Below are 144,179 nucleotides of genomic sequence, written 5' to 3'. Positions count from 1 at the left end.
GGTGTTGGCGTTCCCTTTGTTAAATATGTCAGCAAAATTGTGGTACTTTTGAGGTGTCTGTGGCAGCAGACTGGCCGGTGGTGGAAACTGTGCTGTGTTGTGGATTTGTTGCCTTACAGCAAGGGTTCTCTGGGAGGCAGTGGGAGCTGCATAAGGTACTGGGTTTTGGGAGACACATTGCCAGTAATACTGGAGAATCATACCATCCCCTTACTCCAGTGGACACATGGGCAATGAGGATGGGCACCCCAAGGATAACCTGAGAGTGGGAGGCCTGGATTAACCCAAACTGGAAGGTTTCCTGTTGGCCCTCACGAAGAACAGTCTGATGGGTACTGGGCTGAAGAAGAGGAGGTCTCAATGGTCTTGACCACATCTGGGGAGATCTTGTGCAAGAGTCTTAGCACAGCCCTACTCCATAAAGTTGTAGAAGTCAATAAGCACTTCCAAATGGAAATTGGATCTGCAATGGAAGCTGGAGGTGCATTGGGTGCTGACTTGCTGTTACTACCATTCCAACGGAGGCACACCAAGAACCGCAGAAGGGGACAGGGAGCCACCCAATCCAGACCCCCTTGCTGGGATGTTTCCCAACCCATGAGCCAATGGCTTTCGCTGGGCATGCCGAAGCAAGGTGTCTAGGTCCCCATAATATAAGCATAGTCCTGAGGCTAGGCATTGGTGCTCCTCTGCTTCAGAGAGGGGTGGTGGAATTGGTCAACTCGCAAGGGCTTAGGCACCTGGGGTGAAAAGCACAGCTGAGGACACTTGGTCTGAAATGTCAGCAGGATTGGGGAGTGGGGTTTGACCACATTCATGGCTCTGCACCATCAGGCGGTCATATCCTAACACATAACTCAATCAGATCATCCACACCGAGCAGAGGTTCTATCTGTTCAGCTTATCTTTAATACCTGAGTTCAGCTCCAGTCAAAAATGGTGACACTGCACATCGTCTTTCCACTAGAAGTCCATGGCCCAGCGATGAAATTTGGCAGCAGATTGGTGTCCCTGCTAGATCTCTTGAGCTGTGACCTCAGCAGCCCAGGTGTTGTTGGAGTTGTCAAAGGTGGCTAACGTGGCTTGATCAAACTCTTCCAGTTGGCCTAGGAAGGGACTGGATTGTTCCAAGAGGGGAAAGGGCCAAGGCAAGGCAACAATCATTAGTTTGGGCTTGGTCGACGGGGAACGAGCGGAGACGTAATAGGAATAGGAGCTGGCACTGATTCAGGAATCTTCACAACTGGCCATGATCACCATCAGTTTAATCTGAAAGTGGCATCTTTGGCTCCCAGGGGGTTGGGGCAGCTGGTGGAACAGCATGTGCCTGCAGGGTCATGGTCAGCGCCCATAGGCTCATCCCTCTGTACAGTGTCTACCAGCTCCATCAGGGAGAAATTGGTCTTAATTGGATTCATGTTGGTGGGCTGAATCCCTTGTCTTTGCATTTTTGGGGCTGTGCAAACTATCAGTGGACTGGGCCATAGGCAGTCTAGCCTTGTGGTTGGATCAGGAGGTCAGAACTTGAGTCAGAGTTCAAATGCCAGAGCCAAGTGAGCCAGAGTAAGAGCCAATAATCAGAGCTGGAGTCCGGGAAGGCAGGAGCAGGGCTGGTTCCAAGGCAGGAGCAGGGCTGAGACAGGACTGGAATGAGGCTGGGTGCAGGGCAGGGTCTAGGAATGAGGCCAGCACAGGAAAGCAGAGAATCACGGCAGTGTGTTGACCAGCTGTGCTCTGTTGTTGTTGCTGGGCTTATAAATCAGGCTGTTGAGCCTGTGGGCAATAACAGGTGCTGCAATTAATCTGGCAGTTCCAGGACAGTGTAGCTGAGCCTATTAGTTGCCTAGCAGGGTAGTTAGCAGGGGAGCAGGCCAGTAGCTGGGCTTAGCTGGGCTGACCCTGACAGGGATAAAGAGGCGCTGCTGGCACCCTTCAACCTCCCAGCTCACCGGCCACCAGGCAGTGCTCCGTGAGCTGCAGCTGGGGTCCTCCGGGCTTGAACAATCCTGGGAAGGGCTTGTCTACACTGGAGAGTAAATTGAGATTAAGAAAGTGTGATTTAAAGTGCAATAGCTATTCCAGAGTCACTCCAGGTGTGGATGAGCCCTACTCGCCCCAACCAGCCCTGCCTTGACCTTGCCCATGAATGGAAGAGCAGATACAGATGACCCAGTGGGCTTGTTATTCTGGGATTTTCAAATAGCTTTTGATAAGGGGCCTTATAGGAGGCTATTAATGAAAAGAACAATAGCAAACAGGGCCCGGGCTGGTCTTCAGAGAGAGACAGGATCAAGGAGGTTTCCCCAGGAACTGCCAAGTTCTGACCATGGTTCTGACTTTGACTCTCTCTGTGGCCTGAGTAGGTCATGTAACCTCTCTGCCTTAGTGTGACACTCTGTACTTTGGGGGAACAGCCAGCACCCCCATATTCATCCTTATAATATGATTGTGTGGTATCCAATGCAAAGTTTGTCATGTCAGGTGTCTTTGGAAGGCTAATGATGCACTGAGCATTGTTGTTATTGTAATCGCTGTTACAGTAATGTTATAGGTTGTAATTTCATGTATATGGTTATGAGGCTGAAAATGTGTCCTCATGGCTTAAAACAGGCCCAGGCAAAACTCTCCAAGAGCAGAGGGGCAGTTCACACCTCATCAGGGCATGTATGGGACAAACCCAGCCCAGCCACACAAGAACAAAGGACACTGGCCTAGGCAGCGACAAAGCCCTGGCTGGGATGATTTAGTTGGGTTTGGTCCTGCTTTGAGCAGGGGGTTGGACTAGATACCTCCTGAGGTCCCTTCCAACCCTGAGATTCTATGATTCTATGATCTTTTGGACTCTCAAGTGAGTCACCCCCCTTCCTTTGGTCAGTTTGGGACTATGATGAACTAATGCTCACCTGACTCTGAAGGGGGGGTGGGGGGGGCAAAGCCAAGAGGGAAGAAAGAACATGATAAAAGGGAGAGACGTTTGCCAGGCTCTTCCTCTCTTCCACCTCCATCTGCAGACATCACCACTAAGTGAGTGAAGCGCTGATCAAAGGGGAGAGCCTGGCTGAAGGGCAACCAGCCAGCCTGTGGTGAGAAGTATCTAAGTTTGTAAGGGCACTGAAAGCATTAAGATCAGCTTAGATTGCGTTTTGTTTTTATTTCATGTGACCAAATCTGACTTCTTGTGCTTTGACTTATAATCACTTAAAATCTATCTTTTATGGTTAATAAATGTGTTTGTTTATTAGACCTGAAGCAGTAGCAGTGTGTTTGGTTTGAAGCGTGTCAGAGACTCCCCTTGGGATAACAAGCCTGGTGCATATCAATTTCTTTGTTAAATTGACGAACTCATATAAACTTGCAGCATCCACCGGGCATAATTGGACACTGCAAGACGGAGGTTCCTAGGGTTGTGTCTGGGACCGGAGATATTGGCTAGTGTCATTTGGTTGCACAATCCAAGGAGCAGCTTCCATGCCAGATGCTGTGCATGAACAGCCCAGGAATGGAGGTTCTCACAGCAGAGCAGGGTCAGGCTGGCTCCCAGAGTCGAGGATTGGAGTGACCTAGCAGATCACCGGTCCGGATAACACCAGAGGGGAATGTCACACTCAGTCTCTTCAAAAGGAAAAGAACAATATTCACCTGCCCGGCTGTGGGGGGCGGGGAGGTGTTCCTCTGCTGGGGTCAGGCGTTATCATAATGGACACCTGATGCACAGAGTGTGCTGCCCAGGAGCAGAGATGGTCAAGTCAGTTGTGAACCAATTATGCCACAAACAGGGCCCTTTCCCATCCACCAATTGCTGACAAGCCCATCCTGATTTCCCCAAACTTATCTGTGATTCATAATCACCCAAGGGTTGGATGAATAAATTTGCACCCTCTGGGTTAGTCTGTTCTAAGTTCTGCTTCTGCTGCCATCACTGCAGAACCTCAAGGACACGTAGGGGCAGTGAACTGGAGCATCACAGCACCTAACTGCTAGGTGCCCAGAAAATCCCTGCAAGCCACAAAGCCTGAGTCTGGTGCCCAGGGACGGGGAGAGATGGGAGCCTCAGAATGGGATTCAGGCTAGAACGGTAGGTGGCTTCTCACCCAAGCCAGGCAGTGGGAGATGCCAAGGCTGGGGTAGGTGCTAAGCCCCACCCCTCTCACAGAGACACATGCCTCAGTCTAGGCTGCAGAGAGGCTCATCCCTCTGCTTGAGACTCTCCACAGGAAAGGCTCTTGGCAGAGGATGCCGTGTAGAGGAGGTGGTGAGGGACGTCCCTCATCACGTGCAGCCCGTGGTTACAGCACTCAGCTGGGCTGTGGGCAGCCCCCAGTGCAAGTCCCCCTCCATCTGAGGGGAGAAGGGATTTGACCAGAGCTCTGCCCCTCTCAGGTGCCTGCTCTAACACAGGGCTCTGGGACAGTCTGATGCAAGGCTCTCCTGGGGAAGCTGTTCCACTGTGGAGCAATAACTGTTACTGGGAGTTACTGGAGCAGGGGGACTGGCTCCCGGGTCTCCCATGTTTGTGCTTTAACTCCCAGGCTACAGGGCCAGTCGTGAGTTCGCTCTCTCGGCCCCATGACTCTTTTGTTATTTGGCCACAGTGGAATAGCTTCAATGGGAGAGAGTGAGGAGGCCACGTCAGGCCATGCTGGAGCTCAAAGGCTGGGGCATGCACTGGAGAGATGGCAAAGCCCTTCTCCCCTCAGGTGAAAGGGGACTTGAACCAGGGGTCTCCCCAAGCCCAGGTGAGTAATCTGCCCACTGGGCCAACAGTTACAGGGAAGGTTGTTTTCCTTCCCCCTTGTGTAAGCTGCCATGGGGGACCCAATCTGAGCACACCTACTGGGTCAGGCTCTGCAGATGAGCTAGGCAGACAAATGCCTCTCTCCGCCTGGTTCATGAATTGTGCTGGGGCTTCGGCGGCTGGACAGCTGGCGTGGGGCTGCGGTGCGCATGTGCAGAACCAGAACCAGAAGCACTGAGGGGAAATGTACTGTAATAATGTAGGCACTGAGCGATTTACGTGCCCACAGGGCCTGGGGTCAGCTGAGCAGGGGATTGGTGAATCCCACTGGGGCCTGATTCTGGGATTTAGGCATCTAAAAGTGGGAGTTGTGTGCCTAAATCCCCTTGTGAATTTAGCCATCAGGGCCCTTGAGTTGTGCCTGAAACTTGATGAACAGCTACCCCATGTGGCTTCTTCTCCCTCGTCTCCCAGGGGAGAGGTGGGTGTGCCAGGGAGTGGCTGGGCTTGGTAAGGTGCAGGGGTTATGTCAGTGAGGGCGGCTCACGGGCAGGTGCCTGGCCCTTGGAGGAGGAAGTGGGGACTTTGGGATGGTCCTTAGGCTCCATGGGAGTCACGGCACAGGCTGGGATCAACCCCAAGGAAGCGCAGTCTCCTGCACCTGCTGGTAGAAAGTTCCATGGTGCCAGAGCCATGGAGTTATTGACACTGTCCTCATCTCGACTCCTTTCGTTATTCTGGCCCCAGGTCATTGAAGATAAGGACTGAGACCTTGAACTTGAATCCATAGTCTCTGGGAAGCCGGGGCAGGGAGAGAAGACAAGTCAGACATGCTTGGGGCAGCCCGTTGCTGAGGAGACATGCTGCCATGTTCTGGAGTGTCCTCAGGGCTCACGAGGTCGTGCCCAGGTCCCTCACATCGGTGTAGTCTGGCCAGGAGGTGCAGAAGATGTGCTTAAGGGAGGCCAGCTCAACAGCTAGCAGGATGGGCCGGAGGCCTGGAGATGGTAGGAAGCTTTGCTCCCAGCCGCTGCTCTGTGAGAGCTCAGTGTCAGGCGTTTGCTATGGCCAATGGCACAGGAGAATGATACGTTGGGATTGGCGGTGCCCGTTTGCAGACCCCATGCCCCAAGTGCCCGTTTGTGCAAGTGTTGGCAGGAGGCCTCCTCAGGGACACAAACAGCTCCTTGGAATTCAGACCAATGCCTGGAACCGCGGTTGTGCAGCTCCGGCAGCAGGTTCTGCCTTGTCGCATCAGGGACGGTTTGGAGGGTGGAGTCACTTGGGATTTGCACAGGAGAAAATGGGAACACGATTGGGCCCGAGACAGGGGTAACTTAAGCTCTTACTTAAAAGCAGGAGCTGGTCACATGCAGAGCCCAGAAAGGAGTCCATCCATCTAGGTTATTGCAGAAGTGCCTGGGTAAACGGGGGGTGTTTCCCCTTGCTAAGAAGCATATACTATTGGCCCTGGCTGGGGGCAGGGCAGTGGAGGAGCTGGCCCAGTGGTCTGATCAAGTGCGACAAATCCCATTTCCTCATTGATTTTCTCGAAGGGCTGCTCGCTGGAGGAAGCCGGATGTATGTATTTGTGTGAGGGGGACATATTAGAGCATCAGGGAGTGAGATTATAGCCCACACTGAAGGTCACTCTCTTCTAAACCCCTTTTTCAGCCACTAACAAGTTTGAGAATGATTTCTTTGTGCTGAAATGTCTGTGCTTCGTCCTGGAGCACAAGGCTGGGGGAAAATGGGAAGGAGATCTCTGGACGTGTCTGTTTTATCAGGGTTTAAAACCAGGGGGTGTAAATAAATAAGTCACTCCCTGGGTTGTAATCCTCTCCTCCTATCACCCTGCCCAGCAACAACCATGCTGCTCAGCGGTGCGGCTCCACCTAGCAGATGCAGGGAGGCAGAGGAGCCAATCCGTGAGCATGGATTGGCTCACTTCCTTTCCAGTTAGCGATGTCCAGAGCAAAGCAATAGCTGGGAAGATCAGGGGGAGAAGGGAAGAGACACTCCAACCAAACATCCTCCCACACATCCCCGCTGGAGAAGAGGGGACTCTGACTACCAGAATAGCCAGTGCATCGGATGCCTCTCTCCTCCCAGCTGACCCAGCAGCAGCAGTTGCAGAGTGGGATTGCGTTTCAGGGGTGCTTGGAACCCTCACCAGCCACTCTGTGCCAACAGACCCAATGGGCAATGCCAGGCCCAGGCGTGAGATGACATGATGAGGTGCCTGCCTCTTATCTGAAAGGCAACTGCTGCTTCCCTCCAAGCCCAGGGGGCTGCCCTACCTTTTACCAAGAGCCACTCAATAATGTCAGCCTGGTCCTACATCAGTGGGGTACAGTCTGCAGGCCACAGAGCCCCTGGAGTCTGGGGAGGGGGCTTCCCAGGCTTGTTTCACTCTTTAAAATAAATAAGCTGCTACATTCCCCGCAGATGCTGTAGAAAGGCAGAACAAGGAACCAATGGCTGGAGGTTAAAGCCGGACAAATTCAGATGAGGAATTAGGCATGCATTTTTCCCAGTGAGGGTGATTAACCAGGGGAAATGGTGGATTCTCCATCTCTTGGTGTCGTCATAACCAGACTGGCTGCTTTTCTGACATTGGCTTTAGCCAGACCCAAGTTACTGGGCTCAATGCACTGGTAGCAGGGCCTGTGTTACACATGAGGTCTAATGGTACCTGTTGGCCTCAAACTCTATGAATCTCTGATTACAGGAGAGGCAAACCCGCAGGTAGAACTCATCTGACTCAGAGAGGGGCAGCAAGGAGAGATCAGCAGCGAGGTAAAGCAACTGGCTCATTAACACACAACTCCTCATTCAGAACAAACTCAGTGTGTGTAATGCTTTTGTTCTGCAGGCTAATGCCACTGGCACAGAAAATGCTGTTTTCAGAGAAAGTGGTTTCTACCTACCCGAGGGGACAGTCTCAGGCTACGTCCCCCAAAGGTTTGAATGGGATTCCAGGAGCACCTGGGACACCAGAGATAAGGTTCTCCCAGAGGCCTATTGGCTAATGCTTCGATCTCTGCAAGAAGGAACAAAGAAGCTCTTGCATGTCGGGATGAGAGCCAAGTTATCCACCTTTGTTGGGAGTGCAAGTCACTGAGATGGCTGGGGAGGGCCTGGGGCCAGGTTTCTCTGTCAGCCATCTTGAAACCAGCCAGAAGAAAAAGCAAGGGACATCCTAGAGGCAGCGGGAATGCATGTCCAACCCTTCTGGGACCTCACGGCAAGAAGCATTCCTAACTGGCTGCATCCTGCTGTGAGGAGCAGCCACCTCCCTGCCATCTAGCTACGTATCTGCACCCTCAGTTTCCACCTTGTCATTGCAAGGGTTGGGGCAGTAGGACCTAAGAGTGGCCCCGCAACTCTAGGGGCAAATCCAGGCATCAGGGCTGGCTCCAGGCACCAGCATTCCAAGCTGGTGCTTGGGGTGGCATTCTGCAAAGGGCGGCAGTCCCTGTTGTTTTGCCCCCAAGCAGCGCACCGAATTGCCGCCACGGATGGCGGGGGCAGTCCGTGTGCCCTTAGGGCGGCAGGCGCATTTCCGTGGCGGCGGCAATTTGGCGGCAGCTTCTATGTTTAGCTGTCCGCAGCGGCTTCAGCTAACATAGAAGCTGCCGCCGAATTGCCGCCACTGTGGAAACATGCCTGCCGCCCTAAGGGCACATGGACTGCCCCTGCCATCTGCAGCGGCAATTCGGCATGCTGCTTGGGGCGGTGAAAACTGTAGAGCCGGCCCTGCCAGGCATGTGGCACAGTTAGGCTCATGTTCAGTGTGGGTCCCATAAAGGCAGGGGAAGGTTGTGCTACAAAAGGGCTTAGCCAAAGGCCCCGTCAGGAAAGGGTAAGGAAGGGGGGATCCGGGACACGTGTGCAAATAGGGCTCGGTGGAGGCAGAGAAGGCAGCCACACCATCTGTGTCCATAGCTGTTAATCCACATCCTGAGGCTAATCTGGAAAAACAATTCACTGGGGAATAAAGAGATCTTGTCAGTCTCCCCCAGGGACACAGGGACCTGAAGGCTGACTGGCCATTAAGCTATCCCCTATTTCCCAGATGCTTCCCTGCACAACGTTGGAGACTCATTAATGAGGGAAGCCTCTCCTACTGGCCAGCGTAGGTTCAGAATAAAGTCCTCAGCAGCCCGGATGCAATAGCACTGCTCTCCTAAGAAAGAGGCTAGGAACATGTTCCCTTGATGAGGATGGATAGGCCAAATCTGCAGAGCTGGGATGGACACTCTAGGCTCTTCATGGGAATTCCAGGTAGGCACCAGGGAGCAGAAGGTACCAATCTGCCCTGAGAAGAGTGGTGCGGCCTGCAGAGTTCACACACTTGGGGTAGGTGGAGGCCCCAGGTAGAAGCAGCCTCTGCTATGGAGATGGGTACGGGCCGGGATCTCTGCCTGCACTGCTCAGTGACCCACTGGTGAAGCACCTATGGGGTACAGTTGTGATAGAAAGCTGTTGTTTTCCTGTGTGTGACAAGCCCACCCCAATGCATCCCTGCCAACCCGCTCCCTCTACCCACCCCTCTCATCCCCTCCCTAGAGACAAGCACAAAAACATCCCGCATCAGCCCCAGCCCATGTAACAAGCCTGCCACTCCCTCCCTGCCAGCTGGCAAATCCAGCAGCAGAGCTTTGCATTGGCCCTGTGCGACCGGCCGCTGCTGGAATAGTGGGTGTAGTTCTGGTGCCCGCAATTCAAGGTTGTTGATAAATTGTCAAGTGTTCAGAGAAGAGCCACGAAAATGATTAAAGGATTAGAAAACCTGCCTGACAGTGATAGACTCCAGGAGCTCCATCTATTTAGCGTAACAAAGAGAAGGCGAAGGAGTGACTTGACCACAGTCTATAAGTACCAACATGGAGAATAAATATCTACTAACAGGCTCTCCAGTCTGCCAGAGGAAGGTCTAACATGATCCTGGCTGGAAGTTGAGGCTAGAGAAATTCAGACTGGAAATAACAGGTATGTTTTTGACAGTAAGGGTAATTAACCACTGGAACAATGTACCCAGGTGGATTCTCCATCACTGACAATTTTTAAATCAAGACTGGATGTTTTTGTAAAAGCTCTGCTCTAGGGATTGTGCTGGGGAAGTTCCCTGGCCTGCGTTATACAGGAGGCCGGACTAGGTGATCACAATGGTTCCTTCTGGCTTGGGATTCTCTGAACCCCTGAACCCTCCATCTTCCCCAGGCCAAGTGCAGCCATTCACTTGGGGGATCTGTCGCTACAGCACCCAGGCACAATGCTTGTTCCCCTGAGAACACACCAGCACACTGAGGTGGCCTCTGTGACTCGATGGTGGGATCTGGTCTCTGGGCAGGGGGCTTTGCTGCTGGTAGAACCTTTGTGATCTCCAGAGTGCAAACGAGCCAGGCTGCTTTTACTGACAGTGGTTAGCCCCTCATTACGTATCTGTGTACACCTTCCCTGAAGGGAAATGATTGCTCCTTGGAATTCGATTGTCCCAGTGCATCTAATCAAACTCTCAGCTGGCACCTGCCAGCCCTGGTTCTGTTCTCTCCAGCTGCTAACAGGCTTGTTACATGGGAAAGGAAATTGGGTTCGATCGGTGCAGAGAGGTGAGCTCCCAGCACCGTGCGGGTCACGGAGGAAGTGCTGCAGTTCTGCCCAGAGCCGTCTGGCTAAACCCTTCACACGCACAGCAAAGGCGTAACAGGGGAAGAGACAAGCAGCTGACACGCCAGGTAAAGAAAGCAATTTGTCGTGCCAGGTTGTTTGACAGATGAGTCTGAAGTTGCCAATGGAAGCGGCAGGGCTCCAGTCTGCATGAGTTGTGGCACATGGCAGTCTGGACGAAAGGTGCCTGACAGCCCTGACACTGTCAGGGGACCCCTCTCTGCTGCTCCTTCGCGGAGTTGCTCCGAGAAGTTCAGAATGATCCCTCAGCAACACCTGATTCCCTGTCAAATGCTAGGCCGTCTTTCTGCAATGCCTAGAATTAGGTATGAGAGAACTGTTGAGCCTTTTGCAGCCAGAGGAACCGGAGTAGAGGAAAACAGGTAATAATATGAGGGAAACAAGACAGATACTAGCAATGCGGCTCCAGTTGCATTCTCTATTATGCCATCGTTTCTGCTAATTCCAGTGTGTACGAGGGGCTGTGCGCTTGCTGACAGCCTGGGCTAAGTTCCCAAGTCAAATCCCATGAGCAACACAAAGCTGGGCCCAGCCACTGCTCGGATGAGAGGTCTCTATTCCAGGGTTTCTCAACCCATGGGTTGGGACCCAAAATTGGGTCGCCAGAATGTTTCAAAGGGTTGTGTGGTGGCTCCTGGCCCCTGGGGCTGGCTGGGCTCACCTCCCTGCTCCAGGCACTGCAAATTCTGGGGTCCCAGCACCACTCAGGTTTGGGCCAGCCGTCATGATGACGGGAGTCCGGGTGGGCCAAATTTGAGTGCAACCCCACGAGCCAGGTCACAACTCCACTCATACAAATTTGGTCCAGCCAGAGGGCAGGGCCAAATCTGAGCAGCACCTTGGAGGCTGCAACACCGGGAGCAGAGAGCCCCACACAGCCAGCCCCACAGCACAGGAGCTGCAGGAGCCATCACTGTGGGGTGACTTCTGGGCAGGACTCAACCCCCTGGGGAGCAGGATGCAACCAAAACTACCCCAGAGCCTCCACCCCCAGGTTATTTACTGGGTCGCGACAGGCCATAAACATTTACAAATGGGTCCTGAGCCCAAAAAGATTGACAACCACTGCTCTAGAGAAAGCCTAGGTGCCAATGAAAGTGGTTTTGACAGTTCCATAGGTGGTACAATCTCCTGAGTCAGCACTGAGCCAATGCTCCACTAGGGTGCGAGGGCACTGTGCTGCTGGAGATGTCTTGTTTGACGTGATATATATCCACAGTCCTGATGATGGATGCTATGGCACATTCTGCAAGAGTAGGAAACATTAGCCCCATTGTCCTGTAACATCCCACTCTGTGAGACAAGATAGGTGAGGGAATATCTTTTACTGGACCAAGTTCTGATGGTGACAGAGACAAGCTTTTGAGCTTACACATCCCGCTTTGGGTGATTACATTCTCCCTAAATTGCTCCTGTATTTTCAGCTGTCCTCAGCATTCTTCTGCTACGCTGTGGTACAGCATAGCTCTGTGCAGTTAAACTTCATAGATCAGAGAAATATGGGTTAAGAGATTTTGGATATACAGCAGGTAAGACAGTCTGGGTTTCTTCAGAATTAAAGACATTATAGAAATGTAAATCACTATGCACACACCATCCCAGTACTGCATGCTCCATGCCTCTTCAGTAACAAAAATTGCAATTCCAAATAAGCAAAGAGGATTCTAGGACTCAGCAGACTCAGCTGAACCAGGGTTCAAACAATAATTTAAAAAGAGAATTGTAAAAAACAAAGGAACAATGCAGTATAGTTTCTATAAAGGAAAATCATGCATCTGCTATCTACTAGAATTATTTGTGTCAATAAAGCAATGGGTAAAGGAGAACTGGTTTATTTAATTGATTTGAACTTTCCAGAAGCCTCAGAACAGATTGTTAAGGAAACCAAGAAATCACATGGTGGGAAGTGAAGTTTGTCATGGATCACAAACTGGCTCATCATGGCAAAAGATGAACAGTGAGGGTTCCTCAAGGAACTGCACTAGACTTGTGTGTATTTAACAGAATGACTAATGACCTGGCAAGAGAAGGGAATGGTGAGATGGCTAAATTTGCAGATGATACAAACAGGGAGTTTCGCAAGGGAGTTCTCCAGGTGAAGGAGGAGCTAATACAGCATCTGTGGGGTAAGTGACTGTCTGCAGTGTGTGTTTGTTTGTGTTTGGGGGTTACTTGCTGTGTGCTGAGCTTGTGTTTGTCAGTCTGTTTGTTTGTTTGGTTGTTTGAGGGACCGTGTGCTCTGGCTGGCAGTTGGAGGCAGGTTTGAAAGCTCGAAGCCTCTGGTAATTGGCTGAGCCTTAATCAGTGGGCGGGGCATTCACTCAGGCCAGGGCTTTATAAAGCCATGCACAAGCGACCAGGGGCTGCTAACAGGGAGTTTCGCAAGGGAGTTTAGAAGGGGAGTGGGAGTCCCTCGCCGGCCGTAACCCCTTCCCTGTGGCCCCCCCCCCTAAAACACTAAAACCTGTAAACCAAACCACATTCCAAAACTCCTTTCTGTAAACCACCCTTCCACTAACTAGGAGACAATGCAGGCAGAAGCCCAGCAGCAGAGTGGGGGCTATCCAGTTTATTGCGCTGAGTGTTGCATGTATGATTACCTGCCCTGTGGGTGGGTGGTGTATGTGTGCAGTCGGTGCAAGGAGCTCCTGGCCCTCAGAGACCATGTACGGACTTTGGAGGCCAGGGTGGCAGAACTGGAGGAGCTAAGAGAGGCAGAGAGGTATGTTGATGAGGCTTTCCGGGACACTGTAGAATTGTCCCACCTCTGCTCAGACAGCTCCCGTGCTGTTGAGGAGGAAGAACGGCCCAGGGAAGTAGAGCAGTCGATGGGAGCAGAGGGAAACCTTCCCATAGTTGGGACCCTCCTTCCAGATGGTGCTGGGGTTGCCTCTCGCACTGAGGTTGCATCTGCGGGGGAGGGAACTCCAATTTCTAGGAAAAGGCAGGTGTTAGTAATGGGAGATTCGATTATTAGAAATGTAGATAGCTGGGTCTGTGATGACCGGGAGAACCGTATGGTGACTTGCCTGCCTGGTGTGAAGGTTGCGGATCTCTCGAGGCATCTAGACAGACTTATGTGTAGTGCTGGGGAGGAGCCGGTGGTCGTGGTACATGTAGGTACCAATGTCATAGGGAAGGGTAGGAGAGATGCCCTGGAAGCCAAATTTAGGCTGCTAGGGAAGAGACTGAAATCCAGGACCTCTATGGTGGCATTTTCAGAAATGCTCCCAGTTCCACACGCAGGGCCAGGTAGGCAGGCAGAGCTTCAGAGTCTCAATGCGTGGATGAGACGATGGTGTAGAGAGGAGGGGTTCACGTTCATTAGGAACTGGGGAAACTTCTGGGATGGGAGGAGCCTATACAGGAGAGATGGGCTCCACCTAAACCAAAGTGGAACCAGACTGCTGGCACTAAACATTAAAAAGGTTGTAGAGCAGTTTTTAAACTAGGAGATGGGGGAAAGCGGACTGCTGCAGAGGAGCGTGTGGATCGGACACAGACTTCTCTTAGGGGAGAGTCTGATGATAGAGAATCTCCAGGTTATAGTCAGGAGCAGAGGACTGAAAAGTATAATGTAAGGGCCAGATCAGATGATAAACAGTCACATAAAAAAGAATCTGGCACATCAGAAAAAGGCAGGCTAATAAACAGGGACAAGTTTTTAAAGTGCTTGTACACAAATGCCAGAAGTCTAAATAATAAGATGGGTGAACTAGAGTGCCTTGTGATAAAGGAGGATATAGATATAATAGGCATCACAGAAACCTGGTGGACTGAGAGCAATCAATGGGACACAATCATTCCGGGGTACAAAATATATCGGAAGGACAGAACAGGTCGTGCAGGGGGAGGAGTGGCACTATATGTGAAAGAAAGTGTAGATTCAAATGAAGTAAAAATATTAAGCGAATCCACATGTTCCATAGAGTCTCTATGGATAGAAATTTCATGCACTAGTAAAAATATAACATTAGGGATCTATTATCGACCACCTGACCAGGACAGTAATAGTGATGATGAAATGCTAAGGGAAATTAGAGAGGCTATCAAAATTAAGAACACAATAATAGTGGGGGATTTCAATTATCCCCATATTGACTGGGAATATTTCACTTCAGGACGAAATGCAGAGATAAAATTTCTCGATACTTTAAATGACTGCTTCATGGAGCAGCTGGTACGGGAACCCACAAGGGCAGAGGCAACTCTAGATTTAATCCTGAGTGGAGCGCAGGAGCTGGTCCAAGAGGTAACTATAGCAGGACCGCTTGGAAATAGTGACCATAATACAATAGCATTCAACATCCCTGTGGTGGGAAGAACACCTCAACTGCCCAACACTGTGGCATTTAATTTCAAAAGGGGGAACTATACAAAAATGAGGGGGTTAGTTAGACAAAAGTTAAAAGGTACAGTGACTAAAGTGAAATCCCTGCAAGTTGCATGGGCCCTTTTTAAAGACACCATAATAGAGGCCCAACTTCAATGTATACCCCAAATTAAGAAAAACAGTAAAAGAACTAAAAAAGAGCCACCGTGGCTTAACAGCCATGTAAAAGAAGCAGTGAGGGGTAAAAAGACTTCCTTTAAAAAGTGGAAGTCAAATCCTAGTGAGGCAAATGGAAAGGAGCACAAACACTGCCAACTTAAGTGCAAGAGTGTAATAAGAAAAGCCAAAGAGGAGTTTGAATAACGGCTAGCCAAAAACTCCAAAGGTAATAACAAAATATTTTTTAAGTACATCAGAAGCAGGAAGCCTGCTAAACAACCAGTGGGGCCCCTTGACGATCAAAATACAAAAGGAGCGCTTAAAGACGATAAAATCATTGCGGAGAAACTAAATAGATTCTTTGCTTCAGTCTTCACAGCTGAGGATGTTAGGGAGATTCCCAAACCTGAGCTGGCTTTTGTAGGTGACAAATCTGAGGAACTGTCACAGATTGAAGTGTCACTAGAGGAGGTTTTGGAATTAATTGATAAACTCAACATTAACAAGTCACCGGGACCAGATGGCATTCACCCAAGAGTTCTGAAAGAACTCAAATGTGAAGGTGCGGAACTATTAACTAAGGTTTGTAACCTGTCCTTTAAATCGGCTGCGGTACCCAATGACTGGAAGTTAGCTAATGTAACGCCAATATTTAAAAAGGGCTCTAGGTGTGATCCCGGCAATTACAGACCGGTAAGTCTAACGTCGGTACCGGGCAAATTAGTTGAAACAATAGTAAAGAATAAAATTGTCAGACACATAGAAAAACATAAACTCTTGAGCAATAGTCAACATGGTTTCTGTAAAGGGAAATCATGTCTTACTAATCTATTAGAGTTCTTTGAAGGGGTCAACAAACATGTGGACAAGGGGGATCCGGTGGACATAGTGTACTTAGATTTCCAGAATGCCTTTGACAAGGTCCCTCACCAAAGGCTCTTACGTAAATTAAGCTGTAATGGGATAAAAGGGAAGGTCCTTTCATGGACTGAGAACTGGTTAAAGGACAGGGAACAAAGGGTAGGAATTAATGGTAAATTCTCAGAATGGAGAGGGGTAACTAGTGGTGTTCCCCAAGGGTCAGTCCTGGGACCAATCCTATTCAATTTATTCATAAATGATCTGGAGAAAGGGGTAAACAGTGAGGTGGCAAAGTTTGCAGATGATACTAAACTACTCAAGATAGTTAAGACCAAAGCAGATTGTGAAGAACTTCAAAAAGATCTCACAAAACTAAGTGATTGGGCAACAAAATGGCAAATGAAATTTAATGTGGATAAATGTAAAGTAATGCACATTGGAAAAAATAACCCCAACTATACATACAACATGATGGGGGCTAATTTAGCTACAACGAGTCAGGAAAAAGATCTTGGAGTCATCGTGGATAGTTCTCTGAAGATGTCCACACAGTGAGCAGAGGCGGTCAAAAAAGCAAACAGGATGTTAGGAATCATTAAAAAGGGGATAGAGAATAAGACTGAGAATATATTATTGCCCTTATATAAATCCATGGTACGCCCACATCTCGAATACTGTGTACAGCTGTGGTCTCCTCACCTCAAAAAAGATATTCTAGCACTAGAAAAGGTTCAGAAAAGGGCAACTAAAATGATTAGGGGTTTAGAGAGGGTCCCATATGAGGAAAGATTAAAGAGGCTAGGACTCTTCAGCTTGGAAAAGAGAAGACTAAGGGGGGACATGATAGAGGTCTATAAAATCATGAGTGATGTTGAGAAAGTGGATAAGGAAAAGTTATTTACTTATTCCCATAATACAAGAACTAGGGGTCACCAAATGAAATTAATAGGCAGCAAGTTTAAAACAAATAAAAGGAAGTTCTTCTTCACGCAGCGCACAGTCAACTTGTGGAACTCCTTACCTGAGGAGGTTGTGAAGGCTAGGACTATAACAATGTTTCAAAGGGGACTGGATAAATTCATGGTGGCTAAGTCCATAAATGGCTATTAGCCAGGATGGGTAAGAATGGTGTCCCTAGCCTCTGTTCGTCAGAGGATGGAGATGGATGGCAGGAGAGAGATCACTTGATCATTGCCTGTTAGGTTCACTCCCTCTGGGGCACCTGGCATTGGCCACTGTCGGTAGACAGATACTGGGCTAGATGGACCTTTGGTCTGACTCGGTACGACCTTTCTTATGTTCTTATGTTCTTATGTTAAAATTATGTAGGTTAATTGAGACTAGAAAGATCTGTGAGGAACATCAGAGGGAGCTAGGAAAAGGGGCAATGCAACAGCAGATAAAATGTAATGTTGACAAATGCTAGGTAATGCACATTGGAAGGAACAATTTTAATTGCTTTTGCATAATGCTAAATTTGAAATGTACTGTCATCGTTCAGGAAAAAGCCCTAGATGTCATTGTGGGCCGTTCAATGAAAACACTCTGTGCACAGAGACAATAAAAAAGCAACATGTAGAATGGGACAGTAGAAAGTAATAATGAGAATATGGTCATGCTGTTAAATATAAATTGATGCCATGATCTGACTTTGAATATTGTTTTCAGTTGGGGCCACTTATAACCAGGGGCGGCTCTAGCAATTTCGCCGCCCCAAGCACGGCGGCACTCCGTGGGGGGCGCTCTGGCGGTCGCCGGTCCCACAGCTCCAGTGGACCTCCTGCAGATGTGCCTGCGGAGGGTCCGCTGGTCCCGTGGCTCCGGTGGAGCATCCGCAGGCACGCCTGCGGGAGGTCCACCGGAGCCGCCTGCCGCCCTCCTGGTGACCGGTGGAACGCCCCCCGCGGCGTGCCGCCCCAAGCACGCGCTTGGCGTGCTGGGGCCTGGAGCCGGCCCTGCTTATAACGGGTCACTCACCTCCGGAGTTCCTGCAAGTAGCTGAGTGCAGCACCACAGTCCTTTTCTCACCCCTGGTGCTCCCTGCAGACTGCCGGCCAACCTTGATGGGTCTTCAGTGACTTGGCCTTCCTACCATGTCACGCAGTCTGAATGAACCCCTTCTGGGGTAGTAAGGAGTCCAATAAGTAGATAGTCTATTTGTCCTCACTAGGAACTTCAGCCCTGGCTCTGGGCCCTTCAAACTCAGCCCTTTGTCCTGGCTCCCAACTAAGCCTGATCCTCTTCTTGGAGTCTATGCCGCTTTAAATGTGGCCAGTGCGGGGACTCAGGCCCACCCATGATTCCAGGTTCCACCCCAGAGATTCTATAAACAGCAGCCACGTACAGCTTGATCCAATTCATTACTACTTCTTCTTCCCTGAGCCTCTTCCTACCTGGCCCCTTTAGCTTCACCCTTATATCAGGGGTAAGGTTCTTAGATCCTCTCTCTCCTTGCAAATCCAGTTCTGCAAAATGCAGCCAGACAACAGACTCTGGCTAGCCCTCAAGTTTCCATAGCCAGAGAGGAGCACCATTCATTCCCTCTCAGATCCCAGCCATGACCTGACCTGCTAAGGCCCAGCAGCGCCTTTGAGCTAAACCTGCTGGGCTCTGATAGGCTGCTTCTGTGAGGCCTCTCTAGGCAGGCTTAGAGGATCCACCTTCTCTGCTCCTTCCCTGTCACTTTGCGGCTTCCTGGGACAGGGCGTAGGACTGCCTCACGACCTGTAGGAAGCTGCAAAGGCCAGATGTTACCTGCTCACACCACTCTATGTCAGAAAAAAGCAGAACTAGATAAGGACCCGTGAAGGGGAACAATTCATCGGTTGTAGATTTTAAGGCTAGATGGGACCATTCTAATAACCCAGTCTGACCCCTTGTACAGCATAGCCCTTAGATTTCATCCAGTGAGTCCTAAATCCAGCTCCTAGCTTCTAGATGAGCTACAGCAGATCTCTGAGAGACAGCCCATCTCAATTAAAAGACTTCAAGTGAAAGAGAATCCACCACCTCTCTAAGTAGCTCCTTTGGTTAATTACCCTCTGTTAAAACATTGCACCTTATTTTCAGTTTGAATTTTTCTAGTTTCAATTTTCAGCCATTGGATCTTGTTCTGCCTTTAGCTGTTAGATGAAAATACTTTCTAGTATCCGATATATTCTCCCTCTGCAGGCAATTGCAGATTGTGATCAAATCACCTCTTAATCTTCTTTTTGATGAGCTAAATAGATTGAGTTCCCCAAGTCTCTCACAGTAAGGCAGGTTTCCAGAACTTGAACCATACTGGTAGCTGTTCTCTGTACCCTCTCCAACATCCCTTTAAAATGCAGACACCAGCATACTGCATAACATTCCAGTTCCAGTAATAATCAAACCTAAGGTGTGTGCAGACGTAATACAATTTTCCTACTCCCACTTGATATTTCCCTGTTAAAATATCCAAGTATGGTCTTAGCCATAGCATTACTTGGAGTTCACATTCATTTGGCTACTACCATGATCCCTAAGTCCTTCCCAGGATATCCCTTTAAATGTAAGTGGTTGATATATATATAACCTTACATCTGGCCATACTAACATACACATTGTTTAATGGCACCAGGCTTACCAAGAAATCCAGATCACTCTGTTATAACTCAGCTGATCTCTGCATCATGAGCAAACATTATCTGCAGTGGCTTTATATTTTCTTTCAGATCACTGATAAAACACTCGTCTGAGAACCAGCTCCTGGCAGGGCTCCACTAAAACACGCCCGTTTGATGATGAATCCCCATTAACAATTATATTTTGAAACCTATCAGTGAACACTACACAAAATCAACATGGCACATAATAAATGGATTAAAAACTGGCACATTTTAAATCAGATTTCTCTGTGTGGGGAGATGGATAACATTAGGACAATTTAGAGAGGACACAAAAAAGAGAGGACAGGACAAAGTTATATAAACCAAAAAAATCATCTGGAGAAGGTAAAGTGAGCGCTCTCATTCGCATTTTTTGACATAACACATAATTAACTTGTGGAACTCATTGCGACACGGTATCACTGCAGTCAGGATCTAGCCTGGATATGGATAGAGAGCTCTTTAATGTTTTTAAGGAGGTAAATACTAATAGGAACTGTATGATCATGGGAGACTTTAACTTCCCGGATATAGATTGGGAAACAAATGCTAGTAATAATAATAGGGCTCAGCTTTTCCTAGACGTGATAGCTGATTAATTCCTTCATCAAGTAGTTGCTGAACCGACGAGGGGGGATGCTATTTTAGATCTGATTTTGGTGAGTAACGAGGACCTTGTTGAGGAAATAGTTGTAGGGGACAACCTTGGCTCGAGTGATCATGAGCTAATTCGTTTCAAAATAAATGGAAGGATAAACAAAATTGCATCTGAGACTAAGGTTTACGATTTCAAAAGGGCTAACTTTACTAAATTAAGGCGACTAGTTAGGGAAGTGGATTGGACTAACATATTTAGGGATCTAAAGGCGGAAGATGCCTGGGGTTACTTCAGGTTGAAGTTGCAGGAGCTGTCAGAGGCCTGGATCCCGAGAAAGGGAAAACAGTTCGTAGGTAGCAGTTTTAGACCGAGCTGGATGAGCAAGCGTCTCAGAGGGGTGATTAAGAAAAAACAGAAAGCGTACAAGGACTGGAAAATGGGAGGGATCAACAAAGAAACCTACCTTATTGAGGTCAGAGGGTGTAGGGAAGCAGTGAGAAAGGCAAAGAGCCGGGTGGAGATGGACCTAGCGAAGGGGATTAAAACCAATAGCAAAAGGTTTTTTAGCCATATAAATAGGAAGAAAACCAAGAAGGAAGAAGTGGGACTGCTTAAAACTTTAAACGGAGTGGAGATTAGGGATATTCTTGGCATGGCACAATATCTAAACGAATATTTTGCCTCGGTCTTTAATGAGGCTAATGAAGGGCTAAGGAATAGTGGTAGAGGGACTGACGGGAATGAAGATATGGGGGTAGACATTACGGTATCTGAGGTAGAAGCCGAACTTGAACAGCTTAACGGAAGTAAATCAGGGGGCCCGGATAATCTTCATCCTAGAATATTAAGGGAATTGGCGAGTGAAATTGCAAGCCCGTTAGCGATGATTTTTAATAAATCTCTAAACTCGGGGGTTGTACCGTTTGACTGGAGATTAGCTAATATAGTTCCTATATTCAAGAAGGGGGAAAAAAGTGACCCAGGTAACTACAGGCCTGTTAGTTTAACATCTGTAGTATGCAAAGTCATGGAAAAAATTTTAAAGGAGAGAGTGGTTACGGACCTTAAGGCCGATGGCAACTGGGACAAATTACAGCATGGTTTTACGAACGGTAGATTGTGCCAAACCAACCTGATCTCCTTCTTTGAGAAAGTAACAGATTTTTTAGACTAGGGAAATGCGGTGGATCTAATATATCTTGATTTCAGTAAGGCGTTTGATACGGGACCACATGAGGAATTACTGGTTAAATTGGAAAAGATGGGGATCGAAATGAAAATCCAGAGGTGGATAAGGAGCTGGTTAAAGGGGAGACTGCAGAGGGTCGTATTGAAGGGTGATCTGTCGGGTTGGAGGGGGGTTACCAGTGGAGTTCCTCAAGGTTCGGTTTTGGGTCCGATTTTATTTAATCTATTTATCGCTGACCTCGGAACCAAAAGTAGGAGTGGGCTGATAAAGTTTGCAGATGACACCAAGTTGGGAGGTATTGCCAATTCGGAAAAGGATCGGGATATCCTCCAGGGAGATTTGGATGACCTTGTAAACTGGAGTATTAGTAACAGGATGAAATTCAATAATGAGAAGTGTAAGGTTATGCATTTAGGGATGACTAACAAGAATTTTAGTTATAAGCTGGGGACGCACCAGTTGGAAGTAACGGAGGAGGAGAAGGACCTAGGAGTCCTGGTTGATCGTAGGATGACTATGAGTAGGCAATGTGATGTGGCCGTTAAAAAAGCTAATGCGGTCTTGGGATGCATTAGGCGAGGTATTTCTAGTAGAGATAAGGAGGTGCTAGTCCCGTTATATAAGGCGTTGGTGAGACCTCATTTGGAGTATTGTGTGCAGTTTTGGTCTCCCATGTTTAAGAAGGATGAATTCAAACTGGAACGGGTACAAAGAAGGGCCACTAGAATGATCCGAGGAATGGAAAGCCTGTCGTATGAAAGGAGACTTGAGGAGCTCAGTTTGTTTTCCTTAACCAAAAGAAGGATAAGAGGAGATATGATTGCACTCTTTAAATATATCAGAGGGATAAATACCAGGGAAGGAGAGGAATTATTTCAGCTCAGTGCTAATGTGGACATGAGGACAAACGGATATAAATTGTCAGTCAGGAAATTTAGGCTTGAAATTAGACGAAGGTTTCTAACCATCAGAGGAGTGCAATTCTGGAACAGCCTACCAAGGGAAACAGTGGGGGCGAAGGACCTCCATGACTTTAAGATTAAGCTGGATAAGTTTAAGGAGGGGATGGTATGATAGGATAATGGGTTTAGTCAATAGGTCAATAATGTGCCACACTGGTAATTAGTACAAAGGGTCAATGTTGGGATATTGTTAGCCTTTTCCAGAGGGTATGGCTGGAGAATCTTGCCCGCATGCTCGGGGTTCAGCTGATCGCCATATTTGGGGTCGGGAAGGAATTTTCCTCCAGGGTAGATTGGCAGTGGCCCTGGAGGTTTTTCGCCTTCCTTCGAAGCATGGGGCAGGGGTCGCTTGCTGGTGGATTATCTGCTACTTGAAGTCTTTAAATCATGATTTGGAGCATTCAACAGCAGAGTCAAGGGAGAGAATTAGTTCAGGAGTGGGTGGATCGGCTTATGTGGCCTGCATCTTGCAGGAGGTCAGACTAGATGATCATAATGGTCCCTTCTGATCTTGAATTCTATGATTCTATGATTCTATATTAGGATTAGCCATTTATTTGGATAATGGAAACATTAGGGTAAAAAAAATATTGTAGGGATAGCAGGTAGTGACCCCTATATTTATTCTAACACTCAACTGTTTCTTTGAGAAGCTCTCACACCTTCATCATTTGTAGCAGACATTTGATATTCAGGAAGGCGAATGCCCTTGGACTACAGAAGTGCATTTTCTTTGTCCCATGAAATTCTGTTCAGACAAACTGTTAAAAATCTCCATTTCCCTGGCTTGCAGTCTTCATACTTTTGGCAGCCTGGCAGAATAAGAAGTAAAGACGCCAAAGCAGCAGCAGCCACCATACAAGGAACACCGGGGAGCTCCTGGAGCAGCTTTAGGTAGTTGGTATGGAGGAAGAGAACCAGGAAGGGGTCCCCTGAGCTGGCACAGAATCCTAGTGGTCCTTTCTTCCACCCCTCTCGCCTGAGGCCACCACATGTGACTAGAGCTCCCCCTGCTCCCAAGTAGGGTGGAGAGAGAGCCCTCATAGCAAGCCAGGTTCCTTCCAATCACCACCGGTACCACTATATGGACCTAGCATCACATCCCCCCCTCTTGAGGCAACAAAAGGGGCAGGAACTCCTCCAACTTCAGGGAGGAGGCAAAAAGAGAAAGTAAGGCTGGACTGAGCTGTCCCCCAAGCCCATCCTGAGGACCAAGGAGTCCACCTCCAACCCTCCAGGCTAACAGAGTTCTCTTGCTGCCCACTAATGTAGTCAGTCCTGTAGTTCATGTGGTCTAAGTTGGTGTTGTAATGTTGAAGGTTCAGGTTCTAACTCTTCTGAGAGGCTTGATGGGTATTCTGTACGTACTAGAATTAGTTTAACTTCCTAAAAACAAAACCAAAAAACCAACCCAAAACAGGCAATTCCCTAGAAAAAACTAAAGAATGTTATTTAGAATGCAGAGTCAAGCACTCCAAAGTTAAGAAATGCCACTTTACCATTACTGTGCACCCTTACTATGGGCCCCTTGGGCGTCTGCTTTACGAGATAGTCTGTAATCATGTCATTAAAGACTGTCTTTTCAACAGGACCCTGCCTCACTCGGTGCACACGATGGACACATGAAAGGGTGGGGGATGGGCAACAGTCGTTTCCTAACTTTCAGATGCTCAACTTTAAAACCTAAATAATATCATTTTAACAGATTGAAACACCCCCCCCCCAACACACACAATAAGGGCTATAAACTTTCCTGCTTCAGGGCATGAGCCAACGACCATTAACTGATCACAGTCAGGAAGAAATTTCTCCAATAGCTACGTTACTCCCCGACTGTCCAGTAGAAGGTTCTTTCTTGGAAGCATCTGATACTGGGCCCTGCTGGAGACAGTGTAAAGGGCTAGATGGGCCCAGGTCTGGCAGTTCCTATGCAATGCAGCCTATGCAAGTCTGCACGTGACTTAGGCCCAGCGCCTGGTTGCATGCAGGATGGCACAATGATTTAGAGATGGAACAGAACTCAAGAAGTCCAGCTGCCCACTTCCTACCCCACAGCTGGGAGGGCATTTGAAAATCACATACACAGACAGTTTCTGAAAATCACATTTTCCTCCCAATCAATTCATTTACATTTTGCAGTGTAGTTACCTATTTCGTCTTCCACATTTTATTTTTACAGAGGAAAAAACAAATACAGCATAAAGTAAGAAATTAGCAATCAATAGCTTACATTGTACATACTCCATGTGCTCTGAAAAATACATGGCCTTTCTAGATAGAATGCAGGTGCTGTTAATGTTGCCATTTGCTCTGACATGTATATTTCATCACCACAGAAAGAGCTGGAAGTGAGGGTGTGAGGTATTATTCTCTCAGTGATGCAGATGCTTGATGGACTTTGTGCAATGGCAATACTTTAGCTAACGGTTCATGATGCTGGTGCCACCGTCTAGCTCCTTTCTGGGGTAGGCATCACAGATCTTGCAGGATGGACACTCCTGGGTTTGGATCCCCAGAAGGATTTTGTTTCCAACAGCCCACATACAAATGCAAGAACCCGACACCCTAAATGGGTGGGCTAGTCTGTTGGTGAAATCAGACGTTTTGTTAGATTGGGTGAGAACACCAGGAGTGGAAGCAGTGCTGCCTGGGGATGTCCTGCTGGTGAGTAACTGGCCGCACGGAGCACAGAGGTGCTGGAAAGGCCATGCCTCCCGTAAGGATCCACCTCTCAGGAGTAGTCACTGCAGTAACAAATTTCTCAGTCATGATTCCAGCCCCAACCTCTAATTCCACGTACTGTACAGGGAAGCATGAGGCATTAAACAAGAGTGCTCAACTAGCAGCTGAGATGCACATGACAGGACAACAGTACCAGGGGCCACTGGAGTAAGAAAAAGTTACTCACTAACTGTGGTTCTTCGAGAAGTGACTTGGATGTGTGCCCATGCCCCGAGCGCCAGAGCCAGAGAAATGTCCTCACAGAGGGGCAGCACTTGCACCTCGTGGCCGTAGCCCCACTCCTGGCTCCACGAGGTGGCTCTGCCCCAACCCTCCCCCAGTTCCTTCGCACTGAACGCCTGGAACTGAGACTCGGATGCAGATGGGACAGAGAGTGATTCGAGGAATAATGTCTGCATCACACCTTGAAGAACCAGTTACAGTAAGGGCCTGTTTCTTCTTCTTCGTGGTGTAGATGCAGCTGTGTATGCCATGTAGGCGACTCGCACGCAGTACCCCCGCCCCAGGAGGCAGGGCTGGGAGTCCGACTAAACAAGGACCGCAGGCAGGGCCATCCCTAGCTAGTCTGGGGACCTATGCAGCCCCCTGTGAGGGTGTGTGTGGGGGGACCCAGGCCTCCATGGGGGGGCCGGGGATGGCTTGGGGATTAGGGGGAACTGCCCCCCGGCACTCACCGGCAGCGTGGCTGAGGCTGGGTTGTTGCACTTCCCGCCGCCGGTGAGTGCAGGCCCGGCCCTGCTTCAGTCCTCAGAGGTGTGGGGGCGGGGCGTGGGCGGAGCAGGGGTGGGAAGAGGTGGGGCTGAGGTGGAGCACGGGTGGGGCAGAGGCTTTGGGGAAGGGGTAGAGAGTGGGGGCGGGGCTGGGGCAGAGCAGGGGTGGGGGCCTGGGGAAGAGGTGGGGCAGGGGCTGGAGCAGCACGCAGCTGCGCAGGGCACCAGGAAATGTGGTGCCCCAAATTTCCTGGTGCCCTACGCAGCTGCGTACTTTGCGTATGGGTAGGGACCACAGGGCTGTTCTACCAAAGCTTGCATCTGCCTTGGAAGACACGGTTATGGCATAACGGTCCATGAACATATGTATCAACAACCACGTAGCAGTCCTGCAAATGTCCAATATGGAAACGTCCCTGAGGGATGCTGCGGGCATTGCTTCTGCCCGTATAGAATGAGCTCGCACCTGTTGAGGCTATTTGATATGCAGTCTTGATGATCCATCTAGAGATCATCTGCGAAGAGACCACTTGACCCTTCATGCAATCTGCATATGACACAAACAAACGAGGTGAAGCATGAAATCGTTTAGTCCTGTCCAGATAAAAGGCTGGACATCGCCTGACATCTAAGGTATGGACATTACCCCTCCTGAGATGAATGCAGCTTAGGAAAACACACAGACAAATCTACCACCTGGTTCAACTGAAACTGAGAAATCACTTTAGACAAACATTTTGGATGCTGTCGTAAAGTCACTTTGTCTTTGGAGAGTTGTGCATAAAGAGGCTCTGCCATCAGAACCTGCAATGCATACACTCTCCTGGTGGATGTTACCGCTACCAGGAATGCAGTTTTCTGACACAAAAACAGAAAGGGACAAGATAGCAGGGGCTCAAATGGAGGTCCCATTAAAGCCACTAGGACTGAGTTAAGATTCCACAGAGGAACCGGCTTTTGGATTCATGGATGTAGACAGAGACCTGAGAAGACTGATCTTCCTTGAATGGGGGATGAAATGCTGATATCGCTGCCAGATACACTTTCAATGAACTAAACACAAGCCCCAACGACTGACGGTGCAGTAGATACTCCAAAATGTCCTGGATAGAGGCCAGTGCTAGTTGGATTCCGTGAGCTAATGACCACACTGAAAATCGCTTCCAATTAGCTGAATAGGCCATCCGTATGGAATAGGCCTTTCTACTGTTGAGGAGGATCTGCTGGACAGCCGCAGAACATTTAGCCAAGCAGCAGCCATGCTGTGAGATGCAGGGAGCTGAGTGCAGGATGCAAGGTGTGGCCTTGGTTCAGAGTGAGTAAGTCAGGATGGGGAGAAGGCAGGATGGGAGGCTGAATAGACAGTGTGAGAAGGTCAGAGAACCAGAACTTACTGGGCCATGCTGGGGCAACGAGAATGAGCTAGGCCCAATCTGCCTTAAGCTTGCGGATGACCTGAGGGATGATCGGGAGAAAGGTATACAGGAGAGCTGACTGCCAGCTGAGGTGGAAAATGTCAGACAGGGAGCCTGGACTGAGGCCCCCTCAAGAGCAGAAAAGACATTTCCTGTTGTCCCTTGTAGCAAACAGGTTGATTGTTGGGATGCCCCAAGCTGTGACGATGACCCGGAGAACACTTGTCTTTAGGGACCATCCGTGACTCAGGGAAAAATACCTGCTGAGATGGTCCACAAGATGATTCCAAACCCCAGGCAAGTGGACGCTTATTGGAGTAATGTTCTCCTCAGTGCAAAACTTCCACAGCTGGAGGAAGAACTGCCACAGCCTGTTGCTTCCACAGGCAGAGCAACTTGGAGCGTGCTCCCCCTAGTTTGTTCACTTCATACATCACGGTGGTATTGTCAATAAGCATATGAACTACTGAGTCTCTGCTACAATCCCGAGGCTTGGGGAGGTGTTGGTAACAACCAACCTGGTTGGCGAGGGCCGGACAAAGGGAACGCCTTGGCAAATGTTCTCTGGACACATCCACCACTACAAGGAGTCCAGGAACGCTGGTGCAAGATGAACTGGTTTGTCTAGAGCAGGGGTTCTGACAACAAATTTTGTGGTGCTCAGAGTGCGGCTTCTAACTCCTGCTGGTGGCTGCTCTGACACTTTTTCCTAAAATACTTAATTAACTTTAGGAAAAACAAATAACTAAGGACATATACACACCCAAATCATTGCAATGGATTCATGTAGGTATATTTTTGCAGATTCAGTAATAAAAATAATGTATAGTTGTGTCTATACTTTAGTGGACCTAAACACCAGGGTTTGACTTCTATATTGGGGGGGGGGCATGGTGGATTTAACCAGGACTGGTCTTTCAGGAGGGAGATGTGGGCGACCACCCAGGGTGACATTGCTGGGTGGGGGGCTGTGGTCAAGAGGCTAACAGCAGGGGTGGGTGGGGACTGGGGTGTGAGGCTGCAGAAGGGAGTTCGTGGCAATAGGGGAGGGAGGGAGGCAGCGGAGGTTAGGGGTGATGGGAGGATGGAGGAGGCCAGAGAGGCAGCAGGGAACATGAGTGATAGGATGGGGGAGAAGCCCAAGGAGGCAGTTGGGGGTCAGGGACAATGGGGGGGAGGTAAATGGTGAGTCTTGCCACCCTGGGGCTGGAGCCCAAACCCAAAGGTTGATTAAGATTTATTGGGGCCCTGGGCGCAAAGAACATTTAGGACCCCCACATGCCCACCCCACCATGGACCATGCCCCCTGCTCCTCCCCTTCCCCCCAGTGTTCCTGCCCCTGGCTGAAAGCCAGGCTGTGGTAAGAGCTGCCCAGGGAGCCCCGGACCCTCCACCTGCTTTTGGCGGGGCGGGGGGGGGAGCCCCCAAGGCATGCTGCCCAGGGCAGGTGGAGGGACCAGGGCTCCCCGAAGCAGCCTGGGTTCCCTGGGCAGCTCTTACCACAGCCTAAGGCAGTGGGTCCCTAAAACTGTGGGGCATGTCCCCTAGGGGGGCACAGAGGGAAGTTCAGGGGGCGCGGTGGGGCCCAGCCATGGCCCCAGCTGCAGCTCTGCTCCTGGTTGCAGACCCAGCTGCAGCTCCGGTCCCGCTCCCAGCTGCGGCCCCACTCCTGGCCCCAGCTCCTGGCCCAGCACGCACCAGGTAAAGAGGGGGTGCGACCAAAAAAGTTTGGGAACCCCTGGCCTAGGGTGACCATATGTCCCATTTTGGCCCTAGATGTCCTGACTTCTTTGGCAAAACTGCGCCTTTGTCTTGTTTGCGTCACACCAAGAGACCCCGGTCGTCGGCAGGCGGGATTGAATCGGGGACCTCTGGAGCTTAGTGCATGAGCCTCTACAGCAGGGGTGGGCAAACCTTTTGACCCGAGGGCCACATTGGGGTTGCAAAACTGTATGGAGGGCCGGGTAGGGAAGTCTGTGCCTCCCCAAACAGCCTGGCCCCCGCCCCCCTCAGAACTCCTGACCCATCCAACCCCCCTGCTCCTTGTCCCCTGACCGCCCCCGCCTGGGACCCCCCTGCCTCTAACCAGTGGCGTAGCCAAGTGGAACAAACAGGGGGAGCAATCACAAACAAAGGCGCCACCCACTGCAGCACTTTCACTCACCCGGTGGCACTTTTACTGACGGGACGGCGCTCCAGGTCCTCGGCTGCACTTCGGCAGCAGGTCCTTCACTTGCTCCGTGGGTCTTCGGCTGCACTTCAGCGGCGGGTCCTTCAGTGCCGCCGAACACACCTGGAGTGAGTGAAGGACCCGCTGCCGAAGTCCCAGAGCGCTGCCCCGTCAGTAAACGCGCCACTGGGTGAGTAAAAATTAAAAAGGCGCCAAGAAATTGAAAAGGCGCCACTTGTGCTCAGTGGGAGAGCGGCCGGTGCCCCGCTCCCCCCCGCACCTACGCTACTGTCCCTAACTGCCCCCCTGGAACCCCACCTCCATCCAACCCTCCTGCTCCCAGTCCCCTGACTGTGCCGACCCCATCCACACCCGACAGGCCCCCTGGCACCCTATGCCTATCCAACCCTCCCTGTTCCCTGTCCCAACCGCCCCCTTGAACCTCCGCCCCATTCAACCGCCCCCTGCTCCCTGTCCCCTGACTGCCCCCCAGGGCCCTCCGCCGCTTATACAACCCCCCAGCCCCGGCCCACTTACCATGTCGAGCAGAGCAGCACGTCTGGCTGCCGTGCCGGCCGGAGCCAGACACGCTGCCACTCTGCTCAGCAGGAATGCACAGCTCCGCCGCCCAAAGCGCTGCCCGCATGGCAGGGGAAGGGCCGGGGGCTAGCCTCCCCGGCCGGGAGCTCAGGGGCCAGGCAGGACGGTCCAGCCCACGGGCCGTAGTTTGCCCACCTCTGCTCTACCGCATGGGCTGAAAGCCAACTGGCTAAGGCTGTAGAGCAGATCATTAATTGCCCTCTAAGTGGTCTCGGTGCCCCTAGATGGGACAGACACCACACCCGGAAGGCATGCGGTTACATTTGTTCTTGGCAACCGATCACCAGAGGCAGCAGGGCTTGGGCTGTGGCCCCAGGGTGGCAGGTCTTCAGGCTCCTACATGGGGGAGGAGGGGGACTTGGGCAAGTGGTTCAGGCCTGCTCCGGGAGGGGAGGGGAAAGGGGCTAGGGCCAGCTCAGCTCAGCATGGGGAGGAGCTTCATGCTGCGTGTGGGACAGAGGGAGAGGGGTCTGGCGAGCAGCTCCACCAGCTCTGCGTGGGGGCAGGGGGAATAGGCTCACCCTACCACAGGCTCCATCTTCCAGCCAGGCCTCAGGGGGAAGAGGAGGAGCAGTGAGGAGGAGTCCAGGGGCAGGGAGAGAAGGAGCAAATTGTCCGGGTCCCCTAGGCACGGGCCCTGTCGACCCATGCAGTAATCTGCCACTGCCCAAAGCCCTGCCACCAGAGCCCTGGGGCCGGAGCCCGAGTCCTGCTGCCCGTAGGAAGGTGGGTTGGGAACTCACCAGCTGCCTGCAGAGTCCAAAGCTCCCCCGGCATTGTGCCCCGTGTATCTCCAGGGGTCCTGCAGGGCACCGCTCCATGCTGGCAGCGCCAGCAAACACAAAGTTGGCACATCCAGGAGTAACAGGGAGGGGAGGGGCCGCCGCTTTGTCCCCCAGCCTCCCAATCACAGCCCAGGAGACTGTCGTGGCCACAAAAAAAGCCGCTGGTGGCTGTATGTGGCCATGGTGGTTGCATTTGAAAAACGCTGGTCTAGAGGATGAAGAGTAGGATGGGTAGATCATCCTGAGGCACATTTGAAGGGGGTGAAGGCACATCCTTGCAAAATGGACTACCAGTGCCCAAGAGCCTCAGACACGTCAGAACTGTCATGGAAGGCTGAAACTGCAGTTGGAGGCAAAGATGGCAAATTGTCTGAAAATAATTGGTTGGCAGAAACATTCTCAATGTCAGGAATAAAACAGGGTCCCAGTGACCTCAATTGGGAGCCAAGATTGACTTTCCAGTGTTTAGAATGAGACCCAGACTGTTAAACAAGCGCAGTGTTGTGCTGACACGAGAAAGAACTTCTCTGGATCGGCTCCTCAGTAACCGCTATGCCAGATAAGGGAAGATGTGAATTCTCATCTTCCTGAGATACAACCACCACACATTTGGGAAAAAACGGGGGGCGAGGGGGGAGGCAGAGGAGAGGCCGAATGGAAGCACTGTGTACTGCAAGTGGTGTTCTGCCACAACACATCGAAGGAACTTTCTGTGGCTCGGCAAAATTGCCATATGAAAGTGAACATCTTGAAGGTCCAGAGCATCAAACCAGTCATTCTGAGACAACATGGGGAAACCAGTTGATAGAGTGACCATTTGGAACCTCATGTATCTGATATATTTGTTGAGGCTGCAAAGGTCAAGGATGTGTCTTACCCCTTCTTTGGATTTGGGTAGCAGGAAGTACTGAGAGTAGAAGCCATGTTGCAGCAGAATCTCCTCCACCGCTCCAAAAGCTTGCAGAAGACAGACATGTTGGAAGAGCAGGATCTCATGAGAGGGATCCCTGAAGAGGGATGGGGAGTGAGAGTGGGCAGATGGTGTGGAGTGCAGTCAATGGGGAATGGCTCCTCTGTTTTTTCAGAGAGGCACCTGCTCCAGAACATGAGGCAGCAGCGCTCTCGGAGCCCAAGGGTGATCTAAACAATCTGCAGATTGTACCAACACTGCACCCCATATTCATCACAGTGGTATAATGATGTGTTACAATCATGACATAATTATGATGCACCTTGTACAAAAAGTATCATGTGAGGTGTCTATGGAAAAGTTATGATTTGCTGACTATGATTATCCTATTGGTGCATGTATCATTTTTGTATCTGAAGTTATGAATATTGACTGTGTATCCGTATTTCAAATGTGCTTGCTCTGGGTAACACCACAACTAGCCTTTCAGGTACAGCAACAAGAAACTAGAGACGGTGCTAATGGCCTATCAACAAAGACAATGGACTATGGAAAAGGCTTGTCCTCACCCGGGAATGCTTCAGCCACCCTATGATTAATGGCTGCTGTGACTCAGCAAGGCATGCAACCAGACCACATCATACCGAACTCCATTTTGGTACCTGTATTTTTCCACAAACTGGGCTGGGAACTTGGCTTAGAACGAAGGGGTTCCCGCCTTAAGGACAGACTATAAAAGATAGGGAGTGACATCTTTTGGGGCATAGGCGCAGACTTCACCTCTGCCTGGTGGGTGCTCGATCCCCCGCCCCGTACCTGGCCCTGCCCTTCTTCCCACCTCTGCATTGCCCTCACCCCACTCCCATTCCACCCCTTCCCCAAAGTCCCCGCCCACCCTGCCTTTTCCCACCCCAGCCACACACCCTTCCCCCAAGTCCCCGCCCCTGCCCTGCCTCTTCTCCTCCTCCTCCCCTGAGTGTGCCACATCCCCACTCCTCCTGGAAAGTCCTAAGCGCCGCCAAACAGCTGTTAGGTGGCAGGGGCGGGAAGCACTGGGAGGGAGCAAGCAGGGATGTAGCACGCTCGGGGGGAGAGGACACAAGGAGGGGGGAGCTTGGCTGCCGGTGGGTGCAGAGCACCTGCTAGTTTTTCCCCGTGGGTGCTCCAGCCCCAGAGCACCCCCAGAGTCGGTGCTTATGTTTCGGGGCCTCACTCCCCACACAAGAGAACACCTGGAAACACACTGAACTGGGGGAAGTGCTGGTCTCAGGTTACAGGGATTTCTAGCCTGTATATGGAAACTTGGTGGACTGCTTGTATCATCAGTCAGGGTAACCTGCTTTGATCTGTTTGTTATCACTTATAATCACTTAAAATCTGTCTTTATGTAGTTAATAAACTTGTTTTATCTTAACCAGTGTGTTTTTGAGTGAAGTATCTGGGAAAATCTCAGCTCAGTTAACAAGGGCTGGTGTGCATTGACCTCTCCACATCAAGGGAGGAGCGAACTGGGTAATACATTCATACTGATCGGGTTATTGACCAGGGCAGGACAGTACAGTTCTGGGATCGTAGGCTGGGAAGTGGGGGTTATTTTGGCTGTAGCCTCCCTATTGTTGGTTCATGCAATGGCTGGCCAGAGCCTGCATGTAACTGCCGCTGGGTGTCGCCCTGCCTGTGTGGATGCTGATGGGAGTGTAGGACCGGGAGCAGTCTACAGCTTGTCACAGCGGCACAGCATGAGAGGGAACCAGGCTGGTGAATCGGAGGTCTCAGTGGTATCACAGCTCCAGGTTGCACCCTGGGGTGGGGCCGGACTTGTCACACATACAATGCTCTTTGATGTGGGCCTTGCTGAGACTGAGCAAGCATCGCATGTGGGGCTCGCTCTCCCACACGACAGACGTGTGTTTAAACCCCAGTGAGGGCACCACCGAGCGAAACAAACACTACTCGAACATGAAGGGTGCTACTAACTAGATCGGGGGTAGGTAAACTATGGCCCGCGGGCCACATCCAGCCCGTCAAACCATTTAATCCAGCCTCAGCTCCAGCTGAGGAGCAGGGTCATGGGTTTCCCCAGCTCTGGCGCTCCAGCTAGGGAGCGGGGTTGGGGGCTTGCCCTGCTCCACATGGCTCCCAGTAATCGGCTGACATGACCTGCCCTCCAGCTCCTACGTAGTACACAGAGACGTGGCCAGGCGGCTCTGCGCACTGCCCCGCCTGCAGGTGTCGCCCCTGCAGCGCCCATTGGCTGGGAATTGCGGCCAATGGGCGCTGCAAGGGTGGCGCCTGCGGACAGAGCACCGTGCAGAGCTACCTGGCCACGCCTCGGAGCCGGAGTGGGGACATGCTTCCAGGAGTTGCTTGCGGCAAGTGCCGCCCAGAGCCTGCACCCGAGCCCCCACTGCACTCCAACCCCCTGCCACAGCCCTGATCCCCCTCCTGCCCTCTGAACCCCTTGATCCCAGCCCAGAGCCCCTCTTGTACCCCAAGTCCCTCATCCTCAGCCCCGTCCCAGAGCCCACACCCCCAGTCAGAGCCCTCACCCCTCTCCCATGCCCCAGCCCCCTGCCCCATCCCTGATCCCCCTCCCACCCTCTGAACCCCTTGGTCCCAGCCTGCACCCCAAATCCCTCATCCCCAGCCCCACCCCAGGACCCTCATTCCCCCACCCCGGAGCCCCCTCCCGCACCCTAAACTCCTCATTTCTGACCCCACCGCAGAGCCCACACCCCCCAGCTGAAGCCCTCACCCCCTCCTGTACCCCACCCCCAATTTTGTGAGCATTCACGGCCTGCCATACAATTTCCATATCCCAATGTGGCCCTCAGGCCAGAAAGTTTGCCCACCCCTGACCTAGATACAACAAAGGAAAAAACTAAACTAGTTGAGAAGTTGTGAGGTCAAGAACACCCAAAGCTCTAAGTCCAGCCACGGGTGGGAAGAAGGAAGTGAGGGAGGGCTGGGGTGGGGCTGCCTCAGGTAGCCAGGGTAGGGGCTATGGCCACAAGGCAAGAGCACTGTCCCTCCACTGGTACTGCTAGGCAAATTTCTCTAGCTCTGATGTGCTGGGCATGCACACGCCTATGTGGAATACACAGCTGCATTTACTTGAAGAAGGAGACAACTCCTTGACCGGGCTCCTCTCAGAACTTTGCTGGCTGTAATGGAAACTGCCTGAAGTACAATTTGATAGTGAGAACTTGCTCTCCAGCATGAGGCCTACATCCATTCTGGAGTCTTACTATCATTGCTCCACCTCTGCCTCTTTCAGCCTTCCTTCAAACTGCTTTGATGAAGTGTCTCCGTGCCAGGCAGGAAGAACAAGTCCTACCCCCGCAGCAAGAATTAATTCAGCCTCTATGCTGCTTCAGCCTTGAGCTCCTTCTGAGCTTTTTGTGGCAAACTCCATGTGGACTTGCCTCTACACACATGCACACCTTGAGAGGCTATACACATTCCCCTAGCGCAGTACCAGGTGTTGGACACTGAGCCTGACTCCCATCTACCTCCCTTCTGTTAAATGTAACCTGCAAAGGAGAGACGATTCTAGTTCGATATGACAAGTATCAATGCTATTTTCTTCACTCTTCTTTTTCTAAGGAGGAATTGTTCCTGCACCATTTCATTGCTGCTCGCAGTAAGCAGCAGCATTTTTACCTTCTCTAGGGAGAGGGGGTTGGCCCTAAGCCTCATCAAACCAGTTTCATATTGTGTTCTTTTAACAGAGGGATGCTTTAACTCTTGGGGTGCTGGGTCAAATTCTCAAGAGGCCCAAGAGCCCAGCAGCGAGAGGAGGTTTGGAAATGTCCAAGAAGAGCTTCAGCAAAAGTTAGCAGAAGCCTTTCCACTGCAATGACTTCCCAAGATCTTGAGCACCATCTCCTGGCCATTCTTGGATTCAGGGTTAATTTCACTTCAAGTGTCTTCTGTTTGCTTCTGACTTAAAATCCCCAGGGACAGACAGCCTGAGTGTGTGCGCAGCTGAGGGAGAGATTCAGAGGTGGAAGCACATCACTACACTCTGTGCAGCATTTCAACAGGATCATCCACTTGCTGTCACCCACAAACTCATGCTGCAGAATGTCTGCTTCACTGGGCCTTTGCTCCCAGCAAGGAAAATGGCACCTTGGCCATTTGCTCACATCCTTCACGTTGTAATAGGGGCATCAAGCCAGATGACTGACAAGGAAAGTTTGGACTATTTAACAACAGTCTCAGGCTAGTGACTGAGAGGAACCAGCACAGGATACTGTTGGAAAGCCAGGATCTGTTCATCTTCTGCTTTTGTGTGGCTCTGGGCAGTATGATTAAATGGGTATAGCTCATTGAGGGGGCTCGGTCCATGAGGCACAGTGAGGATCATTGCTCAGTATGTAAATAGTGCAGTGGCAGAGTTCAACCTTTTGGCATGAGGGAAAGGAAGATAAATGCTACTAGTTTCCTCTGAGCTGCAGGAACCCTGCATCCATCTAATTGCACTTCATAATGGATTCAGCAAACCATTAATTATCAGATTATATTTTAGGAAACTACAGATAAGAAAGCTTTGTGAAATTTATTCTTAAAGGGGCCATTACACAGCAATGAAGGTTTCGCATTGTGCTGGCACAGACAGCGAGCTTTATGCAAGGTATCTGAAAGCGTTTTACAAAGCCATGTATTGTGTGCCGCTGGGGAATGACTGTGTGCAATTGTGGCAGCCATTATGTGCTCAGATAGAAATATTTGCATTAGCGCCAATTCATCGGTAATAGTATTAAACGCCTGAGAAATGATGGGCCAGAGCACTCAGATTAGCTGCTTCTCTCTTCAAACACTGCAGCTTCAGTGGAACTAGAGGAGGCAGGGAGATCTTGTGGCTTTTGTCATCTTACAAAGAGGCTACAAGTTGTAGCTGTCCAGCTGTGGGTCTGACACTACTACTTAGTGTAGGGCACAAACTGTTGTAGCTGTGCTGTGCTGACGGCCTTGGCAGTGATTTGGCCAGGATTAGGCTCTACCTACACAAGGCACTGCTAACCCTTGCTGGAGACAGGTTAACAGAGCCAGCTGCAGCCATTGGGGGCTAGCAGAGGCTAGTGTTTTTTTATTTTGAGTTAGAGCTTCCTGTATGCCATTTTTAAAGGTTAAGAAGCCCCAGGTTGTGCAGTGCAGGGCGGGAGGGAGGGTGCAAGATGTGGTATGGATGGGCAGCCATCTTTCCCAGGAGGGCTCCGCATGAGAAAGGCAAAGGGCCACTTGCTGAAATCTGACAGGGCTCCAAGTCGCCCCCAACTTAGCAAGTTTGGTGTCCTGGCTAAGGGAGAGATGAGGTTGGGCCATTCGCACCTGCATAGCAGCTGCTTTTTGAACAGCAGACAGCTGATCAGATACTTTACATCTGCTGAGAGAGATGACCCAACATCCTGTAACTGTGCACAACAGTTTGTCCCACCTGCTTGATCCCGGGACCCCACAGCTGCCAGCCCCAGACACCTTACTTTCAATCCCAGGACTAAGCTTTGGGATTTCCCTTCGTCAGGTTAAGACAGACACTTAGGACAATGCTCCTGAAACCTCATCTTGAGCAGAGATCCAAAGGGATGGCCCCGCTGCGGCAAAATTTTCTATGGGAATGTCTGGGCATCAGAGCTCAAGCCCAGTCATGTACACGGCTGTTCTTAGTGCAGTAGAGTGAACCCTGTGATCTTGAGTCTGTAGACCCAGGCTCTGAGACTTGCTGCCATGGGTTTAAAATGCAGTGTAGACACATCAGAGGGCCTCAAGAGCAGTGTAGCCATGGGAGGGGGGCAAGAGAAGAAGCAGTGTGCCAGAAGCTGCCTTATCCACACAGATCTATGCTCTCGCAAATATCCTGTGTGCCCGTGTTCAGCCTTTATACTCTCTGATTCCTCCATGAGCATCTGTCACCAGCACCCCAACATAGCTGAGAGCAGCGCTTAGTCTGGCTCTTGACTATTGAACTGGCAGCCCCCAACTGTTTCTATGACTGACTGAAATTCCCTCCATCTCTCTCTCCTGCTTTCCCCCCACCGCCCCCCTTGCTTAGCTGTGCTCCATCTCTCTCTTTTCCTATGACTCAAAGCATTTTCCTTGGGCTGGAAGGGACATGAGGCCCACTCCCTCAGAACCAAAAGCTGCTGCCCACCGCCCCGGCCAGGGAAGGACGCCATCTTGGATCCATGACTTCCAAGCAGAGTTACTACCGCCAATCTCTCATGTTCTCAGACGTGCTGTGCCTGCAGTGCATCACTTCTTTTGCCAGTCTCACACATTCCAGTTTTTTGCTGGAAAAAAAAAACAATCTCACTGCCACAGCAGCACACCTGGGCACGTACAGCCGATGAGCCAGCCTGGTGGCTTCCCTTCCAAGTGCTCTCAGCCACGCCTCACTTAGCCTCTTCACAAATCAGAGTTACTTTGTCATCAAACAAGTCCTCCATAGTCACCGCCACCAGCTCCGAGCCAGCTTGGTTAGCTTGGGGATCTGGCAATGTCACAAAGACTTGGGAGCCAGCAAGCTGGGCTTCGTCCAAGGTGATCATCTGCTCAGCTGCTTCTCCTTGCTCCGATGTCTGAATCACCTGAATGGGAGAGTCAAGGAGACACTTAGTGCAGGCTTTCCTCTAAACTGCTCCAATGTCTGCATCATTCTCGGCCCAAGCTCTAATGATAACATTTACTTTCGCGCCAGAGGAGTGCAATTACAATAGGCATGAGCCTAATGGGAAACTCCAAGCCGCATGCACAAGCGATGCAAAAGAGAAGTCAGGCAAGCAATTTAAATATTTCTCTTCACAAAATTGCTATAATTTAACACCATATGCAGTCTTGGATCATAAAGATTCTATGATTACACACTAGTGGAACACCATCCCAGGGAATCTCACACACTGGGCTCCCACATCCAAAGAGCTATTCTCTACTGATAGCTTCAACGTTAAACGGGCAGTATGGACTTCCAGGCCTAAAATTTGGCCTTCTCCAAAATAGTTATTATCTAGTGGGGAATGTTATCTGGATTCCAATAGACTCTTTGTTTGAGTAACTAGTCTGCTCCGCACATCCCGCCAACACTCCCGCCTGAGTTCCCCGAGAGCATGGGTGAGGACAGGGCCTGTGGAACAGAAAGCGTGGAGGTAAAGGGCTGGTCGTGATGGGGAACCAATTCAGTTTGAATAGAGCCTCAGCATTTCCTGCTACCCAAACCCTGACTGGTGTTCAAGTATTAACATACTGACAGGGCTCCCTCCTTCCTCCCCCCGCAAACCAGTCACACCCCTGTGCTTTGCATACCAGAGCCCAGAGAGCTCCAAGCAGCTGCAGGACCTATCAGACACAGCCTGACTGGATTCTTCAGAACAGGCAGCTTTTTTGAGGGGGGAGGTGTGGAGCAGAAATGGAAGTAGGGGACCTGGGGATGCCCACCAATGCAGAGAATAATGGGGCTGGGAGGATGCAGGGGAGGAAGGAGAGGGATGGACCCCCCAACAGAGACATTCCAACTTTGGGAGCTTATTCCAGGCTCCCCTACATGAGGTTTGCCTGGTGCTCGTGGTGACTGCCAGCGACTGGAGGAATCAGTTACCTGCACAAGCTGGGCAGTGGTGGCCTGGCATTCCGTGAACATCACCTTCGGGTGCTCAGCGCTGTAGTGAGTCTGCAGCTGCTCCTGTGTAGTGAAAAGCTCCCCACACAGCCCACAGGTGAAGGTGCTCCCTATCTGCTTAAAGTGCTCTGTGGTGACATGGTGCTGCAGGGCCCCCGGGAAGCGGAAGGAGGCTGCGCAGTACAAGCAGCGAAATGGCTGGGTCCCTGTGTAAGAGACATGGAGAAAGCATCACTCTGAGTGGAACATATTGGAGGAGTAGAGAGCCAGGGCTGGGACAGGCAAGGGAGGAAGGAGTGCGCTGCTGGAGACAATGGGGAGCAGTGTGTGAGAGGCTCTGCAATGAGCCACACAGTGGTATGTGTAGGGGTGGGACACCGAGAGTGATGGTGTCTGGTGAGGGATCCTGCCTACGCTCTGTGACTGCACTATGGTGTGGATTGTTTTGGGGTTCTGGTTTTTATCTTGACCATCTGCCTCTCACACACAGCTCTCCCCACTCCCTCTTTTGCATCACAGCCTCCATCCCCTTCTCTTGCCTGCATTGACTCAATGGCCTCTTCCTGTTACCCTCACCCCTCTATAGTTCCCACCAGCTCCACCTGCTTCTCTTCCCATCTCCTCCCACCAGTTCAAATCCAGATCCCACATCCACACTTCCCTTCTCATCTCGGGAGATAATTGCCCCAAACTTGGCCCTCCCTCCATTCCCCAACCTCGCTACCTGCCAAACCTATCCCTGCCACCACCTCCACACGCCTCATACCCATCTCGCTCCTTCCCCCTTCTCTTGCTGTCTCTGGAACACCCACTCCGGCTCCACCGAGATCTCAGCCATCCACAACCTCTTCTTGCCTGGCTCTCTCCAACTCCTGGCTCTCACAGAGACCTGGATCCCTTCACCTGACACTGCCTCTGCAGCAGCCCTTTCCTTCTCTCATACTCCCTGCCCTACATCAGACTCGGTGGGGCTGCTGGGCTTCTCCTCTCCCATTACTACTGCCACCGACCTCTCCCTCCTCCCCCTTCAACACCTTCTCCTCTTTTCAGTAGTACTGCAACCCAGCCTTCTCTCCTCTCCTCTGCTATGCTGCTGTCATCTACCATCCACCCGCCTTCCTCTCTGATCTCAATTCATACATTCATAGACTATAGGGCCAGAGAGGACCACTGCGATCAGCTAGTCTGACCTCCTGCACAACACGGGCCATAGGACTGCCCTGAATTAATTCCTGTTTGAACTAGAGCAGATGGCTTAGAAAAAACATCCAATCTTGATTTAAAAAGACAATTGCAAGATCCGTCTTCCCAACCCTCAGCCCCGACTCACCCCCAACATCTGCTTCCTCCACTCCTGCTCCAGTGTTTCTTTGGCCAAATTCCTGAAACCAAGGTGACTTCCTCCACTACACATTCACTCTCCTCCATCACTTCTGCCATCTTCTTAGCTAAACACATTCCTTCTCCAACTGAACTGAACACCACGTCCTCTATTCCAGCCGCCTTTTTTGCCACCTTTGACTCATTCCTCCACCCTCCTCCTGCCTCCACTTCTCTTCCTGCACAGGAACTTGCTGATTTCTTCCATGAAAAAAATGGACAAAATATGAGTGACCTTCCCCCTCCCCTTAGCTTGCCTTCCCTTCCTGCCTCCCTTCCCACAACATTCTCCTCCTCTCTGCTCACAGACACAGAAGTTTCTCATCTGCTCTCCTCCTCCAATCCCTCCACTTGCCCCAGTGACTCCACCCCATTTCCCGATCTCCCTCACACCCTCCCTTATTCTTCTCCTTAATCTCTCACCCTCCTCTCATTCCCCTCATAAGACAAACATGCTTTAGTTTCTCCCATCTTAAAAACACAACCTTGACCTCACCTACCTCACAAACTAGTGCCCCATCTCCCTCCTCCCCTTCTCTCTAAACCAGGGGTGGGCAAGCTTTTTGGGCCAAGGGCCACATCTGGGTGGGGAAATTGTATGCAGGGCCGGGGCAGGAGTGTGGTGTGCAGGAAGGGGCTCAGGGTAAGGGATTGGGGCAGAGGAAGGATTCGGGGTGCATGAGGGGCTCAGAGAAGGAGGTTGGGGTGCAGGAGGGGTACAGAGTGCAGGAGGGGGCTCAGGGCAAGGGGTTGAGGTGCAGGAGGGGAGTGGGGTGCGGCAGGGGGCTCAGGGCATGAGGTTGGAGGATGGGCTTAAGGAGGGGTTTGGGCTCTGGCCCGGCGCCGCTTACCTCAAGCAGCTCTGGGGTGGCAGCGGCACACACTGGGGCCAGGGCAGGCTCCCTGAATGCCTGCCCTGCCCCTGGCCCCGCGCCGCTCCCGGAAGCGCTGTGGCCCCTGGGAGGAAGGGAGGCGGAGGGCTCTGTGTGCACTGCCCTTGTCGTGCCTCTAGGTACATCCCCGGAAGCTCCCATTGGCCGTGGTTCCCCGTTCCCAGCCAATGGGAGCTGCGGAGAGCGGTGCCTGGCGGCAAGGACAACGCATGGAGCCCTCTGCCCCCCATGATTTCAAGAAGAGTAGCATGGTCAGCGGTGTCAAAGGTGACTGGCGGGTCAGGGAGGTTGAGGATAAAGGATTGGTTCTGAGATCTGGCAAATAGGGGGACACTGGAGACTTTGATGAGAGCAGGGGCTTCAGGGAACTGATGCCGGCGGTGCCGCAGGCCAGATCCAAAGCCAGATCCGGCCCACGGGCCGTAGTTTGCCCACCCCCGCTCTAAACTCATAGAATCATAGAATATCAGGGTTGGAAGGGACCTCAGGCGGTCATCTAGTCCAACCCCCTGCTCAAAGCAGGACCAATTCCCAGCTAAATCATCCTAGCCAGGGCTTTGTCAAGCCTGACTTTAAAAACCTCTAAGGAAGGAGATTCCACCACCTCCCTAGGTAACCCATTCCAGTGCTTCACCACTCTCTGAGTAAAAAAGCCTTTCCTAATATCCAACCTACACCTCCCCCATTGCAACCTAAACCTGGAACATGCTGTCTACGATCACTGTATGGAACTGGAAAAGTGGGACTCCATTCCAGAAGCTCTCCACACTAGCTTCCTCCCCTTCAGCTCTACTGAAACTGCTCTCATCAAAGTCTCCAGTGTCCCCCTATTTGCCAAATCTCAGAACCAGTCCTTTATCCTCAGCCTCCCTGACCCGCCAGTCACCTTTGACACCACTGACCATGCTACTCTTCTTGAAATAATGTTCTCCCTTGGCTTCCCTGACTGTTCTCTCCTGGTTCTCCTCCTACTTCTCTAATCGCTCCTTCAGCATGTCCTTGGAGGATCCTCCACATACCCCACCCCAGCTGTCTGTGGTGGTATCACAAGGCTCTGTCTTTATCCCCTTCTCCTCTTCCTCTACGCCTCATCTGTGGATAATCTCATCTACAAACACAAATTCAATTACCATCTCTACCCTGACGGCTCACAGATCTACCTCACTACTCCAGACCTGTCTCCTTCTGTCCTAAGTAAAATCTCGGCCTGCCCCTCTGACATCTCCTTATGGATGTCTAGCCATCAACTGAAGCTCAACATGGCAAAAACAGAGCTCTTAATCTCTCCAGCCCTCCAAACCTTTCCCCCACCTCCTTTCTTGATCACTGTGGACAACACCTCCATCAGGCTTGTCACTCAGGCCCATAACCTGGGCATCATCTGTGACTTAGAATGCTCTCTAGGGCCTCACATCCAACCTATGTCTAAATCTAGCAGATTCTTCTTCCATCATATCCCTAAAATACGGCCTTTCCTATCCATCCACAGAGCAATAACTCTCCTCCAGGCTCTCATCTCGTGTCTTGATTACTGCAACATTCTTCTCTCTTGGGGCTCAACAAAGGCAACCTTGCCCCACTCATATCCATTCAGAATGCTGCTGCAAGGATCATTCTCTTAGCTCGTTGCATTGACCATGACATGCGCTCCCCTCCTTTTGCATCCCTCCACTGGCTCCCTCTTCTTTACCATATCAAACATAAGCTATTTGTATTCACCTTTGAGACCCTTCACAGCCTATCCCCACTCTACCTATCATCTCTCATTCACTACTGAGATGTTGACTCCCACCTCTGATTGGCTCATGATGCCAGCCTCCATCACCCACTTGTTAAATTTTCAAACAAGACCCTTTGTGCTTTCTCCTGCACTGTCCCTCATGTCTGGGAGGAGCTCCCCGTAAACACCAACAAAGCCACATCATTAGCCTTCTTCACATCCCTCCTTAAAACTCTTCTTTCCCATGATGCCTACAAAGCACTTGACAACAGTTAGGCTGCTGGTGAGCTGAGTCCACTGGTGCTGACCAGTCGTGTCTGATTGTTTCCTTGTTCTCCCCGTTCTGTTCTGTATCCATCAGTTGTCTGTTGTCTTATATTTAGATTGCAAGCGCTTTGAGGCAAGGGCTATTTGTTCTGGGTTTGTACAGCACCTAGCACAACGGGGGCCTGGTCCATGACACAGGTTCCCTAGGTGCTATGGGAATACAAATCATAATAACAAAGACCTGAGTGCCTGCACTTGGCATGGACCTGCAGCAGAGCCAGCGTGGGGAAGAGCTCCTTACACTTCTCACACTCGTGGAACTTCACATCTGAAAACAAGAGCATGGGAGAGGTGTGGGCTCAAAGTGCCTTCCAGATCAGACAGTCACTCTGGGCCAGGGCTCCCGACCTAGACACACGCCAGTTCTCAAGGGGGCCATGCCAGCAAGAGCCCGTCTCACTACAGTAACGAGAAGCATCTTGGGAGAGAGGACTTAGCAAAGGGAGGCTGTCACCGAACTAGTTACTCACACAGAGGGTATGTCTACACTGCAGTTAAACACCCACGGCTGGCCTGTGTCAGCTGACTTGGGCTCGGGCTGTGGAGCTGTTTAAATGCCGTGTAGATGGTCAGACTTGATCTGGAGCCCAGGCTCTGGGACCCTCCCCCAACACGAGGTCCCAGAGCCTAGCTCCAGCCCAAGCCCAAATGTCTACACTGCAATTAAACAGCCCTGTAACCTGAGACCTCCAAGCCTGAATCAGCTGACACAGGCCAGCTGTGGGTGGTTAATTGTCACGTAGACATACCTAGAGAGGGGACTCACTGGAGGAGACTGGTTTGACGGGATATAGTGAATTTAGTGCTGTCTCAGGAGACTGCTGTGCACAGTCCTGCCAGGTTAGGGTTATTCATGCAGCTCACTTTGATCTCCACAGCACTGGCTCCCCAGAGCACACAGTGGTGGATTCTTACCCGCATGTTCTGCCTTGACGTGCTTCTTGTGAGCAGTAGTGCTGGAGAAGGTTTTGTCACAGGAGCTGCACTGCAGTGAGGAGAACTTGGAAGAGCGGTGATTCTGAGCTGCAAAGACATCAGGGTGATGGGTCCGGTTGTGATACCATAACCCTGACAATTGCTGTAAAGATATAAATCAAACCATGTTACAATGGCAAAGCTGTTCCGCAGGGTAATGTGACAGCAACAGGCGGTGGTCATAAGGCCACATGGATACAGTGGTTGTGCTCAGTGGGAAGAGACACAGCAAACTGTACTGCTCATCTGCTCAACCCACCCCGTGCCACTCAGAACCGTTCACACTTCGCTTGTGTTACTGTAACTCATTTACAACAGCAGCATAGCATCCTGAGTCGGGCTCAGAGATCATGAGAGCTCTACTAAAAAAACCTCATCCCACCGTGTCTGAAAAGCCCAGCACTATTAGTTCTTTCCCATCTTCCTCACTATGGGCCCCATTTGGGGATACATTTTCATACCCTGCTGCTTCAGAGCCATATGCAATATGGGGAATTCCATTCTAACAGCTCTTAGTAGCCAAGAAGGCTAGAAACTTTATACTGAAGTCAAAGCTCAGATTCTGGGGAGTCCAGGACACGCGTTTATCTAAATCTTTGCAACTGGCACATTTTCAGAGCCTACAGATTTCTATTGTCCTTGTTTGTATGCCTGTCTTCTTTCTACTGGTCACAGGACAACTCCTGCTCTGAGCAACAAGGAGTCTTGTTCCTTTTGCAATGGAGGCATTGCCTTGTGTGAGTGTTTAATTGCACACTGTCAGTGAGTGGTTTCTCTGAAAAGCAACATGCAATAGGGTATGCTGGAGGGATGGGATAACATGCTGGGGTGTTGGGGTAACATGTGCACTGAGCCCAGCCCACCTGATAGGCTTTGTCACAAATCTCACAGCTGAACGGCTTCCCTCCAACATGGGTCACCATGTGGCGCTCCAGGAGGGATGGAGCACTGAAGACTTTCCCACAGGTAGTGCAGGGATGGTACTCCCTGGAGTGGACCTCATGAATGTGCTTGCGATGCTCCTGCAGGGTGGGGAAGCTCATCCGACATTTCTTGCAATCATATGGATCCTCAATATCTGCTCCCACAAAGAGGTGGTGAAAAGCAGGGGTGGGGAGGAGAGAGGAAGACAGGCAGATCAAGAAGAAAAGACAGGAGAAGAGGCAGCAGAAAGACGGGAGCAAGAGAGGAAAAGAGATGCTAGTTATTTCCAGGCAATAGTGTTAGGATCTTTGCGGGTAGGTACCATTCCCCTCTTTCTTCCCCTGTCACTTACAGTGATGAAGATTCCCAGCTGGTTCTTTGGAGCCCCTTTCCCTTGGCCTGTGTTGTTAGACTTTGCTGTTTCCTTGAGAAGATCCCACCCTTAGGTCCGGAATGTAAAGCTTCTTAACAACAGCCTTTCCCTTCCCAGGAGGGAAAGTCCCACCATGGAAGCACCAGTGAAAGGCCAGACTGCTGTCACTCACAGTGCCCATGAAGCTCCAGGACATCGGGACAGCCCCTTGCATCCCCTGGCAGAGCAAGGACTGCTGTGGTCTGGAACATCAAGCACTTGAACATGGCATTGCCCCTTCATCTCTGCCTCTCAGTCACATTCTGATGGGCATTTAAAGAGCTCCAGCGGCTCTGTTCTGCCCCATGGGAAGGACTCTGTTTGAGGCATGGCAGGGCTCAGATACTCACTGTGGAAGGTGCGCAGATGGATGGAGAGCCCATTGGCCTGCCTGAATCCTTTCCCACACTCCCTGCAGACATATGGCTTATCTCCGGTGTGAGTCCTCACATGACGAGACAGCTCAATGGACTGGGCGAATACCGCATCACAGTACTGGCAGGCATACATCTTCCCTGCAGTGAGAGCCAAGAGCAGAGGCTGGAACTTCTCCAGCTGGCCCTGACAAGGGGGACAGGATTTCTGGACAACGTAAGCTCACTTCTCAGGAAAGGAGGCAGGAGGTTACAGAACACAAAAGCTCTCATGGAACCGACACCTTGCTCACAACACAAACTTCCAGAGAAAAGTAGTCCTTCCCAAAGATGCTGGCATCTGAATCACAAAACCTTGCGTGCAAAAGACGATCTCTCTCTGACTATAAACACAGACAATACCATACGTGCAGCTACAATGCAGACTGTTTAACCACTGGCTGTTCTACAGACACAGAATTATTATTGTAAAACATCTATGCTGTTTGCACACAAGTTTGCAATGTGCTTTACAAACAAAGCAACACATTCTCTGCTCAGAGGCGCTTACAAGCTTCCATGAGACAAGGAAACATACCTAAGACAGCAGTCTGTCTAACAGAACCACCTGTCAGGGATGGTCTAGAAAATACTTAGTCCTGCCATGAGTGCAGGGGACTGGACTAGATGACCGCTCGAGGTCTCTTCCAGTCCTAGGATTCTATGATTCTGTGAGGGAGGATGTAGGAAGCACTGATGAGTAGAGTGAGGTAGAATGTTACTACTGAAACTTTTCAGTCTAAAGTGCAATTTCCTTGAAATTTATTTGTTTTGCAAAAACAGTTTGATTTTTATATTTTTCAGTGAAAAAAAATTAAAATGAAGCAAAATTTTTCATTTCATTTCATTTTTCAAAACCTTCCAAAAATGGGGTTTGATTTGGGGGGTTCCCCTCACTTTCTCCCCATTTCCTATTTTTTGTACCTTTTTTCCAGAAGGGAAAAAGAGGAAGGAAGTTTTAAAACAGAGAGAGAAAAGGAATTATATATATATATATATATATATTTAAAAGCAGGACCTTTTTCAGTTTTTTAAAATCGAAATGAAAATGTGTTGTGTTTTGAATTTGCAATCAAAATGTATTATGGGAAAATCTATTGCAGAGAAGAGGGGAAGGCAGGTTGCTTTCATAGATGAGGTCAGAAGAGACAACTGTGCTAGTCTGACCTCCTGCACAGCACAGGCCATAGAACCTCCCTGAATTCAATCCTGTTTGAAACAGTGAGACTGGAGGTAGAGAGGGCATCAGGCAGGCAAGGTATTCCAGGAACAGAGGGCAGTGCTTAGAAGGTATAAAGCAGAGAACAGGAAGACGAGACAAAGGGGGAAGAGTGGGGCAGAGGCCTGGGATGAGAATTGGTGGGGAGGAGAAGAGACAGGGACTAGATGGGGACAACAGTATGTGCTGCCTTCCAGGCAAGGTCTTGGAGCTTGTATGGGAGACAGTAGAAGTCAGGATGCCAACCCAGGGATTCCAGGAGTGGGCACTGAGGTCAGAGGAGTTTCACAGCTGTGCTTGGAACAGACTAGAGAAGCAGGAAAGCCAGTAGTAATCAAGGCAAAAGATGACCCAGGTGGGGACTGGGGTTTCAGCAGTGGGGATGGAGAGGAAAGGGCAGGTTTACCAGACGGGGAGAAGCAGTGATTCAGCAAAGGACTCAATGAAGGGCTGAGGGGAGGAGCAGGGTCACCCAGACGGGGGGGCAAGTGGGGCAATTTGCCCCAGGCCCCGGGCTCCGCAGGGGCCCCCATGAGAATGGCTGAGGCTCCCTCCCCGGCCCCACCCGACCCTGTCTCCGCCCCTCTCCCGGAGCTTCAGCGCATCCAGCAGAGTCCATGAACAGTGGTGCAGCGTGGCTCCGGCGGGGCCCCTGAGCTCCGCCCCGCTCAGAGCTGCGTGGTAAGGGGGCAGAGCTGCGAGCTCCGGGCCAAGCGGCTCCTCCCCTTACCACGCAGCTCTGAGCAGGGAGGAGCTCAGGCCCCACCGGAACCACGCTGCCGCTGTCGAGCGAAGCTCCTGGATGCGCTGAGGTTCCGGGTGAGGGGGGAGCCAGGGGTAAGGGGCCGGGGCCAGGGCTGGGGGGGTTGGCTAAGGGGCAGGGAGTCCCGGGGACAGTCAGGGCACAGGGAGGGGGTAGAGGTTGGGGGGCAGTCAGGGGACAGGGAATGGGGGGGTTGGATTGTAGGTATTCTGGGGGTCTGTCAGGACTCAGCGGGGGGGTGGATAGGGGTCGGGGAAGTCAGGGATCAGGGGTGCGGTCCCGGGGTGGTGGTGGGGGTCTCTGGGGGACGGTGAGGGGGCAAGGAGCAGAATGGGTTGGGAATTCTGAGGGGGGCGGGCAGTTGGGGGGCAGGAAGTGGGTGGGGGTCGGATAGGGGGCAGGGCCAGGCTGTTTGGGAGGCATAGCCTTCCCTACCCTAAAGCTCATTCAGCAGTTTGAGGCTTGCAGAAGAGCCAAGCTGTTAGCTTTTCCCTTAGGGCTACCATCCCTTTCACTTCTCAAATGCCAAGTTATAGTCTATATTTAATTTCAGTGCCATAGGGAGAGTCATGTCAGGGGAGGGTAGCTTCATTTAAAATTAGCCATTGGGGGAGGGATCACATGAGAAGAGCAATATCCTTCCCAACTCTACCAAGGGAGACCCCCCTCTCCTACATTCCCTGAGGCTCTGGGGGGGGGGTTAATTCAGTGGTTCTCAAACTTTTATATCGGTGACCCCTTCCTATTCTGCAGCCAGGGCACCTGTAGTGTAGCCCTGTGCTTTAACTGCCAGGCCATGCTCCTCCTCCAAGCACACACAAAGGCACACAGGCCCTGGGGCACTATGGGGATGCAGAAGGCTACAGCAGGCTCACCCTCAGAGTGCTTCTTCTTCGTGTGATAGGCCAGGGCGGAGGCCTGTGTGAAGGTCATGAGGCAGTGCTTGCACGTGAAGGGGCGGTCTCCGGTGTGCAGCCGCAGATGGTTCTTCAGGGTGGAGTTGGCCGCAAACTTGGCACCACACTCTTCGCAGGAGAAGGGCTTCTCGTCAAAGTGCTCCGTCAGCTTATGGTACTGCATTCCTGGGGGCAGGAGACCAAGGGCAGCAATTAACACCCGGCACAAAGGTATCTGGAGAAAGGGGTAAACAGTGAGGTGGCAAACTGTGCAGATGATACTAAACTGCTCAAGATAGTTAAGACCAAAGCAGACTGTGAAAAACTTCAAAAAGATCTCACAAAATTAAGTGGTTGGGCAACAAAATGGCAAATGAAACTTAATGTGGATAAATGTAAAGTAATGCACGTTGGAAAAAAATAACCCCAACTATACATACAATATGATGGGGGCTAATTTAGCTACAACTAATCAGGAAAGAGCTCTTGGAGTCATCATGGATAGTTCTCTGAAGATGTCCACGCAGTGTGCAGAGGCGGTCAAAAAAGCAAACAGGATATTAGGAATCATTAAAAAAAAAGGGATAGAGAATAAAATGGAGAATATCTTATTGCTCTTATATAAATCCATGCTACACCCACATCTTGAATACTGCGTACAGATGTGGTCTCCTCATCTCAAAAGAGATATACTGGCATTAGAAAGGTTCAGAGAAGGGCAACTAAAATGCTTAGGTGTTTGGAACGGGTCCCATGTGAGAAGAGATTAAAGAGGCTAGGACTTTTCAGCTTGGAAAAGAGGAGACTAAGGGGGGATATGATAGAGGTATATAAAATCATGAGTGGTGTGGAGAAAGTGAATAAGAAAAAGTTATTTACTTGTTCCCATAATACAAGAACTAGGGGCCACCAAATGAAATTAATGGGCAGCAGGTTTAAAACAAATAAAAGGAAGTTCTTCTTCACACAGTGCAGTCAACGTGTGGAACTCCTTGCCTGAGGAGGTTGTGAAGGCTAGGACTAGAACAGGGTTTAAAAGAGAACTAGATACATTCATGGAGGTTAAGTCCATTAATTGCTATTAGCTAGGATGGGTAAGGAATGGTGTCACTAGCCTCTGTTTGTAGAGGGTGGAGATGGATGGCAGGAGAGAGATCACTTGATCATTGCCTGTTAGGTTCACTCCCTCTGGGGCACCTGGCATTGGCCACTGTCAGTAGACAGGATACTGGGCTGGATGGACCTTTGGTCTGACCCAGTATGGCCATTCTTATGTTCTTATGTTATTTTGTGCAAAAGCAATACCCCATCCCAGCCCTGACACTAGATCACCGGGTAACTGCCTAACTTCACTTCAAAGGAGTTCAAAGGAGCTGATTTTCTTAGCAGCCAGCAGTCCCAAACCGCTTCCCTAGCTGCCACTTGCTGAGAGAGGAAAGAATGACATGGTAGTGAACTCCTTCTGCCCATAGAGCGGTGCTACCCCATCCGCCACGCTGAGAGCAGGGAGGCTTGGGGGTGGGAGGAAAAGGAACCCAGCACACTGAGCAGCTTTGGCCTTTTCTTTACCACCAGCTGAAGAACTGAACAGGCCATCTTACAGTGCAATTATTTCTGGAGGCCTTTTAAATTGCCAGCAGCCCCACTTTTCCTACATGAGCCTCATGCAATGGTGGGAAAAAACGATCATGCAAGAAGCTGGGGCAATCAGCAGGGGAGGTGAAATGAACTGAACTGCATTCCCCTCTCCACAGTGCAGTTCAGGGCTTCTCAATCTCCCCTAGAGTCCCCAGTGCATAAGTGAGGGAGGGGGGCTCTGACTTCAGGCGATCTAATGTGTTGTTAACAAGGCAATTACCCTGGTATCTAAGCACCAATTCCCATGCTACTTGTGGAATCTCTCCCAGGTCTAACCCTACCTGAGGCATGAGCAAATTCTCTTCCACAGATGTCACATGTCACTGGGAGCCGTTTCTTCTTCTTTTTGGCTGTTCCTGCAGCTTCAGGCCCTCCGTGGGCCTCCAACTGATGCTTTTCCAGCTCCTTCTTGGAGGTCTTGATCTCACTGCACTCTTTACACTGCACTTGCTTCCCCTTGGCCACGCGACACCGCTTCATGTGCACCTTCAGACGGCAGTAGAAATGGAAGCTCTTATCACAGGCCTTGCAGACAAAGTTCTTCTTGGAGGGAGTTTTCTCTTGGGGCTCCTTCTGCTCCTTGGCGCTTGCACCCCCAGCCTTCTCCTCCTCCTTGTCCATAGCTTCAATCTGGGATTCACTGTTCACCTTCCACTTCCTGATTCCAGCCTTCTCCCCACTTCCCTCAGTCAGGAGCCCTGTGTGGATAACAACTCCCATTTCAATGCTTACAGACAACTCTAGTTGCTGGCCTTCCTCACCCCATGCCTATTAAGAGCTCCTTATCCTGCACTATTCTGCACAGGTGTGAATGAATACCTGCATGCATGCAGAACATGGTCACACCCACTTTGTGAAGGTCGCAATGACAATATCACGTGCAAGGAAGTGGAGCATCTGGCCTGAATTTCTCTGTCAAAAATGCCAATATCTACAGAGTGTTGGATAAAGCGACAGAGCGCCTGGGCAGAATTTCAAAAGAACTCAGCTCTCATTGCAGCACCAATGAGAATAATCAGAGCTGCAGGGAACTCAGCACTTTGAAATGGCCTCCTACTCACATGAGGGAAATTATTGTGTGGGTAAAGATTTGCAGATTTGAGGCCTTTGTTATGATGGCACCCCGATGGAACCAGAGATAAGGCAGCATTGAATTCTCCATTTAAAGTGAATGCAGATCCCTTAATTGAACAGGGTAAGTCCCTCTCCATCATAGCCTGGGGTGCTCCATACTCCTCTAGGTAGACCTCTACTGGATTTAAAATCACTCATTGATGCCCCCTTTCCAGAGATTCTAACAATTTTTCAAGCCCTGGCAACGGCACAATCCCAAAAGGCACAAACTGGAAAATGTTCGCCAGACTCCAGCCTACAGGAAACCCCATGGGGTAATGGGTGTGGTGGAGGTAATACAAATATAAACAGTGTTTTGGCTTCTTCGTTATAGGTAGAATTCTGCAAATCTGTGGCCATGGAAACTAGTGCAGAATTCACCCCTTGCCACAGCACTGTTCTCAGGAACTCCAGGCTGCAGTTTTGGATGTTTGTTTCTAACTTTTGTTGTTATGGAGCGAACCTTGCAAATGTAAATTGAGTGTAACTAATGCAGTGATGTCACCCTGAGTTTGCAGGCAGCCTGAAAAATAGCTGAGAGATGTTAATTACCCGTGTATTTTAATACAGCATTAACTCTGAAACCTAAAGACGTCAATCTGTGGCATACTGAAAATGTAGTGAGCGTAAAATAAACTCTAAGACGACCCTTCGGTTCATCCTCCTTTGCCAAGACAGCACCATCCACATCTCATCTTTTCCATTTCAGAGTTCCACTGAAGTTCCACCCTACTCCCATCCCACAGACCAAATCTACTCCCCTGACACCAGCACAGGAAGCTTTTCCCACTCACAGCACTGAGGCTCCCTGTAGCCTTCAGCACCTTAAATCATCTTATATAGGTTTTTGTGATTAGACCATATACACTCTTTCGGATATGCTACAGTGAACATCCTCTAAGGTATGAGCAGCAAGGAATTTGGGACTTAAGATGTTCCCAGGCCCTGGTTGACTGATACGGCATCCTGGGTGAAAATCCTCTACCTATTGAAGTCAGTGGGAGTTTTGCCATTGATTTCATTGTGACCAGGATTTCACCCTGAACTGAACTTGCCAATGAGCTGCAATACTTATTATAGTACATAAACTACCCGAAGAATGCACAGGAGATGTATATGAGGCAGATACGTAAGGAAGACTCTTAGCACCCACCTCCTGTAATCTAGGTCACTGCTTGTGAGACCCCAGCAGTGGAATGTATATAGACAAGCACTCAACAAAGAAGAAATGGTTACTCAAATTACAGGAACTATAGTTCCTCAAGACTGGTTGTTCAAATACATTCCACAACCTGCCCTTCTTCCTGCTACTATGGGATCTGATTAAGCCTGGATTCTGTATTGGCGAAGGAACTGAGCGGCAGTTGGGGTCACCCTGCCCTTTATGCCCTCGTTTGGGATTACCAGGACACATAGTGCACAGGCACAGCCCCCCAACAGCCACCATTGGCCAACAGGTGCTGAACTCAAGTGCATTGGGTACATATGCACCAAACGCTGGAATAGATGTGGACAACACGTCTCAAAGAATCACCATTATTGTAAGCTAAGCGACTGTTTTCTGAGGTACACCACAACCCCACACCCATATAGCTCGACAATGATTACAGATAGCCTGACCAAAATGAGCATCACATCTTGAGGCTTCCACTATTGAGTAAAGCTGGTTGTTGCTTGACATATTGCTAGCATCAGAACGTTGCTCAAAGCATCATCAGAAGCTGCTTGTGCTCTAGCAGAGCAAGCTGTCACTCTCACTGGTGGGTCTATGTGGGCTAATTCATAGAATAAGTAGAAATCCAGTTAGGAAGTCTCTGTGTTGAAATGGCCTGACCTTTCATCTGCATAAGCCTGCAAATCTTTACCCACACAATAATTTCCCTCATGTGAGTAGGAGTCCATTTCAGAAGTGCTGATGCAGGGGGGATAGCTCAGTGGTTTGAGCATTGGCCTGCTAAACCCAGGGTTGTGAGTTCAATCCTCAAGGGGGCCACTGAGGGATCTAGGGCAAAAATCTGTCTGGGGATTGGTCCTGCTTTGAGCAGGGGGTTGGACTAGATACCTCCTGAGGTCCCTTCCAACCCTGATATTCTACGAACAGACTGGAGGAAATGCCTTAGTTCTATCAGTGTAAAAAGAGCACCCTATGAAAAGCTAGGGTGTGATGCTTAGGCTTGCCTTTGTTCAAATGTAGTTTTGGGGAAAACACAGGTAGATGTATAACCTGGTTTAGGTGGAAGTCAGAAACTACATTCAGTATAAATTTTGGGTGAGGTCTCGAAGACACTCTGTCATTATTAAAAAAAACATATATGGGAGCCTTGTCATTAGTACTTTTATCATCCCTACCTTCTGGTCGATGTTATTGCTACTAAAAAGTCTGTTCTGGTAGAAAGATGAAACAGGAAACATGTAGCGGGTGGCTCAAAAGGTGGGCCCATTAACCTTGCCAGTACAATAATTAGATCCCTAGCTGGGGAAAGTTTTCTGTCTGGAGGCTCTATCCTCATATGGCCTGTTAGGAACACCTAGTCACCATAGGGTGTGAAAATGTGGAATACCCCTGAACTGTAGCGTGGAAAGCTGAGATGGCTGCTAGGTGGACCCTCAGAGAGCTTATCAATGACAGTAGGTACTGCAGAGTGCCTGGTATCAGAAGTAGAGATGGCAATAACTGACATTGTTGTGCCGAGATAATGAATCTTTTACACTTGACAGAGTAAGTCTCATAGAGTCCTTTCTACTGTGGAGGAGAACATTTTGTATCTCATTTGAACAGAGTCTCTGTACTGATGTATACCAGCCAGCATCCATGCTATGACGGATAGGGAATGTGGATCCGGATGGAGGATCTGTCCATCTGTTTGAGATATGATATCTGTATTGGAGTTTGGATGGGTCTGAGAATCAGAACAGCCCCAGCCATGCTGGCACTACCATGATCATTCTGGCTGTATCCTGCCTGAGCACCTTAGATCAATGGAATTAGAGGGTAAGCATACATATAATAGGGCCAAATTCAGAGTACAGTGGGAGAAACAGCCTGAATGTTCAAACCACCATTAAACTGCACAGTCCTTGTGCTATAGGGTTGTCATGTCACCACAGACTTGTGCTGGACAATACTGTTATCTTAGGTCAACCTATGAGATGGCTAATATGTTTACAATACAAACACAGAAACCTACATAGATCAAGTATCATGTGAACAGCCAGAGTGGAGATAGCTCCACATGAAAATAAACCAGTGCACATGCAAAGCAGCTAACAAACAGCCTGAGCAAAAGCCTAGCCCATGAAATCACATACAAAGGTAGTTGGTGAATCACTGAAGTTAGAGATGGTCTAATAGGTGTTGACCAACCAATCTATCTCTCTACTAATGTAGGAATGACCTTGCAGTACATTTCCTAGTACATGGGGACATGCATGAATCCACTAGGATCCTAGTAAAAACACTAGGATCCCAAGCACACCTTTAGTGAATACCCCATTCTAACAGTACAATACAGGGGTTGGGCAGGCAGCAATTTCATGCTGTGATCCTACATTAAACCACACACAGCTCCAATTACCAGAGACTGGTGTAAGCGAACTGGAGTGGCACCTGCAGGTTTCTTACCCACATGCCCCAGCTCCTGCATCACTGGCTGTAGGCCGGGGAAAGACTCATGAACAGTGCATAACAGCTGACAGATCTTGATGGCAGGTACAGACTTCTCCTGTGCAGTGCTCAGAGCTGCTTTCAAGGAGGCCTCTGAACTCTCCTTCTGAGAAGAAATACTCAGTAGCTAAAGAAACACAAGAGAGAAGTAGTAGTTACATGGCAGACAATGATATTTTTTTCATTCCTGTGCTTGCTTTAGCTTGGTTTAGACCCCCTATGAGAAACAGAAGAACACACCTTTCGCCACAGAGCTCAGAACATAAGAACAGCCATACTGGATCAGACCAATGGTCCATCTAGCCCAGTAACCCATTTCTGACAGCGGCAAGTGCCAGATACTTCAGAGGGAATGAACAAACCAGGCCAATTTTGAGTGATCCATCTGGTCATCCAGTCCCAGTTTCAGGTAACTGGAAGTTTAGGGATGCCCAGAGCATGGGGTTGCATCCCTGACCATCTTGGTTAATAGACGTTGATGGACCTGTCCTCCATGAACTTCTCTAATTCTTTTTTGAACCCAGTTATACTTTTGGCCTTCACAACATCCCCTGGCAATAAGTTCTACAGGTTGACTGTGAGTTGTGTGAAGAAGTACCTTCTCTTGTTTGCCTATTAATTTCATTCCGTGACCCTAAGTTGTGTTATGTGAAGGGGTAAATAACACTTGAAATAATAACGCTTTCTCCATACCATTCGTGATTTTATAGACCTCTATCATATCCCTTAGTCATCTCTTTTCTAAAATGAGCAGTCTCAGCCTTTTTAATCTTTCCTCATATGGAAGCTGTTCCATACCCCAATCATATTTTTGCCCTTCTCTGCTTTTCCAATTCTAATATATCTTTTTTGAGGTGAGACAACAAGAACTGCACACAATATTCAAGATGTGTGTGTACCATGAATTTATACAGTGGGATTATGATATTTTCTGTCTTATTATCTATCCAGTGTTAGCTTTTTTGACTGCTGCTGCATATTGAGCAGACTTTTTCAGAGAACTATCTACGATGACTCCAAGATTGCTTTCTTGAATGGTAACAGCTAAGTTAGACCCCATCATTTCGTATGTATAGTTTGGATTATTTTTTTCCAATTACTTCGCACTTACCAAAACTGAATTTCAGCTGCCATTTTGTCACCCGGTCAAGTGAGATCCCTTTGTAACTCTTTGCAGTCAGCTTTGGACTTAACTATCTTCAGTAGTTTAGCATTGTCTGCAAATTTTGTTCAGCCCTTTTTCCACATCATTTATGAATATGCTGAATAGCACATGTCAGTACAGATCTTTGGGGTACCCCGCTATTTACCTCTCTTCATTGTGAAAATTGACCATTTATTTCTACTCTTGGTTTCCTATTTTTAGCTAGTTACTGATTCATGGGAATACCTTCCTTCTTATCCCATGACTGCTTACTTTGCTTAAGAGTCTTTGGTGAGGCTCCTTGCCAAAGGCTTTCTGAAAATCAAAATACACTACACCCACTGTATTAGTCTTATCCACATGCTTGTTGACTCCCTCAAAGAATTCTAATAGATTGGTGAGGCATGATTTCCCTTTACAAAAGCCATGTTGCCTCTTCCCCACATATTGTATTCATCTATGTGTCCAATAATTCTGTTCTTTACTATAGTTTCAACTGATTTGTCTGGTACAGAATCTGACAGACTGCAGAGGCAATTATCAAATATTTGCTCCCCATGTAGATACTTATAGACTGAGATCAAGTCACCCCTTAGCTTTCTCTTTGTTGAGCTAAATCCATTAATTCCTGTGCCATCAGACACAACTGCTGCTGCCACTAATAGGCTCCCTGGCCTGTAATTGCCATGATTGCCTCTGAAGCCTTTTTTAAAAATAGGTGTTACGTTAGCCATCCTCCAGTCATCTGGAACAGAGGCTGATTTCAATGATAGGTTACATACCACAGTTAGTAGTTTTTTTATTTCATTTCTGAATTCCTTCAGAACTTTTTGGTGAATACCATCTGGTCCCGGTGACTTATTACTGTTTAATTTATCAATTTGTTCTAAAACCTCCTCTACTGCTGACTTTTGTTTGGCAGATATTGTGTTTTACTAAGTTTATAACTAGTTTATAACTCTGCACCAGCGAAAGGGCTTCTGGGGATTTAAAAAAGAAAATGTTACAGTACTTCAAGTGCTCAACTTGCTGCTTTTGGACTAAGCCAAACTAGCACTGCTGCTCCAAGGAAGTGGGGACCATTTCGATTCCCAATAGCTCATTTTCCTTGAAGGTAATGACATTGTTAGCTAACTGGTAACTCCAGCCTTTCATTGGGAGATAGCCTGGATGTGCTGTAACTTATAGGACATTAAAGTCAAATCATTCCAGTGACCTTTGGACATTACCCTCCCCTTCAACCTTGATCCCATGGTACCATACCCACTGTAGCTCTTCTTGGCCATAGAAAGACAAACTGTGTATGGGATAAGCAACAGCATGGAAAGAGTTGAGGATGTTACTAGGGAGTCTGCATGAGGCCAAGGCTTGAGAGAACTTTCCATTTTGACAAATATTTGTAGTCAGTCTAAATAACACCAAATCCCCAGAGAGGCTGCAACATCAATTAGCAAGAGCAGAGCTGATCAGCTGCAGGCTGCTCTGTGAATGAATTTCGCCTGCCAACCAGCCAGCCACTGAGGAGCCCAGCAGATGCTTCTGCCTCTTTTAGTTCTACAGGCTCGATGTGGCCTAGTCTCCCTTTCCTAGAGGTGAATGCCAAGGTGGGCTCGCCAACATTACAGGACAGCTAAAATCCACCAAATCATAGCAACAGCCATATCATTCTCAGCATGTGGGGAGGGATAGCTCAGTGGTTTGAGCATTGGCCTGCTAAACCCAGGGTTGTGAGTTCAATCCTTGAGGGGGCCACTTAGGGATCTGGGGCAAAAATTGGTCCTGCTAGTGAAGGCAGGGGGCTGGACTCGATGATCTTTCAAGGTCCCTTCCAGTTCTAGGAGATTGGTATATCTCCAATTATTACCTTTATTATTACCTATGACAGGCAGTCTGGAAGCTGCTGACCCACAGGACAGTCCACACCATGCTAGTTGCCAGCTGTGCTTTCCATAAGACATCTATGCCACTTTGCAGAGTGGAGCTGGTACTGTATGTCAGGGCACCCACATTTTGCTCAAATGAGGACCTATTGGTAACTTCCCAGGAGCCAGAGCTGCATGCATACCTTGCATAAAATGTCTGGCATCCCCTCATTCTAAGAGAAGGGGAGCTCTGAGAACACAGATGCCAGCATGCCATGCTCTACTCTGATCTAAGTGGTTTCAACTTGGATCAGGATGGAACATTTCAAGCTAGGAAGATCATGGGATGTACATTGCACTAAAGCAGAGGACAGCTGTGGGCCACCTTACCACCCCATCAGTACCTCTTTCACCGCCTCTGTGAGGCCCACTTCTCCCGGAGCCAAGCCCTCCAGTCCAGCTCTTTGCTTGATGGCCTCTGAGATCAGCTTGCTGTGTCTCAGTATTATCTCGATGGCTGTGCTTTCACTGGTGGCCACTGAAGGAAGAGAAGACATTAAGAATGGAGGGGGTTCCTGCAGGCTCTTATCTCTATTCACCCCATTTCAGACAGGGGCCCCTCCCTCAGTGGGAATGCTTCCCTTTGGGAGCAGGGGGAGGGTGAAAGACTAAGGTGCAGACTTTGGTGGTATTAGTTATGGCTGTGAAAACACCATCCAAGAACAAATCCAACTAGAGACAGAACAGGAGTGACAGTTTTCAGTGCTTGTCCACTTTGGAGGGTGGGATGAGAAGAACAGGTTTCCTGATTCTTTTGAAGGAATTTCTTTAAAGAACACTGTCAATTTCAACAGTCATCACACTTCTCTCTGAGTGCATCCTGCCTGCTTTTGTAACCAGAAGTGCTGCAGTGGAAGAGATTAGAGGATAAATATATTTTCTCTAGTTTTTCCAGTGTGTTTACGTGGTACATTTAACAGCAGTTTGTGTACAGTCAGCTTAACTCTTTTCCAGCATTGTGAATCAGCCAGCTGAGCTCCACTCTTGTTTGTGTGAGATTATTATTCAGTAATTGGGGAAAGAAAATCATTTTAAAGTAGGAAAATGTGATTATAGTTGGCAGGGAAACTCAGGGGCAGAAGTAAGTTCTGGAGAGACAGGCTGTGGACTTGTGCCAGCTGTGGCCTTGGATTTACCATTATCTTACATTTTCAAACTGATAGGGTTTCAGTTTGATGGTACCTCTTGAATTCTTTCAACTCATTTTTTTCCTGAACGTGCTAGCCAGGTGCAGGGAGGTGAGACACTTGCATTGCTGTTACCTGGCAAGACATCAGGGAGGGGGAACTGAGTCAGGGAAAGACAAACACCCTCCCCAGGCCTCAAAAACTTTGCTAATTTCTAGAGACAAATGATGCATTGTTTGAAAGAGTTCAGTAAATATACGTTCTCCAATCCTGCTGTGCCCCCTTATCTCTCATTTCAATGAACAATACGCTGCACAATTCTAGCAATGCATAACACCACATAGAAAGCTGTTGTTCTGGTGTTTCCGGCCCCAACTATAAAGAGGGTGTGCTGGAAGTCACACAAGATGGCTTTTGCCATTTTTCCAGCCAAGTTAGAGGGTGTCCCAGGGGATTCAGACAAGCAGCCAAACCTCTAGATGCTTATCTGACCTCTAATGTATTTAGTCACCACTTCACAGGATTGGGGTGACAGTTGATGTACATCTCTACATCTGAAGCGGGGGGGGGGGGAGCACAGGAAGTGAGAAGATCTGCTGGGATCTGAAAGAACCTCTAAAGCATAGAAAAAAAGTAGACTCAGTGAGATTTGTGAGGATTTGTTGTTGACTGGGGGAGGGAGGATCTGTAGATAATCCACTTCTGATGTCTGTGGGGAGAAGGATCTGGTGGGAACAATGAGAAAGGCACCTCAGGGAGGATCTGGTGGGATCTAGAAGGAAAGCATCTTTGTCCAGAGTACAATATCACTACCTGTTTGGAAGAAAAACTCTGCATCGGGTTCCTTCCGGATTTCCTCAATGAGCAGGTTCAGCGGAAGCTCTGCCTCTCGCGCTGCCAGTAGCAGCTGCCAAACAGCAGTCACCGACACAGTTTGTTCTTCCAGTGCTGCAGATACCAGTGAACTGAAACCACTCGAGCCAGTCTCCCTCTTCACAATCTGTTCCATTACCTTCAAGAGACAGGCACCAAGACACTAAGAGGAACTTCTATGCATCTGCCACAGACTAGCCAACTACCCATCTGCCTGCTGGAGATCTGGACTCTCATTTTTCTATTGTCCTGCTGAGACCTATACCAGGAACATGTGTCACGTGACCAAAATGCTTGAGCCCTGCAGCAGCTAATCTGCAGCCAGACTGGGTGCTTACAGGAGCACCAATGTGTGATGAGACATGCCAATAACAAGAAAAACTGAAGCCATTCCCTCGGCTGTGGAGCGAGTAGTTGCTGTTTGGCAACTTTTAGCTTCATGAATCCATCTTTTGTTGTGTTTTGCTGCACCTGGTGGAAGCTAGAGAGACATTAACCCAACTTCTGCAATGAAAAAAACCCACACCATGTTGCAATGATGAATGGAATAATCGGGTCTTCTCTAGCCTTCCACATACAAATCAGGGTTTAGGACACCATGCTCTAGGCAAATACAAAGACAGACAATCCTCTCACCTCCCTTTCTCCAGGAGCTAAATTTTGTGCAGCTGAGATCCCTCGCAGCAGCATCTGCGTGTCCATGAAGAGCTCTGCAAAGTTTTCCTGGTATCGTTTCAGTAGTTGGGTCCCATAATCCTCTGGGGTCCATCTGGCTGAATGCAAATGAAAAGAACAGTTCAATATGTTGTGCCTTTCTGATGCTCAGAGCTAAGGGGATAAAGCAGTTAGGGGGCCACAGTGGCACACGAAGTTACTGCAGTAGCCTTTCACTTGGGAGACCTGGGTCCAAATCCAAGCACAAGGAAAAAATAGGTTTCAGTTCTAGTCACTAATGATCTGTAATCTGAAAATTGAGGGAAGCACAGATTCTCCTCACAAGAACCTTGGGGGCTGGGGGGTTGCAGGACAGGTCTGAGGTGTCTTGGTAGTACTGTGATATGAACAGAGGGTAGATACTCCAGGTCAGGATTGAGGGTCACTAGCAGAGCCCCAGGGATCAGAAGGAATGGACGGTAGCAGGTGTGAGATGCACTGGCTGAGCTGTGTAACAGAAGTTTGCAGTGTCCACCTGCCCTCTAGTTAGGTCTAGCCAAGTGCTATTAGCCATTCAGTTGTCTGAGCTCTAAACTTATCCATATAAAAGGAGACATTATAAAACTGTACAGTGTGTGTAGACAGATATTCCTAGTCTATTCAAAGCATCAGTCACAGTCCTCCTAGTTCAGAAGATCAAAAGCTCAGCTTCTGGCCAAGGCCAACAGACCTTGTAGTCTAGCATATAAAGACAATGCTGTGAGGTGATCCTTCACAGTGTCTCCTTTTGATTCCCTTGACTTTTAGTTGTCATTACATTGAGGGGGCCTATGGTCTATTAGTCACAGCCTTTGAGTAACTCATCTCTTCAGTTAACCCTTCTTCAGGTGTGTACAAGTACACTACAACATTTCCCAAACACCCAAACAACCACATGGCCAAGATAATCTGGGTCTGGCTTATCTCTGATGAAAAAATTTAGGGGAAAGTAAAGCAAATTGTGGATTGCAAATCAGCAGCCAAACATAAATAAATAAATAAATAAATAAATAAAATGCCTCTTCTGAAGACTTGAGAAATGATGAACCTAGAATGCGACATTCCACTGTAGGCACATCAATACCAGAACATAGGTGAAAACTTGAGTGAATCAGGAAAGAGCACCAATGTGATTCAGATGCTGAAGGAAGGAATGAGTTACAATTACAGAGCTATTGGGCTCTTGGGGAATAGATAGAGAGTCTCAAAGAATTGGAAACGTATGCACTCTAAAGAGAGAGCACAACTCTTTACTGTGGTGAAAGGGGCAATGGGAGTTAATGGATGAAATTAAGAAAAGGAAGATTCAGAGTGAGCATCAGGAAAAACTTCCTGCCAGTGAATTCAATGAGACAGTTGCCTGATCTTCCAAGGAAAGTGGTGAAAGCCTCATTGCCCAGTCTAGCTTTAAATGTAGCACCCTGGAGCTGTATGGAACAATCCTGCACTGAGCAGGGAGCTGGGCTAAGAGCTAGTAGTTTTTTTCTCATATTTAATGTTTAAGATTTCATTAAACAAACATTAATTCTTAGAATTTATTCCAAACCTTGTAACCATGTCAAGCTCTGAAAATGCAAGCACGCTTAATACGAGTCACTTAAACTCCATCCATAGCAATAAGGTACATTTCACATCACAGTAATACTGTACCAAATCCAGAGCGGTTCAATTTGACACACAGTGCAGTGTGGTGTCAGTGGACTCTCCCTCGCTCTTTATTCCCATGGTAAAGAACATTGTGCTTCTATTTATTCCAATTTCAATTTCAGGATAAGCAACTCATGTAATGAGGGAATACTCCTCCCTGGAATGGGTATTACCACGAGATAATTAACCACATTCGGAGTCTGATGTTTCAAGGGAAGCAATGGTGCTCAACAAATGATGAGGCAAACTGTCTGCCTGGAATGTTTGTCACGGGGATTTATCGGTATTATGAGCACAAATTTGCTTTCTATTAAACATTCATTTACATTTCACTGCATTTCAATTTAGTTTTAATTTTTAAGTGGATTCAGCACTGATGAAAGATGCTGGCCTATTCCAAGTCCAGGAGGGAGGACCGAGGTCCACGTAGGACAGAAGGTCCAACCCCACTCAAATGAGGGATGGTTCCCAGAGTTCAAAAAACAACATTCCATGGGACAAGTAACAGAAAACCCAGGGACACGTGTCAGAGTCAAAGGTTCAAAACAAAGGTACTGGATAGAGACAGTGAGCAGAATAGTCCGGATAACGCCCACTGCTCTGCAAGGGAATCTGGATATTGTGAAAGGGAAATCTGCCCAGAGATGTAAACAAATGCGAGAATGGAAGCTGGCCCCATGGTTGCAAAGAACCCCTCATCCAACCTCCGCTTCCTGGATTCATGTGTGGCCACGGTGACCAGCATCAGGGGGCAGCTGAGGAGGTAAATTCCCTCTAAGCCAGTAGTCCCCAACCTTTTCGGCGGCATTTCGGCGGCGACGCCTCTCGATGACGTCGCTTGCCGTCGACAAGCGACGTCAGCAAGAGGCGTCCCCGCCAAAATTCGGGAGCGATGCCTCTCGATGTCACTTGTCGATGGCAAGCGGTGTCAGCGAGAGGTGTCCCCGCCGAAATTCGGGAGCGACACCTCTCGATGACATCACTTGTCGATGGCAAGTGGTGTCATCGAGAGGCGTCGCCCCCGAATTTCGGCGGGGACACCTCTCGCTGACGCCGCTTGTCAACAGCAAGTGGTGTCATCGAGAGGCGTCGCTGCCGAAATTCGGGAGCGACACCTCTCGATGACATCACTTGTCGGTGACCGTCGTCATTGCAAGGCGTCCCCGCCAAAATGCCGCTGCAGCATTTCGGCGGGTGCTGTCCCGGGGGCCAGGACGTGGGCGCATTAAGATGCCCCTGCGGGCACCGCGTTGGGGACCCCTGCTCTAAGCTGTGCGGCCATGCAGCAGGCTATCAAGGGCCATGCAGGCAGGGAGAGGCACCCCTCCCCCGACCCGGCCCAGCCCAGCCCTGCCAGAGCTGCCACGGCTGGGGAGAAGCATCCCTCCACCGGCCGAGCTACTGCAGCGAGAGAGGACTGGGGGAAGTCCTCTCTCCCTGCCGCAGCCTGCACCCCAAACCAATCATCCCCCCCACAAGCCTTCAACCCCAGCCACAGCCCTTACCCCCCTGTACCTCAACCCTCTGCCCCATCCTGAGCTCACACCCACACTTTGAACCCCTCGGCCCCACCCTCACCACACATCACCTCCATATTGGTGCACATAACAGAATTCATTCCGTACATGGATGTAAGAAATGAGAGGGAACACTACCGAGAAGGTGGTGCTGCAACTCTGTGCAGCCATGGACAGGGAGTGTCTAAATAGAAAACGTGCAAGGAGAAGAGCAGCCAGAACCTCAGCAGGAGGTTCTAGAGGAGCCAGAATAGGGGCTGCAATGGGGCACACTGGAGGTAGGCATCTGCCAGGGTTTCCTATGTGGGATCGACCGCCTTGGAGCTAATTCCCTGAGAGACCAGCAGGAGGCGCCGCAGGGATGAGCCCAGACACTTACAATCAAACAGTGGAGTTCAGCAATTTTGCCTATAAAAGGAACAGTGTATGCAACCATAGATACCAGTGCCGGTATGTTCATGTGATTAACTAAAAGCTTATTTGTAATTAGATACTGGACAGAAACACTCTTGTATTTAACAGATTTAACAATATGGTTGCAATAGTATTAGATTTAAATTTCACCAAGAAGCAGTTATGGGCTTGCATATGGTAACACTTGCTCTGTATCGTAACATGGGCCCTGGGAGGGACAAACCATTGTCACTGGCAAAGTCCTCTTATCCCATTGTTCTTTCACTCATCTGGTGTTTTGTGAAAATAGTCTCAATTTTTGCTGTTATAAAAGTAAGTTTTCAGACGTGCACTGAAGTCCAGACAAACATCCAGACTTTCTGGCCATTATTTGAGCTGAGCCTACAACACTTTGAAGATTTCACAGACTCATGGATTCTAAGGGCAGAAGGGACCACTGTAATCATCCAGTCTGATCTCCTGTGTAACACAGGCCACAGAACTGCCCCACAATCGTTCCTAGTGCAGATCTTCTAGAATAACATCCAATCATGATTTAAAAATTGCCAGTGATGAGAATTAGCCTTGGTTAAAAATTGCCTGTTAAAAATGTACATCTTATTTCCAGTCTCATTTTGTCTAGCTTCAACTTCCAGGCACTGGATTGTGTTGTACCTGTCTCTGACAGATTGCAGGAGCCATTATCAAATATTTGCTCCCCATGTAGGTATTTATAGACTGTGATCAAGTCACCCCTAGACAAATTAGAGGATTGGGCCAAAAGAAACCTAATGAGGTTCAACAAGGACAAGTGCAGAGTCCTGCACTTAGGACGGAAGAATCCCATGCACTGCTACAGACTAGGGACCAAATGGCTAGGCAGCAGTTCTGCAGAAAAGGACCTGGGAGTTAAAGTGGACGAGAAGCTGGATATGAGTCGACAGTGTGCCCTTGTTGCCACGAAGGAAAACAGCATTTTGGGCTGTATAAGTAGGGGCTTTGCCAGCAGATTGAGGGACGGGATCATTCCCCTCTATTCAACATTGGTGAGGCCTCATCTGGAGTACTGTGTCCAGTTTTGGGCCCCACTCTACAAGAAAGATATGGAAAAATTGGAAAGAGTCCAGCGGAGGGCAACAAAAATGCTTAGGAGGCTGGAGCACATGACTTATGAGGAGAGGCTGAGGGAACTGGGATTGTTTAATCTGCAGAAGAGAAGAATAAGGGGGGATTTGATAGCTGCTTTCAACTACTTGAAAGGGGATTCCAAAGAGGATGGATCTAGACTGTTCTCAGTGGTACCAGTTGACAGAACAAGGAGTAATGGTCTCAAGTTGCAGCGGGGGAGGTTTAGGTTGGATATTAGGAAAAACTTCTTCACTAGGAGGGTGGTGAAGCACTGGAATGGGTTATCTAGAGAGGTGGTGGAATCTCCTTCCTTAGAGGTTTTTAAGGTCAGGCTTGACAAAGCCCTGGACGGGATGATTTAGTTGGTGTTGGTCCTGCTTTGAGCAGGGGGTTGGACTAGATACCTCCTGAGGTCCCTTCCAACCCTGATATTCTATGATTCTAGGATTCTCTTTGTTGAGCTAAATCCATTAATACCTGTGCCATCAGACACAACTGCTGCTGCCACCAAATTGTCTAGCAGAAGGTGCAGATCAGGGAATGATGATTTTACAGCCCCAAGGAGTTTTACCAAGCTCTCAGCTTTCAGGGTCTTCTCTTCCACCACCTTCCTGAGCAGATTCTCCATTGCCTCCCTGTGGGAGCTGCCTTCACAGCAATCCAGAATCACCTGCAGGAACAAGCAAACAACCAGTTACGAGAAATTCCTAATGACTCTTATATCTGAATGACTCAAGATGGCCTAAAATGGTATAAGATTACACAATGCTCTATTAGTTTTGTATAATCTTTTTTATACTTTTTCTAGTATTGCATTTACTGTATCCAGTGCTTCAGCTGCATTTGACATCACACTCTGAAGTATTTATAAGGTACCTGTAACTTTGGTATCTTAGCACACTATATGTGACTGACATTTGTCAACCAGAAGAACAGGTTGTGAGGAAACACATCTGGAGGACAAAGACTGAACTGGGGAGGGTGATCTCAGGCTGAAGGAGACTTCCAGCCTGTATATGGAAGATCTATAACCTGCTTGTATTATCTATCAGGGTGAGATACTGCTTGATTCAAATTCTGTCTAGTTTATAGAACTCAGATTGCGATTTTACTTTTATTTCTTAGGTAACCAACTTTGATCTGTACGCTTCTTACTTATAATCACTTAATCTGTCTTTCTATAGTTAATAAACCTATTTTATATATTACCTAAAACAGTGCTTTTTGGTTGAAGTGCTTGGGAAATCTGCTCAGGTTGTAAGGGCTTGTGGACATCCACTTTCCTTTGTAGAAGTGGCAGACGGAGTAATAAACTTACAGAGGTCAGGCTTCTGACCGGGGCAAGATGGTACAGCTCTGGGGTGTGAGGCTGGGAAGCGGGGGGAATTGGCTGGAGTCTCTCTATTGCTGGTTCATGAGTGGCGGGTGGAAGCATTCATGTAATGCAGTTGGGTGGATGTCTGTGTAAGTGCAGTAGCTGGAGAGGTTTTCGGCTTGTCACAGCATCACAGTGTGAGAGGGAGCCCTGGTGGCGGCACAGAGGGCTCAGTGGCACCCAGTTCCAGGTGGCACCTTGGGGAACCCATCACATAAGTATATGTAGTTTATTGACCTCCCTCTATGCACAAGGTCAGATTACATTTTTCCACTGAACCTGGCACTTAGAGTTGGTAAAAAAAAAAAAAAAAAAAAAAAAAAAAAAGAAGGAAAATGTTTGACAAAGAATTTCAATGTTATTTTCATTCTGCAGGTTCCAAAAAGATTGTTCATTTATTCAAAAATAAATTTCCTTTTTAAAATTTTTTTAGTTTCAGGTTTTTTTGGTTTGTTTTTTCAGGTATTTTTCTTTTTTTGCTCCTGGAATATGGGTGGAAGGGAGAGAAACCTTATTATTTTAATAAATACTTTACTTGTTAACAGTGATTTATTTATATGACCCAGCCACGGACCATCCCTTATGCATGGTATAACAAATACCTGGAACAAGATTAGAAACACTCTCTGAATACAAGATTGCACTTCCTGAATACAGGCTGTAGCCAAAGAGATGGTCTTTTCACAAGGAATAACAGATACCACATTCCAAACACAGTCAAGCATGGGCACTATGCAAGAAAACCCTTTACAAACAGCAGACTCTACATTCCTCAGCTGTCAGCAAATAGCTGTGAAACCCACCGGCAAAGTGTGCCTCATCTCCTCCTGCTACAAATTACTCTGTTAGCTCAAGTTGTAGATCTGTGCTGTGGCTGTTAAAACGTCCAGACCCTGCTGATGACCAAGCCTGGGGGTCGGTATGGTTTTACATGATGGAATTTTTGTTTTTTCTATCTATTTTTTAAATTAGGAAACTGCATAAAAAAGTTATGTTAAAAGAATATTATGATTGAAAAGTCAAGCTCTCACAAGTTAGGAAATGCCACAGTTAAGGTTGCACATGCAACCCTAATTCAGCCCCCTTGTCTGTATGCATTATGATAGCTTTTAATTAAATGATCACGTACTATTGTTTCCATGGGACCCCTGCCTCATTCAATGTGCAGGATGGAACTGCTCTTGGGGTGAATCAGGGTTGTGGGAAAAAAAAAGAGAAAGTTACTTTCCTTGTGCAGAAACGTAAGTTCTTCAAGATGTGTGTCCCTGTGGGTGCTCCACTTTAGGTGTTTGTGCATCCCTGCTTCATAATCGGAGATTTATGGTAGCAGTGCTCAGTTAGGTCACACATGCTCAGTCTCCATCTCGTGCCACTTCACGAGATTCATTGGTGCTGTGCGACCAACCCCCTCTCTGTTCCTTCTCTACTGCAGAGCACTAGTGCGAAACTCCAAAGTAGAGGGGAGGTGGGAGGGTAGTGGTTGCACAATGCCAGTTAACTGCCTGAAGCAGCACAAGATGGGGACCGCACATGTGCAACCCAACTGGGCACTGCTACCACAAATCTCCAATTATGAGCTCAAAGGTGCCCACAGGGACATCATTCAACGAAGAAGTATACATTACATTTTACAGTTTTATAAATAAAACAAAACACACCACTACAAAGAACAAAACAGACGTTTTGGAAAAGTATTTAAGACTTCAAAAAATGATTGTTTTTCAACAACAACAAAAATTGAAAAATTTCAACTAGCTCCACTTGCTCTTAATGCATACAGATCTACACTCCTGATGCAGCATCAAGGACCAAGAGCTCAGATCCATGTAACCTCTTGGAGCATCTGTGCCTCAGGCCTTGTAATACCTGTGGTGGATGCTCACTGCTTTACTACATTCATATGTGACCCTTCCTTTTCATGTACCCACTCCCACTTAACCATGTCTCCTTCAATGGAGGAAGTTTACCAAACATTGGGCTAAATCTCTAAATTCAAGAGGGGTAAACTTGGGATGCTGATAACAGCACCTTCTCTGGCCTTCTAGAATGGCTGGCAGCAGAGTTCATGCTCAGAGATATTTTGCTGGGAGCAGTTAATGAAAAGAGCCCGTAACGAACAGTAATTTAGGAGACTATCATAGGGAAGAACAGAGATTCTCAGCTCAGGTGCTGTGCCCTCAAGTCAAACCCACTCAGACAGAAAGCAGGCTTCATTCACACCAGTGGCCCCAAGGGTACTCTTTATTCATTGCAATACCGTGTCATAGGGGAACAAACAAGCCCAACTAACTGCAACAGAAATGTGGCTGCAGGCACCTTTACCAAAAATATCACAGGACACACGCAAGAGCATTCCGAGTTTTGGTGTGCATAGACAGATTGTAAACAGCCCTCCCCAGACAATGCAGAAAGTGCTAGACTGTATAAAACAGAAGGTCCTTCAGGCTAGTCCAGTCTGTGTGCACAGTGCAGTCACTTACAGGTGAGCGCTGATAATCCAACAGGAAACACTAAGCGTTGCACTTTGTAAATTTCAACTACGCTGAACATCAAAAATTGATAAGAGGATGTTCTGCATATATGGGGATGTTCTACACATATGAATAACTGTTTGCCCAGTTTAAGTAAGCCAAAACCTTTGGAGAGTTACCTGAAAGGTAACTTGACAACTTAGACAAACACATACAGAATGACATGCCCACTAATCAGGCTGGGGGGTATTCAACACTAGTGTTTTAATGTCCTGACCTGATCTTCCCAACCCTGTGGTAGGGCATTGCTCTCTGGGTTTACTACAATGGACTTTCACAGAACTTATAAAGAACACTAGCTGCCTCCCCTCCCACAGCTCGGCCAGTGGGACATTGGGCGCATAGATCTGGGACTGGGAGTGCTCATCTCAGTGCTGAACCTTTGCAATTCAGCTCTCAGATTCACATGGTTCAATTAGAAAGTTAATGGGAGGACCTGAACTATTAACTATTTCTATTCCATGCTCTGCAGGGTAAATAAGGTAGTTACCAGGTCAGGGAAGCAACTGTGACCTGGCAAATCATGTGATAAAGTTCTGTGCAGCCACACACACACACCTCGCACATACAGAGCTTTCCTTATTTCAGATTTGTTACCCGCTTCTCCAAGCCAGTCAGGAGTCCCTCCTCTCCTGTTTCTAGGAACTCTATGATGGGGCTCAGCTGTGTTATGCTCTGAATCAGCTCTTCCCTGTATTCCAGTAATAGAGCAGACAGGGTCTTTCCCTCTTCTGTGCTCCCTGGGGAAGAAAGATTTGGAAATGCAAGAGAAAAAACAAGTCAGGTTTGAAAAAAGTGACAGCAAGGTATTTTCCACTGAAATGAGAGAGCGAGCCTCTGTGAAAGATCTAAGTGAATAGCAAAGCTTATCCTGAGCATAAGCAGCAGAGAAAAACACTTTACTATTCTCTTTAAACTCTATGAAAGGAAAATGTCTCATTTATCTAACAGAGCACAAAGCCGCAAAGCAAGCTGGAGGTTAACGACAGGTTTGCAAGGCCACTGCTTTATGTCAAACTCAAATAAGAAAGGAGCTTTAAATCCTGAGGCACAGTCAGAGAACTGGCCCATGCCGGCCACCTAGCCATTGATTTAGACCTACAGTGAGTGAAGGTCAAAGAAATGTCTGGGATTGCTCCACTGCAGGCAGTCAGAGTGGAAATGCAAAATCCGGCTCTGAAAAGCTTCGAGATCTCTGTTAGTGTTTGTGAATATATCACACACACAAGAGAGAGCTAGGGCTTGAGTGAAATTAAATCCACATGCTTGAATGGTTTTGGAGGAACTGGTGAAGAGCTGCTCCAGCTCTCTAAAGCTCTCATGCCCATGGGGTACGCCTGCCCTCCTACCTGTTTGCTGCAGGGTCTCTCCACTGTCCTGCTCTCTCTCTAGTAGTGCTGTTTTTATCTTCGGATCTGTGTTTCGAAACAGCTCCAGTACAGACACAACAGTCTCAGCATCCAGACTCTGCTCATCCCTCACTTTGCTGAGCAGTCGCTTGAACGCTGACTGTTCTTCTGCATCTTCCAAGCATGCCACTAGCATCTGTAAGACAACAGGAAAATGCTAGCCGGGGTTAGTAACACAGCTAACTGCCCTGTGCAGACGTACACAAAAGGTCAGCCACCCACAGCCCCTAGCTCAGCAGAGAGCTTCAGCCCACCAACTGGTGAGGTGCCCAGAGGAGGGGCACGTTCATCTCTCCAACCACACCAAATTCCATATTCAGCTACAGGAACACGTCTTTTTAATTCACCCATAAGCCTTCAGAAGGAGAACGACAAGCCTACTCAACCAGCTTTTATATTTATTGTCAGTGTGACAAATTGCAGCTGGCAAGTGGCCCTATTCCAGGTCTGAATACATCTCTTCAGGAGCCTGTACATGAGCCAGATTCCAGCAATGCTGAGGGACCAAATAAAACGCATTCAAAGCAGTTTTGGCAACCCAAGGCCGGAGCGGGGAATACTAGATTTCACTGCAAAACAAGGAGGTCACTTGTGTGCATGGAGAGAGGGAAGGTTTTTTTAAGCAAGACTATCTGGGAACCTTTGACCTCAAGTCAGAAAACCAGGCACACCACACCATAAAAGTTTTGCTGCCTGATCTTCAGCAATGCCAAGCACCTGCAGCTTCAGCAGGCAGTGGTAAGATCAGAATGGGGGGTTCTAAAGTCTATCACTATGTCCCACACCAGCACAATAGGGTGGATGTGCTTGTGCTGCTAGGGCAATTATTTATTGGGGATATAACAGGGGGGAAAAAAAAGCTGGAGCTCTCATGGCCAGTCCTTAGAGCCCATTAATGTTGTAAATACCACCCCTTAAGACACAAGCTGTCTTAGTCTCAAGGAGAGAAGGTGGCCCTTCAGAGCAGGCATCCTTTATTAAAGACTCCAGGGATGTCACAAAAGTACCTTTGAAGCAGAGCGCATGGCCATTCTCCCTGGAGCTGGGCTATTTTCTGCTATCATTGTCACTTTCATTTCCATGGTAAAAAGACTGAAGATAGCTGCTTTAGGCCCCATCGGGGATGGTGCACTTGCTTTTAGTAGCAGGTGTAAATGCTCATACATTAGGATTGCGTGACAGTGCAATGCGCTATTGCAAAGAGTATCCACAGAGGGAGAGCTGCATGAGCCCCAGCTCTTACCCTGCTAATGGCATTTTTACTGCCAAACAGAGGAACACAGACATCAAGGGTTCTGTTACAAAGGACCTGTGGGAAGAATGGTGATGCAAACATGTCTGGAGTATTCACTTAAAAATCTTTAATGTGAAGAGCATTTTGGAATAAAAAGTTGATAACCAGACCTAGTAAATTCTCTGGTTTTGCACATGTGGCCCCTTTCTTTAAGGGCCTGATGCTGTGAGATGCAGAACACATTCCACTTCCACTTATGTGAATGGGAGCTGAGAGTGCTCAGCACCTCCCAGGATCAGACTTTCACTGCTTATATGAGAAAGTAAGTAGCATTGTTGGTAATTTTTTATTAAAGGTAAACAGAATAGCTAACTCAAGCTCCCGATTGCAGGTCTTTCTCAATGGGCTGTTTTGGTGAACGCAGTGCACTCGTAGCTGTGTCAGCCCCAGGATATTAGACAGACAAAGTGGGTGAGGTAATATCTTTTATTGGACCAGTTTCTGTTGGTGAGAGAGACAAGCTTTTGAGTCACAAGTCCGGGAAAGGTACTCCAAGCATCACAGAAAAATGCAAGATGCAACAGATTGTTTAGCATAAGCAGTTAGCACATATGCTAAGGGACCAGTCAAGGTGTGGCTCGAAAGCGTCTCTCTCTCACCAACAGAAATCAATCCAATAAAAGATATTATCTCACCCACCTTGTCTCTATATTGGTGAATGTTTTTCCAACTTGCTGGGGAGAAGGAAAGGGGACTTGTTGGGATGAGTTTTCTGAAGATGAAAACCCCCACTGTTCTCAGTGTTTCTAGAACAGCCTCTCTCAGGCACAGCCCTCCATGAGAACTAGAACCTTCCACCATTTGGGGGGTGGAGGGGGGACTCATAGAATCATAGAATTCAAGATCAGAAGGGACCATTATGATCATCTAGTCTGACCTCCTGCAAGATGCAGGCCACATAAGCCGATCCACCCACTCCTTAGCAAGCGACCCCTGCCCCATGCTTCGGAGGAAGGCGAAAATAGTGCATTTTAGAGTTATTGGCTATGACACTTTAAAAATGCCTTCAGGTCCTGGAAAAGCTGAAGAAATATCACATTTAGATGGAATCTAAGCTTTCATTTATTATAAATTAACGTTTTAAACCCTTTTCATTGTAAAGAGCCTTGAACACATCAAACCAATTTTTGTGACTAAAACGCTAAGTTCCTAAACACCACATCTGCATCAGAGAGTTGGTGCTTCTCCAGCATTGTTTAGAATGCTCATAAAACCCTTCTCCTGGGACCAATATGACGAACAACACTGCACACAACAGTTGGCCCAGTGAGTTTTAACAGAAACTCATGCAAGAGAAACGGCAGAACTTGTAAGGAATTCCTAGGGAACTTATAAGTGCTTCTGGAATTCCTATTTAAATCTAAATTTGGTCAGCTAATAACTAGTGCTACAGCAACATGCATCACCATTAATAACTTCCTTGGTTTTAAACCATGTCTTGTTATTAGTCAGGTCATGTGTACTTCTCCTGCAAGACAAATCCTGACACATTTATGAGAGTTAGCAGAGGCAGTAAGCAGTACTCTCTAAAATCAGCTGCACTATCCAAAAATGGCTTGATTAGTTAATCTAATGAAAGTCAAAAGGGCATTTTCTGAAAAGTTATGATGAGATGTGATAAAAGCAACAACAAAAAAATGCCCAAAACCACATGCCAGAGTTTAGAACAGGATACCTAGCACACCTTAGCTACAGAGCAACTCATGCAACTCCATTATTGTGTGATTTGCTCCTGCACAGCACTTTCATAGAGAAAGTGATTGCCTGAGGGACAGCAGAATGGATCCTTGGAACTCAGGAAAACTACAAGATACAGGGGTCATGCTAGGTGCAGGACTTCCCCCATCCCACTCTATCACACCCACAATCCGAAGTACATTTGGTTAACAAAGTCATCCCTAAACAAGGTAGTTGCTATTTCCATAATTCAATCCTATTTACATTCTCTTGGAGACAGGCTGCACACACTGTTCTAGCTAAGCATTGCTGCAAAGTCTCCTGCAATACAAGGCTTACAATTTATAAAAGGAAGGTTTCCGCTGGGAAAATTTCAGAGACATAATGATCAATCCTCTGTGAAAGGAAGTTGTTTTTTTAGTGAGCAATTTTTGAAGTGCACACATTGAAGCAAAAGTAAAAGAGCCATCAGAACCTTCCCCTCTCAGTGCAGACAGAGTTATCATCAGTATGGATAGCACAGGTACTAGTTTTACATATCTGAACCATAGAAAAAACAAGCAGGCTATAACCAAACTACAAAGTTAATCAAATGTCATGATGCACACAGAAGTCACAGAAAAAAATCTGCACTCCGATTCCAATGCTGCCAATTCAGAAACCAGAGGTCTTTTGGATTCTCATGGATAATTGAAAAGAGGGTCCTTAAAAGACAGTGACGTCGTTTAGAGAACCCCTATCTCAACCTCAGCCCACAAAATGTCAATCAACTGACATACTCTAGAACAGAGGTCTCAAACACGTGGCCCTCGGGGTTATTTTCTAAGGCCTGCGAGCTCCTCATGCCCCCCCCACCTTCCCCCACTGTTTACCTAGAGCAGCTCTGGCCCGACCCACACCAGGGGCAGGGAGCCTGCTCTGCCCCCAGTGCACATCAGGCCGGAGCCCGCCCCCCAAACCTGTCCTGCAGCCGAACCCCCTGCCCTGAGCCCCCTGCCGCACCCCGCACCCCTCCTGCACCTCAACCCTCTGCCCTGAAACCCCTGCTGCACGCCACACCCCTCCTGCACCCCGACCCCGCCGAGTCTCCTGCCGCATCCTGTACCCCAACCTCCTGCCCTGAGCCCCCTGCCACACCCTGCACCCCGACCCACTGCCCTGACCCCCTGCCACACCCCTCACCCCTCCTGCACCCCACACCCCAACTCCCTGCCCTGAGCCCTGCCACACCCCACACCCCTCCTGCACCCCTTGGGGGCAGGGAGGGGGTGGAGTTGGGGTGGGGATTTCGGGGAAGGGGTTGGAATGGGGGCAGGGGCGGGGCCTCATCGAAGGGGTAGGGTGGGGGAGGGGCCGAGGGTGGCGAGGGGGGGAGGTGTCAGTAAATGCGGCCCGCGGGCCAATGTACTAGTCCTCATGTGGCCCTCGTGGTCATTTGGAGTTTGAGACCCCTGCTCTAAAACCAGGGACAAAGGCCTTGTCATAGACCAGAACTTCAGCAACGGAGAGCATTTCTCTAGAACTGCCTTTACTAAGGAAAGCAAAGTTTCAGCCAACTGCCCAATATTCAGGATGCTAAGGATAAAGGAGTTTACTCCCTCATAACTTTGTCCAAAAAATTCCTTCTTTTGCAAAACGGCAGCAATAATTGGACAGGCTCATACATAATGGAAATGATCCACAAGCACAATGACATTTATTTTACATGGAAAAATCAACACTCCCCCCATTTCATCTGAACCTAGCAGTAAAGGGAACAAAATGAGCTGTGCAATACTTTGAATTGAGTTCCTCTCAGACAGCACAGGAAGATAAGATTTGACACCAGCAAAGCTCTTCCATGCTTCCCCAAATTACTGCAATTTTAGTCTTATTCTCATTTCCAAGCGGGTTTCAGCCAGCCCAGAACCAAATTAGATAGGAATAGTTTATACGAGAGATACAGAGAGATTCTAACCAAAAACCCTCAGATCTCCCTAAATCAGGGGTGGGCAAACTACCTGTCAGGCCTTTTAATCCGGCCCTCGCGCTCCCGCCGGGGAGCAGGGTCAGGGGCTTGCCCCACTCTGGCACTTCAGCTGGGGAGCGGGAGCTTGCCACGCACCTCCCAGAAGCAGCAGCATGTTCCCCCTCATGCTCCTACATGTACAGGCAGCCAGAGGGCTCTCTGCACGCTCCCCCTGTTGCAAGCACCGCCTCCCACAGCTCCCATTGGCTGGGAACCATTGGCATAGGAGCTGGAGGAGGGACATGTTGCTGCTTCCAGGAACTGCTTGAGATAAGCGCTGCCTGGAGCCTGCACCCCTGAGTCGCCCCTTCCCCCCACGCCCCAACCCCTGCCCCAGCCTGATCCCCCTCCTGCTCTCTGAAACCCTCAGACCCAGCCCGAATCACCCTCCTGCATCCCAAACCCCTCATCCCCAGTCCCACCCCATAGCCTGCATCCCCCTCCTGCCATAGCCATCCCTGATGCTTCAGAGGAAGGGGAGAAAAATAAAATAAGACTTTCGCAGGGAGGAAAAAGTTTCTTTCCTGACCCTTAGGAGGAACTGGCTGAAGGCCTGAAGCATGAGATTCAGGACATAAGACACTGGGCCAGAAAGGATCCCCTGAGCCATCAAGCCTCACTCCTCCATCATAGAAGGCAACCATGTCAAACAATCCCACTCATAAATTTATCAAACGCTATCTTAAAACTAACTAGGTTTTTTGCCACCACTACTTGGCATATAGAGTACATTTATAAAGTTTGTCCAAGCTGGGAGGGGTTGCAAGAGCTTTGGAGGATAGGATTAAAATTCAAAATGATCTGGACAAACTGGAGAAATGGTCTGCAGTAAATAGGATGAAATTCAATAAGGACAAATGCAAAGTACACCACCTAGGACAGAACAATCCGTTTCACATATACCAAATGGGAAATGACTGCGTAGGAAGGAGCACTGCGGAAAGGGATCTGGGGCCATAGTGGATCATAAGATAAATATGAGTCAACAGTGTAACACTGTTGCAAAAAAAGCAAACGTCCTTCTGGGATGTATTAGCAGGACTGTTGTAAGCAAGACACAAGAAGTAATTCTTTCACTCTACTCTGAGCTGATTAGGCCTCAGCTGGAGTACCGCGTCCAGGTCTGGGTGCCACATTTCGGGAAAGATGTGGACAGACTAGAGAAAGTCCTCAGAAGAGGAACAAAAATGATTAAAGGTCTATAAAATATGACCTCTGAGAGAAGACTGAAAAAAATGGGTTTGTTTAGTCTGAAGAGACAGTGAGTGCAGAGCATTGGACTAGATGACCTCTCAAGGTCCCTTCCAGTCCTACAATGCTATGTTTCTATTGGGAGGCTGTTTCAGAGCCCCACGCCTTCTTATGATGTCCAGCCTAAATTTATTCATGGATAGTTTATCCACAGTTGTTTTTGTGCGAACAATTTCCTTTAGCTTAAATAGCTCTCTACCTCACTGGTGTCTTCCCCCAAATGTATTTATAAACAACAATCAGATCCCCTCTCAGCCTTCTTTCTGGTAGGCAGAGCTGTCCCTTGAGTAGGGTGAATCGGGGCAACCGCCCTGGGCCCTGCACTTTGGGGGGCCCCACGCTTCGATAAAATCAGGAATGTCCCAATATTTAGCCCTTTGTCCCACATCCCGACCAATGTACGATTGGGACGCCATTTGTCCTGATATTCAGGTGAGGAGGCGGGTGGGGAGGTGAGGCGGGAGGGCAAGCGGGGTGAGGAGACAAATGGGAAGGTGAGGGGCAGGTGGGAGGGGAGGTGAGGAGGCAGGCAGCTGGGCAGACGGCGAGGAGGAGAGAGGCAGTCAGGCAGATGGGGGAGAGGGAGTGTGTATCAGATGGATGGGAGACTAGTGGGGAGGCGGATTTGTCCCCAGCCCCACTCCCCACTACAGACAGCCCTGCTGGTAGACTAAACAAGCTCTTTCAGACTTCTCTCTTAAGACAGGCTCTCCATTCCTCTGTCCTGTTCCAATTTGAATTCATTCCTTCTTGAACACAGGTGAGCAAAATCCTACAGAGTATTCCAGCTGAGGTCTTACTAATGCCTTGTACAAAGGCTTTAATACTTCCCTTATCCTGGGTCTGGCACCCTGCTCCAGGCATCACAACCTGGCACACGGTTTGGCCCACTTCCTCCCCCAGAAGATGGAGCGGGGCTGGGCCAACCCCAAACAGTGCTGTGACCCTGTGCACACATTGAAGTGCACACATTGAAGCAAGGAGTCAGGGTGGTGGGAGAGTGTGGGCTCACTCTGCAAAACATCCCTCCTAGGGTCTCCCATCCCGTGCATGGATAAAACACAAAATTTGCTAAAAAATAAAATAATTTCACAGGGCTCTACTCAGTCATCCTGTGATTAACCAATACATTCAGATCTCTCTCCTCCGCTGTCATTTTCAACTGATGAACCACCAGCTTACAGCAGTAATTCTTTTCATTACTCCCAAAGTGTATAATCTTGCACTTTTTTAAATTAAATTTCAACCCATTATTATTACTACAGCATCCTTCAGCTTTGGCTGGTCTGGCAATGAAAGGCCACGTCAAAATTAAGTCGACAACCTACATGGGCATACAGCCGCTGCAGTAATTACACTGCTTGTGTGTGTCTACACTTTGCTCCTTGTGCTGGCAGTGCGTGTCTGCACCAGAAGCGCTTGTCTCGATTGTACTGTCAGTGTGGGGCACTGTGGGATGGCTCCTGAAAGCCAGTAACAGTAGTCTACACTGACACTGCAGTGGCCTAACTACATCGAGCTTTACTTTACGCTGCTCATGGAGGTGGAGTTAAGTCAGCGTAGTCAGGCAGTTACATTGGCAGGAGTGAAATTTAAATGTAGACACTTCCACAGTTAGGTTGACATAAGCTGCACCAACCTATTTCTATAGTGTAGACCAGACCAAAAAGATTTCCTCTTTACTCAGGAAACATGTCCCTTTCTTCCTTTCTCTTGAACTTATCAGTCTCTGTGGTTTTAAGGACTTTAGGAACACTGCTGTCTCTGTTTTCCACTCCTTCTCCTCTAGAGATTCGGAGGGCTGGTTTCACCTAGTTTGCAGTTACCCCTTTGTTCTGCCAGGACCCGTCTAGTCACTTGTCTATAGTTCTTAAGGACTGTCTGATTCTGAAGTAGAGACTCAGCCCTGGTCTACACTAAGGTCGGGGGTCGAACTAGGGTACGCGAATTCAGCTACGTGAATAACGTAGCTGAATTCGAACTACCCTAGTTCGACTCACTTCCGATCCAGGCGCCGCGAAGCGAACTCCGCGGCTCCAAGGTCGACTCCGGCAACTCCTCCTGCCGCGGTGGAGTACCGGAGTTCGAACTAGCGCTTCCGGAGTTCGAACTATCGCGTCTAGATCAGACGCGATAGTTCGAACTCCGAGCAGTCGAACTTGCCGCGTCGACCCAGCAGGTAAGTGTAAACGTGGCCTCAGGCACTCCTCCCCGTCTCTTTAGCACAAGGAGTGTCTCTGGAAAGATGTTAGTTCCTTGGGTATGACTCTGGCAATAAAACATGAGTGCAAATGAGTCTCAGAGCCCAGGACTTGGCTCGCTGGACTCATGCTACAGTACTAAAAATAGCCCAAGGGTTTCAGAGCCCAAGCTTCAGCCTGAGCTACAGATTGTATACTAGGGCTCTATAGACTCAGGCTTTGAGACTTGCTGCTGCAAGACGGGGTGGTTGTTGTTTTGGTTTTTTTTTTTTTTTTTTTTTTTTGCAGTGTAGGTGTACCCCTTGAAACCAAAGCCTGGGCTACACTTAAAAATTAGACGAACTTAGCTTCATCGTTTAGGATTGTGAAAAACTTTGCTCCCTCAGTGTCATAGTTAGGTTGACCTAATCCCAATGTAGACGTGGCTAGAATTCTTCCATCAATCTAGCCATCCCCTCTCAGCGATGGATTAACTATATTGATGGAAAAACCCCTTCTGTCAATATAGGGAGCATTTACACCACAGTACTGCAAGGGCACAGCCGTAGCTGTGCCATTGTAGCTGCTGTAGTGTAGACATGCCCATAGATAGCAATACAAGTGGGCAAACCGAGGCACACAATATTCATAGAAATCCAGAAGCTCCCCAGGTTGTCCACCGCTGCCAGAAGGCATATACGAAAGATTCCAACAAGTGACTGGTAATATAACACAAAGGAAAGAAAACCCTTTCAGTCCTGCCACTGACACAATTACAGCCTTAATTATATGTACTGAGCTGGAATTCTCTGAGGTGAACTTGCACTTTAAGCATTACTTCAACACACAGCACTATGTTTTCCTGAAGATGACACCAGGACTACCTCCCTGGAAATAAAGTGTGGATTTGGAGTAGATGCCTACAGAGCCTGTTTATCCCATTAGGAAGCTCAGGAAATGATAGTCCTGGCTGAGTGGGGAGTTTTAGCCTAAGCCCTCAGTTACAATGGGTTGAGGTTCCTCCTCCTCCCCAATTACCTTTGGGACCAAAATTTCTCATGCTCGTTCACAGTGCAGAAATGATTTTCTGGAAGGTTTGAAGAAAATCCATTTCTCATTTATTTGGCATTTATATATAGCTGCTGAAAAATTGTCCAAATGAGGTTGTGCAGTCAGATAGCTAAAAAATAGTTTGGATTTCAAACTGATCCTGTGTGGGCAGAGTTCTGAGCCTGCAGGGAGCCCCAGTGAAGTCAAAGGGGCTCTGCATGGGCTCAGGGGTCCACACGCACCAGCTCATAGTAGGATCAAAGGAATGCAAACTTCACTATGTTTGAAAAATAAAAGGAGCAGAGTTACAAAGTCAGAGAAAAATGAAGGCAGGACACAGCCCACAGGTATGGTGTAATGTCCTGGGACAGTTGGAGGAGAGGGCATGCTGGAAGTGGGCTAGGTGTGCTGGAGAACGTGGTGGAGCCAAGATCCACCATGCCTGATCCTCCATTGGCATAAGCTCTATTACAGATCTTACACCAGTGTGAAATTCGAGTAGGCCCCCTGCTGCTCTAACATCCTTCAGGGCCAGGCAGCCAAGGATCAGGGAGCTGCAACTGGCTCTCTGCAGCTCTCCACTATGTCTACACAGCAGAGAACTGAGACAAATGCCAACAGTGCTGAGGATAGACTAAAAGGCAGCACTCTGCCCTGACCCTGCCTCTTCCCCACACAACATCAGCTTCTTGTGATGGCTACATGGATGTAAGCATCCTTGAGCTCAAGAGCCATGTTCCAGTCTCCTCAGGACAGGTGAGGAAGAAGGAATTAATGAAACTGCTTTGACTTCTCAGATCCACTTCTTTCTTTGGGATCAAGAAGTACCTTGCTTGTAATGCTTTCCCCTGATATTTTTGGGCAATTCTGCACTAAGCCCAGTTTCAAGGCTTTGGCACCAAGGTACCAGACGCTCATTTAAGAACTGAAGTCCTGGGCTGAGGCACCAACATGAATGCTTTTGGCTTCTTCATTGATTCAGCACTAGTAAGGGCCCGAGATTTAGAAGACTAAGTAATTAGGCCTCTCTTCAAGTACAGTGCAGAAGCTGAAGATGGAGCCAGTGATTTAGTACACAGAGAAGTGACAGGTCTAGGTGCCGAGGATGTCTGTTCATGGTCCATCACAGAACGGTGGCCCAAATGCTCTTTGAAGGCTGTGCTTTGGCCTTAAATACCTCCTCTATAAAGACAGGCTTCAAGCCTAAGCAGATGTGAGGAATGAAAACCCAACATTTAGAACACAGAAATGATGAATGAGCCGCCTTCAGACAGAGGCATTTCAGTAATTTTAATAAGTATACTCTAACAACAATTTTATTTTTCCCAGTTTAAAGTAGTATTTACCAATGTCCTGTCCTAAACTAGTTTTTTTTGCAGGAACTTGCCAGTCCTGTCCAGTGGTCTACTCCCTCTCCCAATCACCCACCACTGAGCTGGACTTTTCCTCTTTTATCTCCTCCCTCCAGGCTTGACACCTTGCCCAGGTATAAAGGGGTGAGGATGGCTGGGCCCACAGGCTCTCATTAACTCCTTGGCAAGTAAGGAGTCTGTATATCCCATCATACAAAGTTTAATTTTGCCATCTCATATATCAGTCCTTTACAATAATAAACTGATACTGTTCCTAAAGAGAACAACACAAATAGGAGGCAAGCAGCCAGTACTAGTGAGGCCTAGAGTACAAACTAAAGTGCCCTAAGGGAGCTGTATACATTTAAATCTCTGGACTACATGCCCCAGCCAGCTTGCTTTCACACATGCTTCTTTCACAGGCATTGTTCTCTCAAGGGCCTTGCTCTTCAAGCAACATGACACAGGAGTCTGTTTCCAGAAAGCCCACTCCAACCTCCCTGCTGTTTGGTTTTGTAGATCTGTTGCTTTGTGTTGTCCATCTGAAGAACAAGCATACTTTACTGAGAAAAAAATCTTGAAATCAAAGGCTTATGGCTGGTGCCTACCAGTGGTCAAAAATTTTCAGGAACACAGAGACATAGATCTGACTTGTCAGAATTTCTGGCAAACTTCAGGAAGGGATTTCCTACACAGAGACCATTAAAAGGGTGAGGGAAGGGGAAAAGCCTCTTGCTTGTCTGGCAAACACACCTACCTCTCTCTGAGACCCTTCAATTCCCCTGCACTCATCCAGTCTCTTCAGCACGGTCTTGGTATCGGAAAGGGCCTCTGAGAAAACATCTTCATACTGAAGCAGGAAATCCAGCTTACAGGTTTTGATCTCTGCTTCTGCATGTAAGAGTGAGACAAGTTACTCATTTGTTGAAAGGATTCATGGAAAGTATAAGATGATGGACAGTCATCAGTTTATAACTAGCACTTTACACAAGGTTTCTATCACCTCTGATATAATAGGGAAAAACTGACCCACAGATTCCTTTTACAGACCATCCAGCCTGCAGGGGGGAAAGTGTTTAACACTAGTTAGAAGCAGGTACTTAAAACACAATGCAACCTTTATTTCCTCTCATGGTGAACAATAGTTTAAAGGCTAAAGTACTATTAGCAGACTTCTGTGGTCACCTATTGCTCCACAGATTGTCTTATGCACCTCCCTTCCTCTGCACCAAAAATGGATTCTACTGTATGTCAGATGCAGAAATCCACATACAGGCAGAACAGGCTTTGCTCACAGCAGCTCAGGTGAAATAACAACAGTACATCAGGAAGCAGACTTTGTAATGCCCAAGGCAAGATGGGATCTGTTTAGGTTCAAAGGGGAAGAGGGCATCCACTGAATTCTTAGAAGGGGACTCTTGCTTCAGAATTATGCATTAGCGGGGGAACACATGCTAAACTAACCACCACCACCACCACCCACACCCACACCAGGAACCAATTAAGCAGCTCAGCTGCAAATTGCTGGAAGACAGGGCTGTGACTGGAGTCTCAGCTGCTCACCTGGATCACCAATTTTTTCTGTCTTCTTCACAGGCTCAGCAGCCTCCCCTTCCTCACAGCTGTCCTGTCTGGCAGGGGAATGGTGGTCAGCATGGGCATTTGAATCCTCATTGAGGGATTTTGAATCCATTGGGGTTTCCTCCTCCAGAATCTCCTCATGGCCCAAGGTGTGAGTCACAGTAATTTCTTGCGCTGTGGTGGAGGTGACTGTCTCCATTTCAGGTTCTTCAGGGCCAACAGAAGCTGAAGCCTTTTCAGGAAGCTGAGCATCCATAGCATCTTCAGCAGGAGGGTTTTCAATCTGGGGTGGCTCATTAGCATCAATATTATTTCTGGATGAATCTACTGTCTGAATGGAGCTGTCCCTCACTACCTGATTCTGAGTGGAGCAGCTGATGAGGTCACTGAGAAAGTTTTTGCAACTAACAGCCACATCAAACATCTGCAGACTGTCCGCCACAGAGATAACTTTGGTAAAGTTATGTTTGCCAAGTGGTAGCTTGCCGGTATACACCATTTCTAGCAGAAGAGCAAACTCATCAGGAGTCACCACAGAAGCATCAATGGAGATGGTGTCTGTGCTATCCAGAAAGGACTTAAAGAGCAGACTGGCAGCAGCCAGCACAAGCTTGTGTGCTCTGAAGTGCACAGTCCCAATGAAGATGGTGCAGTCACAGAATTGCTGCTCTTTGCAGAGTGTGTAAAGCTGCTGTAGCAACTGCCTGCTGTAATTGGGAAGCTCCATTGCTCCAGTGGTCTACTGGCCTCTTCCTCCTTCAGATGCCGCACTGCTTTAATGCGAACCAGCTACAGATAAAACAAAATACCTTGTTACCACTTTTCTCAGCCAATAGCAAGGTGGAAAGAAACAGCTGAAAAAAACCTTCCAGTTTTTGTTTAAAATTTTCATTAATTTTCTAAGGATCAGTTCAGTAATTATAACAGGAATGGCCAACATAATTAAGGTATATTTAAGAATGAGGAGAATGAACAGACAATGCAAACAAAATCACATTTTTCCATCATAAAAACAGTCTTGTGACTTTCTTTTTAATCTGCTCTAAACTCATAACTGCTCAGAGTTTCAATCTGGCAGAGAAATAGCACAAATGCGGAGAAGAGAGTTATAGTGAAAACTGGGTTTGATTTTACTTGGTTATACCCACCATCTGAACATTACACACGACATCTTGCTGGGATTTTCTTGCCAAGCTCATAGGGTCACCTGACTCCATTTGCCGCATGCAGAGGGCCCACACAATGCCTATGTACCATCTGAGTCCCATTAAATCTTGTTTTGGGAGCTCAAGCAAGCCTGAAGGCATATAGGACTTTTGCTGGGCCGCTCCACACAGGTGAATTTCACTCCTGAAAAGCACACCTATGAAATACGTACCAACAGTGTAAAGGGGCTCAGAAGTCACAGACTTATTAAGTTTCAGAGTAGCAGCCGTGTTAGTCTGTATCTGCAAAAAGAACAGAAGTACTTGTGGCACCTTAGAGACTAACAAATTTATTTGAGCATAAGCTTTTCCCCCACTCTGGCACTTCAAGTGCAGAAGGTGGAGGCCTGCAAGGATTCTAAAAATTAATACTGGCCACTCCAGGCTTGTATTAAACTCCCAAGGTTACAGCTTTTCTCTGACCTTGCACAGGTAGATGCTGCCACCACGCAAGTGCAAAAACCTCTTTGAGAACCCAGGAAGGCACACTTGGTAATTCCTCCCTGTGGGGTACCCTCAAGCCCTTTCACACACCCCCTCCGGGGAAGAGCTGAGAAAGAAAAACAAAGGAAATCAGCTGTTGCCGCCAGCTAATTAAACATGTGCACAAACCTCTTAGGACACAAAAATCCAATCCTGTTCTTAAAAAAGGTAAATTTTATTAAAACAAAAAGGAAGAAAATACATCTGAACACTCAGACTATTGCTAGATTTTAAAAAGAACCACTTATAAGGATTAAGCATTAAAATAACTCCCTTGAGGTCCAGCTTAAATGTTACAAGCCAAAACAAAAGCATTTGGGGGTAGCACAGAGGAATCCAAAAGCCATAAAGAAATAAAAGAAATAAACCTAATCGCGCCTTCCTGGACATTTCCTGATCTACTTACATATCTAGGGTTTCAAATGAGTTATTTCTAGATATGATCTGATAATTTTTCATACCTGGCCCAAGCTTTTTACAGTATAGCTCTGCCCTGTTCCCTCTCTCTCCCCGAGAACACCACAGAAAGACAAAGGAGAAGTTTTTTCTCAATTTTTAAAAGTTCTAGCCTTCCCACTGGCTCTTTTAGTCAGGTGCCCACTCCCTTCCTTTTACCTATGCAGGGAGACTTTATAACCCTTTACAGGTAGAGAAAGTAGAGAACAACTACTAAGAGGGATCCCATAGCTAGCTGGCTGGCTATCCATAAAAGGGCGCTACAACGCCCCTCCCCCCCGCTCATTTATCACAGGTGCCTAAGTCACCTGACTCCAGCAGAGGAGCCCCCACTTGTACCTTGCTAGCAGAAATAGGCACATCTCTGTAGCCCAGACTTGGGGAAGGGCTTAGGACACACTCCTCTGCTCATTATCTCCCACTGGCTAGCGTAGGTGGCTCCCTGCCTAGTGTGCTGGTTTTTGTGGATCATATTCTTAAGTGCCCAGCTCTCCCCACCTAACTCAGGCTTTGTGGATTGCAGTGTTGTTCCTGTGATTTTCTAAGCACTTATCTCCCATTGTGGACCCCAGGCCTGGGTCTTCAGTTGCCTGGTGATGAAAGCCCCATTCTGTCAAATGGGTGCAATTCATAATGTCATGTGCCTCAGTATACCAGTACACATGAGAACAGACTCTGAATCCTAGTGATGATTGGATCTGGTGACAAATAGAGCTCTCGACCATGCTTGTAGAGGTTTCCATCGCTTCACACTGACTCAGAGATTCTACAGTTCAGAGTGACACACCGACAGAGTTATTTGCAGTTCTGTTGTAGCCGTGTTGCTCCCAGGATAGGAGAGAGACAGGGTGGGTGAGTTAATATCTTTTACTGGATCAATTTCTGTTGGTGAGACAAGCTTCTGAGCTACACAAGATGCAGGGGGGGGCGGGGGAAATAAATGTATTTTCAAAATGCATCAAGGAATGCCTAGAGCACAGAATAGAGGCTCCTTTACATGAATATGTATAAATCTGAATACTGAACAGCCCAACCTTCTGTTTCCCTGGATCCACGGTAGATGTGGCTTCTGTGTGTCACTATTACCACTGGTTTTCTGTAACTCTTCTCCAGACCAGCCACCTGGGCTCAGGGTTGCTAAACATATGTGCTCAATTATCCTCTCACAACACTGTAGATCAGGAGTAACAACTCATACCAGTGGAATTACACTGGTGTATATGACAGAAGGAGACCCATTTTCCTTGCCAGATTCAATGCATCAGCAGCATTAGCCCACCTGCTGCTTGCCTAGAGCTGAAGGATTTCTAGTGTCTGAAATGGGATTTGATCATGATTGACATGGAATAAAAGATGGGATACTCCCTGTGAACGGAGAATAGGGAGCATCTATGTCCTGGAAAAGCAGCAAAGAGTCCTGTGGCACCTTATAGACTAACAGATGTATTGGAGCATGAGCTTTCATGGGTGAATACCCACTTCGTCAGATGCATTCACCCACGAAAGCTCATGCTCCAATACATCTGTTAGTCTATAAGGTGCCACAGGACTCTTTGCTGCTTTTACAGATCAAGACTAACACGGCTACCCTCTGATACTATGTCCTGGAAGAAGAGTTCTCTACTCAGCCCCATCCTCAAAGCTTTGTCCAAAGAATCAGTCTCCTCCACCTGTCTGCTTAAACATCACAGTGCCAAGACTAAAGCCAGAGTCCTCTTCCCACCAAACTGTTGGTCAGGAGTAGTGAAGATAAGGTTGCAGGGTCAAGACATTATACAAGAAATCCAAGACCAGCCTCAGAGGCCCCTGCCCCTTCTCCAAGACAGACAACCTTGAAGCAGAGGGTCACAGACCATGGCTGCCAGTGCTTCTGAGCCACTAAGTCTGTATCTGCAAAGTCATAGCCCCTTTTGCAATCATCCACTTGCAGGGTCCTAAAGAGCCACTGTGATCCCAAAGAGACTGGGCATTTCCTTTACATTAAAGGTGACTGCTATGTCCATCCTCAGGATTGCTGTCCAAGATGCGTAACGCCCCCTAGGCAGACTACATATCTTTTATTCATAACGTTTAAGGACAAAGGGGACCATTAGATCATCTAACCTGACGTCCTGTACATCACAGGCCATTACATTTCACTCAGCTACCTCTGGATTTAGCCCAAAAACTTGTGTTTGGATAAAGCATATCTTCCAGAAAGGTGTCTGGTCTTGATTTAAGGACATCAAGAGACGGAGAATCTACCTCTTCCTTTGGTAGTTTGTTCCAATGGTTAATTACACCCACTGTTAAAATGTGTGTCTTAATTCTAATTTGAATTTGTCTAGCTTCAGCTTCCAGACATTTTATGGATGACTTTTTGGAAAGCTGGCTTACTGCCTGGACTGTACTGGGTATATCTTTCAGGTCATCATTATTGCTGGTTATTTATCTGCTAAGCACTGACAGCATGTTCTCTATGTGCCTCTTGCCATCCCTACTTGAAAGGAAAAGACAATTCTGTTGCTTTTTCAGCCTGAATCGCTGAGGCCACTTCTGAGCCAAGCTCACGGATTTGTGAACTCACTTCTTTAGGGATTTCAAACCCTCTGTACAGCACAGCTTAACTGTGCAGTTGTTGGTTCCTCTGGGGCACCGGAGCTGTTATATCCTTGGGGGCAGCCGGTTTAGGAAGAAATCACTTGAGGCCAGACAGTAGACAGCTAACAAAACTACCATTTTATTTACAGACACAGAGCTCACCCAACCGGCCGAAACCGGCTGGGCTATCCCCTAATAATCTAACTCAGTTGCCATAGGAACAAAAACCATGACAACCAAATACACAACATATTCCTCCCCCCCTAATAAGATCATCCCCTAAATAAAACACACACTAGATTAGAGAAGGAGGGTAGACTGCCTCCATTCCCGGCTAAACCCTGGGGATTATTTTGCCCCATAACCGTGGGTTCGCCCTAGCTAAAGATCCAGCCGATGAGGAGGCCCTTCTGTCTCTAGGTGGATTACGGCGAACTTCTGGTGTTGTTGCACCCGAAAGCACCATGGGCTCTGGGTCCGCTGCCCAAACAGGTGAGGAGGTGGCATCAGCTCGTGCTGGGCAAAGGGGTATCTCAGCCGCCGGCAGTAATGGAGGAGAACAGTCAGGAACAGGTGATTTGTGATTCGGTGTCTCACCAGAAGTGGTGAAGTCAGACCACTCAACTGCAGATGTGTCCTGAGGACTGGCATGACCTGGCAACAGCTGATCTACATGTCGCCGCCAGGTAAGATTCTCTGCAGTCCGGACTGTGTAGGAAACAGGTCCTGTTTGAGTGATGATTGTGGCAGGGACCCATTTAGCTCTGGAAGTATAATTCCGAGCCAAAACTGGCTGTCCCGGGCTAAAGGTTCGCTCTTTTGCTCTGGGTGCCCGTCTGATAACTTGATTTTGCTGCTGATGTTGCACAATTTGTCGGGGTTCAGAAGGTTTCAGCAGATCAAAGCAAGTGCGCAGCTGTCGTCCCATCATTAGAAAGGCCGGAGATGCGTGGGTCGTAGCATGAGGTGCGTTTCTGTAGGAAAGTAAGAAGGTATCCAGACGCTTTTGAATGGAGTGTTGTCCCCTTGCTGATTTCAAAGCGTGTTTCATTGTCTGCACAAATCTTTCAGCTAATCCATTGGTGGATGGATGATATGGTGCTGATGTGATGTGGTGTATCCCATTTGCCTTCATAAAATTTTGAAACTCCTGAGAGACGAACTGCGGTCTGTTGTCGCTCACAAGTTGTTCTGGCAGACCAAAACGACTAAAGAGTCCTCGTAGTTTTTGGATAGTACTCTCCGCAGTAGTGGACTGCATTATAGAGATTTCTGGCCATTTAGAATGGGCATCTATTGCCACCAAGAACATGCTTCCTTCAAGGGGGCCAGCGAAGTCAATGTGAATACGTTGTCACGGGTTTTCAGGCCAGTCCCATGGGTGTAGGGGTGCCCACTGGGGTGCATTCCTCACACCCTGACATGACATACAAGCTTTTGCCTTCTCTTCAATAGCACTGTCCAATCCAGGCCACCAAAAATAGCTTCGTGCAATTTCCTTCATGCGCACTATTCCACAGTGCTACGGAATGTAGCTGTTCTAACATCTGTGATCTCAGGGCTTGGCTACACTTACAAATTTGCAGCGCTGCAGCAGGGTGTGAAAACACACCCTGCTCCAGCGCTGCAAATTGCGGCGCTGCAAAGCGCCAGTGTGGTCAAAGCCTCAGCGCTGGGAGCGCGGCTCCCAGCGCTGTCCGTTATTCCCCACAGGGAGGTGGAGTACGGACAGCACTGGGAGAGCTCTCTCCCAGCGCTGGCGCTTTGACTACACTTAGCGCTTCAAAGCGCAGCCGCGGCAGCGCTACCGCAGCAGCGCTTTGAAGCGCTAAGTGTAGCCACAGCCTCAGTGGTGGTGGAATAATGACACGTCTCCCCCACAACAAACAACCAGATTGGACCGATAACTCCGTCCTCCTGGACATGTAGGTAACAAGGGCGGGTGAGACCGGAGAGGTTTGTCGAGATTTTCCATGCATCACCAGGTCCATAACTTGGGACAATACTGGGTCAACGCGAGTTGCCTTCTTTATCTGAGTAGCAGTGATGGGTGTATTCTCTACCTGTTCAAAGTAAAAGATTTCCTTTTGGGCACTATCTTGATGTTTGACCAGCAAAGGCAACCTTGAGAGGCCATCTGCATTGCCGTGCAGAGTGGATTTCCGATATTTGATTTCATATGTGTGTGCTGAAAGTAACAATGCCCAACGTTGCATACGACTAGCAGCTAATGGGGGAATGCCTGTGAAGGGTCCAAAAATTGACGTCAGAGGTTGATGGTCTGTGAGAAGAGTAAACTTTCACCCAAACAGGTACTGATTAAACTTCCGAATTCCAAAAACAATTCCTAATGCCTCACATTTGATTTGGGCGTAGTTAGTTTCTGCTTTGCTTAGAGTGTGTGAGGCAAAAGCAATAGGTCTCTCTTCTCCCGAAGGCATAATGTGTGACACGACTGCTCCCACTCCATAAGGGGAGGCATCACAGGCCAATTGTAGGGGTAAGGATGGATCAAAGTGCGTTAGAACTTCAGAATTTAGCAATGCATCCTTAGCTTTGTTAAATGCAACATCACAGGCTTCAGTCCACTTCCAGGCCTTGTTCTGCCCAAGGAGCTCATTAAGTGGTTTTAGCAGTGTGGCTAACTGTGAGATGAACTTTCCATAATAGTTCAGTAGTCCTAGAAACGAGCGCAGCTAGCTTACATTTCGAGGTGGGGGAGCCTCCACAATAGCTTTAACTTTTGCAGGGGCCTTATGAAGACCTGCAGAATCAATGATGTGTCCCAAATATTCAACAGAGGGCTTGAAGAATTCACACTTGTCTTTGCGAACTCGTAGGTCATACTCTTCCAGTCTTTGTAGGGAAGCCTCTAAGTTCTTTAAGTGATCCTCTTCATTTCTTCCAGTGACCAGGATATCATCCAGATAGCACTGAACTCCTGACAAGCCACACAAGATCTGGTCCATAGCCCTCTGGAACAGGGCGGGAGCAGACGTTATTCCGAAGGGTAGGCGACAGTATCAATAAAGCCCCTTATGAGTCACAATAGTCAACAGCTCTTGGGACTTTTCATCGACGTGCATCTGTAAATATGCTTGACTCAGATCAATCTTACTGAACTTTTGTCCCCCAGCCAGGCCTGCGAAGAGGTCATCGATGTGGGGAAGCGGGTATTGCTCTGCACACAACACTGGGTTGACAGTGACTTTAAAATCACCGCAAATCCGGAGAGAGCCATCTTTCTTCACTATTGGAACGATAGGAGTGGCCCATGAGCTATGGGTAACTGGTATTAGGACTCCATTGGGGACCAGGCGCTCCAGGTCTGCTTCAACTTTTGGCCTGATGGCATATGGCACAATTCGGGCTTTCAGATATTTTGGTGGACTGTCAGGTTTAATGTTCAATGTCACAGTGATTCCCTTCATACTTCCCAAATCATCTCCAAAAACAGCAGCATGTTTCCTTAGTATAGGGGTTAGACTGGTTTCTTCTTTAGTCATCCGGTGCACTTCTGCCCAGTTCAGTTGAATCTTCCCAAGCCAAGACCTACCCATTAAGGCTGGGTAGTTACCTCTCACCACAAACAGTGGCAATTTAGCAGCCTGTCCATTGAGCTCCACCTTAACATCAATAGTGCCCAACATGGGCACAGCTTCTCCCGTATACGTCTTCAGAACAGTTTTTGTTGCCTTAAGCGGAAGACGCTGTAGCTTTTCTTTATACACAGTCTCAGAGACCAGCGAGACGGCTGCACCGGTGTCCAGTTCCATGCGTATAGGTTTGCCATCCAACAACGGGGTTACCCAGTATTCATGTGAGCCCATTGCCAAAGACAAAACATGCAGTGGCACTTCCTCTTGCGATGAGGTGTCACCTTGATCATCCTGGGTCTGCTCTAGGGTATGCAGGGTTCCTCTTTTTGTCGGCCAGACCACAGGCCTTTTTTTCTTTTGTTTACAGGCACACTCAATGTGTCCCTTTTTGCCACAGTGTCGACATACCAGGTCCTTACACCAGCATTCTGATGCCTGGTGACCCGGCTTACCACAGCGGTAACCTTCTTGACTCTGCAGTTTTGTGGGTCGGTTCTTGTGACACTTTTTGCACCCTAGGGGATGCACCGATGTATTGCGCCTCCCTTGTAGCCAGTTCCATGGAGACAGCAATATCAACAGCCTTCTGTAAGGTAAGCTGAGCCTCTGTCAGTAGGCGCTTCCGTATAGCTTCACTGTAGAGGCCACACACTAACCTGTCACGCAGGGCATCATTTAACATCTCTTTAAATTCACAGTGTTCTGCTAGCTTTTTTAAAATTGCTACAAATTGTACAACTGTTTCATCTTCCTTTTGGTCTCTTTTGTGGAACCTATATCTTTCAGCAATTACCATTGGTTTTGGGGAAAAATGGGACCCCAGGATTTCCACAATGTCACTGTAAGATTTAGTCTCAGGCTTAACAGGGTGTAGTAAGCTGCATAGCAGGGAGTAGGTTTTAGCCCCTACAACACTTAAGAATATTGGCACCTTCTTCGCTTCTGTAATGTCATTTGCAATAACAAAAAGCTCAAAATGCTCAGTATACACATGCCACTGCTCTATAGTCTCATCTAAAGGTTCCAGTGACCTGGTCAGAGTAGCCATGATTTTTAGTTTCACTTTCACAGTCAGTGCAAACAAGCAGCTTTTTTGTTTGTTTGTTCTTTACCTTGACTTCTACTTCCTTCTGTTACTGGAGCAGCACCGGAAATCCCATCCATCGTCGCCACTTGTTATATCCTTGGGGGCAGCCGGTTTAGGAAGAAATCACTTGAGGCCAGAGAGCAGACAGCTAACAAAACTACCATTTTATTTACAGACACAGAGCTCACCCAACCGGCCGAAACCGGCTGGGCTATCCCCTAATAATCTAACTCAGTTGCCATAGGAACAAAAACCATGACAACCAAATACACAACAGGAGCCATCTGAACACTGTTCCTCTTCTGATCAGAAAGCTGCCTCTGTTCATTTTCAATGCTACTCCATTGCAATTTAAACAAAAGAAGGGGCTGTGCGAGGGAGTCTCCTGGAGAGAAGGCCAAGACACTTGCTGAGCTGACTTAGCCCCCCAATTAGTCTTTCTTCATGGATCAAGAGAGGAAGAACCATATGAGGAAAAGCAGGCCATTTCATGCCTTCTCATGCAGGGAGCTTCCTGCCTTGGAGGGGAACTGAGGACCATTTTCATAGATTCCAAGGCCAGAAGGGACAAATGCAATCATCTAGTCTGACATCCTGTATAACATGGCATAGAACTTCCCCACCCCACCAAGCCCCCCTCCCTCCACTGACCCCCCGCCCCCCGGCTGAGCCCCAGCCCCCCCGACCCCCCCGGCTGAGCCCCAACCATCTTCACCTGGACCCCCCTGCAGAGTCCCATTGCCCCTGCATCTGGAACCCCTCACCAAGCCCCTGTGCATCCAGATCCCCCCTGGACCTGCCACCAAGCCTCCCGCACCCAGATTTCTCCACACAGAACCCTCTCACCCTATATCTGGATTCCTCCCCCACCCCCACCCCACAAGCTCCTCTACATTTGGATCCTGCTTGGCTGAGCCTGCCTGTGCATACCTGGTGCACCTGGTGTGAAGGGGAAGGACCCCAGGGTGTTTCTGGGACAGGCCCAGCCCTTGTGCTGCGTCAGAGCCAGGTGCAGCCTCACTGCCAAGTCCCTGTCCCACTGGGGTGGAGAGGGGGGACTGCAGGGTGATCTCCCACCTCTATGCACAAAGTGGCCTGTGCCCCCCACTGCCATGCTGGAGCCTCTATGTTTATTTACTGACAAACAAAATCTGCAGAATTTTGCAGAATTTTAAAACATTGTGCACAGAATTTTTAATTTTTTGGCACAGAATTACCTCAGGAGTACCTGGTGCTCTCATGCTGTTAGAAAGCTGTTAACATCAGGGATTGTCAGAGTGCCAATGCCATTGCACTCATGAAGCTCTCATATCCTTGGCACTGCATAACTAACATATATATGGTTCTGACCAATACCTCTGCTGATTCCGATAAAAATACCAAAACCTGCTTTAAAAACATTGTGTTTAAAGATTATTAGTACCAAAGTGACTAACTTTAAAATGTATAACATGATGGAGAAGCTCTTTGGGATTTCAAGTGTCTTTATTTGTCTACCCTTTAAAAAACAAAAATCAACTACCATTGCATGACCAAGAAATTAATAAACAATAACTCAGCACTACTTTTTAAACAACCTACAGATCCACAGTCGTGGACTCCCCCTACTGACAGAACTTTGCTAACAAATGCTATTGCTAGACCTGGACAATGCAGACATTGGTGATAAAAACAATGCACACAAAAAGATAATATTGCCTAATAAGGGGCTAAACAAGGGAATGCTGTTTAAGACTTTGAGTGTAAGAATGTTAGGGGGAAATATTTTATATTTAAGCTTCTAGGAAATTACAAAGCATGTAAAGTATATAAAATGAAGGAGAATAAAGAGAATAATCAGCAAAGAGAATAATCCAGCTATAAATAAAAGTCACTTCTGTCTGACAGCTGATCAGTCTAAAGGTAATAATTGGAGATATACCAATCTTCTAGAACTGGAAGGGACCTTGAAAGGTCATTGAGTCCAGCCCCCTGCCTTCACTAGCAGGACCAATTTTTGCCCCAGGTTCCTAAGTGGCCTCCTCAAGGATTGAACTCACAACCCTGGGTTTAGCAAGCCAATGCTCAAGCCACTGAGCTATCTCCCCGCTCTGCCGCATTATGAAATATCCTATCACTGTCGGCACTAGTTGGGCTCCCTTGTCTGCACTCTGCTTAGAGTAGCTAAGCCCTGAATTGGTCATTAGGGCAAACTTCCTTCTCTCTCCTAAGATGACCTCTTGAGGTGAGCCTGCCCTGTCAATGCCCACGTTGCACCTGCTCAAATCATGTTTTTAAAGGTTCTCAGCTAAATCAATAAACACAAGTGAACAGAAAGCCAACGTTTGTTCCTTCACATTCTTTCACTGTGCCGTCCCTTGGGCACTGCAGCAGTCTCTGAAAAATGAGCAAGCCTCCATATCAAGTGCTCTGTAAATGTGAGAGTTAAGGACAGAGTGACTGTCTTAACTCAAAATTTAAATACTTTTTGTGTGTGTGTTACAAGTTTCCTGTCTTGTTATCAAGATGATGACCTTAGAAAAAGGGTTATTGGAAAGCCAGAACACCACATACATGAATCAATTTTCTTTCCTCTCCCACCACAAGTGACAGTCTTTTGAAGAGTTGAAAGAAACTGAGGGGTCATTACCTTCCTCTTGGGTGATCCAAAGTGCTGGAGCAGGCGGTGCTCCCAGAGGATAATGCAAAACTCAGTATGATGAGCCAGAGCATACCAATTTGTTTTTCAATCTATTTTATTTCAGTTCAAAGCATCAGTGCAGACAGATAGAGGAAAACAAGCAACACTTTGACTATATTCAGTCTTCCTCAATCTCTAAACGCGGAGGAATACAGCAAGAGCATTGCTTCTTTTCCTAGGCTATCTGCCTGCACTGATGCTTTGAATGGAAATAAAATAGACTGAAAAACAAATTGATATGTCCCAACTCTTCACAGTGAGTTTTCCATTCCTTTGAAGCAAGGGTTGCCACCTATCCTACTTGGAACAGTGTAGCCCTAATCAAAGTACAAAATTACAATCATGGAAGTCCTGTTGAAACCTAAATAACAAAAAACAAAGTCAAAGTTTGCTTCAAAACTCTGTTCCTAACATGCCTCATTGTGCCCAAGAATGCTGAGAGATATTGAGATTATACAGGTTTTCAGTGACATCTGCAATACACACAGGATGCCAGTTGCAGATTTGAATTTCTGTTCATTGTGTGAATTGACATCAGACACACAGATTCCACATTGTAATTCACTGTGGTGTTTACACAGTTTTGACCAGCTCCCCTGTGCCAGTCTGCTTTTAATAAAGCACAGGAGAACATAATGTTCTAGTGAGACTGATATCAGACAAGGCATGAAGCAGTCCATAATGAGTCCTGATCCTCACTGAAAGTCTTTTAAAGGAAAACCTTTTGGAAGGACACTGTGTCAGCCCAAAATGGTGCCTATTTTCCTCAAATTTGTTTATAAAGTCTATAGAATTATCCTATTCCAAAACAAATCCCTCAGTACTGCTCTATAAAAGCAATGCCAGCTGCTCTTCTCTCATAAGCAACTTCAAAACAACCAGTATGTCCAGCTAATAGAGAAGTGGGGAAGAGACCAGATGGATTAGTATGTGAGACTCCCTTATCTACTCCTGGGGGAATTCTGTGCTACTGTGCACGTGCATAATTAATGAGCTGTGGATATTATTTTTTTTTGCACAGAAAAAAAGCTTCTCTTGAAATGTTGCTGCAGTCCCACCTTTTGCCCACCAGAGGGCGCTGTGGCGATAGAACAAAGCAGCAGCTCCAGGCCTGCTAGGGAAGGGAAAGAGCCTGCCTTCTTCACACTGCCTGTCAGGAGACAGGGGCTATGGGGAGAGAGACAGCGTGGGGTGCTGGGGCTCATAAGGCCTAGTGGGGGAGGACAGATTGGGGCAGGGCCTGAATGGGAGTGGAGGTGCAGGTCCAAAGTGGGGAGGGAGGTGCAGGGCCACATGGTGATTGGGTGGGGGGCAGAGCTACATAGGGTCAGGGGAGTGGCTGGGTGGGGGCACAGAGACTCATGGGGACAGGATACAGAGCCACACAGGAACAGGGGGAGGGGGAGCAGGGCCACATGGGGATGGGGGAGTGGGTGTCTGAGTGGGGGTGGAGGAACATATGTGGACAGGGGTACAAGGACACATGGGGGTGCAGGAACACATAGGGACCAGGGGGCAGATGTGCCTGACTGAATGGGAGAAGCTAGGGCTAAGCCAGGGTCTGCCTGGGGGAAGCTCCCTAACAATCGCACCCCACCCCCCAAAAAGCTGTTCCATACTTTTCCCATCCATACCCAACAACCCTTCAAGTTCACACCCAGGCTCCTTCCCAGCTATTTACTTCCCTCTCCCTCAGCTCTTCCGTTACCCCTGACTCCCTCAAGCCTTTGCACTCAGGGCTGCCCGGGGGGGGGGGGGGGGGCAAGTGGGACAATTTGCCCCAGACCCCTGGCCCCGCAGGGGCCCCCACAAGAATATCGTATTCTATAGTATTGCAACTTTTTTTATGGAAGGGGCCCCCGAAAGTGCTTTGCCCCAGGCCCCCTGAATCCTCTGGGCGGTCCTGTTTGCACTGCTTCCGAGGGGTGCAGGAAATAGGATTCTGTATTGTAGTTTAAATGAATTATTATTGAGAGTTCTATATTAATATGTCTAGTAAGGAATCTTATTTGTCAAAAAACATTTCCTGAATCTTCGTTGTTGTCTGTATTGTTACAGACACACTTGCTGACAGGTATTTTGAAATAAATTATCAAAGATAATTGAAAATGGTGTGATTATATTGTGTTATTTTGACAAATAAAATATGTAGAATTTTGAAATATCGTGAGCAGAATTTTTATTTTTTGTTGCAGAATTTCCCCTGGAGTACTAATCCCCAAGAGAAACATCTTGGCCTCACAGGATACACAGCACTTAAAGCTGGTTTTCTTCTTAGCATTGGCCATGGAGACATCTCCTAAGGTTTTAAACCCTAAAATCTCTCTCTTTAGGTACCCATATGGCCACCATCACAGTCATTAATGAATGTTTCCTCACAATTCCCCTCTGTAGTTGGAAATACTACAATTTCCATTTTACAAATAGGGAACTGAGGCACAGAGCAATTAAGGGCCAAATTTGAAAAAATTCATCAGCTCCCTTTGAGAATAATGCTCAAATGGGAAATGAGCTCTTTCTGAAAATCTGACCATTTACTTGAGTGTCCAAATGGAAGCTTTTGGATGCTGAATTTTTTCTTCACAATATCTGCCCCATGCGACGTCCCCAAAGTCACACATGAAGCCTCAGCTTCCCAGTCTACTGTCTTAAACATAAGCCCATTCTGTCCTCTGACTAGCTAAAACAGCACTAAAGATGGCTCATAAAGCAGAGATGATTGGGATTAGCAAGGGTTCTGATTTTACGGTATGCCAAAAGAACTGGGAGATGGTTAAGGACCATGGCTCTTTATAAACCCTCATTTCTTATTTTTGTAACACCAGAGATATGAAGGCATAAATGCAGTCTGCTACTGACTACTGCTTTCCAGATCACAAGTTTATATGGTGAGGAATATGTACATCCCAAGGGTGGGAATCTATGAAGGAAATGCTTAAAGAAGAAGGGAGAAAATATCTATAATATTTAAAAAATACTTGCATTAGGATAATGTATTTTATAAGTAGGTCCTCTATCAGGAATTAAATTATATTTGAGAGACTTTATATTGAAAAGTGTAACTAAAGAAGAAGATATTTATTTTTTTTATACATTTACATTCTAATTTATTTGCTTAAATAAACATTGTATTTAACAATCTAAATAAAGTGACCTCTCTCCCCACTTTGCAAAGAAAGAAAGAAAAATCTGAGTAACACTCATTAGTTGGGCACAGTTGACTGCGTAGGACAGGCTTTTCAGCTTTCTTATGTGTGCCTTATATGATATATGTTTATTAATGAGGACAAGATCATACTAAAGTGTATAGCATAATTCTGAACCCTAACAGCATTCTAAGAATGACTTAATTAATGCCTTCATCTGGAGCACTATTGTGGAATCCTGGGAATAACTCCACCCAGACAGCAACTGGGATTTTAATTCCTACCCCACTAAGTAGTTTTTAAATATTTTTATGAGCCCAGCAACCAGTGCAGCAATTTTTAAGCCTGTTCATGTTGTTGTCAGATGAGAAATAAATAGGACAATCTAGTTTTCAACATCTTAGAAGAGCAGACAGGGCTGTGGGCCCAGAATAAGAGATCTGGGAATGTCCTTAATTATTAAATATCAGAGACGTAGCCATGTTAGTCTATTAGGCTATGTTTATGTCAGGGAGGTCATGGAAGTCACTGAATCCCTGACTTCCAGAGACCTCCCTGACATTCTCTGCTTCAGCCCCAGGGGCTGCAGGACTCTGGAGCTACCAGCCAGTGGGGCCCAGGCAGGGTTCCAGCGCCAGCGAACAAGCAGTGACAGGGGGGGCCCTGCAAAGTTCCTGTGACAGGTGACAGACTCCTGAGGGTTCCAGCCACCCTGACAGCCTCGCCCAGGGAGAGGAGGGCTGCAGCTGGGGTGTCGCATTTTCTCTTTGGGAAATATGGTCACCCTGCAGCTCCAGGCACCATGGGCAGAGGGGTAACCCCACAGCTCCCAGCCACCACAGTAGTGGGGGAAACCAGGGAGCCACAGCAGCAAAGGACACAGGCGGGTCACAGTCTCTGTGAATTGTTGTTCACTGCCCTTGGTCTGGCCATGACTTTTACTAAAAATAACCATGACAAAACCTGAGCCTTGCTAATTATGTCAATCAGATTTCTACCCAGTTAAAACATGAAAAACAGCCCCAGACCTCCTCAGCGGAGTCCCCCAGACACGGGAACTGGCCAGGCCCAGCACCGGGACAGGCACAAAAACGCCTCCAGGCATCCAACCGCTTCGGGCAGAGGGGCCATGGCCTGCCCCCGGGGACCCGCTGTGGGGAGCGGGGAAAGGGGCGCCCCTCGCTCCTGAGGCACTAGGGCCCCCACAAGGAAGGGCCAGGCCCGCTCTCACTGCAGCCGGACACTGTCTGACAGGGAACCCACGCCAGCCCGGGGCTCTCCTCAGCCGGCACGAGGGGAACAACCCCGCCCCCCAAGCCCCGAGCGAGGGGGCTCCCTCGGCCTGTGTGGACGAAGCCCCCAGGCCAGGTTGGAGGTTCGGGGCCCGGGGCGCGTCGCGGCCGGGGAGAAAGGCGGCCGGGGAGAAAGGCGGCGGGAACCCCCCCCCATTCCCCTGAGCCCCCCGGGGGCCCCACCGAGCTCCAGGGCAGCCCGCCGGCCAGCGCCTGTAGCTGTTGCGGCGCAGCCCCGCTGTTTCCATGGTTACCTTTATTAGGAGCGGCGCGGCAGCAGCAGGAACAATAAAGCTTCAACAACAGGCTCCCCTCGGCTGTGCCAGGCCCCGACCTGCGCCGCCGCCATCTTGAAGCCACAGCTATCCCAACCACCCCCCGGACGGCCGCCTGTGTCACGTGGCGAGAGCGGGTCGGGCAGGACTATTGCGGAAGTGGGGGGGTCTGGTCATGTGACGCATGTCTGGTGGGCTCCGATATCACGTGACGCGGGAGCCGTTCAGGTGGCGGCGTAGGTCACGTGACGAGGGGAGCACAAGACAAACAGCCTCGGGGGCGGGCCTGGGTAGGTGGGGTGATTCTGATTCTGGTCCTGTCTGTGCGGCTGGGCTGGTGTAGTGTTCGGGTCTGGCCGGCTGCAGGCTTGGGCCTGGGGGCTTGGTTCGTGTTTGCAGTGGGTTCCTGCAGTCAGGCGGGCTGGACCTTTCCTGTCCAGTGAATGAGCAGTGGATCTAGACTGTTCTCAGTGGTAGAAGATGACAGAACAAGGAGTAATGGTCTCAAGTTGCAGAGGGGGAGGTTTAGGGTGGACATTAGGAAAAACTTTTTCACTAGGAGGGTGGTGAAGCACTGGAATGGGTTACCTAGGGAGGTGGTGGAATCTCCTTCTTTAGAGGTTTTTAAGGTCAGGCTTGGCAAAGCCCTGGCTGGGATGATTTAGTTGGGTTTGGTCCTGCTTTGAGCAGGGGGTTGGACTAGATACCTCCTGAGGTCCCTTCCAACCCTGAGATTCTATGATTCTATGACTCCTGTGTGGTCGCCTGACTTCAGGAGCTGGGGCGTGGGGAGCAGGCCTGTGGCTTAGGCTGGAGCTGTGGTCCAGCAAGGTGTGTAACCCACTGGCAAAGTGTGGGGCAGACATTCCCCAGGGGTTGGTCCACCTCCCCATGGACCGAGAGCCTTCTGCTGTTACTAGTTTGCCCAAGTGGAAGTGGTCTGGGATGGGATTCAAACCCTGGTGACAGACCATCTGGGATAAAGGAGCTTCTCTCTGTAATATCTGGGGACCAACACCGCTACAACACTCCATACAAAGTAGTAGATGGTCAGATTTAAAAACTGCATATTAAGACATATGGTCAAGAACGGGCTGAATGAAGCCCATTGAAAATCAAATAGGTCAATATCTTTCACCAGCACTAAATCTACTCTTTCAAAATAAAACTAAAGCTTATGCTTACTGTTGTCTGCTAGGAGTAATAGGCATGACAAAGACCTTGATGTTTTCATCACTTCTCTTTAACTTTCCAGAAGTTAGTTTTTGTTTGTAGATGAAGATTAGAGCTTGATGTTTATGGAATTAAAAAAAAGAGTAGGTGGGGTTGTGACATTCCCCAGGGTACAAAACAGCTGTGTCCTCCTAGCTCTCCAGCCTGAGATGTGTTTTACAGTGCTTTGCTGGTGAACAGCCAACCTTCCAGGCTTTACTCACACCCAGCCTCTTGCATGTAATTTGCCCCCAAATATACAGTAGTGAGTACTACAGCCAGACACTCCAGAATTAAACTGCAGAGCAACACCAGCAAGTTCTCTAATCCCAGACTTCTACCCCAGAGATGTGTGTCTTATACTGCCCAGTTCCTTCACAGTGCAGCACAAGTTCATATGAAGTCTGACATTCAAACGAGTAATGTTTATGCACCTGCCTTCTTGTCTCAAGTGAAATTCCCAAACACTTAAATCAAATATACTGGTTTAGACAAAGCAGTAAAACATGTTTATTAATTAGAGAAAGATTTTAAGTAGGGCTGTCAATTGCAGTTAACTCATGCGATTAACTCAAATTAATTGCGATTAAAAAATTAATTGCAGTTTTAATCACACAGTTAAACCATAAATACCAATGGAAATTTATTAAATATTGTAGATATTTTTCTACATTTTCACATATATTGTACTCTGTGTTGTAATTTAAATCAAATTGTATAATTTTTATTACAAATATTTGCACTGTAAAAATGATAAAAAAATAGTATTTTTCAATTCACCTAATACAAGTACTGTAGTACAATCTGTTTCTTGTGAAAGTGCAATTCACAAATGTAGATTTGGTTTTGTTACATAACTGCACTCTGCTCAGTTCCCTGCAGCTAGCTAACTCCATCAGTCTGTCTCAGAAGCTAGAGAGAGTCTGCTGAGCTCTTGGCTCACAGCCTGTTATATAGGGCCAGTTGCCTGATTGGCGCATGGCCTAGGTGCGGCTGCTTCCCCAATCAGCCTTGTAGCTGCTTTCTCCTGCAACAGCCCTCTCCCAGGGCTGTCTTAAACCCCTCAGGCCAGGAGCGGGTGATCACCCCGCTACACAGCCATTCCATTATTTTGCCTGGGATTGATGTCAGGCTGACAGGCTTATAATTACCTGGGTCCCTTTTTAAACTTTGGCACAACATTACCTTTCTTCCATTCTTCTGGAACTCCTTCCATGTTTCAATAGTTATTGAAAATCAGCATTAATGGTCCTCAACCAGCTCTTTTAAAACTCTCAGATGCAAATTATCCAGATCTGCTGATTTTTAAAAAGTCTAACTTTAATAGCTGCTGTTTAATATCATCCTTAGTTTTTCTTCAAGTAGATGCAAACATGTATTCCAAGTAGGCGTGTGCCCACCCCATGCGCTGGAGCCAGATATTTTTGCCTAGCAGTACCCGTAGAGGGGCAGTGCTCATGCTTGTGTATGTATCCCCTCCATTGGCAATATGAGGCGGTGCTACCCCAACCTTCCCCACTGCCTTCTCACTGCCTGTTGGCTGGAGTTGGACCTCTGTGTAGTTGTAGTCTCACAACCTCCCATTCATCCTTTCTTAGCCTAGTTTGTTGTACATAGTTAATGTTAGTAAACAAAGCAAGTTTTAGAATATAGTGTTAGCAGTAGTGTGCTCTTGGGTGATACCCTCACCGGGGTTCAAGAACTGCCCTTCATGTGCAGTGGTGATCCCTAACGGTGACCCCCACATATAGCGCTTTGCTCTCCCTTGGCAAAGCCCCCTTAAAGAGCGTTGTGTGATCAGGAGATCATACAAAAAGAGAACTCAGGTGATTTGGGACCTTCACCTCAGACAGCAGCTGATTGAACAGGCTATCAAAATTAAGAACTCAATAATAGTGGGGGATTTCATTTATCCCCATATTGACTGGGAACATGTCACCTCAGGACGAAATGCAGACACAAAATTTCTCAATACTTTAAATTACTGCTTCTTGGAGCAGCTGGTATGGAAACCCACAAGGGGAGAGGCAACTCTCGATTTAGTCCTGAGTGGAGCGCAGGAGCTGGTCCAAGAGGTAACTATAACAGGACCGCTTGGAAATAGTGACCATAATATAATAACATTTAACATCCCTGTGGTGGGAAGAACATCTCAACAGCCCAACACTGTGGCATTTAATTTAAAAAAGGGGAACTATGCAAAAATGAGCGGGTTAGTTAAACAGAAATTAAAAGGTACAGTGAGTAAAGTGAAATCCCTGCAAGCTGCATGGACACTTTTTAAAGACACCATAATAGAGGTCCAACTTAAATGTATACCCAAAATTAAGAAACACAGTAAAACAACTAAAAAAGAGCCACCATGGCTTAACAACCATGTAAAAGAAGCAGTGAGAGATAAAAAGACTTCCTTTAAAAAGTGGAAGTCAAATCCTAGTGAGGTAAATAGAAAGGAGCATAAACACTGCCAAATAAAGTGTAAAAATATAATAAGAAAAGTCAAAGAGGAGTTTGAAGAACGGCTAGCCAAAAACTCCAAAGGTAATAACAAAATGTTTTTTAAGTACATCAGAAGCAGGAAGCCTGCTAAACAACCAGTGGGGCCCCTGGATGATCGAGATACAAAAGGAGCGCTTAAAGACGATAAAGTCATTGTCGAGAAACTAAATGGATTCTTGGCTTCAGTCTTCACGGCTGAGGATGTTAGGGAGATTCCCAAACCTGAGGCGGCTTTTGTAGGTGACAAATCTGAGGAATTGTCACAGATTGAGGTGTCACTAGAGGAAGTTTTGGAATTAATTGTTAAACTCAACATTAACAAGTCACCAGGACCCGATGGCATTCACCCAAGAGTTCTGAAAGAACTCAAATGTGAAGTTGCGGAACTATTAACTATGGTTTGTAACCTGTCCTTTAAATCAGCTTCTGCACCCAATGCCTGGAAGATCATAGAATCATAGAATCTCAGGGTTGGAAAGGACCTCAGGAGGTCATCTAGTCCAACCCCCTGCTCAAAGCAGGACCAAACCCAACTAAATCATCCCAGCCAGGGCTTTGTCAAGCCTGACCTTAAAAACCTCTAAGGAAGGAGATTCCACCACCTCCCTAGGTAACCCATTCCAGTGCTTCACCACCCTACTAGTGAAAAAGTTTTTCCTAATATCCAGCCTAAACCTCCCCCTCTGCAACTTGAGACCATTACTCCTTGTTCTGTCATTTTCTACCACTGAGAACAGTCTAGATCCATCCTCTTTGGAACCCCCTTTCAGGTAGTTGAAAGCAGCTATCAAATCCCCCCTCATTCTTCTCTTCTGCAGGCTAAACAATCCCAGTTCCCTCAGCCTCTTCTCATAAGTCATGTGTTCCAGCCCCCTAATCATTTTTGTTGCCCTCCGCTGGACTCTCTCCAATTTATCCACATCCTTCTGTAGTGTGGGGCCCAAAACTGGACACAGTACTCCAAATGAGGCCTCACCAGTGCTGAATAGAGGGGAATGATCACATCCCTCGATCTGCTGGAAATGCCCCTACTTATACAACCCAAAATGCCATTAGCCTTCTTGGCAACAAGGGCACACTGTTGACTCATATTCAGCTTTTCGTCCATCATAACCCCTAGGTCCTTTTCTGCAGAACTGCTGCCCAGCCATTCGGTCCCTAGTCTGTAGCAGTGCATGGGATTCTTCCGTCCTAAGTGCAGGACTCTGCACTTGTCCTTGTTGAACCTCATCATATTTCTTTTGGCCCAATCCTCTAATTTGTCTAGGTCCCTCTGCATCCTATCCCTACCCTCCAGCGTATCAACCACTCCTCCCAGTTTAGTGTCATCTGCAAACTTGCTAAGGGTGCAGTCCACACCATCCTCCAGATCGTTAATGAAGATATTGAATAAAACTGGCCCCAGCACCGACCCTTGGGGCACCCCACTTGATACCGGCTGCCAACTAGACATGGAACCATTGATCACTACCCGTTGAGCCCGACCATCTAGCCAGTTTTCTATCCACCTTACTGTCCATTCATCCAGCCCATTCTTCTTTAACTTGCTGGCAAGAATACTGTGGGAGACTGTATCAAAAGCTTTGCTAAAGTCCAGAAATAGCACATCCACTGCTTTCCCCTCATCCACAGAGCCGGTTATCTCATCATAGAAGGCAATTAGGTTAGTCAGGCATGATAGATAGCTAATGTAATGCCAATATTTAAAAAGGGCACTAGAGGTGATCCCGGCAATTACAGACAAGTAAGTCTAACGTCAGTACCTGGCAAATTAGTTGAAACCATAGTAAAGAATAAAATTGTCAGACACATAGAAGAACATAAATTGTTGGGCAAAAGTCAACATGGTTCTGTAAAGGGAAATTGTGTCTTACTAATCTATTAGAGTTCTTTGAAGGGATCAACAAACATGTGGACAAGGGGGATCCAGTGGACATAGTGTACTTAGATTTCCAGAAAGCCTTTGACAAGGTCCCTCACCAAAGGCTCTTACGTAAATTAAGTTGTCATGGAATAAAAGGGAAGGTCCTTTCATGGATTGAGAACTAGTTAAAAGACAGGGAACAAAGGGTAGGAATAAATGGTAAATTCTCAGAATGGAGAGGGGTAACTAGTGGTGTTCCCCAAGGGAAAGTCCTAGGACCAATCCTATTCTACCTATTCATAAATGATCTGGAGAAAGGGGTAAACAGTGAGAAGGCAAAGTTTGCAGATGAAACTAAACTGCTCAAGATAGTTAAGACCAAAGCAGACTGGAGAACTTCAAAAAGATCTCACAAAACTAAGTGATTGGGCAACAAAATGGCAAATGAAATTTAATGTGGATAAATATAAAGTAATGCACCTTGGAAAAAATAACCCCAACTATACATACAATATGATGGGGGCTAATTTATCTACAACTAATCAGGAAAGAGATCTTGGAGTCATCATGGATAGTTCTCTGAAGACGTCCACGCAATGTGCAGAGGCAGTCAAAAAAGCAAACAGGATGTTAGGAATCATTAAAAAAGAGGATAGAGAATAAGACAGAGAATATATTATTGCCTTTATATACATCGATGGTACGCCCACATCTTGAATACTGTGTACAGATGTGGTCTTCTCAGCTCAAAAAAGATATACTGGCATTAGAAAAGGTTCAGAGAAGGGCAACTAAAATGATTAGGGGTTTGGAACGGGTCCCATATGAGGAGAGATTAAAGAGGCTAGGACTCTTCAGCTTGGAAAAGAGGAGGCTGGGGGGGATATAATAGAGGTATATAAAATCATGAGTGATGTGGAGAAAGTGAATAAGAAAAAGTTATTTACTTGTTCCCATAATATTAGAACTAGGGGCCACCAAATGAAATTAATGGGCAGCAGGTTTAAAACAAATAAAAGGAAATTCTTCTTCATGCAGTGCACAGTCAACGTGTGGAACTCCTTGCCTGAGGAGGTTGTGAAGGCTAGGACTAGAACAGTGTTTAAAAGAGAACTGGATAAATTCATGGAGGTTGAGTCCATTAATGGCTATTAGCTAGGATAGGTAAGGAATGGTGTTGTTAGCCTCTGTTTGTCAGAGGGTGGAGATGTATGGCAGGAGAGAGATCACTTGATCATTGCCTGTTGGGTTCCCTCCCTATGAGGCACCTGGCATTGGCCACTGTCGGTAAACAGAATACTGGCCTAGGTGGACCTTTGGTCTGACCCAGTATGGCCGTTCTTATGTTCTTATGATTATGTTTTCCAATGTGCATTACTTTGCATTTATCAATACTGAATTGAATTTCATCTGCCATTTTGTTACCTAATCACCCAGTTTAGTGAGATCCTTTTGTAACTCTTCACAGTCTGCTTTGGACTTAACTATCTTGAGTAATTTAGTATCATCTATAAACTTTGCCACCTCACTGTTTGCCCCTTTTTCTGGATGATTTATGAATATGTTGAACAACACTGGTCCCAGTACAGATCCTTGGGGAACCCCGATATTTACCTCTCTCCACTGTGAAAATTGACCATTTATTCCTACCCTTTGTTTGCTATCTTGTAACCAGTTACTGATCCATGAGAAGAACTTCCCTCTTATCCCATTAGTGCCTATTATGCTTAAGAGCTTTTGGTAAGAGATCTTGTCAAAGATTTTCTGAAAGTCCAGGTACACTGTATCAACTGGATCAGCTTGGTCCATATGCCTGTTGACACCCTCAAAGAATTCTAATAGATTGGTGGGGCATGATTTCCCTTTACAAAAGCTGTGTTGAGTCCTCCCTAACATATCATGTCCATCTATGTGTCTGATAAGTCTGTTCTTTACTATAGTTGCCTGATACTGAAGTTAGGCTTACCAGCCTATATTTGCCAGGATTGCCTCTGGAGCCTTTTAAAAAAAATTGGCAATATATCTGCCAGTCATCTGGTACAGAAGCTGATTTAAGCAGTAGGTTACATATTACAGTTCTGGAATTTTGTGTTTGAGCTCCTTCAGAAATCTTGAGCGAATACCCTCTGGGCCTGGTGACTTATTACTGTTTAATTTATCAATTTGTTCCAAAGCCTTCACTAGCAACACCTCAATCTGGGAGGAGTAGTAGATACGCTGGAGAGTAGGGATAGGATACAGAGGGACCTAGACAAATTACAGGATTGGGCCAAAAGAAATCTGATGAGGTTCAACAACGACAAGTGCAGAGCCCTGCATTTAGGACGGAAGAATCCCCTGCACTGCTACATACTAGGGACCGAATGGCTAGGCAGCCGTTCTGCAGAAAAAGACCTAGGGGTTATGGTGGATGAGAAGCTGGATATGAGTCAGCAGTGTGCCCTTGTTACCAAGAAGGCCAATGGCATATTCGGCTGTATAAGTAGGGGCATTGCCAGCAGATCGAGGGATGTGATCATTCCCCTCTATTCGACGTTGGTGAGGCCTCAGCTGGAGTACTGTGTCCAGTTTTGGGCCCCACACTACAAGAAGGATGTGGAAAAACTGGAAGGAGTCCACCGGAGAGCAACAAAAATGATTACAGGGCTGGAGCACATGACTTATGAGGAGAGTCTGAGGGAACTGGGATTGTTTAATCTGCAGAAGAGAAGGATAAGGGGGGATTTGATAGCTGCTTTCAACTACCTGAAAGGGGGTTCCAAAGAATCATAGACTCATAGACTTTAAGGTCAAATGAGACCATTATGATCATCTAGTCTGACCTCCTGCACAATGCAGGCCACAGAATCTTACCCACCCACTCCTGTATCAAACCTGTGTCTGAGCCATTGAAGTCCTCAAATCATGTTTTAAACACTTCAGGGTGCAGAGAATTTTCCAGCAAGTGACCCATGCCCCACACTGCAGAGGAAGGTGAAAAACCCCCAGGGCTTCTGCCAATCTGCCCTGGAGGAAAATTCCTTCCCGACTCCAAATATGGGGATCAGCTAAACCCTGAGCATGAGACTCACCAGCCAGACACCCAGGAAAGAATTCTCTGTAGTAACTCAGATCCCATCCCATCTAACATCCCATAACAGGCCATTGGGCATATTTACTGCTAGTAATCAAAGACCAATTAATTGCCAAAATTAGGCTATCCCATTATACCATCCCCTCCATAAACGTATCAAGCTTAGTTTTGAAGCCAGATATGTCTTTTGCCCCCACTGCTACCCTTGGAAGGCTGTTCCAGAACTTCACTCCTCCGATGGTTAGAAACTTTTGTCTAATTTGAAGTCTAAACTTCCTTATATCCATTTGTTCTTGTGTCCACATTGGTACTGATCTTAAATAATCCCTCTCCCTCCCTGGTATTAATTCCTCTGATATATTTAGAGAGAGCAATCATATCCCCCCTCTGCCTTCTTTTGGTTAGGCTAAACAAGCCAAGCTCTTTGAGTCTCCTTTCATATGACAAGGTTTCCATTCCTTGGATCATCCTAGTAGCCCTTCTCTGAACCTGTTCCACTTTGAATTCATCCTTCTTAAACATGGGAGACCAGAACTGCACACAGTATTCCAGATGAGGTCTCACCAGTGCCTTGTATAACAGTACTAACACCTCCTTATCTCTACTGGAAATACCTTGCATAATGCATCCCAAGACCGCATTAGCTTTTTTCACGGCCATATCACATTGGCGGCTCATAGTCATCCTGTGATCAACCAATTCTCTGAGGTCCTTCTCCCCCTGAGTTTACCGATTCATTAAACATTCTTGCTAATGGGCTTTCAATTTCATGTGCCAGTTCCTTTAATATTCTTGGATGAAGATTTTCTGGGCCCCCTGATTTCGTCCCATTAAGCTGTTCGAGTTTGGCTTCTACCTCGGATGTGGTAATATCTACCTCCATATCATGCATCCAACGAAGTGGGTACTCACCCACGAAAGCTCATGCTCCAGTACGTCTGTTAGTCTATAAGGTGCCACAGGACTCTTTGCTGTTTTTACCTCCATATCCTCAGTCCTATTTGTCACCCTACCATTATCCCTAAGCTCCTCATTAAAGACCGAGGCAAAGTATTTGTTTAGATATTGGGCCATGCCTAGATTATTCTTAACCTCCACTTCATCCTCAGTGTTTAGCGGTCCCACTTCTTTCTTTGTTTTCTTCTTATTTATATGGCTATAGAACCTTTTACTGTTGGTTTTAATTCCCCTTGCAAGGTCCAACTCTACATAGCTTTTGGCCTTTCTAACTTTATCTCTACATGTTCTGACCTCAATGAGGTAGCTTTCCTCGCTGATCACTCCCATCTTCCACTCCTTGTAGGCTTTCTGCTTTTCCTTAATCACCTCTCTGAGATGCTTGTTCATCCAGCTTGGTCTACAACTCCTGCCTATGAATTTTTTCCCCTTTCTTGGGATGCAGGCTTCTGATAGTTTCTGCAACTTTGACATGAAGTAATTCCAGGTTTCCTCCACCTTTATATCCCCAAGTTCTTAGTCCAATCCACTTCCCTAACTAATTTCCTTAATTCTTTAAAGTTAGCCCTTTTGAAATCAAAAACCCCTAGTCACAGATCTATTTTTGTTTATCCTTCCATTTAGTTTAAAGTGAATTAGCTCATGATTGCTTGAACCAAGTTTGTCCCCTACAACCATTTCTTCTATGAGGTCCTCTCTACTCACCAAAACCAAATCTAAAATGGCATCCCCTCTTGTTGGTTCTTCAACTACTTGGTGACGGAATTCATCAGCTATCACATCCAGGAAAATCTGAGCCCTATTATTATTACTAGTACTTGTCCTCCAGTCTATATCTGGGAAGTTAAAGTCTCCCATGATCACACAATTCCCATTACTATTTACTTCATTAAAAACATTAAAAAGGTCTCTATCTATATCCAAATCAGATCCCTGCGGTCTGTAGCACACCCCAAGCACTATCTCGGGGAGGCTCTAGTAGATTTCTTCCCCAATGTGATTTTTGCCCAGACTGTCTTATCCATTCCATCCCTTCTTATTTCTTTACAGTCTACCTCATCATTGATATACAATGCTACTCCACAACCTTTGCCTTTATTTCTGTCTTTCCTAAACAGCACATACCTGTACTCCAGCCATGACTACTATTCCAACATGTTTCTGTTATCCCTATAATATCCAGTTTCACTTCCTGCACCAGTAACTCTAGTTCCTCCATTTTGTTACCTAGGCTCCTCGCACTGGTGTACAAACATCTTAATTCTTGCTGTTTGGCTTCATTCACATTCTTTATCCATTTAGGCCCAGACATTCTACCACCAGTATCATCTATTAGAATGGTATCTATAGTATCCTTCCTCCATATGTCCATTCTCCTACCCATGACAGTATCCTTTCTTGCTTCATTTTCTTCCCTCTCAATGTTAAAATCTGGCGTGAAGATTACCTGGACATCTCCCAACCATCTCCCCCCAATTCCTAGTTTAAAGCTCCCTTAATCAGTTGTGCCAGCCTTCATCTTAGAAGTCTATTTCCCTCCCTACTCAGGTGAAGTCCATCCTGAGAGAACAGTCCTCTGTCCATGAATGCCTCCCAGTGGCCATACGTCCCAAAGCCCTCCTTATAGCACCACTGCCTGAGCCATCTGTTGATGGCCATAATCTTGTCACACCTTTGTTACCCTTCTCTAGGAACAGGCGGAATCCCACTGAAGATCACCTGAGCCTCGAAAAGAGTATGGATCTAGACTGTTCTCAGTGGTACCAGATGACAGAACAAGGAGCAATGGTCTCAAGTTGCAGTGGGGAGGTTTAGGTTGGATATTAGGAAAAACTTTTTCACTCAGAGAGTGGTGAAGCACTGGAATGGATTACCTAGGGAGATGGTGGAATCTCCTTCCTTTGAGGTTTTTAAGGTCAGGCTTTACAAAGCTCTGGCTGGGATGATTTAGTTGGGGATTGGTCCTGCTTTGAGCAGGGGGTTGGACTAGATGACCTATTGAGGTCCCTTCTAACTCTGATATTCTATGATTCTATGAAAATATTCATTTAGCTTCTCTGCAAGGGTTTTGTCTGCCTTGAGTGCTCCTGTAGTACCTCGATTGTTCAGGGGTCCCACTGATTGTTTGGCAGACTTTCTGCTTATGATGTACTTAAAAAAATTTGTTGTTAGTATTTGTGTCTTTTGCTACTTACTCTTTGAATTCTTTTTGGCCTGCCTAATTACACTTTTCTACTTGACTTGCCAGAATTTATGCTCCTTTCTGTTTTCCTCAGTAGGATTTGACTTCCACTTTTAAAAAGTTTTTGTCTCTAATCTCCTGTTCTACTCTGTCATGGTGGCATTGTTTTGGTCCTCTTACTGCTTTTTTGTTATTTGTGGCATACATTTAGTTTGAGCTTCTGTTGTAGTGTTTCTAAATAATTTCCATGCAGCTTGCAGGCATTTCACTCTTGCAACTATCCCTTTTAATTTCTATTTAACTAGCCTCCACATTTGTGAGTAGTTCCCATTTTTGAAGTTAAATGATGGTGTGGTGTGTGTCTTTGGTATTTCCCCCCATACAAGTATGTGCAATTGAATTACATTATGGTCACTATTACTGAGCAGTTCAGCTATATTCACATCTTGAGCCAGATCCTGTGCTCCATTTAGGACCAAATCAAGAATTGCCTCTCCCCTTGTGGGTTCCAGGACTAGTTGCTCCAAGAAGCAGTCATTAATGGTGTCTAGAAATTTTATCTCTGCATCAATATGGCGACAGTTGAAATCCCCCATTATTATGGATTTTCTGGTTTTGTACCTCTGTAATCTCTCTAGCCTTTCACGATCACCATCACCATCCTGGTCCGGTGGTCGGTAGTATATTCCTACTGCTAGACTCTTATTATTCAGACATGGAATTTCCATCCATATTCTATGGTGCAGTTTCATTCATTTAAGATTTTTACTATAGTTGACTGCATACTTTCTTTCACACATAGTGCCACTCCCCCACCAGCATAACCTGCTGTGTCATGCCTAAATATTTGGTACCCTGGTTACCATGTCCCTCACTCTGTTTGATTCAGAGCAGAGTTTTTCATCCCAGATCACTCACAGGCAGACAGGGACATACCTAGTTCTCCCGCATCCCCACCCAGGGCCCTGACCAGCCAGCGGTAGGGCAGGAGACAGTCTTCCCCTCAAATGTAATCAAAACATCTCCATGGAATGGTTTGGCTTTGTCGAGCCATCTCTGAGGTGCTCTGGTTGTGGTCACACAAGGTTACCTCCTGTCTCACACCCAGAAGCCCCTTTCAGGTGTAACAGGTTCAAAATGAGTTTGAGACACAGTGACCCCATTGCATCTGGAACCTTTTTTAACAATTGGTGTCACATTAGCTATCCTGTAGTCATCTAACACAGAGACTGATTTAAGCGATAGGTTATGTACCACAATTAGTATTTCTGCAATTTCATAAATGTTTAATTTATGCACTTTCCCAGAACCTCTTCTATTCAGGGCCGCCCAGAGGATTCCGGGGGCCCGGGGTCTTCGGCGGCGGGGGGCCCTTCCGTTCCGGGACCCGCCGCTGAAGTGCCCCGAAGACCCGCGGCGGGGACCCCCCGCCCCCGAATTACCGCCGGAGCGGGACCCGCCGCCGAAGCGCAGCCCGGTCTTCGGCGGTAATTTGGCGGCGGGGGGTCCCCGCCGTGGGTCTTCGGGGCACTTCGGCGGCGGGTCCCGGAAGGGAAGGGCCCCCCCCGCCGCCGAATTACCGCTGAAGACCGAGCTGAACTTCGGCGGCGGGTCCCACTCCGTCTTCGGCGGTAATTCGCCGGCGGGGGGTCCTTCCGCTCCGGGGCGGAAGGACCCCCCGCCGGCGAGGACCGGGAGCGAAGAAGCTCCTGCGCCCGGCCCCGCAAGAGTTTTCCGGGCCCCCCGGAGCGAGTGAGGGACCCCGCTCCATGGGTCCCGAAAAACTCTCGTGGGGGCCTCTGTGGGGCTCGGGGCCTGGGGCAAATTGCCCCTCTTGCCCCCCCCTCTGGGCGGCCCTGCTTCTATTGACACGTCAATCTGGGACAGTTCCTCAGATTTGTCACCTAAAAAGAATGGCTCATGTGTGGGAATCTCCCTCACATCCTCTGCAGTGAAAACTGATGCAAAACATTCATTTCGCTTCTCTGCAATGGCCTTGTTTTCCCTGAGTGCTCCTTTAGCACCTCAATCATCCAGGGGCCCCACTGATTGGCAGCTTCCTGCTTCTGGTGTATTTTTTTTTAAATGCTGTTAATTTTTGTGTCTTTTTTTAGTTGGTGGTCTTCAACTTCTTTTTTGACCTGATTAATTATCCTTTTACACTTGACTTGCCAGAGTTTATATTCCTTTCCATATTCCTCAGTAGGATTTGACTTCCAGTTTTTAAACTTTGCCTTTTTGTCTCTAACAGCCTCTATTACTCTGCAGTTTAGCCATGGTGGCATTTTTTGTGTGTCCTCTTACTGTTTTCTTTATTTGGGGTATGCATTTAGTTTGAGCCTCTATTATGGTATTTTAAATAGTTTCCATGCAGCTCACAGGCATTTCGCTCTTGTGACTGTTATAAAAAGGCAGTCAGCTGCGAACCAGCTGAGCAGCAAACAGCAGAGAGGCAAACAGAAGGAGTTTGCCTGGAGAGAGCCTGGAGAGAGCTCTTAGAAGGAAGAGACCATGGATGCTGAGCGATCTGCCGTTGTGACCTGCACAGGATGCGCCATGTTTGTCTTCCTTCCACAGGATAGAAGCGACTTTGTCTGTACAAAGTGCAAGCTGATCTCCATATTGGAGGAGAAGATTCAAGGTCTGGAGAAACGGATATCAACCCTGCGTTCCATAAAAGAAAATGAGGATTTCCTGGATAGACGTCAGGATCAGCTTCATTGGGCACAATGTTCTGAAGATTCAGAGCAGGCTACACAGCGGGGACAGAAGGCCAGCGAGGATAACTGGCGGCATGTGACATTCAGAAGAGGAAAGAGTACCAGAAACGTCCATGTACCAGAAACACAGATACAGGTGAGCAACCGTTTTCGTGTTCTCTCTGCAGGTACTAGTGCAGAGAGTGGAGTGGATGATACATCTGAGGGAACAGAGCAGAAGGAGACTCCACTGATTGGAAGGCATGAGATGCACCGTCCTAGGGATGGGGGTTCCACGACCACCACTCCCAGGAGGAGGAGGAGGAGGGTGGTGGTGGTCAGGGACTCTCTCCTCAGGGGGACTGAGTCATCTATCTGCCGCCCTGACCGGGAAAACCGAGAGGTGTGCTGCTTACCAGGGGCTAGGATTCACGATGTGACGGAGAGACTGCCGAGACTCATCAAGCCCTCGGATCGCTACCCCTTCCTGCTTCTCCACGTGGGCACCAATGATACTGCCAAGAATGACCTTGAGCGTATCACTGCAGACTACGTGGCTCTGGGAAGAAGGATAAAGGAGTTTGAGGCGCAAGTGGTGTTCTCATCTATCCTCCCTGTGGCAGGAAAAGGCCAGGGTAGAGACCGTCGAATCGTGGAAATCAACGAATGGCTACGCAGATGGTGTCGGAGAGAAGGGTTTGGATTCTTTGACAATGGGATGGTCTTCCAAGAAGAAGGATTGCTAGGCAGAGACGGGCTCCACCTCACGAAGAGAGGGAAGAGCATCTTTGCAAGCAGGCTGGCTAACCTAGTGAGGAGGGCTTTAAACTAGGTTCACCGGGGGAAGGAGACCAAAGCCCCGAGGTAAGTGGGGAAGTGGGATACCGGGAGGAAGCACAAACAGGAGAGTGCAAGAGGGGAGGACTCCTGTCTCAGACCGAGAAAGCGGGACAATCAGCGAGTTATCTTAAGTGTCTATACACAAATGCAAGAAGCCTGGGGAACAAGCAGGGAGAACTAGAAGTCCTGGCACAGTCAGGGAATTATGATGTAATTGGAATAACAGAGACTTGGTGGGATAACTCACATGACTGGAGTACTGTCATGGATGGATATAAACTGTTCAGGAAGGACAGGCAGGGCAGAAAAGGTGGGGGAGTTGCGTTGTATGTAAGAGAGCAGTATGACTGCTCAGAGCTCCAGTATGAAACTGCAGAAAAACCTGAGAGTCTCTGGATTAAATTTAGAAGTATGAACAACAAGGGTAATGTCGTGGTGGGAGTCTGCTACAGACCACCAGACCAGGGGGATGAGGTGGACGAGGCTTTCTTCCAGCAACTAACAGAAGTTTCTAGATCACAGGCCCTGGTTCTCATGGGTGACTTTAATCACCCCGATATCTGTTGGGAAAGCAATACAGCAGTGCACAGACAATCCAGGAAGTTTCTGGAAAGTGTAGGGGACAATTTCCTGGTGCAAGTGCTGGAGGAACCAATTAGGGGAAAAGTTCTTCTTGACCTGCTGCTCACAAACAGGGAAGAAATAGTAGAGGAAGCAATAGTGGATGGGAACCTGGGAGGCAGTGACCATGAGATGGTCGAGTTCAGGATCCTGACACAAGGAAGAAAGGAAAGCAGTAGAACAGAGACCCTGGACTTCAGAAAAGCAGACTTCGACTCCCTCAGGGAACTGATGGGCAAGGTCCCCTGGGAGAATAACATGACGGGGAAAGGAGTCGAGGAAAGCTGTATTTTAAAGAAACCTTATTGAGGTTGCAGGAACAAACCATCCCGATGTGTAGGAAGAAAAGTAAATATGGCAGGCGACCAGCTTGGCTTAACAGTGAAATCCTTGCTCGTCTTAAACACAAAAAAACAGCTTACAAGAAGTGGAAGATTGGACAAATAACCAGGGAGGAGTATAAAAGTATTGCTCAGGCATGCAGGTGTGAAATTAGGAAGGCCAAATCACACTTGGAGTTGCAGCTAGCAAGAGATGTTAGAAGTGTGGGCCCCTTGCTGAATGAGGGAGGGAACCTAGTGACGGAGGATGTGGAGAAAGCTAGTGTACTCAATGCTTTTTTTGCCTCTGTCTTCACAGATAAGGTCAGCTCCCAGACAGCTGCACTCTGCAGCACGGTATGGGGAGGAGGTGACCAGCTCTCTGTGGAGAAAGAAGTAGTTCGGGACTATTTAGGAAAGCTGGACGAGCACAAGTCCATGGGGCCGGATGCGCTGCATCCGAGGGTGCTAAAGGAGTTGGCCGATGAGATTGCAGAGCCATTGGCTATTATCTTTGAAAAATCATGGCGATCAGGGGAGGTCCCGGACGACTGGAAAAAAGCTAATGTAGTGCCCATCTTTAAAAAAGGGAAGAAGGAAGATCCAGGGAACTACAGGCCGGTCAGTCTCACCTCAGTCCCTGGAAAAATCATGGAACAGGTCCTCAAGGAATCAATCCTGAACCACTTAAAGGAGGGGAAAGCGATCAGGAACAGTCAGCATGGATTCACCAAGGGCAAGTCATGCCTGACTAACCTAATTGCCTTCTATGATGAGATAACCAGCTCTGTGGATGAGGAGAAAGCAGTGGATGTCCTATTTCTGGACTTTAGCAAAGCTTTTGATACAGTCTCCCACAGTATTCTTGCCAGCAAGTTAAAGAAGTCTGGGCTGGATGAATGGACGGTAAGGTGGATAGAAAACTGGCTAGAAGGTCGGGCTCAACGGGTAGTGATCAATGGTTCCATGTCTAGTTGGCAGCCGGTATCAAGTGGAGTGCCCCAAGGGTCGGTGCTGGGGCCGGTTTTATTCAATATCTTCATTAACGATCTGGAGGATGGTGTGGACTGCACCCTTAGCAAGTTTGCAGATGACACTAAACTGGGAGGAGTGGTTGATACGCTGGAGGGTAGGGATAGGATACAGAGGGACCTAGACAAATTAGAGGATTGCGCCAAAAGAAATATGATGAGGTTCAACAAGGACAAGTGCAGAGTCCTGCACTTAGGACGGAAGAATCCCATGCACTGTTACAGACTAGGGACCGAATGGCTGGGCAGCAGTTCTGCAGAAAAGGACCTAGGGGTTATGGTGCACGAAAAGCTGAATATGAGTCAACAGTGTGCCCTTGTTGCCAAGAAGGCTAATGGCATTTTGGGTTGTATAAGTAGGGGCATTTCCAGCAGATCGAGGGATGTGATCATTCCCCTCTACTCAGCACTGGTGAGGCCTCATTTGGAGTACTGTGTCCAGTTTTGGGCCCCACACTACAAGAAGGATATGGATAAATTGGAGAAAGTCCAGCGGAGGGCAACAAAAATGATTAGGGGGCTGGAGCACATGACTTATGAGGAGAGTCTGAGGGAACTGGGATTGTTTAGTCTGCAGAAGAGAAGAATGAGGGGGGATTTGATAGCTGCTTTCAACTACCTGAAAGGGGGTTCCAAAGAGGATGGATCTAGACTGTTCTCAGTGGTAGAAGATGACAGAACAAGGAGTAATGGTCTCAAGTTGCAGAGGGGGAGGTTTAGGTTGGACATTAGGAAAAACTTTTTCACTAGTAGGGTGGTGAAGCACTGGAATGGGTTACCTCAGGAGGTGGTGGAATCTCCTTCCTTAGAGGTTTTTAAGGTCAGGCTTGACAAAGCCCTGGCTGGGATGATTTAGTTGGGTTTGGTCCTGCTTTGAGCAGGGGGTTGGACTAGATACCTCCTGAGGTCCCTTCCAACCCTGAGATTCTATGATTCTATGATTGTTCCTTTCAATTTCCATTTAACTAGCCTCCTCATTTTTGTATAGTTCCTCTTTTTAAGTTAAATTCTACAGAGGTGGGTTTCTTTGGTATTTCCCCCCTGAGAAGGATGTAATATTTAACTACATGTTGGTCGCTATTACTGAGCAGGTCAGCTACATTCATCTCTTGAGCCAGATCCTGTGGGGCACTTAGGACTAAATCAAGAATTGCCTCTCCCCTTGTGGGTTCCAGGACTGGGTGCTCCAGGAAGCAGTTATTAATTGAGTCTAGAAAATTTATCCCTGCATCCTGTCCTGAGGTGACATGTTCCTGGCCAATATGGGGGTAGTTGAAATCCCCCATTATTATTGGGTTTGTCAGTTTTTTGTAGCCTCTCTAATCTCCCTGAGCATTTCACAGCCACTATTACCATCCTGGTCAGGTGGTTGGTAGTATGTTCCTACTGATATACACGTATTATTCATGCATGGAATTTCTATCCATACAGATTCTCACATACCATTTGCTGTAGGGGAGGGGAAGGATAGCTCAGTTGTTTGCACATTGGCCTGCTAAATCCAGGGTTGTGAGTTCAATCCACAGGGGGCCTTTAGAGGCATAAAGTCTCTCTGGGAGTTGGTCCTGCTTTGAGCAGTGGGTTGGACTAGATACCTCCTAAGGTTCCTTCCAACCCTGATCTTCTATGATTCATCACCTGCTGCCAAATCTATTTGTGACACTGACAGAGCCCAGTCATCAGCAGGCAGAATCAAACCAGCAACCCCTGGAGCTTAAAGCAGGCTTATTTTATCTCTCTTAAGGGGTTTCATTACCACAAGATGGGACAGAACACCACACCTAAGAGATGTGCGGGTTGTATATTTCCCCTAGCTGAGGAAGCACATGCCAAGCTTCAGAGACTTCCCAGCTGAAATCCCAGACAAGCTCCTACTTGTGACACTGACAGACCCTGGTTGTTGGTGGGCAGGATTGAACCTGAGGCCTCTGGAGTTTAGTGCATGAGCCTCTACCTCATGAACTAAAAACCAACTGCTTGTTAGCTAATGCTGTAGAGCAAACTCATTAATCTCTCTCTCTAACCACTATCACTGCCACTAGACAGGACACAACACCACACCCAGAAGGTGTGTGGGTTACATATTTACAAACACTTATCCTGTGCTGCTGGCACAAATTTCTCCACGCTGCCCTCAGAGCTGGGCGCCCGGCTGGCGGTTGGTGCTCTCCGTGCTGCCCTCAGAGCTGGGCGCCCGGCCGGCAGTCGGTGCTCTCCGCTCTGCCCTCAGAGCCGGGCGCCCGGCTGGCAGTCGGTGCTCTCCGCTCTGCCCTCAGAGCCGGGCGCCCGGCCGGCAGTCGGTGCTCTCCGCGCTGCCTTCAGAGCCGGGTGCCCGGCTGGCGGTCGGTGCTCTCCGCGCTGCCCTCAGAGCCGGGCGCCCGGCTGGCAGTCGCTGCTCTCCGCTCTGCCCTCAGAGCTGGGCGGCAGTTGTAGGTATTTGAAGGTGGGGGCATAAATGACTACAGATATAAATAAGGGGAGAAACACTGGAAGCCATTATGGCCATTGTTAGGGGGCTTATTCCTTCACCCTCTCACTTCCCTGGTTCTTCTCGCATGAACAGAGAGCAACAATGCCCGAAGTCCAAAGGCCACAAACAATTAGATGTTTATTGGGGTGAACTTCTAGCAAGCATGATTCCAGTTTCCTTCCTCAAGTGTCCCCCTTCCCAGCTCTGACACCACAGAGCCTTGCCTGTGTCCCTGTTCCTGTTCCCATCCCCTGTTCCCATTTTCCCTTTAGCAAGACATGATTTTAATTTCCCCATCCCCAGTCCCTGTTCCCATTTTCCCCCCGCACACACACACACTTCCTGATTGACTGCAGACTATATAGTAAAACTTGAATTCAGCTTAGCTATACCTTAACCAATCATTTTACTGAACATTAACTAACCAATCCAAACATACTGTAACATGGTTATTTAACCAATTATATTCCACCACCTTCATTGGTTTACACCCAACAAAATTAATTATACAGCAGACAGAAACAATTACAGAACCAGACAGAAACCATGCAAATAAACATACAAAACAAAATAGAAGTGAGGATTTCACAACTACATCTATACAGATATAAGGTTTTCCAGCTGTGTCTATTGATAAGTGAGTTCTTGCCAGACAGGATGCTATCTTCTAGGCTCTTCTCTTTCTCTAGAGGTGATAGAAATATCAGGGCAAGATTGTATTCCTAATAGCCCAATAAGCTCATGCTGCAAAACGTCTGTTAGTCTATAAGGTGCCACAGGATTCTTTGCTGCTCTTAGTTCAGAGAGTTAGACCATCAGAAGATGGACCCATAAGGGACCGGGACATTTTAAACACAGTATAGGTCACTCTCTTGAGCCTTTGGGCCTGCCCCAGGAGTTTAGAACTTGCAGGCTTGGCAGTGCCAGAGACTCACCTGCTGCTCCATGCTGGGAGCTTTCAGGCCACCCCGCTAAGAAATGGGGACAACTTTTCAGTGTAGCCATTTATAGGGGTGTATTTTCAGATTGACCACTAGGTGTCACTATTGTGTCACACAAATAGACACGTTGGAAACCACGTGCCCCAGCCTGATTCTGCGGCCATCGGTGGGCGCAGGATCAGGCCCTACGGATTGGTCTGAACTGGCTGTGGTGAAACCAGACCCTTTGCCCTAAGCTCTTACCAGACTGTAACCAGGCCGCTTTTCACTCGCTGCGGGGCACAGGCAGCTGGCGAAACATTCCTAGGGGCACTAAGCCTGCCCCACAATCACCCTCCGGTGGTGGCTCCTGTCCTGCAGGACTGGGACCCATTGGCTCTTGTCCACCACAGCATCGCTTAATGCAGGACCCTCCCCTGGGACGCACCTCCCCACTCCCCACTGTGCCTGGCGCAGCCGGACATGGGACCTCAGCATCTCCACCCTTCCTCGGGAACTACCTGTCCCCCCCACCATGTCATGATCTACCCCATTCCCCCGGGACTCCCCTTCTCCCTCCCTCCCCCTGCATCCTCTCAGGATCTCCCTCCTCCCCCAGGACCCAGGTGCAGGCAGCAGCCTTCCCCAGGGACACCCTGGCCCTGGCAGGCTTTGCCTGCAGAGCTCAGCATGTACACAGGCCACAGCACGACTTAGAAAGTAGGTTTGGGGGGCTGAGCCTGCTCTTCTCCTAGCCCCCCCACCCCTGTTTTGTTGGATTCTGGCCAGGCATGGGGAGTATGGCTGATCTTGTATCATTCCTGGCCTATTTTCCAGGTCCTAGAGAGTCAGATAATCTCCGAGGTATTGATAAGCACAGAAAGCGTAAAGCCAAAGAGCTGAAACTGCGTCTATTTCTTAATGAGACTCAGACCAAGCGGGACTTAAAACACAGAACCGCCTCAGAGGTTGGGTGTTTTAAAAAAGATAATTTCAGACTGAATCATCTCCTGGGGGGACTGTCTCATGCTGGAGACCATCTCACGCTCAGGACTCTCCAAACCTGGGACATCCCACTCGCTCGCAACTTTAACACGAGTCTCACAATATTGGGTGTTTTTCTTGAAGCCCCAGCTCCTGGACTCATATGGTGGTGTGGGAATTTGAGCTTTTATTGCACCCTTATGGTTTCAGGTAAGATCCAAGTGCACCTTTCACCCAGCAGAGGCTTTGGTCACTGCAGCATGCTGTTAGATCATCACACTAAGGATTTGTCTAACGAGCTGGGCATGTAATTCCCAGCTCAGTAGATGCTCGAGCTAGCTCTGATTGAGCTAGTGTGCTGAAATAGCATTGCTGCTTCAGAGCAAGAAATGGGAGGGCTAATCACCTGAGTCTGATTCTGTTTGACACAGTAGGTCTGTACTTGGGATGGTTAGCCGGCCCCTAGTACCACGGTGGATGCACCGCTATTTTTAGTGCAGTAGCTTGATCACATTTAGCGAGGGTATGTCTCCTCCAGCTGAGTGTCATGCCACCAGCTCAAAGCCTGTACATACGCTAAGTGAGGATCTGGGTGACTGCGAGCCCCCACACAATTCCCATATCTAGGTTGTAATACCCCTTTTGCAACGCTGGAGAGCACTGTTGGAGTTTGAACAAATTGGGTATTTCTATGACTTTGTGAGAGGTCTGTTTCATTTATACCACACAGGTTATGCAGCCCCATATTCTGGGGGACATTCAGCCTTTTTTCAGTTCAGCTTTCCATTGTAAACCTCTCTGTTTCCAAGGGTTTATGGTGCAGACATGAGTGTTCATTCTTACGCGAATCCCTGCAAAGAAAATCTCAACTCAGTGACGCTGGCTTGTTTGTTTTTAAAGTGTCTCCATTTTTCAGCCAAAAAAGCTGGAGGAGTTTCATGAGATTCAGATTTTTTTTCTTTCACTATCAGTTTCTTGGGGGATCAGATCTGAAAAGGCCCCAGGCTTGGTCTCTTGGAAATATGCTTTTTCTGAGAACACCCAGTGCAGTCCCCACGGGGCCTCAAAGCCAGTAGCCTTGGGCAGTTAGTACATGAGCAGTCCTGAGAACAGGCTCCGCTTGAAGCAGAGGGGCAGTGCAGCTGCTAGGGCCGGTTCTGCGACAGTGCAGAAGGATTCTCACACAACACTCCACTGGGGAAGCAGTGCCAGAATAATTATTTACATGCGCTGGCATAACACAGCTCCTAATGGAGTGGAACACCAGGAACAAGCCCTCCAAATGGACCCAACGAGACACTCTGGGTTGCCAAGTAAAGTGCATGTTCTATGCTTCTCCATGTACCAAAATCCAGATTTATTCACTCACACCTCTACTAATGGACTAGAAGCAAACTTCCCTTCCAGGTCTGTGACACTTTCATCTCCAGCCCCAGCGATCTGATTTAGGATCAAAACAGTCAAAGCGTGATTCCTCAGAACGGGAACAAAGAGCAGAGCACATTGCATCACGGACCTCAGCTCTAGCTCATATTACCCCTGCTTTGCCAGCTTGTCTTATGCGTAATAATTCTGCATCACCACTTGTTTTTCTCTAGTTCTGCCTCCCTACACCCTCAAGTCTGTCCAATGCCCCTGAAACCCAACCTGAGGCATCCCTGGTTCTGCCCTTGCCTGCCGCCACTCTCTCAAGCTGTGCTTATGGGCCTCAGTCTTGTCCCACAGCAGCAGGGCCGGCTTTACTCTGATTCCACCAATTCCCCGGATTCGGGTCCCGCGCCTAAGGGGGCCCTGCTCTTTGGGGGTCTTTGGCGGCATTTCGGCGGCGGGGGGTCCTTCGGTGCCGCGGAAGCCCCAGAGCGGACCCCTCACCACTGAAATGCCGCTGAAGCCCTGGACCACCGAGTATGATCCCCCCCACGGGTCATAAAGCCGGCCCTGCACAGCAGGCCTGGTATACAGTGCTAGCATTCTGCTGAGCAAAGGTTTCAATCAGTGCTAAGCTATGAGATAGTTGGTGGGATGGACAAATATTCATACGAAGGGACCTGGGACCATTACCTTTATTTTCATTTGTGACCTTAACTGGTTTGGATTGCTCCATGTACCATGTGCTACGTAATAACATGTGAGGATGCCACATTTCTAAAACTCCACTGGATCTTTATTAAGAGAACTATTTACAGAGCTGCTGCAACTGCAGCTCACATTCCAGCCATGTGCACACAGACCAACTTCCTGGGGCCTCCTCTAAACTTTTCCCTTCTGAAATCTGAGCTCCTCTCTCCAAGTTCCATGCAGTGCCAGCATTTGCTGATTTGCTGGAGGGCCGGCCAGAGGTGCGGCCTGTTAGGCTTTATGATCCTTTAAGTGGCCTGGTCTTCAGACCTGTCTCCCACTTCTTGTTTGTGTTATCACGGTGTGGAGAGGGACTTGCTTCCGCCCAGTCACTGCCTTCATTCTATTGGGTGGTGTCCCTTCATGTTGCTCATATGTAAACAGAGTCTGGATGAGCTCTCCCCTGACATCTAGTGGTGAGCTGTGAGAAAAGACTTCAGAGGCTGATCTCGTTTGAATGGACACCTGCCCGGCTAGCCGCTTGGCACGCCTCTCCACCAACTGCCTGCTGGCCAAGATGTCTTCAGGGCCACCCCCCACACACACTGAACACAGCTCTCAGCAATTTCAGCTGTTAGTCGGGGAGCCTCACTGCTGGTGCACACTGGGCAGTCTCTTGTAATAGAGACACTGTCCCAAAGTAGGACTAATAATTAGACCTAGTGTAACAAGACTCTCAGTTGAGTCTAAATTAGCTCTTTTATTATACCATGGAGAGAGGAAGGGTCAAATGATGTCTAGAACCCTTAAACAGGGCCCACACACTCCCTGCCTTCCACTCAGGGTGGGAGGTGAACTCTGTGGATGAACCTCTGAAGTCGGGCTGCACTGGCCAAGGACAGCAGCTGTGAGTGGGGTACAGAGAAGGGAGGGGCACGTTAAAGGGACTTTTGAGTTGCTGGACTTAAGACCCTGAGGGGAAAAGGACACTGCCCAACTTCTTGGGGGTGGGTCTTTCACTCATGGTTTGTGTTTATGAGCCCTAGTTGTGGTGTTTTCCCAAATTAATGCTGAGTTAATTCCCTCCTTTTATTAAAATCTTTTGCTACACTCAGACTCTGTGCTTGCGAGAGGGGAAGTATTGCCTCTTAGAGGTGCCCAGGGGGTGGCGTGTAATTGTCCCAGGTCACTGGGTGGGGGCTCAAGCCGGTTTTGTGTTGAATTGTTGAAAAGGAACCCCTAGATACTGAACCCCGCCCTTGTTGCTGCCGACTCCACCTGGCAGAAGGGTTCCACATATCCCTGGTGTCTTTTGACTGTCCTATGTCAGGCCAGCTGATGCTGAGGCTCTTTCTAAGTCCTTCTGGTCCTGGCCATCGCCCCATCTGTCCGGCAGTGCCGGCTGTCTGCCACTATTCCACAATTGTATTTGGTTTCATCTCCATTGCTGTCCTGAGTCTGTCACTACCACTTCTGACCTGTGTCCCACTGCAGCGGGGGCTGTTGCTTTTTGCCATTGCTTTGTGTGGCTATTTGGTGATTGGAACCCAACTTGCTTACCTGTGCAGAGCGGCCTCAGGTTCTTCACTCCTTCGCGCTCTTAGCTCCTTCTGTGTGCTGGCTGTGGTTCCTCCCCTGGGCTGCAGAAGACTACCCCTCCTGGCAAGCAGAGTCTTGGTTCTCAAGTCCATCAGTCCCTGTGCTGGGCTACTGTCTGGTTGCTGGTGTACTGTGATGGTTCAACATTGACACGTAGGGATCCCTTCCTGTCTACTTTGCCTTTGCCATCAGTTTCTTGACTGTCTTTACTACTGATTCTGCCTCCTTCCTGTTGCTTTGTGGGTACCAAGGGGACAACTTCCTCAGATCCCCATATGCCATAGAATCATTGAATTCTGCTGCCATATACTGTGTCCATTGTCTGAGCAGAGTGTGCCAGGTATGCCAGACCTTGCAAAGTGTGCCTTAAGTTTCCTGATCACAGAACTTGCCTGAGTGCCCAAAGGTAATTGAGACAAAATACAACATGGGTTTACAAACGGTAGATCATGTCAAACCAAACTGATCTTCTGCTTTGAGACGGTAACAGATTTTTTAGACAAAGGAAACGCAGTGGATCTAATTTACCTCGATTTCAGTAAGGCATTTGACATGGTTCCACATGGGGAATTATTAGCTAAATCGGAAAAGATGGGGATCAATATGAAAATTGAAAGGTGGATAAGGAACTGATTAAAGGGGAGACTACAATGGGTTGTACTGAAAGGTGAATTGTCAGGCTGGAGGGAGGTTACTAGTGGAGTTCCTCAGGGATCAGTTTTGGGACCAATCTTATTTAATCTTTTTATTACTGACCTTGGCACAAAAAGTGGGAATGTGCTAACAAAGTCTGTGGATGACACAAAGCTGGGATATAGCTATAAAGAGCAATCATATCTCCCCTCAGCCTTCTTTTGGTTAGGGCTAAACAAGCCAAGCTCTTTGAGTCTCCTTTCATAAGACAGGTTTTCCATTCCTCGGATCATTCTAGTGGCCCTTCTTTGTACCCATTCCAGTTTGAATTCATCCTTCTTAAACATGGGAGACCAAAACTGCACACAGTACTCCAAATGAGGTCTCACCAACGCCTTGTATAACGGGACTAGCACCTCCTTATCTCTACTAGAAATACCTCGCCTAATGCATCCCAAGACCGCATTAGCTTTTTTAACGGTCACATCACATTGCCGACTCATAGTCATCCTACGATCAACCAGGACTCCTAGGTCCTTCTCCTCTTCCGTTACTTCCAACTGGTGCGTCCCCAGCTTATAACTAAAATTCCTGTTAGTCATCCCTAAATGCATAACCTTACACTTCTCACTATTGAATTTCATCCTATTACTAATACTCCAGTTTACAAGGTCATCCAAATCTCCCTGGAGGATATCCCGATCCTTCTCCGAACTGGCAATACCTCCCAACTTCGTGTCATCCGCAAACTTTATCAGCCCACTCCTACTTTTGGTTCCAAGGTCAGTGATAAATAGATTGAATAAGATCGGACCCAAAACCGAACCTTGAGGAACTCCACTGGTAACCTCCCTCCAACCCGACAGATCACCTTTCAATACGACCCGCTGCAGTCTCCCCTTTAACCAGTTCCTTATCCACCTCTGGATTTTCATTTCGATCTTGGTGTCTCAGCTTGACAAGCAGCTCGGGATCGCAGGAGAAGGAAAGGAAGAGATCCTCTCAATTCCATTTCCTGGCCCTCAGTTACACCAGCGTAAATCTGGAGCCAATGGAGTTGATCCAGATTTACACCTGTGTCATTAAGGCCCAAATCTGGCCCCCTGTGTGTTGTGCACTGTGGTTAGCGCCCTAGGACCAGAGTCTCCCTTCACCCCATCGTGACTCCAAGTGTAGAAATACCCGTAGAGGCCAACCCTGCCCTCCTGTCCATGAACATCAGCAGGCTCACGGCTTTCACTGACAGCGGGATCCGGCCCTAACCCCTCTCTGCACTGGGCAATGACTCCCCAGCCAGCCCACTGCATTTCACTGATCTGCTATGGTTATGGTGGGCTGCTGGAGCTCAGCTGCCGGCCCAGCCTGGGGACTGCTGGGTCCTGCATTAGGCCTGCGGTTGCCATGTGTCTATTTTAACAGAACACTGTCTCTTGTTACACTGATTCCATCTCAAAGGACTTTTCAGGACAGATGGTGAATTGGTCATTGTCCCCTGCTGCCCAAATCCCTTTGGGGTGCGTCTCCACACAGCCGGAGGGTGCTTCCTTGTGCAGGTAGACACGCAGTGCCGTGCTGTGCTGGAGCTAGGGTGCTAAGAATAGCAGTGTGGCCATGGGGGTCTGGGCGGTGGCTTGGGCAGTCAGTCACCTGAGGGTGTCCTCCAGCGGCCGGGCAGGTTTGTACTCGGGCACCTAGGTCGAGTCGCTGCCTGTGCTGCTGTGGCCACACTGCTCTTTCTAGCTCGAGAGGAGCCAGTGCGTGTCTGTCTGCCCGCGTCGTGATCCACCCTGACTGCTGTGCAAACTAGCTTCAAACTTTCGGGGCAGGGATTCAAATGGGCCCAGGCCAATGAGCTCACCACTCTGGCCTCACAAATGAGAAGATTGGCTCTGCCATATTTGTTGTGGCTGTGTAGGGACAGAGGCATATTTTCCAAGGGCCATAATGGGCTGAGGGGTTTCAGTCCCCAGGCCCGTAATACCTGGTATAACACTGCTCTCCGTACAATGAAATCAGTGCAAGTAAAGTAACCTACAGATCCTGGAGGGGGCTCTGAGTGACCCATTGTGAAGGGGATTCCTAAAAGGCCAGGAGGCTCTGCTCTAGCACACTACCTGCCTCTGACAATTCATTCAGACCACAAGAGACTGATGTGATCAATGGAAAAGGAAGTGGACAGCAGCCCCACACAAAAAAACCCAACTGTCGTGGGCCCCAAAGGAAGAAATTCCCCATTTCTCTGGCTGGCACATTGTCCCTCAGGCAACACTCATGCTCTCAGAAGCCTTGCAGGGTGTCCTCAGAGTTAACAGTTCTGGGCTATTTTGGACCAAGGGGAGTGCACCCCAAAGGAAAGGTGCCCTCATGCAGAACAGCCAGCACCTCCCTGTCCGGTGCACTGGTGGGGTTGGCTGGAACATCTTTGCGGAGCTCAGCTGCAGCAGTAGCACACGGGAAGAGAGGTGTCTTGCAGGTAGGAAGGACCCAGGCTATTTATGGCTTTCTATGTCATTACCGCACCTTAAACTCCGCCTGTAAACCAACAGGCAGCCCATGATGAACACAGAGCATGGTTACAACTTCCTAGTCAGCGAGAATGATAGAAAGACATCTTGGCTTCTGCTGAACAATAACCATCTCACAATAACTGGGGATCTACCCAGACTCCGCTCCTTGGAGACACCTTCAGTGTGTGGAACAGATACAGTTTTTGTCATAACTTTTGGTTGCTTCCCTCAACCCAACCACATAACCTTTGTCTTCTCTGGACTGAGTCTCAGCCAGTTCATTCATTTCCATGCCCCAATCTCTCCTGGAAAGGGCACTCATACTGCACTACCTGGAGAGACTTGGGAGTGCATCAATTACACAAGGTAACTCTGAGCCCAGTGGCAGTTTGAGTGGTACAGAAGGAAGCATGTATTTACCATAACCTGTTGCTAATGAGCATCATGATCTATTTCTATCATGATCCCAGCTCCCAGGCTGACCTGAAAGACAAAGTTTGGACCACGGTTATCCCAGATGAGCCCCATCCTAATGATTCCCAACATTCTGTTCACTTTTTTAACTGCCGCTGCACATTGAGTGAATGTTTTCAGAGAACTATCCACAATGACTCCATGATCTCTTTCTTGAGTAATAACAGCTAAGTTAGACCCCATCATTTTCTATATATACAGTAGTTGGGATTATGTTTTCCAGTGTGCGTTATTTTGCATTTATCAACATTGAATTTCATCTGCCATTTTGTTGCCCAGTCACCCAGTTTTGTGAGATTTTCCTGTAACTCTTCAAAGTCACTTTTGGATTTAACTATCTTGAATAATTGTGTATCATCTGCCAACTTTGCCACTTCACTGTTCACTCCCTTTTCCAGATAGTTTACGAATATATTGGACTGCACAGGTCCCAGTATAGATCCTTGGGGACAGGCCCGCCGATAGCAATTCCGGGCCCCAGGGCAGAACAGTCAATTACCCGCCTAGAAATCAGCTGTCCGGCCCCCTGCCCAGGGAATATCCCCATGGAGGGGTCTCTGACCCACCCCTCCAACACAGGATCACCTGGTGCAGGGCCAAGCGAGATGACAGCCTGGTTAGCTGCAGCAGAGAAGTAAGAGACTATGCAAGGTGGAAGGCAGGAGCATGGCCAGGGGCCGGGAGGAATTCACCTTGGCACTGCATCCACCAGTGCCAAGGGGCCATAAATCCCTATCCCTCCAAAATACTCCCAGCCTCTGTGGCAGGTACAGAACCAGTTATAGCAGCTCTGGGCTTCCCATACCGGAGCCCAGAGACAAGGGAGCAGGACCAGGGGGTTCCGAGGCGAGGCAGGAGGGGAGGTGGTCAGGGTCAGCCTGTGTCCTGGCTATTCCTAGCTGCCTTCAGGCCTATGGGGCCCCAGCAGCCAGAGCAGAGGAGAGGGCAGCCCTCAGGGCTCCACTCACTGACATTGAGGGCTGAATTGCCGGGAGGCACAGGCATCCCCCTTCTGACCCTGCACAGAGGGGGTGTGACCCAAAGGACCCTTGTCCCCAAAAGTGGGTGGATCTGAGTCCCAGAGGCTGTGCTCCCCACCTGCACCATAGCAGGTGCCTGCTGGTGGACTGTGCCCCCCTCTGCTCCCAGCAGGGAGGTGACTAAGAGGAGCCATGATTCAACGACACAGAATAATGACTGGGATAGAGACGGTGGCTGGGCAGGAACAGGGGCCATGCAAGGAACTGGAAAGGAGGATGGCAGGAAATCCTCATCCACACAATGGACAATTAGCCTGTGGAACTCATGGCCACAAGGCTCCTGGAGGCCAAGAGCTTACTAAGCCTCAGCTCAGAGGCCTGTTTCAGCGCTGGGGCACACCTATAGTTAGTAGCACCCTATCTCGTCCTGGTGACATTACTGCTTAATGTATCAATTTGTTCCAAAACCTCTTCTACTGACACCTCAATCTGGGCCAGAGCTTCCGATTTATTGCTTAGAAACAATAGATCTGATGTGGGTGTGTCCCCCACACCCTCTGCAGTGGAGACTGAGTACTTGCTCCCTCTTCAATGCCAGCCCCAGTAAACAACCCTCCTTACTTCATGGAGGGGTGTGTGTGAGCGGTTACTGAGAACTGCCTACGCAGCAGAGGGCCAGTGGTAAATTACCCGCTCTGATACTACGAAGAGGATAGATAGACAGACAGTTCAATGTATGTTATGAACGTTGTATATAAAAGATAGCTAGATCTGTGTATATGGCAACAGTTTGAATAAAGAGCACTATCCACAGGTTTCTATGACTGCAGACATGCTAAGTCTCATGAATTGCTTGCGGGAGTCGCGATTTCTAGGTAAAATCAGGCCTGACTCATGATCTCGTGATAGAACTCTCAAAATTTCAGGATTTTTTTTCAGCCATGGCACATTCTTAAAATGTGTCTCCAGTCAAACAGGAGTTACTCCACCCTAAACAAAGGAATGTGGTTTCTCCACCCAGCAGCGACTTCCAGAGACAATGAGAATTCATTTACATGTCAGATAAACAAAGCTATCAGGCTAACAAGTGAGGGGGAGAGACAGCGCTAGCTACACCCCAGCAGGGAGGTAAAGAGGTGGGGGAGGGCCAGATGCAATGAAATCAACTGATTGCATACAGTAATACTGTACCATGTAAGGTCTTTGGTGATTAATATCATGGTGAAATGTCTGTATGAAACGCGATAGGAGGAATTATGAAAACTCATTGATATTATGTTTTAAAGTGTGTGGCCAAACCAAGGAACGCACAGCAAGCTGTCAGCCCTGGGCAGCTGCTCCCCTGCCAGTCTGGGAAGTGGGAGAGAGGGGACCCCACTGCAGCCCCCCAGGCCTGGGGAGGGTGAAGAACCCTATGGAGCAGAGGTGAAGCTGCAGGCTGCAGTGGGGCTGAAGTGAGGAGGGTGAAGGCTGATGGGGTTGGGGGCTGTATTGATGGTGGGTTGTGAGCAGATGGGGCTTTGCTGAGAGGGTGAACTGAGGGCAGTTGGGGTCGATGGGGCGGAGATGATGGAAGTTGGGGGACTGAACTGAGGGGGGTTGGGTCGGGAGAGAACTGATGGGAACCTGGGGGATGGGGTTAATTGCTGGGCAGATGTGGGGGTGAGAGCCCCTACAGTAGGGCCCCAAATCACCATACTCAGTACATGTGGGGGAGTGGGGAGCACCGATTGTCACATGCCCATTCCCTGAGATGGGCAGGGGGAATCCAAACATCAAGCAACTGACCAAAAAAACACAATATGAACTTTGTACATGTTAAAAGAACAGGAGTACTTGTGGCACCTTAGAGACTAACACATTTATTTGAGCATAAGCTTTCGTGGGCTTCTCTTGAAGCTGGCAACCCGGTGAATGTGGAGCATTGTTCATAGATGTGTAGGTTCAACAAACTTGCTGTGTGCTGTAAGTGCAACTCTTAGCAAGCTAGGGAGTGGGTTTTAAGTGCTGTCCTGGTCAGATAAACAACCCGCTCACTGGCCCATCCAGAGGGGTCCAACGCTCTGATCCCTTGCTACCCCCTCATTTGTCTGCCTCCCTCTGCATTCCCCAGTCCCATGCGTGCACAGGGGCTGGCGGTGCCCGACGTATCAGCCCTGTGAGTTGGTGGGAGAAGGTTGTCCCAGGCAGAGACCGTGATTACGAGGATAACACACAGCAGCCCAGGGCACACAGTGCAGCCCAGCCCAGAGGCACTAACCCAGCTGGGGGTGGGCAGTGGCGTATTCGGGGAATGCCCCTTTCACTGAGCTGTGAACTCAGCAGGCCAGGCAGAAGCACTTTCCCTTCCTTTCAAAGGGCTCCTGTGACCGACAGACTCTTTCCAGGTCCCTGCTCAGCGAGACCCCAGCATAAATATCCCAGCGGCGTGGAACAGCTGCTGAGCCACTCGGGGAGCGAGGAAAAGTTGCCAGGAGCCGGGCACTGGCTCACACGCGCCAGCCCCACATACAGGTCATTCACACAGATCCACACTGTTGACAGAGCCAAAAATAACTCCAGCGGCTCCCGCTCTGAAAGGGGGAGCTTCCCCGAGGACAAGATCAATATTTATAAATGCCATGACTTCCGTGACCCGGTGATTTATACGGGAACTGGGCTGTCAGGCTCAATTCCTGCAGCCCCCGCCCGATCGCTAGCTATTAATAGCCTCAGTCAGGCTTGCTGCCTCCAGGAGAGGTCTGCTGGGCATTGGTGGGGATGGGGTTCTGCAGAGACTGCCGCTCGGGGGGCCGGGGGACGTCGCAAGTGAGCTGGGATTCTGTACTGGGAAGGCAGGCAGGAGCTGCAGTCACACACTGGCCCCCTCAGCTCCCAGGTGTCTTGCCGGCTGGTGTCTGGGCAGAGGCTGGAAAGAAGGCAGGACGGGGATTGCTGGATGCTCTGCCACACCCCAGCCTGCAAGATGGAGGTGTTGAGTGCGCTCCACTCCCACAGGGACTGAGCACTGTGCCGGGCCAGGAGGGCAGCGCTTCACACCCTCAGGTCTCCCTCCCACTCCTGAACTGGTTTCGAAGAAACTCACATAACAAACATGCGCACCACCCAGCGACAAAACCCTCGCTCTGTGTTGTGGTATTTCTTGCACTGAAGAGGAGAGTATCTGCAGTGTAACTTCAACAGATCCCAAGGCTCGCTGTGTACACACACTGCAGGAGAAGGCTGCCAGCCATTCAACTGCTGGTTTTGCAACTCTGTTATTGGACTGATTGCAGCTGCATTGTGGAACCAGCTCCAATGTAATCCCAGCAACACTGATAAGCAACAATATTAGACTGGAGAAATGTGACCACACACTGGTGATGTACAATAAAACCATTCTGAGGCCACTGGACAAATACAGAATGTCGATAAGAAACCCATAAAACAAAGAGATGTAATCACTTGGAGTTTAGAGAAGCTGACACGGGGGAGAACCAACAACTGCTGAATAGCTGCAGTGCAAGCCAGAGATCTGATCACAGCTCAACACCAGAATATCCTCAACAAGAGAGAGGAGGGAGAAGAGTCACCGTGGGCCTAGCTTGGCATTCTGCCAGAATAGAAGGACATGCTGCAAAAAGATGGACACCTGGAGGCCAAGCTGAAGTTAGAAACAGACCCCTACGTGGAGCCCAGGAGACGAGTGACACGCAGAGTTCTATTAGCCCCGACAGAGACGCTGAAGGAACTGGCAAGCCTGACATTCTTATTGTAGGAGAAGGAGGTGTCTAGGAAGAGGCAATGCAGGACTCAGAGACATTAAGGACAGAAGGGACCATCATGATCATGCCAAGCTCCAGCAACTCTGAAACTGTTGCTGGGAGTGGAATATTAGGCTGAATGCAGATGAGCTGAAGCTGAAGAAGACCGTGGTCCCCTGCATCGGACATCTAAACTCTAAACTCGGGGGTTGTACCGTTTGACTGGAGATTAGCTAATATAGTTCCTATTTTCAAGAAGGGGAAAAAAAGTGACCCGGGTAACTAGAGGCCTGTTAGTTTAACATCTGTAGTATGTAAAGTCATGGAAAAAATATTAAAGGAGAGAGTAGTTACGGACCTTGAGGTCAATGGCAATTGGGACAAATTACAACATGGTTTTACGAAAGGTAGATCGTGCCAAACCAACCTGATCTCCTTCTTTGAGAAAGTAACAGATTTTTTAGACTAGGGAAATGCGGTGGATCTAATATATCTTGATTTCAGTAAGGCGTTTGATACGGTACCGCATGAAGAATTACTGGTTAAATTCCTTTTCCATTGATCACATCAGTCTCTTGTGGTCTGAATGAATTGTCAGAGGCAGGTAGCGTGCTAGAGTGGAGCCTCCTGGCCTTTTAGGAATCCCCTTCACAATGGGTCACTCAGAGCCCCCTCCAGGATCTGTAGGTTACTTTACTTGCACTGATTTCATTGTACGGAGAGCAGTGTTATACCAGGTATTACGGGCCTGGGGACTGAAACCCCTCAGCCCATTATGGCCCTTGGAAAATATGCCTCTGTCCCTACACAGCCACAACAAATATGACAGAGCCAATCTTCTCATTTGTGAGGCCAGAGTGGTGAGCTCATTGGCCTGGGCCCATTTGAATCCCTGCCCCGAAAGTTTGAAGCTAGTTTGCACAGCAGTCAGGGTGGATCACGACGCGGGCAGACAGACACGCACTGGCTCCTCTCGAGCTAGAAAGAGCAGTGTGGCCACAGCAGCACAGGCAGCGACTCGACCTAGGTGCCCGAGTACAAACCTGCCCGGCCGCTGGAGGACACCCTCAGGTGACTGACTGCCCAAGCCACCGCCCAGACCCCCATGGCCACACTGCTATTCTTAGCACCCTAGCTCCAGCACAGCACGGCACTGCGTGTCTACCTGCACAAGGAAGCACCCTCCGGCTGTGTGGAGACGCACCCCAAAGGGATTTGGGCAGCAGGGGACAATGACCAATTCACCATCTGTCCTGAAAAGTCCTTTGAGATGGAATCAGTGTAACAAGAGACAGTGTTCTGTTAAAATAGACACATGGCAACCGCAGGCCTAATGCAGGACCCAGCAGTCCCCAGGCTGGGCCGGCAGCTGAGCTCCAGCAGCCCACCATAACCATAGCAGATCAGTGAAATGCAGTGGGCTGGCTGGGGAGTCATTGCCCAGTGCAGAGAGGGGTTAGGGCCGGATCCCGCTGTCAGTGAAAGCCGTGAGCCTGCTGATGTTCATGGACAGGAGGGCAGGGTTGGCCTCTACGGGTATTTCTACACTTGGAGTCACGATGGGGTGAAGGGAGACTCTGGTCCTAGGGCGCTAACCACAGTGCACAACACACAGGGGGCCAGATTTGGGCCTTAATGACACAGGTGTAAATCTGGATCAACTCCATTGGCTCCAGATTTACGCTGGTGTAACTGAGGGCCAGGAAATGGAATTGAGAGGATCTCTTCCTTTCCTTCTCCTGCGATCCCGAGCTGCTTGTCAAGCTGAGACACCAAGAGAGACACCCACTTCCTCCCCTAAGGCAATAGCCAGTGGGTCTGGGGTGAAAGGCACCAGCTATTGCACAGGGCAGGTGCCCCCGCAGCTCGGGACAGGAAGTGCAGAGCACTATGGCTACCCGAAGCATGTGCCGGGCGGATTTAGGAAGACAAAATCTAATGAACCAAGCAGGACTCTACTGAGAGCACCAGCCTGATCTTGTGAAGAGGGCTCCGAGAGCACAGAGACGCAGACCATGGCTACATCAGAAGTGGCACCTCCAGGAAATGGCCCAGACCCGGCTTGCAGTTACACCAGATTAACCCAGAGACTGTTATGGGTTCCGCCAGCTTCACAGCAGAATCTGGTCCCATGTCTCCTAGCCTGGGCGGGGGTAGTCAGCTCTAATTCAGAGAGAAGAGCACTACTCAATGAGTGGGCAGCCCCTTCCCAAGCTGCGGGGGGCTCGCCCATTTCAGCTCCACCTTAGCTTTCGAGAGCTGGAGGCTAGTTCAGCGCGATGTCACTGCAGACTAGCACTGGGCCTTAAGCCCTCCACTTGGGCTCAGGCACTGCTGGAGCTCACACACAGGATACGCAGACAATAAGACATTTCCCCTTACCTCTGGCTGTCCTAGCTGTGCTGGGTGTTGTTCTACAGGCCATGCATGGACCTTGTTTTTCTGTTCCCTGCCTGCCCCCAGCAGAAGGGCTGGAACTAGGAGTTCTACTGCACCCCCTGGCTGGACGTGGTTTTCATCACAGACAGGGTTTACAGTTTGATTCAGTGGCTTTCAGCCCCCCACCACACTCACACTATAAACATTGGTCCAGCCCCCCCCGCCCCTTGGCACTGTGCTCCTGCATGTGAGGCAACAGCTCCACAGCATCCATCCAGGGCAGCCCCAACCAGCCCAGGCTCCCGCAGAGGGAGCAGCAGCAGCCAGGAGTAGCAGGGGAATTGGAAAGCAGCCTGCCCCTTTTCTGCACTTTCCCACCACGGTCACCACCAGAGCCCAGGAGACATGAATCTCTTGACATGGGCCAGTCATTGAGTCCAGTAGCCAAGCAGGCCCAGCAGCTGTGTCGCTCTGTGAGTGTTCTCGTGAGTGCGGGGGATCCGGGCACGGGCACAGCTGTCCAGAAGGCGGCTAGGGAGGGACCTGGGAGAAGGGCTGAGTGGTGACAGCGCGTCCGGAACTGTGGGGAGGGTAACAGGCTAGAACAAACCAAGTGAGAGTGGGGATGGTGTCGGGGACACAACAGAGACAGACATGAAGTGGGAAAGAAATGAAAAGCCTGGTGCGTTGTCCCTTCCCATCCCATGCTCTAGGGATTACACTGAGGCAGGTCTCTGGCCCATGTTACCCAGCAGGTCAGGCTAGATGATCACAATGGTCCCTTCTGGCCTTGGCAGCTCTGACTCCATGGCTGTGTGCCGCCTAACTGCTGTGTAAATGCTGGGCCAGGGCCTGTCTGTGCTGCGTCTGGGCAGCACTGAGCACCCAGGGCTCTGTGTTAATCACAGGGTGACAGCAGCGCTGTCTGTAGCGTCGCCCCGCTGGAGGATCCCCGTGGTGAGCGCGCCCAGGCAGCGATTCTCTGCAGCCACCAGCGGTGAGGTGTGGTTTGCAGCAGGTCCCAGTGTTAAGGTGTGGTGCCATCAGGCCCGGTTTAGCAGAGTGTGGGCAGGGGCGGCTCTAGCTCTTTTGCCGCCCCAAGCACGGCAGGCAGGCTGCCTTTGGCAGCACGCCCGCAGGAGGTCCCCGGTCCCTCGGATTCGGCGGCGTGCCTGCGGGAGGTCCGCCAATCCCGCGGCTTTGGTGTACCCACCGCTGAATTGCCGCCGAAACCATGGGACCGGCGGACCTCCCGCAGGCAAGCCGCCGAAGGCAGCCTGACTGCCGTCCTCACGGCGACCAGTAGGGAGTCCCCCGTGGCTTGCCGCCTCGGGCATGCGCTTGGAGCGCTGGTGCCTGGAGCTGCCGCTGCCTGGAGCTGCCGCTGAGTGCAGGGCAGGGCCTGAAGGCCACAGCAGGACTCTGGCCAAGCCCCTTTGGAGAGAGCAGGGCTGTGGCAGGCCCGCAGGAAAGAGCAGGGCTGTGGGTAGCTACCCTGGGGCTCAGCAGAGCTCTGGGTGGGCGCCTTGGGGCAGGGCTGTGGGCAGGCGCCCTGGGCAGGGCAGGGCTCTGGGTGGGCGCTTGGGGCAGGGCAGGGCTGTGGGCAGGCGCCCTGGGCAGGGCAGGGCTCTGGGTGGGCGCTTGGGGCAGGGCAGGGCTGTGGGCAGGTGCCCTGGGCAGGGCAGGGCAGGGCTCTGGGCAGGCGCTTGGGGCAGAGCAGGGCTGTGGGCAGGCACCCTGGGCAGGGCAGGGCTCTGGGTGGGCTCCTTGGGGCAGGGCTGTGGGTAGGTGCCCTGGGCAGGGCAGGGCTCTGGGCGGGCGCTTGGGGCAGGGCAGGGCTGTGGGCAGGCACCCTGGGCAGGGCAGGGCTCTGGGTGGGCGCCCTGGGCAGGGCAGGGCTGTGGGCAAGCGCCCTGGGCACGACAGGGCTGTGGGCAGGCACCCTGGGCGGGGCAGGGCAGGGCAGGGCTCTGGGTGGGTGCCTTGGGGCAGGGCAGGGCTGTGGGCAGGCACCCTGGGCAGGGCAGGGCTCTGGGTGGGCACCTTGGGGCAGGGCTGTGGGCAGGCACCCTGGGCAGGGCAGGGCTCTGGGTGGGCACCTTGGGGCAGGGCTGTGGGTAGGCTCCCTGGGCAGGGCAGGGCTCTGGGCGGGCGCTTGGGGCAGGGCAGGGCTGTGGGCAGGCACCCTGGGCAGGGCAGGGCTCTGGGTGGGCACCTTGGGGCAGGGCTGTGGGTAGGCGCCCTGGGCAGGGCAGGGCTCTGGGCGGGCGCTTGGGGCAGGGCAGGGCTGTGGGCAGGCACCCTGGGCAGGGCAGGGCTCTGGGTGGGCGCCCTGGGCAGGGCAGGGCTGTGGGCAAGCGCCCTGGGCACGACAGGGCTGTGGGCAGGCACCCTGGGCGGGGCAGGGCAGGGCAGGGCTCTGGGTGGGTGCCTTGGGGCAGGGCAGGGCTGTGGGCAGGCACCCTGGGCAGGGCAGGGCTCTGGGTGGGTGCCCTGGGCAGGGCAGGGCTGTGGGCAAGCGCCCTGGGCACGACAGGGCTGTGGGCAGGCACACTGGGCGGGGCAGTGCTCTGGGTGGGCGCTTGGGGCAGGGCAGGGCTGTGGGTAGGCGCCCTGGGCAGGGCAGGGCAGGGCAGGGCAGGGCAGGGCAGGGCTCTGGGTGGGCGCCTTGGGGCAGGCAGGGCTCTGGGTGGGCGCTTGGGGCAGAGCAGGGCTGTGGGCAGGGCAGGGCTCTGGGTGGGCGCTTGGGGCAGGGCAGGGCTGTGGGCAGGGCAGGGCTCTGGGTGGGCGCTTGGGGCAGGGCAGAGCTGTGGGCAGGCGCCCTGGGCAGGGCAGGGCAGGGCAGGGCTCTGGGTGGGCGCCTTGGGGCAGGGCAGAGCTGTGGGCAGGCACCCTGGGCAGGGCAGGGCTCTGGGTGGGCGCTTGGGGCAGGGCAGGGCGGTGGGCAGGCGCCCTGGGCAGGGCAGGGCAGGGCTCTGAGTGGGTGCCCTGGGGCAGAGCAGGGCTCTGCCCAGCCTGTAGATTGGAGGGCACATTGGCTCCCCTCAGCAGCGTCTGTGGCTCTGGCCAGGGCCCGGCGAGCGTGCAGAGCGGCTGCATTTTTGTGGGGTCTGGTGAACATTTTGTAACAAAAACTGCACAATAAACCGTGAGCGAGCCGGCGCCAGGGCGGGCACGGGGAGCTAATGAGAACAATGTTTCCAGAGAGCCTCGCCGCCTAATTCAAACCAGCTAGATAAGAGTCAGCACCATCTCCCCTCCCAGAGTGCAATGTGTTTGCTATCAGCCGGGGAGCACTTGGCAGGGAAATCCCAGATACAAGGGCAGCCACAGGCGCTCGGGCGGTCTCTGCTGTAGGGCTGCCCCACACAGCACAGTTTCCTAGCCCCCACCCCTACCCCTGCCTCTTTATGGTCAGGGGACAGACCTGCCCCCGGCACAGCTCCCCGCCCCTCCTAAGCACTGTCAGGTGACCCCCCCAGTGCACTGTGGGAAGTTAACAGTGTTCCACTGGCACCAGCAGGCAGAGCGAATCCTTCTGCAAGGGCAATGGCAGATCCCAGCAGCTGGGACTGCCTGGTCCTGAGGCCATGTCTGACGACCCACGTATGTGGCAGCTGCATATGGAGAGCTCTGCGTGCTGCAGCCGAAACACTGGCCCATTTCTCAGCCGCTTCCCTGCCTGCTAACAGAGCTTCGGGGCTGCTCCTCACTGCCTTCGGGAGAGGGTCCCAGGGGAAGGGGATTTCAGGATCAGTAAATCAGAGTAATTTGGGGTGATGGAAACTCAGCCGCTGAGTGAGTCAGATTAATGACTCAGTGGGTCCCAAAGCACGGAGACCGCAGAGCCCAGCCTTAGCAGAGCCATGTGTGCGGGGAAAGGTCAGGGCCCTGCTTGCTGTTCATGGGATCTGCAAGGAGACAGCTCAACAGCTAAGGGGCAGGCCTGCCCCAGCCCCAGGCAGGAGATAGGAGGGCTCAGGAGCAGAGCAGGCAGAGAGAGTCCTCTCAGCCCTCCATAGCCTGCCCCATGGGGAGCTGCTGGCCAGTCCCAGGGGAAGAGAGGAAAGCCAGCCCTTCCCCCGAACCTCTCTACTGAGCCATTAACCGTGGTGGGGACAGGCCATGCTGGACACCTCCTATCTCAGCACTGGGGTGTCTGCACTGGGGGGGGCGGGTAGATGGGGGTTTCTGCACTGGGATGGCTGGGAAGGTCTCTGAACTTTGGTGGGTGGTAGGGGTCTCTGCATTGGGGGTATCTGCACTGAGGGAGTGGGGAGGAGTCTCTTCACAGCGGGAGCAGGAGGGAGCTCATGTACAACTTGTACGTGGTAGGTTGCAGGGCTGCTACTAGCAGGTCAGGCTTCTGCACCGGCTATCGACAGGCCACAGAGCATCCTTCCCAGAGATACACACCAGATGTGTTCACTATTTGCTCCTTGAATGCTCTACCAGGTAGGGCTGAGGTTGGCTTAAATAAGTGATGTCACATGCAGCCCCACCTAGAGGCTGAACAGTGTAGCGTTCTATTACATCTCCCCCTTGAGGTTCTACATTCCTGTCATTTACAATATTTATACTGTCTTTGAAGTTCAGTACGGATCCGACTGTTGAGTGTCTCTGAATAGTACTGGTTTTCTATTTCACAACCTGAACATGTAACAACTTGGTCATCTGGTTGTCTATTAGTTGCAATGACTGACTGGTCCATTTGGAATCTCTGAGTCTTCTTTTTGTTCTGCATCTGTGGAGTTTGCTCTATTGATTGTTCTTTCTGAGCAGCAAACTGTAGATGTTGATGGTTTCCCTTGAACTCTGCACTGTTGGTCTTGATCACATGATCAAGAATTCTTTTTCTTTACAACAGCTGGAGTTCTCCATCGTTTTTCTCCATCCACTTTGACATGAACACGGTCACCACATTCTAGCCCCAGCAGTTCTCTTCATGTCTGGCCACTTTGGAGATAGGTTCTTTTCCAACATGGGACCAGCAGTTCTGAGTTGTCTTCCCATCAAGCATGGTGCTGGACTCTATCATAGAAACATAGAATATCAGGGTTGGAAGGGACCTCAGGAGGTATCTAGTTCAACCCCCTGCTCAAAGCAGGACCAATTCCCAACTAAATCATCCCAGCCAGGGCTTTGTCAAGCCTGACCTTAAAAACCTCTAAGGATGGAGATTCCACCACCTCTCTAGGTAACCCATTCCAGTGCTTCACCTCCCTACTAGTGAAATAGTGTTTCCTAATATCTATGCTAAACCTCCCCCACTGCAACTTGAGACCACTGATCCTTGTTCTGTCATCTGGTACCACTGAGAATAGCCGAGCTCCATCCTCTTTGGAACCCCGCTTCAGGTAGTTGAAGGCTGCTATCAAATCCCCCCTCACTCTTCTCTTCTGCAGACTAAACAAGCCCAGTTTCCTCAGCCTCTCCTTGTAAGTCATGTGCTCCAGCCCCCTGATCATTTTAATTGCCCCCCACTGGACTCTCTCCAATTCTTCTGCATCCTTTCTGTAGTGGGGGGCCCAAAACTGGACACCATACTCCAGATGTGGCCTCACCAGTGCTGAATAGAGGGGAATAATCACTTCCCTCGATCTGCTGGCAATGCTCCTACTAATGCAGCCCAATATGCCATTGGCCTTCTTGGTAACAAGGGCACGCTGCTGACTCATATCCAGCTTCTCGTCCATTGTAATCCCCAGGTCCTTTTCTGCAGAACTTCCGCTTAGCCAGTCGGTCCCCAGCCTGTAGCCATGCTTGGGATTCTTCCATCCTAAGTGCAGGACTCTGTACTTGTCCTTGTTGAACTTCATCAGATTTCTTTTGGCCCAATCCTGTAATTTGTCTAGGTCCTTCTGGACCCTATCTCTACCCTCCAGCATATCTACCACTCCCCTCTGCTTAGTGTCATATGCAGTAGCTGTTTTCAATGTTTACCTGTAGCTGAATGAAGCTTCCTGCTGTAGGATTTTCTTGGCTGTCCGTACAACTCTCTCAGTCGCTCCATTCCTTGTGGGGAATGTGGGCTGAAGTCTAGCCCAGCTCCTGGCAAGTTCTCTGCAGACATCTGGGAGCTGATGGAGCCTTCAGAGCCGAAGACTGGGACTTGCCATGGCAGTTCTAGTTCTGCCCTAAGGATTTGCATGATTGGTTTGAACAAAGTTCAGACCATGTAAATGACATTTGGAAGGACAATGCAGCACTTCAGGACAAGGTAGTGATTCTCACCTCGCTAACCTCCATTCAGAGAGCAGGGCATGTGACAGGACAAGTACATTTCTCCTAGAACTGGGGGGCTGAAAACCCTGTCCCCCCACTGCTGCCAACAGAGTCTCTAACCAGAGAGCTGCTTTCTGGGGCTGACTGGCAGCCTGCTGCTTGTTTCCTGGAGAAAGGTGGGATCTAAATAGGCAGCAGGGAAGGAGCAAGTACCTGTCTGGGAACCACAGCTTGGTAAGGATGCACGCCGACCTGTAAGAAGTTCTGCTTTTCTATTCCAGTGGGAGTGACAGGACACTCCGTGCTCAGTAACTAGCTTTTCCTGGCAGGAGCCTTACCAGGGAGTTGTTCCTGGGGCAGGAATTACCACCCTAGATCAGATCCCCATCTCGCCCAGCATCCTGTCTCTGACGGGGTCTGCACCAGATGCTTCAGAGGAAGGTGCAAAGAAATGCCCCTAAGAAGAAGACTTCTGGCTGAAGCCGGACTTCTTCCCCAGCTCAGACAGAGCCCTGTGATGGAAATTCCTTTCTCCAAGAGAAAGTCAGCCATTCTCTGTGGCAGTGCATCAGACACAGAGCTCTTGCAGAACTTGAAGAGAATCAAATGTGAGCAGATGAAATGAGCTAGGCTGACGGTGACAAAAACAAATCTATAGCATGCAAGGTTGGTATTCATTGGTTTGTTAATAACCTTGTTAACAAACCTTTCCAGCACAGGAAATTTACTCGGCATTTTGCAAGCCCAGAAGTTGTGTTTGTTGCCTCAAAGAGCTTATAAAGGCAAAGAGAGAATTTTCCTGGTTACTTTAGTAACCACCCAAATCACATGGAGCTCAGGCCTTCAGCCCAGACAGTTTGACAACACGTTTCTTCAACATGTCTCAACATTTGGAGTGAATTTTGATCAAATATTCTTCAGCACATCTCTGCTTCTGGATGGTTAGGGCACTAGGTCCCTGGAGCCCTCAAAATGCTGTTGGGATAGAAGAGCTCTTTCTAACCCAGAAATCCCAGCCTGCATTCCTGCCAGCTGTGTATAAACCAATCTGTATGCACTACCAGCTCGGCACATCTGGATGGGAGGTTACTACCATCACACCTCACACCTCTGTTGTTCCCCTGACTGGGATTAAAACCATGGTAGCTTTCTCTACTGAGCCGAGACAGTTCATAGAAGGTCCTTTGGTTGTGAGTCACTCATGTCTTCAACTCCCAGTACTGGCTGTTGCGTGAATAGTAACCTCGAAGGACAAGCTCTTCATCCCAAAGGCAAACAGACATCATTAGGAATATGTGGCATGTGGCATGGTGGTGTAGGCTGACCTGGGAGAGTCAGCTCACTTCCTAGTGGATGAGTGTCTAGCCACCACCATTCCCCACCTTAAGGAAAGGTCCTGTAGGCCAAGTAGAGGGTAAGATCCTAGCTACCAGGATTTTGAACCATCCTGTAAAACTGAATGGGGAATTCTGGCTCTACTGTAGAATTCTTTTAAAAACACCCATGGAAA

At 48.8% G+C, this 144,179-nt stretch overlaps 1 protein-coding gene across 5 annotated transcripts; it reads right to left on the bottom strand.

Moving 5' to 3' along the window:
* Window positions 1–36,038: 36,038 nt before the first annotated feature.
* ZBTB40 (zinc finger and BTB domain containing 40) lies at window positions 36,039–100,528 on the bottom strand. Of its 5 annotated transcripts, none has more exons than XM_039509342.1 (19): window positions 100,379–100,527; window positions 84,975–85,044; window positions 83,579–84,385; window positions 82,773–82,906; window positions 71,144–71,339; window positions 70,392–70,534; window positions 66,366–66,558; window positions 61,147–61,283; window positions 60,451–60,649; window positions 58,855–58,988; window positions 55,403–55,571; window positions 50,949–51,365; window positions 49,009–49,215; window positions 46,089–46,253; window positions 45,266–45,480; window positions 44,343–44,505; window positions 43,609–43,695; window positions 39,087–39,313; window positions 36,039–38,082 (listed from the first exon to the last, which is right to left on the bottom strand). In XM_039509342.1, the coding sequence occupies exons 3-19, from the start codon at window positions 84,321–84,323 to the stop codon at window positions 37,888–37,890; spliced, it is 3,726 nt and encodes a 1,241-aa protein (XP_039365276.1). In that variant the 5' UTR covers window positions 84,324–84,385; window positions 84,975–85,044; window positions 100,379–100,527; the 3' UTR covers window positions 36,039–37,887. The 5 variants fall into 5 exon arrangements, 4 of the variants coding, with proteins under 4 accessions (XP_039365276.1, XP_039365278.1, XP_039365275.1 ...); XM_039509344.1 differs by lacking the exon at window positions 100,379–100,527 and adding an exon at window positions 93,032–93,046; XM_039509341.1 differs by lacking the exon at window positions 84,975–85,044 and having other exon boundaries at window positions 100,379–100,525.
* Window positions 100,529–144,179: the final 43,651 nt, after the last annotated feature.

The sequence above is a fragment of the Mauremys reevesii genome, linkage group 21 (genome assembly GCF_016161935.1).
Source record: "Mauremys reevesii isolate NIE-2019 linkage group 21, ASM1616193v1, whole genome shotgun sequence".
NCBI lineage: Eukaryota > Metazoa > Chordata > Testudines > Geoemydidae > Mauremys > Mauremys reevesii.
This window is presented reverse-complemented; position numbering and strand designations above follow the sequence as displayed.

Bases quoted from the DNA above. Each gene is read 5' to 3' on its own strand.
- ZBTB40 (XM_039509342.1), bottom strand. From the start codon at position 84,323: ATGGAGCTTCCCAATTACAGCAGGCAGTTGCTACAGCAGCTTTACACA. The intron at 49,216-50,948 runs GTAGGGTTAGAC...TCCTGCCCCCAG, and splicing joins AGAATTTGCTCATGCCTCAG to GAATGCAGTACCATAAGCTG. The intron at 43,696-44,342 runs GTAAGAATCCAC...TCTTGTTTTCAG, and splicing joins CGTCAAGGCAGAACATGCGG to ATGTGAAGTTCCACGAGTGT.